This window comes from Elgaria multicarinata, chromosome 3 (assembly GCF_023053635.1).
Source record: "Elgaria multicarinata webbii isolate HBS135686 ecotype San Diego chromosome 3, rElgMul1.1.pri, whole genome shotgun sequence".
In the NCBI taxonomy this organism is placed as follows: domain Eukaryota; kingdom Metazoa; phylum Chordata; class Lepidosauria; order Squamata; family Anguidae; genus Elgaria; species Elgaria multicarinata.
This window is the reverse complement of record NC_086173.1, coordinates 145168537-145286600: the sequence shown is the minus strand read 5'-3', so window position 1 is coordinate 145286600 and position 118064 is coordinate 145168537. Positions and strand designations below refer to the sequence as shown.

The 118064-nt window shown below is 44.6% G+C and overlaps 7 protein-coding genes across 8 annotated transcripts; 1 reads left to right on the top strand and 6 right to left on the bottom strand.

Moving 5' to 3' along the window:
- Positions 1-10172: 10172 nt before the first annotated feature.
- Positions 10173-16983, bottom strand: LOC134395963 (RING-box protein 2-like). Its single transcript, XM_063122253.1, has 3 exons — positions 16798-16983; positions 13739-13786; positions 10173-10645 (listed from the first exon to the last, which is right to left on the bottom strand). The coding sequence occupies exons 1-3, from the start codon at positions 16973-16975 to the stop codon at positions 10527-10529; spliced, it is 345 nt and encodes a 114-aa protein (XP_062978323.1). The 5' UTR covers positions 16976-16983; the 3' UTR covers positions 10173-10526.
- A 4870-nt stretch (positions 16984-21853) lies between these two features.
- On the bottom strand, positions 21854-40569 carry LOC134395478 (zinc finger protein 493-like). The gene is made up of 6 exons (XM_063121641.1): positions 40549-40569; positions 36744-37490; positions 36351-36462; positions 34334-35333; positions 28519-28665; positions 21854-25860 (listed from the first exon to the last, which is right to left on the bottom strand). Exons 2-6 carry the CDS (start codon positions 37461-37463, stop codon positions 24654-24656), a joined length of 3186 nt encoding a protein of 1061 aa, XP_062977711.1. The 5' UTR covers positions 37464-37490; positions 40549-40569; the 3' UTR covers positions 21854-24653.
- A 3360-nt stretch (positions 40570-43929) lies between these two features.
- LOC134395477 (zinc finger protein 420-like) lies at positions 43930-63895 on the bottom strand. The gene is made up of 8 exons (XM_063121639.1): positions 63772-63895; positions 61202-62213; positions 57536-57542; positions 53795-53840; positions 52977-53059; positions 50087-50213; positions 47472-47651; positions 43930-45956 (listed from the first exon to the last, which is right to left on the bottom strand). Exons 2-8 carry the CDS (start codon positions 62203-62205, stop codon positions 44527-44529), a joined length of 2877 nt encoding a protein of 958 aa, XP_062977709.1. The 5' UTR covers positions 62206-62213; positions 63772-63895; the 3' UTR covers positions 43930-44526.
- A 3980-nt stretch (positions 63896-67875) lies between these two features.
- Positions 67876-68916, bottom strand: LOC134395954 (zinc finger protein 239-like). The gene has a single exon (XM_063122242.1). It carries the CDS (start codon positions 68816-68818, stop codon positions 67901-67903), a length of 918 nt encoding a protein of 305 aa, XP_062978312.1. The 5' UTR covers positions 68819-68916; the 3' UTR covers positions 67876-67900.
- A 9479-nt stretch (positions 68917-78395) lies between these two features.
- Positions 78396-91339, bottom strand: LOC134395938 (zinc finger protein OZF-like). The gene is made up of 6 exons (XM_063122220.1): positions 91259-91339; positions 88136-89487; positions 86159-86272; positions 84212-84825; positions 83219-83287; positions 78396-81402 (listed from the first exon to the last, which is right to left on the bottom strand). Exons 2-5 carry the CDS (start codon positions 88668-88670, stop codon positions 83222-83224), a joined length of 1329 nt encoding a protein of 442 aa, XP_062978290.1. The 5' UTR covers positions 88671-89487; positions 91259-91339; the 3' UTR covers positions 78396-81402; positions 83219-83221.
- Positions 91340-93928: 2589 nt separating this feature from the next.
- On the bottom strand, positions 93929-97750 carry LOC134395955 (zinc finger protein 239-like). Of its 2 annotated transcripts, none has more exons than XM_063122243.1 (2): positions 97700-97750; positions 93929-95588 (listed from the first exon to the last, which is right to left on the bottom strand). In XM_063122243.1, exon 2 carries the CDS (start codon positions 95228-95230, stop codon positions 94370-94372), a length of 861 nt encoding a protein of 286 aa, XP_062978313.1. In that variant the 5' UTR covers positions 95231-95588; positions 97700-97750; the 3' UTR covers positions 93929-94369. The 2 variants fall into 2 exon arrangements, with proteins under 2 accessions (XP_062978313.1, XP_062978314.1); XM_063122244.1 differs by lacking the exon at positions 97700-97750 and adding an exon at positions 96198-96314.
- Positions 97751-105678: 7928 nt separating this feature from the next.
- LOC134395944 (zinc finger protein 239-like) lies at positions 105679-109238 on the top strand. Its single transcript, XM_063122227.1, has 2 exons — positions 105679-105882; positions 107958-109238. Exon 2 carries the CDS (start codon positions 107969-107971, stop codon positions 109133-109135), a length of 1167 nt encoding a protein of 388 aa, XP_062978297.1. The 5' UTR covers positions 105679-105882; positions 107958-107968; the 3' UTR covers positions 109136-109238.
- The last annotated feature ends 8826 nt before the right edge of the window (positions 109239-118064 follow it).

Sequence of the window (118064 nt, the reverse complement as noted above, 5' to 3'; positions counted from 1 at the left end):
CTTTATGGTTATGGCCCCCTAATTATGGGATTCCCCCCCCCCCCCAGTGAGGTCTGCCTGGTGCCAACATTGTCCTCCTTTCAGCATTCCCAGGCATTTGATAGCAGATAATAAGATTTTTAGCCAGTCAATTTTTATTGTTGATTGGTTAAAATTGTTTTTATGTAAGTGATTTTATGCTATAGTGTTATATTAATGTACTTTTAGGGTTTAGTCTTTTGTGAACCACCCTGAGAACTTTGGCTATTGGGCAGCATAGAAATGTAATTAATTAAAATAATTCTATTGATTTATGCTATATTTATATCCTGCCTTTTTTCCCTTTTGCAATAAACTCAAGGTGGCTTACATGATCCTTCTCCCCTCAATTTTATTCATACAAAAACCCTGTGAGGTAGGTTAGGATGGGAGTCAGTGACTCGCCCAAAGTCACCCAGCAAGCTTCATGACTACGTGGAGACTTGAACCTGGGTCTCCCCAACACTGCACTATAAAATTATGGTTTAAAAGTTATGACAAAGAAATCTGAAAAGTCCCAAAATGCCCGTCTCATTTGAAAAGTACACAAGCACCCCAGAATCCTTAACACTCTGCCCCCACCCGTCCTGGACTAATAAAATTTAGAGAAGCCAAATGACTGGCAATCCAAGGCTGCCCTAGATTCTCGCCCACACACTGACTCCTAGCCACTCGTCACTCTTTCCAGAAGTTCATATCTGAAAACCTTGCATTTCTGACCACAGCATATCACTTGGACAGGATGATCTCATCCTTCCTTTTCCAAAATACCATAAGACCCCTGACTGGGCATTTTGAAAGTATCAAGAGCAGGCTCCGGGACTTTCCAGCTGCCCTTGGAGCCCTTATCAGGAACAAGAAGCAACCTGGTAGCCTATAGCTGCCATGATAAGAAAGGCATTGTTTATGTAGTCTAATTTCATTTATGGAACATTAATGGGACTTGTAATCAATCATGGGAGGGGGGGAAATATGAGTTCATCATCAGCAACTCTGTAGTATAAAGGTTTGATGCATGTGAGTGTTGGTCAGAGAGTTTGTCCTTCAGTTTGTTGAGGACTGCCTGTCCTACACCTGTAGTCTGAATAAAAGTGTTTGCTTTTATTGCTCAAGCATCCAACAGTCAAGTTCATTCGCTTTCTGTGAAAGCATCAGAAGCTAATGAAGATTTTACCAGTGCTCTAGCAAGGAATATGGTGAAAATGCCTAGTGATTTGTTAAGAATCTTTCAATGCAGCTTATTACCTTCCTTTTCATTGTAAACTACTGAATCATTTTGAGATCGTAGAAATGATATGAAAAATGGGAGCCACAATCAAGTATACACAAAGAGAGTAGTTTGCACACTTTTCATAAAGAGCTCTTCACATGAACTGCAGAAAGAAATAGTGGATGACATAAGCAAATCTGGTGCCACAAATTGTTTTCAAATCATGCGCTGTGATCTATTATTAGATATTTTAAAGAATATGAAGTGAAGGAATCTTATCTGTTAGCACCACTGCCCAGTGAAACTCCTGATGGCTATTTTGCAACAGTAGCTGTAGCATTGCACATACTGGAAATCCAGGCTGGTTAGATGGCTCGTGAACAGATTATTCTGCTAAAATGGTAACAGTGGTCTTATTGCTAAGCTCCAAGATTTTATACCATTCATTGAGCTCCACCACACCAGCATTTTATCGCACTCTCGTCATGCCAGGTTTGTGGTTTTGCAACAGGGTACTTTCATGACGTTGTCACTGTCCTGCACTCATCTAGCCTCTTCCTCTCCCTTTTCTGTTTTATTTGGGAGTGGGGAAAGTCTGGTTTATTTCCTTCATGTGGGATTAAAGTGCCCTTCCACCCCCGTGTATTGCTGTCCTCACGTTTTTTTCTTTTGTTGGGGGCGTGTGCTTCGAACGTTTGCTTGCTGATGAAAGAGGAGGGTGGGACAGTTTTCCTCCTCCAGCACACTGTGTTGAAGGAACTGACTCGGTCAAGTGGGCTTTTGCTGCTCCAACCCCACCCTCCTTGCCTGCAGAAACAGTGCCCAGCCGATTAAATGTACCCCCTCCTGGTTGCCTCAGACCTGATCTTCCCACTTGACATATGCACACACCACCAAGGAAGATGGAGGGTCTTCTTCATGGGGCTTTTTATCTCTTTGATGGAGCCCCTGCCCCATGACCCTTGATAACCAACCAGTGCCCTTCCTGGGCTTTTGCCTACCCCCTCCCACCGGGGCAAAGCCCACCTTCTTTTCCCACAGCTGAATCCAGTTAGCTTCTCCACCACCCTGATAGCCTCCAAGTGCTAGTGGGAGTCAGGCTGGCTCAAGGCAGGAATGACCTTGGCTGGCAGCCACCGGCTCTCTTCCTCCCCACCCGAGCCTGGCACAGCAGATTTGAAACACAATAGAGCATACATAGAAGACAGATTTCACAATCACATAGCAACAGCTTAGAGGTGCAGGTTTACACCCCTGTCCTTCACACGCCTACTTTTGAAAGATGAGGCTTGGGGGCAGTTCCTCCAAGCCCTTCATCCATCCCCCTACCCCGCAACCAAAAAGATCCAAAGGTTTTAGTCCTGATCAGCTGGAACGTGGACATGAGACAGCCCATCTGCTAGTACATTGTCCCGACCTCGAATGTGTGAAACTTCAAAGTCATAGTCCTGAAGAGCCAAGCTCCACTGCAACAGTTTGTCATTGGAGCCTTTCATGCGGGACAGCCAACACAGGGGGGAATGGTCTGTTTGTAGTTGGAAGCGCCACCCCCACTGCCCACACGACGGCCAAACATTCCTTCTCGATAGTAGACAGGGCCTTTTCCCGGAGCAATAACTTCTTGCTCAGGTAGGCAACAGGGTGGAGGTGCTGGTCATCCCCCTCCTGCAACAGTTCAGCCCCCACCCTGGTCTCGGAGACATCCGTTTGCAACACAAACCTCCGCTCAAAGTCTGGGGCTTGCAGAATGGGGGCAGCCATCAGGCGAGCCTACAACAAATCAAAAGCCTGTTGACACATGGCTGTCCACTGCACCTGGACGGGCTTCCACTTCTGGCACAAGTCAGTAAGGGGGGCGGTGGCAGCACTAAAGTGGGGCACAAAGCATTGGTAATAGCCTGCCAGGCCCAGGAACAACTGCACCTGCTTCTTGGTCCTGGGCACAGGCCAGTCCCGGATGGACTCGATCTTAGCTTCCAGGGGTTTGATGTTTCCACCACCCACTCGATGCCCCAGATACACCACTTCCCCCAGGCCAAACTGGCATTTTGACACTTTTACGGTCAGCCCTGCTGCCTGGACCTGGTCAAACACTTGGCGTACATGGGACAAGTGCTCCTCCCACATATGGGAGAAGATGGCCAAATCATCCAAATAGGCACAAGCAAAATCCCCCAACCCGCCCAGAAGCCTGTCCATTAGCCTCATGAACGTAGCTGGACCATTCTTGACCCCAAAAGGCAGCACAGTAAACTCAAACAGTCCCTTGTGGGTGACAAAAGCAGATTTCTGGGCAGCATCCTCATTCAGAGGCACCTGCCAATACTCCTTGGTTAAATCCGGCGTAATAATGAACTTGGCTTCCCCCAACTGCTCGATCAACTGATCTGAGCGAGGCATTGGATACGGATCTCACTGGGTCAGGGCGTTCACCCTCCTAAAGTCCACGCAGAAACAGACCCACCCACCCCGCATGAGGTTTGGCCACCAGCACAACCGGGGAGGACCAAGAACTACGGGACGGCCAAATCATTCCCAGCTCTAACATTTCTTGCAGTTCTCGCTCAATATCCACAGCATGCTGCCCCGTAGCTCAGTAGGGCAGGGAATGCACAGGGGGATGGTCTCCTGTATGGATGGAATGCTGGGCCAGAGAGGTTTTCCCCGGGTGATTAGAGAACAGAGGGGCAAATTCCTGGTCTCCACTTTTGTCAGTTATTGCCAGTATGCCTGTTTCTACTGCAAGTGAAATGAAATGAATTATGTAAAAACTAAAGACTAAACTGCTTCACTAAACTGCTTCCATATAATTGTAAATTAAAATAAGTATCTGTTCTTCCTTTCTTCTCAATGCACTCCCTAGGATAGTTTAGTTTAGCTAACAATACTGTTCAACTTAATTCAATTTGGATCACAGTGATCTCATATATTTTTGTTTCTTTTTTCTAGTGAGCTAGAGGCTGAGTGGGGAGAACAGCCATGATCATATATGTGTGTGTGTGTGTGTGTGTGTGTTTCTAAATCTAAAAGAAACACCATATAAGAACTTGTTCTTCCAATAAATCAGAATTTTTGCAGCTTTATTCACTGAAGCGTGTGTCTGTATCTACGTTTTCTTTTTCAACATGGGGATTTGTGGTTGGGGTGTGGGTTCACGGGTGCATAACTTCCATTTCATTTCACTTGCAGTAGAAACAGGCATACTGGCAATAACTGTCAAAAGTGGAGACCAGTTCCGTGAGCTCAGCCAGGGAGTCTGATATGCTGTGGGGTGGCTGGCAGACTAACAGAATCCTCAGTCTATCCCTGGTCTACAGACTCAGGTACACATACTTGATGTGATTCAATTCTCAGACAGGAAGTCTGGTCTGGTTAAGGTTGACTTTGTAGACCACACCTACTCTGCCCCCCCCCACCCACTTTTCCTCACCTGCTCACTAACACAGTACCCAGCTGGGAGGGCCACTGTCATCTCCTAGCCAGGTCTCTGTGAAGCACGCCAGGTCGGCCTCCTCATCTGTAAGAAGATCCAAGATTATATTTGTTTTGTTTTTAACCAGCCTGGCATTGCAAAGGAGCAAGAAGAGGTTCTGTGGGTGGCTTGGTTCATTCTCCAAGTTCCCCGGGGTGGCAGGGCAACCGAAGGTAAGATAAGTATTTATCACTTGAAGACTTTGACAGCCCTATGTCGTAGGTCCAAGTCTCAAAGGTATGAATTTCCTTTAATTAATAAAAGGATGATTGCTTTATCTATCTTGATTATACTGCTATACTAATTATAATTAAAAAACTAACTACAAGGAAGAGTCTCAAAACACTTTTGACAATTTTAGCTTGACTATATCCAAGAAGACATCTTTAAATCTTTATTTATTACATTTTTATTTTTCCGACCAAAGCCTCCCTTGGTCTCTTTAATGGTGCCCCTGCCTTTAATCTTACACATGTGGGACTAACACAGGGGTTGCAGAATACTGCAAAGGGGGAAGTAATTCTCAATATAATCTCTCACACAAATAGCATTTTCTTATTAGGTCTCAAGATTCATTCCTCCCATTTCATACTCTAGTTGTGAGTTCTTAAAAAATAAACTAACATGAGTAGTGTTGCATGCAAGGTCACAGAAGCCAAACTAATTCATTGGATATGCTGCTGTTATACAAACAGACTTATCCAGGTAAACGCCTCCACTTTCTGTGGATTGTTTTTAGTGCCTTCACAGAAGAACCTCTTTCTGTGGTTTTTGTAAACCGCCTAAAGAGCTTCTGCTGTCAGGCAGTATAGAAATGTAATAAATACTTATTTTTTAATTCCCCCTCCAAAATGCTGTCTGTAAATTTAATGGGAGTAGCAATTACAGTACATTTTGTGGGCTGCTCCTTTGAGAGGCCATATTACAAAATACAGCTAATCATTTACAAAGGCCTACTACTTGCCCTAAATAACTATACTTTCAAAGAAGCTTGACCACTATTGTTTCTCATCAAGCTCCCTGGCCAGAAAGCACCCTAGAATTTGCTGAAATCTTAGGCTCTCTCTCCTAAGTGTTGCTCTCTGGAAGAGTTTGGCCTGGTTTTTTGTTTTTGTTTTAATTTCTGCTGGTTTAGAACATGTACTTCTTACAAGTTTTAATTGCTAAAGCGTTTAAAATCTGGTTTGAAACCACAAAATAGGCCACAAGACCGCTGCAAAACGAACAAGCGCGCGCACACACCACCCACACAGCCCAGTCCAGTCCCAAATAGCAGTGATGCTGGCTTTAAATAGAGCTAGGGAAAACGAAATGAGCGGAGTCTCCTCCCACCACGCTACCGTCCGTTAGAACAGGAAAACGTAGAGGTAGAAAAGTTTCAAGGACTCATGGGGAGTTTGAGTATGTTGCATCCAAGCTTTACTTATCTCCATGCGCTGTCCCGCAGAGCAAAAGGCGGAGCTTTCTCCCCTTATTAACTCAGAGTTAAGGATGTGATTGGCAAGTCCTGAGCAGCCGCAAATGGGCGGGGTCAGGAAGATGCTTCTTGCCCCGCTCTACGTGGTCAACTTTTCGCCTTACCGTTGACTATCCGACATGTTGCCTCGGCAGCAAGCAAAACAAGGGGCCGGAGTCGGGGTTGATTAATAGAAACGGGAGGGAATTGCTTCGGGATGTGCTGCCGTGACACTATCTTCCAGCAAGGACAGGGGGAAGGCACTTGAATCTCCCATGTTTGCTTATAGACCCAGTCATCTTGCTTCCGTCCTCGACAAGAGTGCAACCCTATGCATGTTTAAAAAGGAAAAAAAAGTCCTGCAACTCCCCGCATTCTGCAGCCAGTACTGGGAGTTGTTGTAGGGCATTTTTCTGTCTAAACATGCATAGGATTACGCCATAAAAAGATTAGGCCCTGAATGGCTATTAAAATTCCAAAATAATTTTTTTCTAAATTCCTATGATCCTCATGCTTTTATTAAGCCAACCCAAAGATCACAATCTAGTCTGCAAGGTTTCGAATTCTCCAGGATTCTTCAGAATTCAGGCATGATGGTAATCAAATCAAAAGGGGAGGGGGAGGAAAGAAGTGGCTACTGTTCAAGCCATGGAATCTGCATTGGGGACTGTATCAGGTACAGATAAGGTTTCAGGTTAGAAGCATAGGAAGCTGCCTTATACTGAATCAGATCCTGGGCCCATCTAGCGCAGTATTGCCAACAATGGTTACTGGCAGTGGATCTCCATGGTTTTGTGGCTCATCTACACCAAGCAGGATATTCCACTATGAAATCGGTATATAAAAGGCAGGAGCCACACTACTGCTTTATAGCGGTATTGAAGTGCATTAACTGTTGGGGCCCTAAGACACATACCATATACCACTTTCATAGTGTTATATTCTGCTTGGTGTAGATGTGTCATGGGCCCCATCAGTTGTCAGTGTACTTCAGTACCTTTATAAAGCAGCAGTGCAGATCCTGCAGTGCACTTCAATGCTGCTATAATGCAGTAGTGTGGCTCCTGCCTTTTATATACCACTTTAATAGTGGAATATCCGGCTTGGTGTAGATGAGCCCTCAGGCAGAAATTTTTCCTGCCCTAACTGAAGATGTTGGGGATAGAACCTGAGTCCTTCTGCATACAAAGTATGTGCTTTACCACTGAGCTACAGCCTCTCCTCACAAGCTGTGCTTTTTATCCTAAGACAATGCCCGAATGCAGATACCATAGTTTGAACTTCAGCTGCCACCATCCCACTTTCTTTTTGCTTGCCTAGTGATGAGTTCAGAAGTCGAAAGCTTGCACAATATTTTGTGACTTTTGAGTTGGCCTAATATACAACTGTTTTTATGCAGTTGTATGCTTTTTAGCATTTATTTTGTCTAAACTTTCTACATTTCAGCAGTATAATTTACAGTGGGCTGATGTCATTTGTTGCTACTGTTGTTAAATAATTAGGAATTAGTCATCCTTGCTGATTTACTGCAAATCAACCATAGATCTTACCAGTAGATTCAAATCTAAGTTCTGCCATAAGAACATATGAACAGCCATCTTATCCAGCATTCTGTTCACACAGCACCCTCCAACCCATGTTCCCCAGCAACTGGTGCATATAGGCTTGCTGCCTCTGATACTGGAGGTAGCACATAGCCCTCTTTTCTAGGAATTTATCCAACCCCCTTTTAAAGCCATCCAAATTGGTGGCCATCACATCTTGTGGTAGTGAATTCCATACTTTAATTATGTGCTGTGTGAAGAAGTACTTCCTTTTATTTGTCTTGACTCTCCCACCAACTGGCTTCATGGGATGACCCAATTCTAGTATTATCAATGTCTCCCTATTCATATTCTCCACAACATACATAATTTTGTACACCTGTTATGTCCCCCCTTAGCCTCCTTTTTTTCCAAACTAAACAATCCCAGCTGTTGTAATCTTTCCTCATAGGGAAAATGCTCCAGCCTCTTGATAATTTTAGTTACCCTTTTCTGCACTTTTCCCCCCAACTCTATAACATTTTAGGTGTGGTGACCAGAACTGTACACAGTATTCTAAGTGTGGTCGCACCATAGATTTGTAGGAAGACAATATGATATTGGCAGGGTTTTTTTCTCAATTCCTTTTCTAATAATGCCTAACATGGAGTTTGCTTTCTTTACAGCAGACACACACTGGGTTGACATTTTCATCAATCTGTCCACCACAACCCCAAGTTCTTTCTTGTTCAGTAACCACCAGCTCAGATCCCATCAGTCTTTTTGCCACAACGTGCATCATCTTAGACTTGCTTACTTTGAACCGCATCTCCCATTTGGATGCCCACTCTCCCAGCTTGGAGAGATCCCTTTTTGTTTTAACAACCTTAAATAATTTGGTGTCATCAGCAAACTTGGCCACCTCACTGCTCACTCCTAATTCCAGATCATTTATGAACAAGCTGAAAAGAATTCGTCCCAATACCAATCCCTGTGGGACCCCATTATTTACTTCCCTCCATCAGGAGAATTTACCATTTATTCTTTCTCTCTGCTTTCTGTTCTTTAACCAGTTACTGATACATAAGAGGACCTCTCCTCTTATTCCATGACTGCTGTTTGTTCAAGAGTCTTTGGTGAGGGACTTTATCAAAAGCCTTTTGGAAGTCCGAGTAAACAATGTCTGCCGGATCTCCTGTCTACATGTTTGTTGACACTCTCAAAGCATTCCAGATTAGTGAGACAGGACTTGACTTTGTGGAAGCCATGTTGTTTCTTTTTCAGTAGTACATGTCCTTCTATATGCTTACTAATTTTGTCTTTAATAATGCTTTCAACCAATTTACCTGGAACAGATGTCAAGCTAACCGGTCTGTAATTTCCCAGATCCCCCCTGGATCCCTTTTTAAAAATTGGTGTTGCATTGCCTTCCAGTCCTCTGATATGAAAGAAAGAAAGAGAAAGACCGTTGGACTCTTCCCCCACCCCCACAGGGCAAACTGCCATCTTGGCCCTGTGGGGAAGAAGAAAGACTGAGGGGACAGGAGCCGGCCGAGGAAACATCGGGGCCTGCTCCTGTTGGACTCTTCCCCCACCCCCACAGGGCAAACTGCCATCTTGGCTCTGTGGGGAAGAAGAAAGACCGAGGGGACAGGAGCAGGCCGAGGAAACATCGGGGCCTGCTCCTGTTGGACTCTTCCCCCACCCCCACAGGGCAAACTGCCATCTTGGTCCTGTGGGGAAGAAGAAGGACCGAGGGGACAGGAGCAGGCCGAGGAAACATCGGGGCCTGCTCCAGCTGGATTCCCCTCCTTCGGGAGCAGGACAATCCCATCAGCCCTTTTCCCAGTCCACTTAATTTCTCTCTCTCTTTACCTCTTCCCTCCTGAACTCCTTTTCCTTGTGTCTCATGTCTTTATTAGACTGTAAGCCTGAGGGCAGGGACTGTCTTTTTTGCTAAGTGTAAGCCGCTCCGAAAGCCTTTTTTGGCTGAGGAGCGGGGTATAAATATGATAAATAAATAAATAAAATAAATAAATATGGAGGCTGATTTTAGGGACATGCTGCATATTTTGTCTAGATTATCACCAATTTCATATTTGAGTTCTTTGAGAACTCTAGGATGGATATTATCTGGGCCCAGTGATTTATTTGCTTTCAATGCATCAAGAAGATTGAGAACCTCATCTTTTGTCATTACTATTTGCCTCAGTTCCTCAGACTCCCTTCCTGACAACAGGTACAGGTATCTGTCTGTATCTTTTTCAGTGAAGACCGATGGGAATTCATTCAGCTTCTCTGCAATCTCCTTATCCTCCTTCAGTACTCCTTTAACTCCATTGTCATCCATCAGTCCAACTGCCTCCCCTGTTTTACAGAAACAAGAACCTGAGCACTTCACAGGGTAAAAAGGTTTACACTGTGAGTTGGAAAAGAAAGTACACATTTTAAACATTTTATCTTCATGAAAGAAAGCAAAAAGTAAAAAACCAATGCACTGACAACAATTTATTTGAGTTAAATACTTCAGTTTTGAGAAAAATAGTGAGATTTCATTGCTTTGAACATTAGGTTATTGTGGGCTTCATAAGCACCAAAGAATTCCTAAGCAAATGTACGATGTTCACACTAAATGTTTTGATTCATTCTCCTAATGCAACAAATGTGAAAACTGATCCAACAGGCCAAGAATATAACGCCAAGATTTCAATTCCAGGTCCATAAAACTCTGTAGGCTTTAATAAATAAAATGGATTTTACCACATTGTGACTGCCCTCTTCTTTCATAGGGAAAACATGTCATCAGTTGTATAACATTCCAAACGCATAGAAGAACGGCCAGTGCTTTTATTTGCCTATTCTCTGAACCACCCAGTCCTGTTGGCAGAGAGGGCAGCGGTTGTTCTGTTTCACCCACAGTGACATACAGCAATTGTGGAAGGAATGATTACACTCTCCCCAGACCACTGAAAGAAAAAGAAAAGTAAACTTGAGACTGTAGTTAAAAAAACGGATACGTATTTAATTCAAAGTATTAACATTTCCTTGCATATCTTTAGTAGTTCTGCAGAAGAATTATGCATAATTTTATAAACAACTACAGTCATGATGCAAAGCAACAAGCTACTTGGTTTCAAATATCAAAAAAGACTTTGAACTTTAGAGCTTTATCACACCAGCGTTATATTGTGCAATCACTGTGAATTGCATGCAAAGGACTCAGTAGTTTTCCACCTTATAATCTGCTTTGATTGTGAAGTACTCCCATGCATCCTGCCTTAATTGTGCAATAAATCAAAAAGATTTGCCGTATTTAGCCCCTACATTTTGAGCGTATCTTCTGAGCTGCCACTGGGGCGTAGGAGCAGGATTTTAAAGAAATGCTTACATCTGCGTAAACTTTAAAGATGAAGACACCAAAATTGGCACAGTAATAGATATTAGGGAGAGCTTTAAGCATACCAAATTTGAATTGAATTGGAACATCCGTTGATTTTTTATGATTTTTTACATTTCTCCCCTTAAAGTCACTTCCTGATATGCAAAGGATCACTGTCACCCGGTAGCAAAAACAACAACACCCAGATACTGCACAGTCGCAGGTTTTCCTCTCAGGGCCAATTCACATCATGCCTGGGAGGAGACTGCCCAAAACTGCTTCCAAGGGACAGCACTCAACATAGGGGCCCTAATGTTTGGGGGGGGGATCTCACTATATGCATAACCTTAATAATGTCCAGAAACTTCACTATTTGCTCTTAAAACCTGGAGTATACATTTTAATGTTAAATAGAAGCATTGTGAATTATCTTACATAAAGAAGTCAATCAAGCATCACTTTTCATGTTCTTTATTTTGTTTTATCATTATTACTGAGACATACTTTATATATTTTAGTAGTTGATATGAGCCGGTTCGCATGTAACTCTAAACCATGGTTTAGCATCATAATGTGCACTCCTCTCTGCAAGCCCAAAGATTAGGGCACAAGCACTCCCCTATTTCCTGCATGGCCATGAGGAGGAATAAAGCAATATTTCTCCCTCACTTTCCTTGATTCCTGGCTTGTCATTGGGTGGCTTTGCATGATCAGAGAAAGAAAATAAGTCACCGTAGCTTATCTTCCCATCATATGTGTGCGAGTTATGTGCCACTGAATTACCATAATGACCCTCGCCAGGTGCAGTTTGTTGTGTTGTTTGAACCCAGCAAAGGTGGGGGTGGTTTACCAACCACCCCGCAACCCTAGAACAAGCCATGGTTCCAGGGTGGTTTGTAAAGCTATGTTCTACCCACCCTTGCCAGGTTCAGATGACATGGCAAACCATGCTCAGCGAGGGTAATTATGTAATTTGGGGCACACAACCAACACGAACAGTGTAGGAAATAGTATATGGTGGCTTCCCTGAACATGCAAACCCAGTCATTATGGTTTAAAATAGTAACCCTCTTTGCATGTAACTACTGGCTCACTGGTTGTTTAGCCCCTATACAACCCAGCAATCAACCCAACAACAAGCCATGGGTTAACCACTGGATTATTTAGCCCGTAAACATCCCAATGGTCCAAGTTCGGACATCACACTCCACAGCCTACAAAAGAACTGATCATGGGGTTGTGGAGTAAAAGCAGAAGAGGTAGGCACTTTGCCTATTCAGCAATTCATGCATGACAACCCATTCATTTTTAAACTGCTGGGTTGTTGTTACAAATGCACTATATCAATCTCTAGTTTATTAAACAACCCAGATTTATAACGATGGTTTGAAGTTGGCTTGTTTAGCAATTGACTAGAGTTTATTTATTACCACTATTCCCGGTTCATAAGTAATGACAAGCGGGGAGTCAGGGAAAGTGAAACTGAATCATTTTTTTCTTTCTCCTTCTGGCAGCTTGGGAGGAGGAGGAGGAGGAGGAGGAGGAGGAGAAAAGTTTGCTCAAGCCCTGCATGTAATTTAGTTTTATATGTGAACTGACTTGCTCCCAAAAGTACCATGTGTTTAAATCAGGGGTGGGGAACCTTAGACCTGGCCCTCCCGGGTTACCTAGTTGACCATGGGAGAAACTTAAGTATGTGCCTAATTCTTTCAATGAAGTCAATGGAACTTTAAAAAATGATTAATTTTGGCACGATCCTGCACTATTTTTTTTAATGCATGTTTGTGGGCCTTCCTAGACGAGGCCCTACACGTGGGTGGCACGGGGGGAGGGCAGGTGTGATCGCGCCGCGTGCCGCCCAAGCCCGGGCAATGCCGCCCCATGCCAGGCATTGCCCGGGCTTGGGCGGCGCGCGGCGCGATCGCATCCGCCCTCCCCCCGTGCCACCCACCCTGCCACCCACCCTCCAGCCTTTGCCCCCCGCCCCGTAAAAAAACAAAAAACAAAACACTTACCTTGTCCGCCGTCTTCGGGACGCACCCGGCCCCTTTAAAATAATTTTAAAAATGGCGGACGCCGCAGGGACGCAACGTCCCTATGCGTCCGCCGTGTGGTAGCCTGGGGGAGGCGCGCTAACGTTAGCGTGCCTCGGCCCCGCCTCCCTGCCGGCGTAAGCCAGCAGGTCTAGCAAGGCCCTGTAATTCAAATAAATGACTCATTTTAACAATTCAAATATCTGATGTTTTCTTTTAATACCTTCAAAATACCTATACTAACAATATAAAAATAGGATTCTTGAAACTTCAAGAACTTCAGTAAAGGAAAATAAGTTTTGACACCAAGTGTTTTATTTCTTTTTGAAATGATCTTTTACTTGTTTCAACCAAGCATCTTTTATGAGAAATGCCTCAAGATACAACAGAGGATGTAGCAGTGACTTTCTCCCCAAATAAAATAGTATAGCTTATGTAACTAATTCTTCATGGACGTATACCCACACATAAAGCATTAATTGCAGATTTCTAAGTATTTTATACAACAGTACATCTTTTTTATATTAGTGAAGGATTACTGGAATTCACTGATGTGAAAAAAATAAGAGACGTTTACGCCAGATGTTAAAAAACACCCCACTAAGAGAAATCCTTTGATTGAATAACAGAATTAAATCACAACATACCAACACAATCTTCTTGTTTGTTTTCAGCTTGACATCTAAGACAGGCATCTAAATGTAAACAAGAACAAGACTAAATATGATGATCTTGGTGCAGATCTGGTTTTTTAAAGCATTTAAAATTACTGAAAAACATTTATGGAACATGTATACTCTGTCATGTAGTCCTCTAGAGATTATTTATCAAGGAATGATATTCCATTCATTCAGCTACAACTTTACAACAAAAGCATGATTCTTTCAACTGACTCTCATTTTTTTTAAAAAAAAATCTGAGCAGAATTTGTAGGGAGGGAAGAACTTGGATACGGATTGATCCAGCAGGACTATTATACATGGCAAATGAGGCAACAATTCCAATATTATATTGGGAACTGCTACAGTATGTAAGATTTGTGAGTGAGGGAACCCTGGCTATTATGCACAATGCACCACAAAAGCTTTATGGTTCAGATCAGAAATGGTTGTCTATTTCTGTGTTCCCATCTTTACAGAATTATGTAGAGTAATATATATTGTGACCCAGCAGTAAATTAATTAAGTCTGCAGCCAGTCCTGCAATTGTATCACTTCCCAGAAGTGCTGTGATTAGAAAACACTAGAACAAATTACATGTACTTCTGTTGTACACGTCTCCATGGGTCTCTTCAGATGTCACACTAAGCCACTGTAGATCTCTCAAAAATGGGATCCACTGTGGTTTAGTGTGTTGTGTGGAGGGAGATTCCCCACCCACCCCACAATGGGCAGAGTACCCACGCCTGCTACCCACCTGCTGCAAGAGGTTTAGCTGGCCACCCACATAGTTCCCATGTTGCATGGTAGGAACTTCATGGGTTTTTCTCATCGTTTTGGCATTTTTTAAAAAACAAATGGTGGCAACTATATAGTCAGCCGCCAGCATAATTTGAGCATGTACATTGTAACAGGATAAACTGAAAACGTGTTTCTGGTGGAAAGCTGAGTATGTACTGATGAAAACAAACAACTGCTTACAACATACTTATTCTAACCAATTAGAAACCAATTTTCTGTATGCTCTGATCCCACATAGTAAGCTGAACCTTATTCCACCTTGGCCCCCTCCCCCGGCCACTTCATCCCTTGTGGAAGCATCAAAAGGCTTATCTTACAAAGAAACCCCCCAAAAGGAATGAGTTTCTGAGTGGGTCAGTACAATAGAACTAAATATATGAAGTATGAAGAAAGCATCCAAGAGATAAAAGATGCTCAAACCTACTAAGTCACATAACATCTTTTATTACACATGTATTAAATAACAGAAAAAAATGAGTAATTATAAAAATGCAGTGTAATTGTATACAGCATCAGGTCTTGTGATGTATAAGCACAGTTCACATAACTAGGTTTGGACAACACACTGTGACTCGTAGTGGGTTATTTAATCCATGCCAAGATGCAGGCAATATGTTGCATATCCAACCCTTGCTCATGGGTTGTTCGAACCAGGCAAGTGTGGGTTATGCGAAGGTTAAACAACCCTTGCATAAGCCTAAAAATAGACCATATTGTTTAACACACATATGTACTGTATTTTCTGGCGTATAAGACTACTTTTTAACCCAGGAAAATCTTCTCAAACGTTGGGGGTTGTCTTATACGCCCAGTATAAGATGACTTTTTAACCCAGGAAGATCTTCTCAAAAGTTGGGGGTCGTCTTATACGCCCAGTCGTCTTATACGCCGGAAAATACGGTAATCCTTGCTCACCAAGTTCGCATGTCACAACAACCCAGGTTCAAAGGTTGCATATTCCTAACGGCAGTTGCACACGCCTCACAGCCTTAAAGAACCCACAGTGGGTTGTCGGGTCATGCAAACAAGCCCAAGATTGATGTTTGATTGCTAAATGGGAAAGAGGCCAATTCACACACAAGCTTATTCATAAGTATGCATTTAATAACAAATCATATATTCCCATAATAATAATTTCTTAAATGTATTCATTAAAGCTGTTGACGTTCTGATAATGCCTATGATAAGCTACCTTCTAAAGACACTGGTCAAAATAAAAATTATACAGGATATCCAAAAAAATTGCAAGAAAAGGATGTGGCAAGATATTTTTGATTAGTTTCCTGTACTACTACCTGAACTCAGAACCCTATTGTTGTATTAGAATAGAAACGAATTGGTCAGCTCTAATCTCATTGTATACATCCCTCATAGTCACATAAGATGTTGCAGTCATCTGGGGATAGCCCAATACTGACAATAGGAACTAGCCCCCTCACTGGATGGGTGGGTGGATCACTTGTAAAATGGATACAAGATGTGCCTGCAATGAAAACAAGACCAGGCACCTGGGAGTAAAGAAGGAGGGAAACAGCTAAGAGTCCCCACTCTGAACTAGGTAGGGGTCAGTGGGGAAGGAAAGCGGCGCAGCACTTATTCAGTATTCATAACGGTGCTGGTGGCGTCAAAAGACAGCCCCTTTTAAGGCCACTATGAAGCAGACAAAGTAGGGTGACCATATGAAAAGGAGGACAGGGTTCCTGTATCTTTAACAGTTGTATTGAAAAGGCAATTTCTGCAGGTATCATTTGTACATATGGAAAAACTGGTGAAATTTCCTCTTCATCACAACAGTTAAAGCTGCAGGTGCCCTGTCCTCTTTTAAATCTGGTCACTCTAGTATAGCTCCTGCACCTTTAACTGTTGTGATGAAGAGGGAATTTCACCAGGTTCTCCATATATACAAATGACACCTGCTGAAATTCCCTTTTCAATACAACTGTTAAAGATACAGGAGCCCTGTCCTCCTTTTCATATGGTCACCCTAGACAAAGGCCGCCACCTTGTCGCTCCCTCAGGAGAAGGAAACAGCGCTGCCCACCACGGACGCTTAAAAAAAGCTTGCCAAGAAAAAATAAAATAAAATCCCGTTTCAGAGATCCCGCAAGGAAAGGGGAGAAAGACGAGACCTGGGTCCACCCAACCCAACTCTGCCCAGGAGGAAGGTGTGGCGCTGAGGCCTGAGGAGACGGCAGAGCCGCTGCCTCGGCTCCCACCCCAGCACGGCTCCATGGCCTCCCGCTCACCCATGACCTGCACCCGGCAGATGGCGCAAGTGTCGCACTCCACGTCCCAGCTCCACATGGCCACCGCGTTCCACTTCTTGAGCGAGAACATCTTGTCGATGCCGCCCGTCTTGGAGCCGGAGGGAACCGCGTGAGAAGCGGAGGCGCCCGGCTCGTCTCCGTCCTCCACGTCGGCCATGACTGGGGGACGGCAGGAAGCGGTGGTGGAGGTGGCCCGGCTCTGCCCTAGCAGCAAAGCAGAACTTGGGCTCCACCCGGTGGCAAGCAGAGGCACCGAGCAAGGAGGCCCAGGCCTACCTTGATGTGGCTTTAATTAGAATTTCTATGTGGAGAAAGTTGGGCGTAATGTTGATTTGGGGGTGGGGGTGGGGGGGAATCCAAATAAAAGATGTCTTGAATTTTTCTATGCATAATCCTATTTTGGAAACAATACCTTGAGTTTGAACCAACATAGGAGAAAATTTGTCTTAAAAACAAATTTATGTTCAGTTTTAGTACTTTAAAATCAGAAATCCTTACATTCTCTCCCGATCTATGTGACATTATAAGAACATAAGAAGTGCCATGCTGGTGGTTTAAAAGAAAACTTTACTTAGCAACATTTAACATATCCTACGATGGGGGAACCAAGCCATCCCATCGTAGGATATGTTAAATGTTGCTAAGTAAAGTTTTCTTTTAAACCACCTGGAGTGTTTCTATTGTCTGTACGCGTGGCTACTCACAGGGAGCTGATTCGGTTGACAACAGGATCAGACCAAGGGTCCATCTAGTCTAGCACTCTGTTTAATGATGCTCCAAAATTTCATGACATGCATTGAAATGGGTAGAAGGAAGGAAAAAAAGCATCTGTGAATAAAAGGGAAAGGTTTTTCTTTTTTAAGTTTACTTCTCTCAAGATTCTTTTACAGAATAGCAGCCTTCCCAAATGTGGTGCCCTTCAGATGTTTTGAACTACAATTCTCATCAGCCCTATCCAGCAGTCAGGGTTTATGGGAGCTGTAATCCAAAACATCTGAAAAGTACCCTGCTGAGCAGGAAAAATATCATTTCTTCAGGATCCTAACTACTGGGACTAGGAGCTTCTGCAGGGCTAGGAGGGTGGTATTCCATAAGACTGCTCAATCCGGACAGTTTTCTGATGGCTGTTGAGGATTTTCCTGTCACCTTGGCAGGCAATTCTGTTGAAGTCCTGGTCGATCTCTGGAATGGAGAAATAGCCAAGGCTGTTGACAAGATCACTCCTGGCAGATAAAGAAATCGGGATTCAATCTGTGCTGGATGGGGTTACTCTCCCCCTGAAGACTCAGACTCACTGTTTGGCTGTACTCTTGGACTCTGCTCTGGGTCTCTGGTGGCACAGCTGAGGCTAATGCATCAACTAGAGATGTCAGATCCGGCCATGGTCACACATGCCTTAGTTACATCTGATATGAACTATTGTAACACTGTGCCTGCAGCTGCCTTCATAAATTGATCAGAAACTTCACTGCCCCCAGAATGCTGTGGCCACTGTTGACCAGGGTCAGTCACAGGGAGGATGTGATTCCCTTGTTACAGCAGCGTCACTGGCTACCAGTCTGTTTTGGGGCAGAATTTGAAGTGCTGGTTATGACCTATAAAGCCCTATATGGCTTGGGACCAGGCTGCTTCCCATTTGAGCTTGCCTGGTACTAAAGATCTTCTGGAGAGGCCCTTCTTTAGAGCCCACTGCCTTCAGATCAGGATGTAACTTGCATTTGTGATTGCAAAGAACTAAGAAGGAATTATAAACCAATTGAAACGAGGCCTTCAGCCAGCAGGTTTGGCATTCCACTTGTTTGTCACAAAGTCTTCTATTTATTAAACACTTCAAGGGCAGATGAATTTGCTAGGGGTGTGTGCTCCGCACCGAAAATCCAGCAGCCAACGGAGCTCCGGAATCACGGTACGGTTAGGGGGTGGTTTTAAAACCGTCAGAAACCGACGGTGAAATTAGATCGTTCAGAGCCCTGAATGGATCCATAGGTATCTGAAGGTTTTTTAGGGACGTTGATGGACAACTAACTGAACACTTCCATATTAGGAAGACACTCGCTGAGGGGAGAGGGAGGGGTAGTTTTGAGATTGACATCTGTGGCTAACCAATACCCACAGTCCCCTCCCTGCCCCCCCTCCAATCACAGTGCTTAGGGGGAAGGATTGCAAATGATATAACCCATTTCCCCCTGCCCTGAAACTCATTTGTTTGCTAGCTCGTGGAGCAAGAAAGAGTCCAAGATCCACTCCCCATATGGACTTCATCTTCTTTCAAGAGAGCTTGCAGAACTTTCAGAAACCTCCTACAAAAATCAAAGTCCCCCATGTGTGTCAACTTGGTACCATATGTTCAAATTATGGGAGCTGTGTCTGAACTAGAATGAAACTACAACCAATTTTCTTCAGTTGAAAAACTGATGTTGACTGAAAGGAAGGATTTAGGAAAAATGGCTCACATTATGAAAATAATGAAAACCATTCCATGCAAATGAGTTGTCCTAGGAAGTGATGATGACTGGCAGACAGTGTAGATCCATACAGTCACACAAGCCAATAGGATGCGGAAAAGAATCTTGTGCCAAAGGCTGATCTGTATATTGCAAGTACGGACGCAACTCAGCTGGGCATAAAGTCAAGAGAAGGGGCAGTGAGAGAAAAGTTTGCTATGATATTAGTATATCTCCTGTTTTGAATATGTTCTTGTCTGACCTCTCATAGGCAGAGCACACACACACCCATTTTACCCCATTAGAGCAAATAATCAGGGAATATAGATATTTTTATAAACTGAAGATGCACAACTGTGCATCAGCAAAGTAAAAGATAAAAGGGCATGTACACTTTCAGATATGTGTGTGCATGTGCGGGGGAATGATTTGATGGGGATTATATATATATATATATATATATATATATATATATATATATATATCCTAAAAATCAAGGGATGAAGGGACTTGATTTAAAGTTGGCATGGCTAAAGCCCTACTGAAGAGCTACCAGGGTGCCAAGTTTCAACTTTTTATCTTTAAAAGTGGTAGAGATGTATGATTATTTTGTTAATTCCCATTAGTTCCCAATTCCAACAGGTAATCCGGCGCAGTGGAGAGACGGATCCCCTCTTTAAAACAGAGTGGAGAACCCACTCAACAGCGCTGTGCCCCAAATTTTGGGGAGGAGCAGACCCGCTCTGCACACCTTTAGAACTTGCCTGACCATTGATATATCAGAATGAAACTTGGTACACACATTCAGGACATTATTCTGCATTTCAAGTTTGAATAATAGCTTGATGTCCCACCCCCATTTGTTTTCAACAAAGGGGATGAAAAATATAATTGCATGGTGATACTTGCCTTGAAGATTGAGATATCAGAATGAAACATTAGTATGCATGTATAAGGATCAAACTTGAACTTGACTCTTGCACCCATTCTCATGGATGCAGGGAGAAATGTAAAGAATAGCACAATGGGATATCTTTCCTTGAATACTAGAAAGATCATGACATTTGGTATGTATATTTACTACCTAATTCTCCATTCAAAGTTCAAATTCTATCAATGAGGGAAGGAAAGATGCAAATCGGAAGAAACGCCTCTCCACGCTGCTTTACTTGTTATTTCAACCGAAGCAAAGACTCTTATTTTTGCAGTGTTTGAATGGGTGGTAAATATGAAACCCACCTTACTATGCTTCCACAGAGCTCACCTTACTTGGGTCAGACCATTCAGACATTACAATAATATACATCTTCAGCCATGGCTGCAATCCTACAAGGGCTGTACAAACTACAAGGAATAATAGTATTCAAAGTTTTGGACTCAAGCCTACACCACAGGAAATGCCAGGCAAGATGAACATAAGATGAGCCACGCTGGATCAGATCGAGGGTCCATCTATTCCAGCACTCTGTTCACACAGTGTCCAACCAGCTGTCAACCAGCGACCAACAAAGAAGGACATGGTGGAACGGCACCCTCCCACCCATGTACCCCAGCAACTGGTGCTTGAAACCCAATCCATATAGAGCTTACTTTGTACAGCTAACTATGGGCTTTGGCCACCTCCCTGTGATTAAGGGTGTGGATAAGTATTTTTATATGTTACTATTATTTGAAGCTCCTTAAATTTTTCCAGATAGGTTAAGCTTTCAACTATTACCATCATTACACCTCTCATTTGAACCCTTTCCAATTTGTTAACGCCAACCTGGTGAATGCAGCGTAAGATTTTCTTCCCACGTAATTTTTAATTTTTTTCTTAACACTTTACACCAAGAGTATCAAAGCTCTTTCAGTCCAGGGGCCGCATTCCAGCTGTGGCCCCTGGATGAAATACCGAATCTAACACCATTATTGTAGTTTAAAGCTTTTACTGCCAGTAACTAAGCCTTAGGAGAGGCATTTAAACATTTTAGAGTGGGAAAGAAAACTATGCAAAAGCTGACAAACCATTTAGTGACAGGAGGCTGGGGGCAGGGCTAGGGGGAAGGGTGTGTGGCTTCTTGGAGAACCTGAGGGCCAGACTGGAACTTCAGGTGCGTCAGATTTGGCCCACGGGCCTGAGATTCAACACCCCTGCTTTATATTGAAGAACATTATCTTCAATAAGAGCCTCATGTGGTGCAGGGTGGTAAGTGGCAGTTACTGCAGCCGAAACTCTCCCCACGGCCTGAGTTCAATCTCAGCGGAAGCTGGTTCTCAGGCAGCTGGCTCAGGTCGACTCAGCCTTCCATCCTTCCAAGGTCAGTAAAATGAGTACCCAGCTAGCTGGGGGAAAGGTAGCCATGACTGGGGAAGGCAATGGCAAACCACCCCGCTACAAAGTCTGCCAAGAAAACGTCAGCGAAAGCAGGCGTCCCTCTAGGAGTCAGTAATGACTCAAGTGCTTGAACTTGACCTCTTTCTTGAACGACACCAGGAATGACTCAAGGTTCCTTTCCTTTTTCCTTATCTTCGATACATGACAAGTACAAAATAGGCTCCGGACATGGGGCGCTTAACCCACAATTTATATTTTCACCAAAGTGTTCTATTTATTTATTTTTTCAAATTACACTCTAAGGCTGCAATCCTATACACACTGACCTGAGAGTAAGCATCACTCAACGCAGTGGGGCTTACTTCTGAGTAAACATACACAGGATTGCACTGCACACCGTAATTACCCAATAAGCATAGGGTTTTGTGCATACTTTGGGAGTGTAATACTTTATCGTTATTTTTTGATGTTTGGAACAAAAGAAGAAAAAAACAATCACAACAGCAACAACACCCCTTCCTTATACTGCAAGAAGAAAAGTATCAGATATCCTCTTCAGAAAAGAAAACACAGCAGGCAGGAAAGTACATCTTCACCATAACGAAAGGGAAAATGTCCTGATGTAAACTGAAGCAGGGGCTTAAAGGGGCTGTTGAAGGAAAGGTCCAAATACTATGTTAGGTACTTCTAGAGCTGTCAAATATTGAGGCAGAAGTCTTTTCTCTTGTTCCTCCAGGGTTTCTTTCAAGGGCATCTCTCAAGTCTTCCATCTGCTCCTGAGCGAAGACTAGTGCCTGATTCTGTATCCAGCTCCCGGGCCCCCTCCTTCCTGATTGGTTCTTTCCTCAGCCAGCATCCCACCTCTCCTGACCATTTTCCCACCTCAGAACTCTCGCCCTGGCTTCAGAGGGTGGCAAGAACCTCTACTGCTCATGCTCAGAAGAGAGCACAGCTGCATGCTTCCCTGGTGATGAGAATCGTGGGGGTGGGAGAGTGGGGAAGAGCCCATTAGCCCCGCCCCCTCCTGAGCTCTTGGCTCCCCTCAACCCTCCACACCAGATTTCCACAACCAGCTGCCCTCTAATTGTTTTGGATGACAACTCCCAGCATTCCTGACCATTGGCCTTGCAGATTGGGGCTGACGGGAGTTAAAGTCCAAAATACCTGGAGAGCACCACATTGGGAAAGGCTGCTTCGCATGCTGGATGGATATATTTTGCCATGGGGAGCCTTCTCTACTCAAGTAGGCTTCCAGCATAATCGGGGTTCTAAATTGTGCGGGGCGCTGACTTGAGTAGAAAAAGCTCCCCAAAGTACAAGTTACCCTCCAACGTGCACAAGGGTTTGGGGTCAGAGACGAGGACATGAGAGAAGGGGCGGAACCAACAGGCCTATCCCTGAGTTCCCCCTCAAAAAAATCTAGTTACCTTGGGAGAGGGGTCTTCCGAACAGGGCTGCATGCACACGCACGCCCACACAGAAAAGTTTAAGTGGAATATATTATGGAGCCCACTTACATTTACCACGTGGGAGCCTTAACATTGACCCCAAACCCAAGATAAAAAAAATAATACTAAGCATTTATATAGCACTTTTAGAACCTTCAAAGCACTTCACCGATAATGTCTTGCTACAACTGTGAGAACAACCCTGTAAAGTAGGTCAGTATTATTATCTCAATACTGCAGATGGCTGAGCCTGAGGCTGAGAGAACAACAGCTTACCTAAGGCCATCTAGCAAGGATGGAGGTGGTGAGATTCAAACCAAGGACTTTCTGATTCGTAGCTCAGTCTCTTAGCCGCTATTCTAATGTCACTTAAAAAACAACTAATCCCGATCTTCAATAATCTCCACTAAAAAGAAAAAGCATTAGAAAAATAATCACATTGACATTTTAAAGCTCTGATGTTGCTATTGCGAGCTGAACTATGCATGCTAAGGACCAAACAGGGTGAGACCCCAAATTGTTCTCAGGCAACGCCAGACAGGGCGTTTAACGGAGTCTGTTTCCTGCTTCTTAGGATACAATGTGGTGGATCAGAGAAGGTGAACAAATGAAGAACATCAGTCAATTTAGCCTAGTATTGAATATTCTGACTAGCAGCGGCGTTCCAAGACAAGGGATCTTTCCAAGCCCCAGGTATCAGGGACCCTTTAAGCTGGAAATGCCAGTGGCTGAACCTGGGACTTTCTGCATGCAAAGCAGGTGATCTCCACCACTGACACACAACTCCTCATCGATTTGATGGACATCCAAAATCAAGGGGCGCTTGGCCTTAGGAAGATGCAGGCTTATAACTCAGGTGCCAAGCAGTCAAAATTCCATAGCCTCATTATCGGGGGGGAAACAGAAACAAGGAGACATACTAGATCCTGTTTTCTTCTTTCTTTTTGCCATGTGGCAAACTCTATTATGAGCAGAGTAAAGGGGATTGTTTTTCAAATGTAGTTTCCCATCAGCAGTAGACAGTGGAGACACAGAGCAGGTCCAATGGATGACGTGTATATGTTTTATGTACTACCACAGCAGAGAAAAGGGGGGAAGTTTACATCACCACAGAGTTTAGGATAGGTATTGATCAGACAAGGTCTCATGGTTGTTTTTCTTTCTTTCTCCTCCACATTTATTAGAGCTTCCAAGGGTTTGGGAACAATCTAATGGAAACTGGAAGGTTTTCTTGAACGACACCAGGAATCTCAAAATTCACAATCTACAGGGCTATTCAAGGAGCTAACATGTCCAAAGGTGCCTTTATTAAAACTAGTAATAAAAAGAAAGTATAGATATTCCACGGAAAATTCTAGGAACCAGTTACAAAATGGATGGAGAGTAAGAACTCTGGAAAGCAGATCTTAACCAGAGCCAGAAGCGGGAAAAGGACAGTAGTAATGGCAGCATATCCAAACTCATTCAAGATCTTATGTCCTTGATGATATTCCTACAATATGAGTTTGAGGTGGTGGGGCAAAAGATCCTTCGGAAGATGAGGAAAGGCTAACTATTTGAGATTCCTGGCTTTACTTCTTGTACAGTAGCTGTAATTGCAGAGATGAACTTCCAGATCCTTTGGAATTATCCAATGTGGGTTTTCTGGTGCCTAGTCAGGTGTGAATTCCGATTAAACCTTTTCCCACATTTCAGGCACATGTAAGGTTTCTCTCCTGTGTGTATTCTCTGATGCTTCTTAAGACATGAGCTTTGGCTGAAGCACTTCCCACACTCTGAGCATTTGTAGGGCTTCTCTCCCGTGTGAATTCTCTGATGCTGGATCAAATCTGAGATCCCACGATAGTTCTTCCCACACTCAGAACACAGATAAGGTTTTTCACCCGTATGGATTCTCTTATGTACAACAAGGTGGGAGCTCTGAGTGAAGCATTCCCCACATTCTCTGCAAATATAAGGTTTCTCTGCTGTGTGTATTCTCAAGTGTCTGATGAGATGGGAGCTGACCAGGAAGCCTTTCAAACAGACAGGGCACCCAAAAGGCTTCTCTCCTGTGTGGATTCTTTGATGAGCAACAAGATTCGAGCTCACGCTGAAACTCTTTCCACAATCAGGGCACTTATACGGTTTCTCTCCGGTATGTATTCTCTGATGTGCGATAAGGGTTGAGCTTTGGGAAAAGCTCTTCCCACACTCAGGACATGTGTAAGGTTTCTCTCCTGCATGGATTCTTTGGTGCTTCACCAGGGCAGAGCTATCGCTGAAGCGTTTCAAACACTCACGACAGACATAAGGTTTTTCCCCGGTGTGAGTTCTTCGGTGTCTGATAAGGGGTGAACACCGTTTGAATATTTTCCCACAGTCAGGGCACTTATAGATTCTTCCACCCTTCTTGACTGTGGCTTTGTTGGATTCCACAGCAGTTCCCTCCCGCGGTACAGCTTTACAACGTCTTTTCTTTGGGACATATCCTTGTATCGCAGTATCACAGGGTTCATCCTCATCCCCAGGATTCTGGAAAACATTTATTTCATATTCTTCCAGAAGGGACTCGCCCTCTTCAGTCTGTTCACAATCCTCCTTTTTCACCAGGATCTCCTCCTCCTCTTTCACCAGGATCTCCTCCTCCTCTTTCACCAGGATCTCCTCTTCCTCTTTCACCAGGATCTCCTCCTCCTGAGGGATTGCTTCCTCTTTCACCAGGTTCCTCTTTTCCTCTTCCTCTAGGTTCTCAAATTCCTCTTCCTTTAAAGGGTTCTCATCTTCCTCTTTCTTTAGAAGGATCTTCTCCTTTTTCACTTGGTTCTCCTCCGCTTTCATCATCTCTAACCTGCTGAAATGAAGAAATATCCTTTATATGTAATACGGTACATTAGCAAAAAGAAGTTGGGAAATCAGGAGCACAACTGGAAGGGAAGTACAACAGGTTGTTTATAGGGAGAAGATCAAATTAAACAGGAGGAGGTGCATTTCCTACATGAGGGAGGGACTGTACCGAGGATTGCTGTTTTATGTAGCTTGATTCTACCAAGCCAGTATATGATATCTAAATCACAATATGGCACCCTGCAAATCTCAACTTTCATTTAAAAAACACACATACGCAAGCATGTATCTAGGCCTTAGTAATCCTTAGGATTTAGCACTTCATAGTGTTCAAGGCAGTTAACATCCATTATTTCAGTAATCTGTACAACAGCCCTGTATAGTAGGCCAGAAGCATTATCCTTTTTTTGCAAATGGAATGGCTGACACTTAACAACTTCCGTAAGATCACTTTGTCTGATTGAGGTTGAGATAAGGTTTGAACAAAGGGCTTTCTGAATCACAGCTCATGCTCTCAGCCACCGTGCTACACCCGCTGTTACGGCTGCAGAGAAGGGAAAACCTATGAGCTGTGTTAACAGAAACCAGAATGGAGATGAGCTCATTGGTTGGGGGCTTCTTAGGACTTCTCAGAAAATCCACATAACCAAGACTTCCTCTCTTATGCCAGTGAAATATGAGGGAAATGAAAGCAGAATCACCAGTGAAAGGAGAGGTGTTAATAGTAATGTGAAGTGGGTAGGTAAGAAGGGTGTATGTGGAAACAGACCATTTCCCCCGCTTTTGGCTCCAATGAGAAAAAACAGAGGTGCATGAATGGAAGGACCTTTGTACATGTCTTTCAGGGAGGAGGGAAACTCACAGCTAATTGTGTCCAAAACAATGTCAGGGATATTATTCATTATTTCCACTTTTATTCTGCCTTACTCCGAGCACCTCCTAGGGCAGGGTGTGAGGTCTGATCATACTACATGAACACAAGAATCTGTCTTAAGCAAAGAGAAGTTCATTTAACCCAGTGGGGTCCTGTTCCAATTGACAGTGGGGCAGGATTTACACTACTGTTTTAAAATGGTATTGAAGTGCACTGACCACTGTTGGAGCCCATGACATTTCAAACCACTTTCAAACCACTTGTGTGCTATCTTTCATAGTTTTATATCCTGCTTGGTGTACATCTGGCTTGGCTCTCCAGGAGTCAGAGAAGAGCATTACCCTGGCTGCGCTCCACTAGATCCCATAACTAAAAAAATCCCATATAAGTATGTATGTATGATGACGACGACGGTTTATAAGTTATATTATCTGGGAATATTGTCTTTGTCTTCATTCTGTGACAGGGTGGATTCAAATTTTCAGGAACGGAATGTGGTTCAGACACACGAAAATGAACATGTGAGATGCCTCATTTGCAAGTGCCCACTTGTCAAAATCTCCTTGCAAGTGAAAAACTATGGCTTCAGGGAGGAGATTCAGGGATGGCTTTAAAAGGGGGTTGGATAAATTCCTGGAGGCAAAGGCTATCAATGGCTACTAGCCCTGTTGGTTGTGTGCTATCTCCAGTATTCAAGGCAGCAAGCCTGTGTGCACCAGTTGCTGGGGGACACGGATGGGACTGTTGCACCATGTCCTGCTTGTTCATCCCTGGCCGATGGCTGGTTGGCCACTGTGTGAACAGAGTGCTGGACTAGATGGACCCTTGATCTGATCCAGTATGGCACTTCTAATGTTCTTAAGATTATATACCAAACCTCCCCCTTGATCTGCTAGATTGTCACCTAAGCTTTTGCATGTGCCTTTAGGTCCTGCAGTCATATTCAAACAAGCAATCCCTTGATATGCACACTATCTAGGCAAGGAGGATGTGGCCAGAGTCCCTTCCTTTTAGGTAGAAATATTTAGGATTAGCCTTCAGGTGCACTTTCATTCAATACCTTTACTGGGAAATGAGTTCTGTTGATATTGATGGGGCTTGATTCCAAACAACTCCCTTTAGAAATGCAGTTCTGAGAGACTCACCAGCTGATTTAACACAGAACGGTGATATCTTGCTATGGCTACATTATTTATTTAGATGTCTAGGAAAGATGCTCTTTGCATATGCTCAGAGTCACACTTGTTCCCCGTGTCCTTCTCTGCTAGCGTTCGAGGGTTGAGCTCTGAGCCCCAAGACACGTTTCGAGTCTCCCATGCTTGCTTCTTCGAAAGTAAGCCCCACTGAGTTCAATGGGGGGGTTTACTCTCACGGAAACGTGCGCATCCTTACAGGCGAATCCCTGGCACAAATCAAGCCCGGCTGGGGTCGATGGCAGAGACTTTGCATTAAATGCGCTCCTGACCCTTCCTCTCTGGACAGCTAGTGCAATAAAACTATTTCCATATTCTGGGTCTTCTCCCTGACCTCTTTCTAAATGATTAACGGGAACCTCTTACTCAAGAATTAATAGCTGCTGCAGCGCCCCGAGGGAACCAATTCCAGGCTGCGACAGTCCCTGCTTCGGTCGGGCTCGCAATGAAAGCTGGAAGCGGAGTCTCCCCCCATTCCTCCCCCGGGATCCTCCGTGGCTGTTCTAGGCCCAGATCTCCCGGGACGCGAAACTGCAGCCCCCTCACGATTTCCTTCTCACGCCGGAGAAGCCACGCGGGGAAAGAAATGAATCCCTACCTCAAAGGGCCTCGCGGGCTGCAGGCACAGTGCGCCGCCTCGGCTCCTTTTGTTCTTCTGCCTCTTCCCCACCCCGGATCTGCTCCTCCGGATTCGTCCGCCGGGCTGGCCACGCACCGCCACCCCGAGCGCTGATCCAGCCCCTTCCTGTGCCGTTTCCATTTGCGTGCCGGGCTGCAACCGCCTCCGCTTCAGCCGCGCAGTCGCTGCTTGCTTGCGAAAGTCGCTCCGGGAGATTTGCGACCCGGAGATTAGCGCCATCAACCTCGGGATCCACCGACCGTTCTTCCAATCATCGCCTCGGGAGAGGGTCCCGCAGCCCCAGAAGTATCAGCCATGAGTCGCGAATTTCCAGACAGCCCGAGAGAATGAGGAACTGCGGGGCGGGCAGCCCGGGAAGAGGGTCTCCTTCTGCCTCTTCTCCCAAGTCCCCCTCACTGTAGGACGTTGCATGCATGACTTCGCCGTGGAAATCCGTTGGAAAGTGCGGAACGAGGCGGAAAGCTGCGGCTACTCGGCCCTTCCCGGTTTTGCCTCTGTGTTGTTATTTTCAATTTCTGCCGTCGTGAATTGCATGCGTAAAGGTTCAAAGGCTGAGGATGGGACACACACAATGCATTGAGCACCCGCACCCCTCGCGCAATGGAGAACCAAAAAATATCTTATCACACAGCACCTAAACTTAGTCCCTGAACTTGTTTTTATGGCCCTTGAAAATAGGGAATTAGGGCATAGTCCTATGAATGTTTGGACGGGGGGGGGGGGAGTAATACTACACCTCCCAGCAAATAGGATCACAACAACAATTGAAGATTGCTCCATAACACTAGAATCAGGTTAATCAGCAGGGGTCTTAGCACTAACAATTAGAAGGCACTGCACAGCTTATTCCCTATTCCAGAGGGAATTTCAGCAGGTGTCATTTATACACATGCATCCAGCACGTGGTGAAATTCCCTCTTCATCACAACAGTTAAAGCTGCAGGAGCTATTCTAGAGTGACCAGATACAAAAGAGGGCAGGGTTTATATACAAATAGCACCTGATGAAATTCCTTTTTCTATTCAGCTGTTAAAGATACAGGAGTCCTGTCCTCCTTTTCATATGGTCATCCTAACCTGGAAAGCACCAGAGGGCTGGACTAAGACGCCAGAAGGGCTGGATTTGGTCACTGAACTTGAGGAGTCCCATCCCTGCTTTAGGGACAGTCCATGAAGTCACGAAGAGTCGGAAACGACTGAACGAATAAACAACAACAAATTCCAACTAGCAACGTCAATCAATGCTATAAAACAGATACACGGGTTTGTTTTTTACATGGTTCCTGCAGGCCTTTCCTGCTGTGCTCTGACCTGATATCAAACAGGTGTGGCATGCTGGCCTGTCTCTCCTTGCAGAAGGGAATGACCTGCATGTTGCTCAGCCAGGTTATTAGGTTTTGCTATTATTGACCGCCAGAGAGCTCTGGTTTTGGGGCGGTATAAAAATGCATTAACAATTGTTGTTGTTGTTAATTTCATTTCTAGAACACCCAATAGCTGAAGAACTGAGCCGTTCGTAAAATTCACATAAAATACAAACAGCATTATACAAACATTACATAATACAACATTATGGCAAAACATAATCTAAAAAAAATAACGTACAAAATTTAAAACAATTTAAACAACTAGAAACAATTTTAATAAACTATTTCAATAATACACATGTTCAAGACAACTGGCATTAAGTGCCCCCATCCTATGCCATTAAATGCATGGACTGGATTCTGTTTTTCCTTTTCCATATTTCTGGACGATTCTGCAAATCCTGGATAAAGTGTAGAGTCAGCAAAAGACAATCACTGAAAGGTCAACTTTGCAGATAGGCTTGATGGAATAATTGGACTATGACATAGTGTTAATTTTTCTATTAGTGCCAATTATGTATTGCATCATTTATACTGAGAAGTGTATATAAAGAGTGTTTGGAATCACTGTAACCAGATTAAATCATCACTCTTGTTGCTGTGAAGCCTATTGTAAGCTGTATATCATGTGACCATATATGAGTATTGAGTTGGACATTGTCTTACCATAACTAATTATATTATGCCAGTAAAGTATTTATTTTTATACACTACAAACAAGAATCGCTGCCTTATATTTTTGAGTCTTTGCTGTGTTCATACTTAAGAGCCGCTGTATACTCTGCTATCACTGTGAGTCTGTATTTTACAGCACGCTTAAGTTCAGTGATTACTCTGACATGTTATGGTCCCAGTATCCCAGACTGGACATAACTTTAGCTCTTAACAGAGAAACAGTAAGACTGGATAAGGAGAGTAGACTAAGTGCCCTGGAGCGTTACTTTTTGAAAGAACTTTTGGGATTTAGACAAGAAAAAGGCTATTTCGAATAGTCTATTGTCTTGCAAAGAGTCACACGGAATCTGGCAAGAGTTGCTTTTGAATTTGAAAAGGGTTCTGAGGATTCTAAGCCGGTCAGTCCCTAAAAGGAAATTCAAGCAACTGTAAAAGGGTTGAAAAACCAACCAAGTTGAAGTTCTGGCAATTCAATTGGGAAGCAATGTATCAATGAAACTACTCACTGATGTAAATTATCTTACATGGTCTTTCAAGATTGAAATGAGCTTAAGTTCATGACAAGTAAGCTTAAGTTCATGACAAGTAAGTGCGTATAGCAGTGCAGCCTTAAATTATCTAGTTGATTGGACTTTATGCCCTTCTTGACATAAAGCTACACCACCCACAATATGCCATTCATGTTTGTTTTGTTTTAGCATCCAGCATTTCAGCTCCAACTTGGCTGAGAGGTTTGTAAAATTTGCAGGGAAATGCCTTTGTTCTGTGCATTTCCCCCTATGGCTTCTGTAACAAGCATTCATGATCTCATACATGCTCATTACTACATTCTACCTAGAACGTTTACACATTCATGCTTTAGGACTGTATTGCTCCAAACTAGGCGCTCCCCAGCTTGTTAGTTTCCCGCATGAAGTCAAGTTTAAAAGCAGGTCTATGCTGTTAAAATATATTAAATCCCTGGTTTATGGTTCCATTACAGTTCAAATAGGGTCTGTTTTGGGTGGTATAGACTGGTATTCCCCAGCACCTAACACAACTAGTATGGCAGGATATGTTATGGAAACATGTTATTCTGACTTGCTTGCCTATTGCTTTTGTGGACTGCTGCTGCATTTATTTCTGTTTATTCTATTGGTTTTGTTATTGCTTGTTAATGCCTTGACAACTGTCCTGTGTAAAGGTGGGACAGAATTGTTTAAATATAAATAAAGTGGACATTGCTACCATTTTAAAGATATTTATCTTGTGTTTTTGAGCACATGGTTGCCTTTTGTGTTGCTGCAGCTATAGAAACTCAGCACAACTATGCTAGCACAGGCAGAAGGCAGACCTGGATTTAGTGGTAGATCTCAGCGATTTGCAGTAGATTGACAAAGATTTCTGGCTCCCAATGATTTAACAATAGCAGCAGCAAAATGATTCCCCTTCCTGACCTAAATTATACTGCTGAAATTAATAAAGTTTGTGATTAGAATCATAGAATAGTAGAGTTGGAAGGGGCTTATAAGGTTATTGAGTCAAACCCCCTGCTGAATGCAGGAATCCACCTTAAAGCATACCTGACACATGGCTGTCCAGTTGCATCTTGAATGCCTGTAGTGTGGGAGAGCCCACAACCTCCCTAAGCCATTGGTTCCATTGTCGTACTGCTCTAACAGTCAGGGAGTTTTTCCTCATGTCCAACTGGAATCTTCCTTCCTGTAACTTGAGCCCATTAGTCCATGTCCTGCACTCTGGCATGACTGAGAAGAGATCCTGGCCCTCCTCTGTGTGACAACGTTTCAAGTATTTGAAGAGTGCTATCATGTCTCCCCTCAGTCTTTTCTTCTCAAGGCTAAACATGCCCAGTTCTTGCCATTAGCAGGAGTCTTTTTTTTTCTTTTTCTTTTTGGGATGACTGTAAACCTCCATTCAGTTTTGTAATCTATCAAAACAAATTCCTGGACTCAGAATTCTTTGATTTGAAGTGTCTTTCTTTTGCACTAGGCTCCAGTTGGTGGATCACAGGCTTCTAGTAAAAAAGCAAAGCCTGAAGTCTGCCCTACCCAAGTTGGACTGTGACCCTGCAATAAGTTGGACCTTGTAGTATATGCAACTTGTCCTTTAGTAATGTGCTATATCCAGGGGAGGACAGAAGGGAAAAGAAGACTCACTTCCTTCAGTTTCTGAAAACAGTTCCTTGGGTAATTCAGGTCAGTACAAAGATATTTTATTAGCAGAAGTCATTTTGCCAAAACGTATCAGACATTGGGATAGGGGAAGTGGGTTAGGGGAGAAAGTGAGAAGAGGGACACCTCTCACACTTGTAAGAGAAAGTTTCATGTTCTTTCATCTATATATTGTCCACCACCATCCATCACTTGTGTCAGATGAGGTGACAATTGTGTCATCATTTTCTATAACCATAACAGTTCCCAAGTACAATGATTTCATTACTGTGTAGCCCTCTTCAAGCATTCAAGCCTCATGCCAGAACTGAAGAGACCCTCAGATCAAAAGCCATTTCAATTCGGTGTGTGGCTTGAAGGTCTGTAGAGGGATTAATTGATACAGAAAAGGTGGAGAATGTTTTAGAAAGACCAACATGTGAAAAAATGCACTGAACCATTCAACAAGTTGTCCTAATACATATTTTCAAGGGCAATGATTTTTCACTTTGGATCATTGCAGCATAAAATGCGAGATTAGATGAGAAACCGCGGAAGAAACTACAAATGCTGAGCCTAAGAGGGATGTGGAGAAGAAACATGTGTTAATGGAGGTCACACATGCAAAATACTACTACCGTAAGGAAGCAGTTGCGCCTTTCTCAGCTACCGAATTATAAACTGTAGTGTAAGGGCCCATCATCCCCAAACCCACAGTGTTTGGACGGTTAAAAAATGACACACAGAGACTGCAACAAGAACAAACATTTGTAACAGATAACCTAGTAGCAGTGCATAAATATATAGTAAGTAGAATTCCCAGATAGCTGTATACATTCATTGCTATTTTTCTAGTGCATAGTTAGAAAGGTGGAAACGCCAACAGTAACTGTGCCAGATTCTCTGGCGGCCAGAATGCTGAGAGCTATCACTGTAGGGGACATGATCCAGTGGCTGAGATCAGCCAGCGCAGGGCTCTTGTACTGTGGGAGAGACAATGGCTTATGTGTGTGCAGTTCTTTAACGGTGGATCACTTCTGATCTGGGTTTGGGGGGGGGCGCTTTAAAAAAGTACCGAGTTCAACCTTACCTCGACCATTCAAATTTGAGCAGTTCTGCTCCCATTCTCCCCCCACCCCCAATAATATAATATGGTTTTGAGCTCAGGCTGGAGCTTTTTCCCAGCTCACACAGTCAAGTTCTCATAGAGCTTTTCTCCTTTGTGAATTCTTCAAGAGCTGGTTCAGAAACACCCCTTTCCCTTTGGTGATAGAAGACCTCTTGGGCATGCGCTAGTTCAGAAAAATCGCATATCTGAATTGCCCTGCACGTTAAAAACTCCTTGCACATGGTTACCTAGCGTATCAGAAAGGACAGGCTAAAACCTCTCTTCCTGAGATGCTAGCTCTCCACATGAAGCCATTTTTTTCTACGTAGTTAGTGAACTGGTACAGTCCTGTGAGGGTTGTACCTTATATTCTGTGTTTCTGCACCAAATGAACTGGCTCTTACTCTTAATAAAACCAGATAATTAAACAGAGTCTTTTCCTACAGTCAGTGCTACCATGTTTATGATGTTTTTCCTTCTGTGTGGATTTTCTGATGTTTCAGGAGACCAGTGGAATTGCAGAAGCTTTTCCCACACTCTGAACATTTATATTTTCCCTCCCCCATGTGGGTTTTTTCATGGGCAGTAATGTTTGATCGCTGACTGAATCTTTTCCCACAGTCTAGGCATTCGTAGGGTTTCTCCCCCGTGTGCGTTCTTTCGTGGATTATAAAGCTCTCTCTCCGATTGAAGCTTTTACCGCAGTCTGAGCATTTATATGGCTTCTCACCTGTGTGGATTCTTGCGTGCTCTTTAAGGAGCGACCGATAATTAAAACTCTTCCCGCAGATGGAGCATGCAAATGGTTTCTCTCCCGTGTGGGTTCTCTCATGTTCGATAAGGTGCGATCTCCGACTGAAATTCTTCCCACACTCTGAGCACGTGTGTGGCTTCTCCCCTGTGTGGATTCTATGGTGCCTAGTAAGGTGCGATCTCCGACTGAAACTCTGCCCACACTCCAAGCAGTTGTACGGTTTCTCTCCTGTGTGGATCCTCTCGTGGACCAGATGGGCCGAGGCATGGTTGAAGTTTTTCCCACAATATGAGCATCTGTATGGCTTCTTTCCTGCCTGGACGTTCAAGTTTTTAAGAGGATCGGTACTCTGGCTGGAGCTTTTCCCACTGTCCGCAACTGACTTTTTTCTTTCCCCCTCCTCCTCAAGTGCCTCACACAAAGTGCTTTTGTTTAAACTGTTCTCCCCTTCATAAAGAAAGGCTTTTTTTGCCGTCTGCTCTAGGAGGCTTCTCTGGTGCCTCTCTGCTGGCTGCTGACTTCCTGACGTCACTTCCATCTCAGGAAAGTGGAATTCCTTCCTTCCAGCTGCCAGCTGAATTCCAGGCCTCTCTCCCATCTCAGGAAATAGGAAGATGCTCCCTTTAGCCCTTTTCAGCGACATCCTCTTGCGCTCCATTTGCTCCAGCCTTTCCAGCTGAAGATTCTCCTCCTCATTCTCACTCACTTGGCCATTGCCTGCTGGAATGAACAATCACAAAGTGAATTTGTCAGGAGGGCGTCTAGCTCGGTAGAAAAATGCAGGCTTTGAAAGCAGAAGGACCCACATTCAGCTTCCAATTTCTCCAATTAAAACAATCTTAGATAACAGGGCTGAAGTTTAGAAAGACCTCCATCTAAGATCCTGGAGAACCAGACTAAACTAACAATAGGCAACCTGGCGCCCTCCAAATATTTTCGATTACAATTCCTATCATCCTCGAATATTGCCCATGCTGGGAGTTGTAATCCAAAACATCTGGGAAGGGCACTGGGTTGCCTACCCCTGTACTAGCTGAACCAACTGACTCAGAAGAACAGCACCTTAATGTGGTCGTTGAATCGTATCCCGTATTGGGGTGAACAGGAGCCTCTTAACTGGCAACTATTTATTTATTTATTACATTTATATCCCACCTTTCTTCCTTTGTGGAACTCAAGGTGGCTACATGGGAATCCCAGGTTTATCTCCCCTCCAAGCATTGACCAGATCCAGATCTGCTTTGTTTCAGCAATGTTCTTTCAGACCATGCTCCAGAACAAGGGATCCAACTCTGCCTATGCATTCCAAATAAAAAATTGGTCAGCAGAGAGCGAGCAGCATCCAGGAGGTTGTTCAGGAAAGATCAAGATGACAGAGCTTCACTTGTTATCAAGTTTCCCTCAATCCTTTCCTGGATAAGCACGATTCTGGTCATTCCATTATGCTCACTCTTGTCAACCGATCATTCCACTAGCTAGATACCCCAGTTTGTCCTCTTCCTCCAAAGACCCAGCAGCATTCCTAATAGAACAGCTGTGGGCAGAAGGTAGATCTCCAACTCCCAGAAGCCCTTGCCAGCATGGTCAATGGTCCAGAATCCTGGGAACTCAAGTCCAAAAGTCTGAAGATCTACTTTCTGCCCACCCCTGGCACAGAGTTCCATCTTATCTGCCCACTCACCCACCCCCGGCTCCAGGAACCTTGTAATATGACTCACGTACACAGTAAATTCTTACCCAGCAAGCTGGCTATCCTTTCGCCCTCTTGCATGGCCACCATGTACAGCTGCATCTTCAAAGGGTCTGTCTTAGAGAAATTAACAGCCACTTTTTCAACTGGCCCTGGCACCTGAATCAAAAGTAGGGATACAGTTCAGATCATAGTGACAGGTTTGGGAGGGGCAAATGATCCAGTTCCAAATTGATTTCTACCCCACCTAACAGTCTTACTGCAATCAGTGAGGCCAGGAAATAAGCCTGGCTTCCCATCTGAATTAGGGGAGCAGAGAAATGATATCCTGAAATGGGCATTCATAAACAGCCCCCAGGTCTACATTCCTGCAGCTGCAGGCACTCTGATTAGGTTTTCCAGGGTTAAAAAACAACAACAACAATAAAAAACCCTCTCACCTGCTGGTCCCATCTCTCGTTCTCTTGCAGCTTCCATGAGAACACGTCCGCCAAGGTCACGGCCTGGGCGCAGGTCTCTGGTCCATGCTTCCTGACCCAGATCTGCATTTCCTCTGGCAATATGGCCAGGAACTGCTCCAGGATCAGAAACTCCAGGATCTGCTCCTTTGTGTGTTTCTCCGGCCGCAGCCATCGATAGCAAAGGTCCTGGAGCTGGCTGCAAACTTCTCGGGGTCCCTCAGCCTCCAGGTAGCAGAACTGCCTGAACCGCCGGCGCCATATCTCCAGGCTCACCATGTCCTCCTCATCCGCCAGATCTTCCTTCTTCACTTGGAGCCTTGCAGCATCCAGGCTCTGATAGGCCTGAGTGGCTTCATCACTGAAGCCTGGCAAGCTTTGGGTCATCCTCTCTTCTCTAGGCCAGTGGATGGCATCAGCTATTCTCCTGAAGGAAGCCTGGAAAGTTTTGGAATGGTCCCATCGAGTGGGCAGCAGTGGCTTCCTCCGGGACTTCACTGCCTTCTGGGAATCCGGCTGCTGGGTTTCCCGGTGATGTTGTAGACTTTCATCAGCCATCTGGCTGGTATCTTGCAGAGCTGTCTCATCGGGCACCTGTTGAGCCTTTTGTGGGGCTGTCTCATCTTGAACAGCAGAAGGGGCTCCTCCACCCTCGTTCAACATCTCCTGTGTCTGGGGTCCTGTTGGCTCCTGTTTCTCCATTTTCTATTCCTGTCTGCAGTCCCAGAGCTGCAAAAAAAATCCAATTTTTAGTAAGTGCAAAGAGGTGAACGTTAGGCAAAAATAGCCACCAACCAGGATTTGGGTAGAAATGCAAACCATTTCTTCAAAATGTCAGCCCAGCCACTGCCAAGGCAACACACAGAGTTTTGGGAAAGGCATAGAAAAATGATCAAATATTTCACAACTGCATTCATGCATAACTATTGTGGGTAGTTTTAGACAACTCAAAAAAGACACAACAGAATGAATCTGGGTTCAAATCCTCACTCAGCCATGAAGCTCAACAGGTGACTTTGGGCTAGTCACTGTCCTGCGAGCCTAACATACCTCACAGGGTTGTTGTGAGGATAAAATGGGGAGAGGCGGAACCATGTATGCTGCCTTGAGCTTTTCGGAGGAAAGATGGAATATAAATATAAATAAATAAATAAATAACATGCCATCTGCAGAAGCTGAGCCAACCAAGGGGAATCTCATAGAAGGGTGCAGTATAATGATGTATTGTGAAACATTGGTTGTTAAATATAATTGCCACTAAGTTGCACCCAGTGAAATGCCCATCATGAAACCTCTTTGTTAATTCTGGCATTATTCTAATTCAGCATTTGGATTTTAAATAGCAGAAATATTTATTATTTATTTAGAATATTTATATACCGCTCCCCATTGAAAAATTTCAGAGCGGTGTACAAGGTAAAATGAAAATAAAAACAGAATAAAACAGTTAAAACAAAATTTAAAAAGAAGCAAAAACAGAAATCCAAGGCTGCATGTTAAAGACAGGCTTCTTGGAATAAAGATGTTTTCAGGAGGCGCCGAAAGGAGTACAAGGTTGGAGCTTGCCTGACCTCCAGAGGCAGGGAGTTCCACGGGAGGGGCGCCACCACGCTGAAGGCTCTTTCCCTGGTGGATTCCAATCGGAGGATGGATCTAGGTGGAACCACCAGGAGCAGGCCCTCGGATGACCTCAGTGACCGGGCAGGTTGGTAAGGGAGAAGGCACTCTCTCAGGTATCCTGGTCCCAAGTTGTTTAGAGCTTTGTACACAAGTACAAGAACCTTAAACCTGGCCCGGTAGCGAATAGGCAGCCAGTGCAGTTCCCTCAGCAGAGGAGTTACATGCTGGAAAGGGGCAACTCCAGACAACAGCCGAGCTGCAGCATTCTACACTAACTCCAGCTTCCGGAGCAGCTTCAAGGGCAGCCCCACATAGAGCACGTTGCAGTAATCCAATCTTGGGGTTGCCAATGCCTGTACCACCATGGCCAAGCTATCCCTGTCCAGGAGAGGCTGTAGTTGGTGAACCAACCAAAGATGGTAAGAGGCACTCCGAGCTGTGGCAGCTACTTGAGCCTCCAACGACAGAAATAGGTCTAAGAGTACCCCCAAACTACAAACCTGTTCTTTCAGAGGCAGTGCAACCCCATCCAGAACAGGCAATGAGCCTGTCTCCTGGACTCGGGAACCACTCACCCACAGGCCTTCCGTCTTGCCAGGATTCAGTCTCAGTTTATTGGCCCTCATCCAGCCCATTACTGAGTCTAGGCACTGGTCCAGGACCTGCACAGCCTCACCTGATTCAGTTGTCACAGGGAGATAGAGCTGGGTGTCATCAGCGTATTGATGGCATTTAGCTCCAAATCCCCTAATGACCGCTCCCAACGGCTTCATATAGATGTTAAATAACATTGGGGACAAGATGGTGCCCTGCGGCACTCCATAGCTCAATTGCCAAGAGGCCGAGGACTGGTCACCCAATGCTACTCTCTGAAAACGACCCCGTAGGTAGGACCGGAACCAGTGTAACACAGTGCCTCCGATGCCCATCCCACGGAGTCGATCCAGGAGGGTACCATGGTCGATGGTATCAAAAGCCGCCGAGAGATCGAGCAGGATTAACAGGGTTGCATTCCCCCTGTCCCTCTCTCGATAAAGGTCATCCATCAGGGCGACCAAGGCTGATTCAGTCCCGTAACCAGATCGGAACCCAGACTGGAATGGGTCTAGATACTCAGTATCCTCCAAGAGTGCCTCCGCCACAACCCTCTCAAGTACCTTCCCTAAAAAAGGAGTGTTAGCAACTGGGCGGTAGTTGCCTAATACCGTCGGGTCCAGGGTGGGCTTATCAAATAAATAAGATTAAAAAGGAAAGAAATTCCTTCCCTTTAGTACTTATAACTAAAAAACAGTCTCAAACTCAGATTTCAGTGATATCTGGCACCCTCACTTTGTTGTGGAAGCTGCTTCATTCTGAGTGGCACCATTCTGGGCTTAATGAATCCAGGTGAGCTCTACCATAACAGTTCTGAATTCACAGCCTATGAAGCAAGGCCCTTAGCTAAGTGTTAAAGTACATCCTTTACATAAGAGCAGTCATGCTGAAACAGACCAAGGGTCCATCTAGTCCAGCGTTCGATTGACACAGTGGCCAACCAGCTGTCAATCAGGAACCCACAAGCAGGACACGGTGCAACAGCACCATCCCACCCATGTTCCCCAGTTACTTCCTCTGATACTGGAGGTGGCACATAGCTATCGGGATTAGCAGCCATTGAAAGCCTTCTCCTCCAGGAATTTATCTAACCTCCTTTTAAAGTCATCCAAATTGGTGGCCATCACTACATCATGTGGAAGCAAATTCTACTTGAATCTTTCACTAAAAGAAGCTGGGCTGAAAGTCTTGGAAAACTGCTGATGCTCAAGCATACACAGTATTGGGCCAGATAGAACAAGGGGCTTATTTGGCACAAGACCTCTCCTGATAACTTAAATTGGCCCAGAATATATACTGTATTTCTACAACCTGCTCGCAGAGTGGGCCCAGAACTCAGTAGTCGAACCTCATGCTTTGCAGAAAATCCCAGGTTTACTGCCTGGCATCTGCAGTCCAAGGGCCTCAAGCAGCAGGTGAGGAGAAAGACTGGGGAGAGATGTTAGTCATCAGTGCAGACCAGACTGGTCTGCCTCAGTGCAAGACTGACTGCTGTGACAGGGCATCAAGGAATGCCTCCTCTGAGTTCAGCATGCACTCTGAGATGCCTTCACTGTCCTCTGTCCTTTGATACCTCGCTCTGTCGATCCGGAACCGGAGATGGGATATCTGGAGACTTTCGCTGCTAGAAATCCTTCTGCAGCCTTTGGTCTCCTCCTGGTTTTCCTCTACCTTCAACGCAGCCAGGATTTCTTCCGCTTCCATTAGCCGATAGGCGCCTTTGAAATCACAGCTCTGCACCTTCAGCTCATTACAATCTGCATTGTTGTTTTGGTTTTGTCCAAAGCTGCAAGGTGATATTTCCAAAAAGTAAATTCTTACCGGAACAAAGGGTTGGGGACGGCAAGAGGGAAGGACAGGAAGGTGGCCCGATCATTTCCTGCTCGGTCTAGGAATCACAGCTCTGTAGATTTAACCCATCGATCGTTTTTAGAACAAGATCGACGAAATCGTGTGAGACTAGGCCAGCCTTGGCCAACTTGGTGCCCGCTAGATATGTTGGACTATAGGCCCCAACATCCCCAGCCAGCATGGTCATTGGAAATAGCAGAGGCTGGGATATCTTGCTATGTTGCAGCCCCAAGGATAGAAATTCTCACTCAGCACCTAGCAGCCGCTGTGTTATTCTTGAGTATCCCAAGATAACTGTAATAACTTTATATGCGTGCATTGTTTTTTAAAAATGGTTTTATTACTATTTTTACAAACATTAATGTTTGTAAGTTTAATAAACTTTTCAACAAATATTAACACACCTCACATCTGCCTCTGGTCATCACAAACATTACAGATCTAGCATGTTCTGGTGTCACAGTACAAAAAAATCCTGAAGCTTGGGGTTCCCATGGTTTTTCCTTGTTGACTGTGTAAATACTTTCCAGACATCTTGTTCAGAGATTTCTGGCCAGTGAATGCTTCATGGGAGTCTCAAAGTGGCACAACCCCACCCACCCCCATACCTAGCGTTGTAGATCCACATGTTGTTGGGTATGTGTGTGTGTGTGTGTGTGTGTGTGTGTGTGTGTATATATATATATATATATATATATATATATATATATATATATATATTCATAAGTACAGTAACCAGCAGAGAAGAATCCACAGTAAACAAAGTGTGAAAGTGTGTAGTGGAAATATGGGAAGACAAAGGTTATCTTGAGGAATTAAAGGTGTCCAAAATTTGCTCCTTCTGTGCCCAAACTTCTGGTTGGCATTGCTGCACTTACTGGTTAACTATGCTTCTTCTACCCAGGGCCAATTATCTGTTTGGGACTGAACAATTTGAGATGCTGATAGACAAGCCTCTGGTGAGATCTCAAGGTTAGCCAGAGTAGTTGGGGTGGAGTTATCTTTGCTGTCTTACTGCCAAACATTCTTGAAGTCTATAGCCAGGAGAAGGGACAGGTTAATATATGAGCATAATGGTACATATGAATCCCTTTGACACTCTGGCAATGGGGAGCGGTCTAGGATGGACTCAATGCAGGCTGATCTGGAGAGGCGCTGCGTACGAGAGGCTGGTATTGGAGTCACGTCCATTGCCATATTTTGATGGGGTCCCAGGCAACTGTGGGGTCATAAACTTGTAATCTTGCTCTGCAGTGTTTTGCTTTCTTCTGCTTTGCTAATTTGCTCCTGTTTAATAAAATCCCTCACCTTCACCCATTAGTGTCACTAATGCATGGTGAGGAGCTCCGAAAGGATCTCTCCAAATTAGGAGAATGGGCATCCAAATGGCAAATGCGGCTCAGTGTAAGCAAGTGCAAAGTGATGCATGTTGGGACAAAAAAATACCAACTTCAAGTATAATCTGATGGGATCTGAGCTGACGGTGACCAACCAAGAAAGAAATCTTGGGGTTGTGATGGACAGCTCAATGAAAATGGCAACCCAATGTGTGGGTCAACCCAGTAGCTAGTGGCTACTAGTCCTAATGGCTATGTGCTATCTCTAGTATCAGAGGCACTAAGCATATATACACCAGTTGCTGGGGAACATGGGTGTGAGGGTGCTATTGCACCTGTGTCCTGCTTGTGGGTTCCTGGTTGACAGCTGGTTGACTACTGTTATGAACAGAGTGCTGGACTAGGTGGACCCTCGGTCTGATCCAGCAGGGCTCTTCTTAGGTTCTTATTGTATTCCAGATCCTAAAAAGAACCATTGCCTCTTAGCAACCCAGAAAAGCTGACACTTTCCCCTAAACTGGCATCCAACCAGTGGTGCTGGAGAGCCACAACCAATCAGGACTCCCCAGTACATGTCCCCTATATGTTGTTAGCCTTCCCCAAATTGGCTTCCTCCATGTCTTCTCCAGCCAGTTTTGGCCACACTAACTGAGTGATGGGAGTTACAGTCCACCACATTGAGAGGGTGCTATTTATTTATTTAAAACATTTCTTAGCCACCTTTCAGGGCAGAAGCCCTCCCAAGCTGGCTTACAACCATACATAATTGGGGAAGGCTGGTATAGCTTGACTATCATTTCACCCTAGGTTTTTATTGCAGTCCTACAAACACGGTTGTCACAAAAAATGGGAAATGGATTTAAAACCTGACTCCCAGAATGAGCAACCCACTTACATTGCTTAATAACATAAGAATAGCAATGCTGGGCCAGACCAAGGGTCCATCTGGTCCAGCATTCTGTTCACACACTCGAACCAGCTGATCATGGGAAACACACAAGCAGGACTTGAGTGCAACAGCACCCTCCTCCTACACACACACACACATCACTGCTATTCAATAAATCACAAAATGACTAACAAAAGCATCCTTTTATTGGCACCAAACCCACGGCATCCTCCACCTCTCTCCACCATGAAAACACACCAAGGAATCCTGGTTCTCTCTAGTTTTGGCAAACAATGGGGCCACACAATCCGGAATGCCTTTTTTTTACTGAAGGGCCTTTTTTTGCTCCTTCTGTGATCAAGTCAGCCAGGGACCACAGAACCACACTTCAGGTCCACAGGGCCCTACTAACTGTTGAGAGTCAACTACGCCTCCTAATTCCCAGACCAACAACCAATGAATGCTCAGAGAAGTTCAAGGCAGCCATGGCACTTTTTCTCTGAAAGCTTAAGGGCAAGTGCTTCTTCATGGGAACGGGCGGTAGGACCACCGGGGGCTAATAGAGGCTTAAGGTCTTCCCCAGAGCAAGAGAATCTTCAGCATTATGCACGGAGTTTGAACACCGGCTGCAATTTCCCTATACTAGGGGTTCCATATGAAAAGGGGGACAGGGCTCCTGTATTTTTAACAGTTGTATAGAAAATGGAATTCCAGCAGGTGTCATTTGTATGCATACAGCATCTCGTGAAATTCCCTCTTCATCACAACAGTTAAAGCTGCAGGAGCCCTGCCCATGCATACAAATGACACCTGCTGGAATTCCTGTTTTTATGCAACTGTTAAAGATACAGGAGCCCTGTCCTCCTTTCCATGTGGTCAGCCTACCTATACATCATTTGAGCAAAGAGAGGTTCCTCCCATAGGATTCTTTCCTGATTAGAAGGACAAAATAAGTCACCGCAGGATGCAGGGTTCCAGCCTGTAAGGATTCTCTAATGAGTACTGAGCAGAACAGGCTGGCTGGAGTCCTTCCCACAAGAAGGGATTCCAATCAGTTGGATCCTCTGGTGGGTGATGGTGCAGGTTTGCAGTGTGTATCCTGCCCCCGCCCAACACAGTCACACACCTGAACAGTTAATAGTATCTTCTGCAATCCCAGTGTCTGAGGCAGTAAACCTATATACACCAGTTGCTGGGAAACACGGGCGGGAGGGTGATGTTGCATCCATGTGGTTTCCTGGTCGACAGCTGGTCAGCCTCTGTGAGAACAGAGTTCCAGACTAGATGGACCCTTGGTCTGATCCTGCATGACTTTTCTTATGTTCTTAAAACAGGTGATCATGAACCTTTGGAGAAGAGTTTCCACAGGTGGTGTTCCAAAGCAAGGACAAGGCAAGATAAGATACCCACTTTCAAGTTCCTAAGAGGCAGATAGATTCTCAGAAAGGCAACAGTCACCAGGTAGAGATGTGATTTATTTGATCTGAAGGACCCTAATGGGACCACCAAGGAGGCTGTCACCATGGTGGAGCTTCCTGTGAGTGATGACGTTGGAACTCTGGCTGAAAGTTTTCCCACAGTCAGGGCATATGTAGGGCTTCTCACCTGTATGGATTCTCCGGTGCTTAGTAAGGGATGAGTTGACGTTGAAGCTCTTTCCACAGTCAGAGCAAATGTAAGGCTTCTCCCCAGTGTGGATTCTCAGGTGTGTCGTCAGATGGGCGCGTTGGCTGTAGCTCCTTCCACAGTCTGGGCACTGATAGGGCTTCTCACCCGTGTGGATTCTCTGGTGTCTGGCAAGGTTGGATATGACCGTGAAGCTTTTCCCACAATCCCCACAGATGTAAGGGGTCTCTCCTGTGTGGGTGCGCTGGTGTGTGATAAGGTAGGAGCTGGTGGTGAAACTCTTCCCGCACTCCGCACATTTGAAACGTTTCTCCCGGCGGTAGGGGCTCTGCTGGTGCCTGGCCAGGCGGGGCCTTTCCGTGAAGCTCTTCCCACAGTCTGTACAATCGTAGGGTTTGTCTACCATGTGGATTCTCTGATGAGCGATGAGCTTGGAGCTGATTGTGAAGCTCTTGCCACACTCGGGGCAGATGTAGGGCTTCTCGCCTGTATGGAGCCTCTGATGCGTGATGAGGTTGGAGCTGCCGCTGAAGCGCTTCCCGCAGTAATGGCATTCATAGGGCTTCTCCCCAGTGTGGATCCTCCGGTGTTTGATCAGATCAGAGCTGACGTTGAAGCTTTTCCCGCACTCCAGGCACTGGTAAGGCCTCTCCCCTGTGTGGAGGCGCCGGTGGGTGATCAGGTGGGACCTTTGGCTGCAACATCGGCCACAGTCAGGACACTGGTAAGGCTTCTCCCCCGTGTGGCTCCTTTGGTGGCGCAGAAGGTTGGACACCACGTTGAAGCTTTTCCCGCATTCGTTGCACATGTACGGTTTCTCCCCGGTGTGGATGCGCCGGTGAGTGATAAGGGCCGAGCTGTGGCCAAAGCCTTTCCCACAATCAGGGCATTTGTAGGGCTTTTCCCCCACGTGGCTCCTCTGGTGGCGGATCAGGTTCGAGAAGATGCCAAAGCCCCTCCCGCAGTCGGTGCACCAGTGGAGCTTCTTACTCCCGTGAAGTCTCTGGCGGGCAATGAGACTGGAGGGCCTGGCCTTGAAGGTTTTCCCTCGCTCCTTGCCAGGCGTGCTGGGTCCCTGGTGGAGGACAGAGTCCTGAGCGCCCCCAAAGATTTCCACGTAGGGTGGAGGGCTAGCCCACCTCTCTCCCAGGTAGCTTTTAACCTGTTTCTCATGGGCTTCCCCTTCCGTAACATCCAAGGACACCCGCCGTCTGCAGATTCCCGAGAAGGGGACGTGGGACTCGGTGGTCTCCAGATTGTCTCCTTCATTCTCAGTCTCTGAAAAGAAAAACCATACAGGAGTGGGTAATTCACACTCATTTAAAACCCGAAGTGACTCTCCTTGTTACAACTTGGAATAGACTCCGAAAGCCTGAAGCTGTAAGAGTTTGCACCAGCACTTGCACAAGTGTAAAGTGGTCTCTCTGGCACATGGCCACTGGTGCTCAATACACTTGCATTAAGCCTCACCTTTTGCGGCTTCTTTTGGTCCTGTTTCTGGCAATAGGATTGAGCTTAATGTTACCACTGAATGTCACCTTTAGTCACGGATTTTGTGCAGAGAGTTGGTTTCGTGCAGGGGCTGGGGAACCTGCGGCCTTCCAGATGATGTTGGACTCCAGTTTCCATCAGCATAGCCAATGATCAGGGAAGGGCCGCACCTTTCCCAACCCTGGTTTAGCATTTCTGAATGGGCTGGGAAAGCTTACTAGATAAATTACCATTTCACCTCTAGCAAAGCGCTGTGAAGGCTTGTTATAAAACAGCAAGCAAACAGCACACAGAAATGCTTAGGGCTGGATCCAGATTCATGCTGGATCAACTGCACTGGTGGAAGTGGACATCCCTGCACCCTCCTTCCCCCGGCACTGCCTCCAGCCCCCCCCCCCCCCAAAATGCTACAGAGTGTCTCAGGGGACCCTGCTGAATGCGGTGAGCTGTGGCAAGGGAGAAGAGGGATCCCCAAAAATTAGGCAGAGGGACCTTCTGCAGACGGAGCCCTTCCTCTTGCGGAAGGCAGATCCTGGATCCAATCCTTAATAAGGAAGAATTAATGATCTGTAAATGTGAATTGGTAAAAGCAGGAACTGTACTAAGGAAAGACACAAAGCAAGTGAATTATGTGTCCTGGATAGCTTTGATAAATAAAAGAAGAGTAATAAATAAGGCCAAACGGTTTAGGGAAGGTTGAGGTTCTATGCAAAACAGAGCCGAGGGAGGGAGGAAGAGGAGGTGACAGATTATTGCGTTTTAGAGAACCTTGTAAAAGCTCACTTGGGAAGCTGTTTGCGTCCCTCCTTCTGAAAGCCTCTATGCATGCTCGTAATGGATTTCCCCTCTGGAGGATGGGATTGTTTGGGCCTGGAGCTGCCTGCTGACTGCTTGCTTGCCACATTGAACTACTTCTCTCCAATATAAATGCTACAGATTTTTAATGAATGGGAGCCCAGTGTTCTAAAGGTGATACATCTACATGGTGGCAATAGACAACCACCTCTGATGAACATTAGCAGAGCCCTGGCGCAGTACCTAGGAAACTCCCAGGCAGGGTGTAAGGCAATAGCCCTCCCTTGTTGCTAGCCTGCTAGCAAATTATATTCAGAGGTACATTGCCTTTGAACCTGGAAGCTCCATTTAGGTAGCATGGCTAACAGGCCACTGACGGACTTATCCTCCATGAATTTATCTAATTTCCTTTTAAAGTCATGTAAGTTAGACTCCTGTCTGAATATTTAAATGGGGAAGAATAGGTCATGCTCCAGGAACCCAGAGCTTGCTACGTCCATTCCTGACCTGGGTGAGATGAGACTGAGCAAGAGGAGCTCACAAAAACTTCCTGGGAATCCCAGCTGTCCTCGTCACCCAGATTGTTGCTGCCTCGTGGGCTCTCTGCTTCCTCGGTGCACTGGAGATAGAGACCCCATGACATTTCTTCCCTTTCCGGTTGGGGCGTCCCAGTAGAATTTGGAGCTCCTGTTTTTGATAGACAGAATCTCTGCTTAGGCAAAATATCAAAATTCGTTTCCAAAAGGGTGGGGCAGAGGGTGTGTGGCTGGCACCCCATTTTTGCTGGCAGGGCTCCCATAACATCTGCACAGTAGGCAGACATTCAGTCGATGAAGCTCTCCTCGTCACGGCAATTCCGAGACAGGAAAAAGGATTCCCCAGCTGAATTTCTGCCTGTCATTCAGACATCAGATGCTCAACAAAAAGTTAAGGATATATTTACACAATGAAACCATAATCTTTAATATACAAAAATATATAATAAAGATTAACAATGATATTGCATTAAAAGTGCAATAACTTATTGCACAGACCAATAGATTTTAGCTACATATTGGTCTGTGCAAATGTTATTGCACTTTTAATGCAATATCATTGTTAATCTTTATTTTATATTTGTGTATATTAAACATTATGGTTTCATTGTATATATATATCCTTAACTTTTTGTTGAGCACTGTATTCTTGTTTGTTAAGGATTTCACCTTTCCTCGCTCTTCAGACATCAGAGCCACAGAATTTCCTGCCAGGGAACAGCAGGGCAACCTTATGGTTTTACCCTCTTCAGCCCCCCAACCCCCGAACTCTCTGCACTTTCGCAAAACCACAACCTTAAGAGTGGGAAGCAGGTGACCTGCTTTTTTCTCTGCTCCTTCACCATGGTGGTCATACTATCATTGTACAATAGCATCCGCAGGGGACCGAGATTCAATTGTCACCATGCTTTTGATGAGCTCGGTTGCTGAAAAGGGTGGAATCCAAGAGCAGTGTGAAATACTGTCCATCCGCTAGTGAGACCTACCACTAATGCAATGGGAACCTAGTGGTTCCCGAAGAAATTGGAAACAAGTGAAAACATACTTTTCTAGAATGGTGGAATCTGTAATTTAGTATTTCTGCTTGTTTCTGAAGTTCCTTTTGGAAGCACTGGGCAGAACCCAATGGGGCGCATAAGCGCCTGCAGATTCTCTTATGCCCCACCAACTGCATTGCGTAAGCGGCCCCCACCGCTTGCGCAGTTCCGATTTAATGCTTCCAGGGCAACCAAAACGAGTGAAAATGCTCATTTCTTCTCCTGTTGACCTACAACTATAAACTTCTCCTGTTGACCTACAAAGCTTTTCACTGTCTAGCTCCTTCCTATCTCTCCTCTCTCATCTCACACTATTGCCCCGCTCGTCCTCTTCGCTCCTCTGATGCCTTGTTTCTCGCCTGCCCAAGGGCCTCTACTTCCCTTGCTCGGCTTCGTCCATTTTCTTCGGCTGCCCCTTCCGCCTGGAACGCTCTTCCAGAACACTTGAGAACTACAAGTTCAACCGCAGCTTTTAAAGCTCAGCTAAAAACTTTTTTTTCCTAAAGCTTTTAAAACTTGATTTTGTTCTGACTTTATACTGTTAGTTTTACCCTACCCAGTGCCTGTTTACCCTACCCTGTGCCTGTTTGCCTTCTCTTCCCCTTCTTATTGTTTTACTATGATTTTATTAGATTGTAAGCCTATGCGGCAGAGTCTTGCTATTTACTGTTTTACTCTGTACAGCACTATGTACATTGATGGTGCCATATAAATAAATTATTATTATTATTATTATTATTATTATTATTATTATTATTATTATTATTATTATTTCTGGAAGGAGGCAGGTCAGTGGAACTCATATAAAGGGTTTTTTCTAGGAAGAAAAAGCAGTGGGTCCTGCTTCCGCAAGGGGATGTTGGTGAGACCCACCACTTGCGGAAGGGAATTGGCAGGGTGAAAAAGGAATCTGCTGGGTTCTGCCCAATTGCTCTTGTTGCACTAGCAGTGGGTCCCGTGAGCACAATGGAACCAGCAGATATGGAGCAGTAGTATTGGAATTCTCCTGTGTGCGACTGCCCCCCTCCCCTACAGTTTTGGTTGCTTACCCCTGATGTATGTGTTCCAATAGACAGAGTAAAGGTTTGGGGGAGACTGAATTTAAAATCCCAGCTCAAGCAAGGATTCTATAGGGACCAAAAGCAATCCAGTTTTCTGATCTACTCTGGAGATAGTGCCTGAGATGAACTCTGCTTCCCTTTGTAAAGTTATTCTCCACATGCTAACAAACAACAGAGCATAGTTTTGATGCAAAAACAATCACACCGACAACAACCTCAGAGGATAAAAGATGCCATGAAAAGGATTATTACCTACTGTGTATTTCTTTATCTCCAAGACCCAGGATGTCCCATCTTTGGTGGCACTTTCCTTCCACTGATTTGTATCTGGCTCTCCCACGAGACAAAGTGCAGAGGCAATAGTCTTGTTCATGCTAATTCAGAGGCCGGAGAAACCCAGAATTAAAAAGTTCAAGGGAGATCCCATTGGAACCTAGCCAGGGACTATGCAGCACCTCAAATAAAAATACAGATAACTGAATCTTTACCTGGAAATGCTGCAGAGTCTTCTTCCTCCCCTACTTCAACATTGTTCTTGGCAGATGCTTGATCAGGATCAGGCAAACACAATGTTTGCTCCCCTTCTTTGTCTTCCTCTTCAGGTGGGTCCAGCTGCTGAAAACAATAGCATTCCCAACTCAGGGCTTGCTGCTTTAACAATAATCCCACCTGGATGACTGCAGGATGTAGATTTAATGGTGCCTCTGCCCCTGTACCCAGGGCTAGGTGTATCCCATGCTAATAAATATCCTAAACTCAAATTCTGTGTCAGTAGATGCTGAATAATGCAATACCTCTAAAGCTGCAATCCTGTCCACACTAACTGGGAATAAATCCCACTGCAGTCAATAGGAATAAGCCTAATCCGCCATCTCTCCCCGCCTCTCTGTCTGCTAATAACTTTGCCTCTTTTTTCAATGCTAAAATCCAAACTATCCGCTCTGATCTGGCCAGCTCTGCTCCTCTTCCAGTTCCTGTTCCTCATCTGTCAGCTCCTCCTGCAAATTTCTCTGCGTTTCCTTCGGTCTCTGCGGATGAACTGTCTACAATACTGCGCTCTTCGAAGCCTTCCACTTGTTCTCATGATCCGATTCCTTCTCGCGTCTTAATTAATCTTATTCCTGCTATCCTCCCTTCCTTGCTACATATTATTAATCTTTCTCTGTCCTCTGGTTCATTTCCTTCTGCTTTTAAACATGCTACAGTCTCCCCCATTCTCAAGAAACCTACTCTTGATAGGCTATCTCTGTCTAACTACCGACCTGTCTCTTTGTTGCCGTTTGTTTCAAAGATCCTGGAGCGTGCGGTCTACTCTCGCTGTCTTGACTTTCTTTCTAGTAACTCTGCTTTGGATCCATTTCAATCTGGATTCCGTCCTCTGCATTCCACCGAAACAGCCCTTACTAAGATCACCAATGATCTCCTTACTGCCAAGTCTAAAGGCCATTATTCCGTTCTTATTCTCCTTGATCTAACTGCAGCCTTTGACACGGTTGATCATGATCTTCTCTTAGATTCCCTTCATGACCTTGGATTTTGTGGCTCTGTCTATAACTGGTTTGCCTCCTATCTAGCGGGTCGCTCTTTCAGCGTGTTGACTAATGGCAGCTCGTCTTCCTCCTTTCCCCTTTCAGTAGGGGTTCCGCAAGGCTCGGTGCTTGGCCCGTTGTTATTTTCCTTATACATGTTGCCCTTGGGCAAGCTTATTCAATCTCATGGCCTCCAATATCATCTGTACGCCAATGATACACAACTATATCTGTCATCTCCGGAACTTTCTCCTGATGTTCACGATTGTATCTCGGCATGTCTTTCAGATATCTCAGCTTGGCTGCTTCATCGTCGCTTGAAACTTAACATGGCAAAGACTGAATTGCTTGTTTTTCCTCCTAAACCTTCTCCTCATCTCTCATTCTCTCTTACTGTCAATGATGTTACGCTTACTCCGGTCAAGGAAGCTCGTAGCCTTGGCTTTATATTCGACTCCTCGCTCTCCTTTATTCCTCATATTGAGGCAGTAGCTAAATCTTGTCAATTTTTCCTGTATAATATTGCCAGGATTCGATCATTTTTGTCTGTCTCTTCTGCCAAGACGCTTGTTCATGCACTGGTTATTTCACGGTTGGACTACTGCAACCTTCTTCTCTCTGGCCTTCCTTCTCACATCAGTCCATTGGTTTCTGTTCACCACTCTGCCGCAAAGATCATCTTCTTGGCTCGCCGCTCCGACCATGTTACTCCGCTTCTGAAATCTCTTCATTGGCTTCCAATTCACTTCAGAATCCAATATAAACTTCTCCTGTTAACCTTCAAAGCTTTTCACGGTCTAGCTCCTTCCTATCTCTCCTCTCTCATCTCACACTATTGCCCCGCTCGTGCTCTTCGCTCCTCTGATGCCATGTTTCTCGCCTGCCCAAGGGCCTCTACTTCCCTTGCTCGGCTTCGTCCATTTTCGTCTGCTGCCCCTTACGCCTGGAACGCTCTTCCAGAACATTTGAGAACTACAAGTTCAACCGCAGCTTTTAAAGCTCAACTAAAAACTTTTCTTTTTCCTAAAGCTTTTAACACTTGATGTTGTGCAGACTTCTACTGTTACTTTCTACTGTTAGTTTTACCCTACCCTGTGCCTGCTTACCCTACCCTGTACCTGTTTGCCTTCTCTTCCCCTCCTTATTGTTTTACTATGATTTTATTAGATTGTAAGCCTATGCGGCAGGGTCTTGCTATTTACTGTTTTACTCTGTACAGCACCATGTACATTGATGGTGCTATATAAATAAATAATAATAATAATAATAATAATAATAATTATTATTATTATTATTATTTAGAGTATTTTTATCCCGCACCTCAGCCAAAAGGCTCTCGGAGCGGCTTACAATGTATCAGTACCCTCAGGCTTACATTCTAAAAAAAGACATGACACACAAGGAAAAGACATGCCTAGGATTGTGTTGTAAATTAGTCAAATTATGAAATTTGGCACCAACAGGAGCTTTCCTCCCAGTACAAATAGGAAGTATGGGGTGTGGACCAATCTGGATCGGGGCCATAGCTACAGGGAAAAATTATGTCTTCCTGTCAGGCTCCCATGTGTACTATTTACTCTGTACCCAAAAAAAGTTTTAAAAAAGAAGCAAAAAATTGCGAATTGCATGAATGGTGTGATATCTACTTTAGCCCTAAGACCAGGCCAGTAGATGGACCTATCTACAATCTAACTTCATATAAACACAGCTTCATATGTCTATATCTTATTTACTGAAAGTAATGAGAAGCAATGCTAGCTGGGGAAAGCTGGGAGTTGTAGGGTTTTTTTCCTCCTGCCTAAACACGCATAGGATTGCGCTCTAAGCAATATTAAGATTTCCTTCCTACCTGAGTTGGCTCTGCTGTAGCCATTCCCTCTCCCGTAACAGGATGCTTCAAGCTGGGGCAAAAGGTGGCAGATATCCGGCGGCCTGTTACACCAAGAAAAGCAAGAGGGAAGAGTCTTTCAGAAAAGATTCAACCTACCACATTGTGCCTCATCCTTTCCAAGCTTTGCGAGGATCCACAGCTCAGTGGTAGAGCACCTGCTTGGCATGCAAGAAGACTCTCTCCAGCTCAAAAGATTAAGTGATGGGGAAGACCTCTGCTTGCAACCCAGCTGCCTGGTTGGAGGATTATGGGAGTTGTAGTCCAACACATTCGGAGACAGACAAATAAGGCAGCTTCTATGTTCCTTTCAGGGAAGATTCATGAGCAGTTTATCAAGGAATTGCAATTCCAGGAATTGACTCCAAGGCAAATGCTAAAAAAGCTCCGAATCAAGAAGCATTTCCACTTATCACCCCACCCCAACCAGACCATCTTTCCCAGACAGAAGGCAAGAGGCTTCTTTTGTCATTCCCTGACTCAAACCAATAGGGGGGAAAAAGCTATGTAGGGTTCATAGAATCATGGAATCATAGAATAGCAGAGTTGGAAGGGGCCTACACGGACATCAAGTTCAACCCCCTGCTCAATGCAGGAATCCGCCCTAAAGCATACCTGACAGATTGTTCCAGTTTTTAAAACTTGAGGCTATTGCAAGCTTTTGAGTTTCACAAAACGCTTTGTCAAGCAGAGAAGTGATGAAGTGTTTGGTGAAACTTGACATAATACATATTTATACATTAACCCAGGTTGGTCCAAAAACAAAGGTGTTTTCCTACCTATTTTGCATTTCCTGTCCTTTGGAATCAACATGGCAGCCACCATCTACTGAACAAAGGAAATCTATTCAGCCAAAAACCAAAGAGATCCTTCAACAAGTCCTTGAACAAGAGATCAGTCTGGGGAAAATACCTGTCCTTATTTTGCCAATTATTTCCCATCCTTTTCGATACCACCTCCTTTCCTATCTCCTCTTGTTCAAGGACTCTTTCACACATTTGAAGAATCCCTTTTCTGTAATAACCTTTATGCGTAGTTATGTGCAACAAACAGATGTATCAATTTTGTCACCTGCACATGGAAACATAATCTCTGCAGGAAATCATTGTGCAATGACATGTCGAAATTAATCTGCAATTTGCATGCAGATTGTCACAGGTGACGACCACACTGGCAGGGTTTGTCACTCCACATATACATGGAGCTGTGTGCGTGATTGTTGAATAAAAATATTTCCAGGCTATATGATAATTCCTAAATGAAAGGGTATTATTGCATATTCAAAAATTGTAAGTAGCCTATGGTGCAGCTAGCTTTGTCTGGAAGCACCTTCAGCCATGAAGTTCACTTGTGCTGGTCCCCGACACTCAGCCTCACCTACCTCGCAGGGATGTTGTGAGAATAAAACAGGGCAACCTTTATGTACCCCACCATAGATTCCATGGAGGAACGGCGAGATGTACCCGTGGGGAATGAATACAGACCTATAAGGGAAAACCTGTTGCTTGGCTTTCAATTAAGACTAAAAATAAAAATAAAAGAAACGCCCCCTCACTATTCTCTGTGGGTCTGGCATCCTCCAACAACGGAGAAGTAGGAAGGCTATTAGTGTAAACACAGTTCCTACCCAATCCCACGATTGCCTAGAACGGCTGCTCAGTACTCAATCGCTGGAAACCTCCGGGGTAAACTGGGTCAACGAGTCTCCACTTCGGTCGGGCAGAGGAGGAGGGACGAAGATCCCAATAGTTTGTTTTCCTCTTCCTGGAGGCACCGATCCCTCTGCGGATGCAGGCGTGGTACCGCGGCCACCCCGGTCGAATATCACAAAGGGGTTTTTCCTGCCAGGAAATCCAAGGCAGGAGCCCCACGGTTTCCGATCGGTCTGCACTTGGCGATGCCTCCTTCCTGCGTGCCCCCCACCCCACCCCCACCGCTCATACAACCGGCCTTTCCCCAGTCTCAGCATACTCCAGCCCCTTCCTGTGCCAGCGGAAAAGCAAACCCCACTACAACAGTCGCTGCGGCGGCGGGGATGGGGGGCAGTGAACAGGGCACGGAGTGTGTGCGCGCCTGGAAGCAAGTAAGCATGTTCCAGGGCACAGTAGCGCCCCCAGCACATCGAGAAGCAGTTAACCAATTATGAGGAAGGAGAGTGCGTGTATACACGCACGTCTGCACGCGTTGAAAGAAGGCAAAGTTGCCAACCGCCGCCGGGAAAGAAGCGCCATGGCCCGCTCCTGTCCCTTTAGCAGAAGTCTGATATACGGAGGTCAGCGAGTGAAGCTCCTCCTGCTTGCGGCACTGCTTACCGTACAAACGCTAAGATTAAGATACGTGTATTTTGTAACGTGGGAATGGCAGCTGTAGTTTTTCAGTCTCTCGAAAGCTGGCTGACGTACGTGGGGGCTTCCCGACCTGAACCTGATGGTTTAAAACCAAAGCAAAGTTGCAATCTTTCCCAAATTACACAGTGCCCGCCTAGGCATAATGCGATTTAAGAATAATCAGGACTCAGGGCCGCATGGTGTGGTCTTTGTTCGAAGTCATTCTTTATCTGAAGGGCTGTCCTGTCCAAGTCCAGTTTAAACGAAAAGAACCATGTGATGGAGGAGCAGGAAGGCCCTTGGAAGTTTCCCATCCGCACTTAATACCTGGAAACCAGCCTGAGCAGCTCACACCTGATCACTGTTTTCTCCACTATGGCGAGATGGATTGCATTTCTATTTGAATTCTAGTAACTGTTTTAAAATTTGCATTGATACCTAAATATTAGCACATGCAAAATTTATGCAAATCTGTGTCTTCTTTTGGAGTGAGGTATTTCCTCTTTTTTGACAAGGCATAACTGGCTAATCTGGTTACTGGACAGCTGCTGAGGCTGCTAGAGCTGGTTCTGTGCCCCCACCCCCCTTAAAAAAAATGCCATGGCATTCCAAGAAGCATAGGAAGTTGCCTTATATTGACTCAGAACATGGATCCACCTAGATCAGTATTGTTGACATTGACTGTCAGCAGAGGCACCCCAGGGTTTCAGGCAGGAACCCTACCTGGAGATAATGGGGGTTGAAACTGGGACTTCCTGCATGCAAAGCAGCTGCTCTGCCACAAAGCTACAGCCCCTCCCCACAGCACCTGCCAGCTGGGTCTAGCTGCCATTTTAATTTCCAGTTATGCCCCCATTGTGGCATCACTCTGGGGTATTGTGGTAAATTAAGATGTTGGCTTCAACTCACTCCTGTTGTTGTTGCATGCCAACGCCAGGTAAGTGCGCTAGAACCTACCAACACTGGCTGCCTATTCGCTACCGGGCCACGTTTAACGTTCTTGTACTTGTGTACAGAGCCCTAAACAACTGGGACCAGGATACCTGAGAGAGCTCTGCCTTCTCCCTTACCAACCTGCCCGGTCACTGAGGTCATCCGAGGGCCTGCTCCTGGTGGTTCCACATAGCCCCATCCTCCGATTGGAGTCCACCAGGGAAAGAGCCTTCAGTGTGGTGGCCCCCTTCTATGGAATTCCCTGCCTCTGGAGGTCAGGCAGGCGCCAACTTTGTATTCCTTTTGGCATCTCCTGAAAATGACGTTGTTCCAGAAAGCTTTCCTTAATGACCAGCCACGGTTCCCTTTTCATTTTGCTTCTTTTAAAATCTATTTTAAAATGTTTTATCCTGTTTTTATTTAATTTTGTCTTGCACACCGCTCCGCAATTTTCAATGGGGAGCGGTATATAAATATTGTAAATGAATAAATAAATAAACAGAAGGGGGCACCAGATGCTATAAAGCCCAGGGCCCCCTCAAATCTGGAGCTCATCCTGTATGCAGCACCAGTCTAGGAGTGGGATATTTGAAGGACTGTCCGTTCCCATAAGAATCTACGCAGCTGTTAAGAACTTTGTTGGAGGCCTGAATCTTAGTGCACCACCCACTTGCACAGGTGAGGTGGTTGACTATCAGGAACAGGAACAGGACCTTTTTGTTGGGGGGTTCCTCATTTATGGATCCTCCACCCTATACCAGTCAATTGGAACTTAGTGTGATAACATTTGGGTGCCAGATAAAAAATATTTTGTTTCCAGGGACATGTAGTGGCTGTCTCTGATGCTGTTTGCTCGAGCACCCACCCACCCTTTCCATCTTTCTTTCTTGTTAACAAAACCTAGTTAAGGTATGGCCTGCCAGGCATGTACATGATAACAGATGCTCGATTTATTATTTTTAGTTAAAAAATATATTATCTCTTTCTACGACAATCTGGTACTTATTGAGTAAATGTATTTAGCGCACGGCAGCAGAAGCAAGCACCATTTTATATCTATAATCATGATCATACCATGATTTAAATGAGTTTAAAAGGTGAAAAGGCACATTTAGGATGTTTTTGTTCTAATATATATTGGGAATATAGAAGCAATTGTAAAGCATGGAATGGTGGGGTTGGGTTGAGAAGAGAAATGTTCTCACGTGGCCATCTAGGGGACAGCTGAAGACCAGGGTTTAAATGATCTATTGGCATCACTGGATACCTGTAAAGTAAAGGGCCGTGGAGATTGTGAGTGCTTCCAAACGAGGCTTTTATTGCACCATCATCCTGCCTCATTCGTAGAATTTTACAGGGAATCCAGATATCGTCTTCCACTTGTATATCTCCTGTAATTTCCAACCACTTCTTCTGACTTTTTTCTTAATGCAGACAATCCGATAAGGAGAGAAAGAACAGAACTGCTGTATTATGTCTTCCAATTCATAACACTAAGAGCCCTTGGCTTGGAAGCACACTGTGACCTGGATTACACAACTTTTTAAACTACAGTGGACCGTGGTGTGTGCTGGATGACTTGAACATACAAGCTGCGACCACAGCTTGTCATATTTATTTATTTATTACATTTATATACTGCCCCATAGCCGAAGCTCACTGGGTGTTGTCCTAACCTGACAAGGATATGTTGTTGGTGTACTTAACAAACCACCCAGAACACGTGGGATGTTTTAGGGTTGTGGGTGGTTTGTTAACCATGCCAACAGAAACCCTGTTTTAAAGTACTAACAACCATCTTAAATAATCTTGCTTTATTACTTTTTAATAACCTTCTATATATCTGTTTACTTTCCTGTCATCTCTGATCTGTTTTATCTCACACCTAATGACCACCTAATTCCCAGCATGCCTTGGGTGGAACTCCCAAGAGTCTTCTCTTGCCACCAAACTATGACTCATGGTCATGACCAGTACAAATTGCTATTATTCCTTCAAGACATTCCATAAATATAATTTCTTCAGCAGGAGATATTGAAAATATAGTAAATTATGCCAATAAAGTATTCTGCCTGCTTCCCCCCCCCCGCCCCCGGCCCCATAATAATAGCTTCAGAGCACATGCATAAAACAGTTCCCCGCGTCCACTGAGATCCCTTTCCCTACTATATGTTATTCAGATATCTGGGCAATGCTGGGTATATTTTGAAAACATATTCTTAGGTTTCCATCTTCTTTAGCTGGCCGAAAGGGTGTTGTGTGTCCTGACTGTTTTTGAAGTTTAGACAGCTGCTCCAGCCAAGGAATGATGGGAGGTGTAGGCATTTCAGGTAAAACAAAAAATGTGGTTTATCATGAAGCTCTAATTTAAAATACAGTTCTTATTAACACAGTTTTCCATTTATTCTAACAAAACAATTTACTAACTCAACCAAACTAAAAAAACACAGCCAACCAACCTAAGATGAATAAGTTGCAGAGAAATTTATTATTTATCAAATAAATGTTATAAACGTTATTCACAGACCCAAGCAATGCTGGGCATATCAGCTAGTTTTAAATAAATGGGTGTAGTTTAGTGGTGGCAACAGAAGCGAAGGGAGGAATTGCCCAGTGGTGAACCTCCATTTTTGGTGTTAGTGGTGGAGTTGCCCTAGAGTATGGGGTCCCACTGAGGCTGGTTCTCCACCAGTAACAAAAATGCCCACTAATGAGACTGAATGCTATGAAATTGTTTTATGTCTCTTTAGTTTAGTTAGTAGCTAAAGTGCTAGACTTAAAAGGGAGAGAGTTCTAACTCTACCATTCATTTTGGGAGTAGCGATCAGCAAATCAGTCTCAAATTACAGATTAGGAATATTAGTTATATGCCTCTTGGATTTATATTCATAGTAAAAATAAATAAAATGAAGTATTTTTAAGTACTACAAAGTGCTATAGAAGTCAATAATGCTTGGCTTCAGTAATTTCTGACAATGCCGTTCTATGGCATCCAATACCAGATTCCCTGCTTGTAGTACAATTAACCAAATAGACAAAACAGTGGAATAAAAAAATATGTATCTGTTGACCAAGAAATCCAAGGTCCTCACTCGTGCATTTGACAAGATCTCTATGGAACAGGTCATTTTAAAACAGTGTTTATTTTCCAGTTTAAAATGTAATGTCAAGAGTAGCCATTGAGATTGTCTGTTTAACATCCTTTGTAAGGTAAATTATTTTCTTTTACATCTTTTGAAAAATCTCTACATATGATTTCATCTCAATCCTTACCTTCCTCAATAATAATGGGAATAATCATATCGTCAGCCAGATTACTAAAATGTGTGATGACATTGTCCAAGTGTTCTGACATTTTTTTTTCTTCAGCCATGCACAGGGTTGGCTCCTAAAAATGATAATCTTGTGCCTATAAATTCAGTCTTTTCCCACTCTTATAAGTGTTTATATAGAGGCACTCCCTTAACATTTAATGGTCACTATTAATACTGAACAGATAAAATCCTCCTAGGCCAGCAAGCAATAATACTGACAGGCAAGAATAATGACTTGGTTATGCTGAACAGGTAATATACTTTGTTTCACCAGTCACACAAAAGGAACTTGAGATTTAAAGCACATTTATACATCACCTGATATCTCACATCTGAATGTATAAGCTGCTTCTATTGGAAAATATTTGAAGTGATGTGAAGCAATGCAATGGGGGGAAAACACCCTCTGCTTACATTGTTGCATCTGCTTACATTATTGGATTCTCACATGACATTTGCCCCACTTGATGTCATGAAGTTTTGCTTTGAGGGGCAGGGAGGTAAAAATCAAGGGATACAACCAATATCAAAATATCTGTTGTAAAAGTAATGTCCCCATTGGTCATTGCACACACGCCACTTATTGCAAGAAGCCATGGTCACTGCAGGCTGTGCCTATGCTTAAGTTACTGAAACGCAACCATCTATGTATTATATTGATCCAATTAGAGGGTACAGTACTTTAATATACACTAATATATACACTGCATATATTAGGAGGGGGAGCAGCACGGAGGTGTGTTCCCTTGTTATCTCTGATCTCCTCACCTCTTCCTGAAGTCTTCAATAGCCTCCAGGCCAGGGGAGGAAGCTCAGGCCTCCACAGGCCAGATGGAGAATCTCCATGAGCTGGATTAGGTGTGCATGCCGACGGTCCTCCATCCATGATCTACGAGAACATTTTGTATATGGTGGTGCGCTTTTCAGTGAAATTGTAATGACTATAGTAGTAGTGGTGGTGATGATGCTAATAACAATTTTACTTATTAAAACATTTATCTCCGCTTTTCACCTCCTTACAGGGATCCCCGAACAGTTCACAATTCAGTTATTTATTTATTTATTTTAAACATTGTTTAAAATAAATGGTTTAAAGTGTCTTCTGAACCAGGCCATAGAAATGACTTTGTGAAGAGGGATATAGAGTCTGCATAAACTTAAGAAGTATACCCTGAAGAATCAATATAAAGGTTTTAATGGGAGCTTGAATTACTTTTCTATACCAATTGATCATAGATCTTTTAGCTTTTAAGTTTTAAAGACAATTTGTTTTTCCTAAAACTGAAAATGAATGAATATCAAAGTGCTTTATTGTCAGATTTTTTTTTTACAATAACCATTCTATGCTTATACACTTGAATTTTCCCCATTCCTCCTTTTCTGTGCATTGTTGCCCTTTTTGCTACAACTCATCAAGTGTTGGACATACATGTATGAACTCACCTTTAAAATTCTAAAATAAGCCCACTGCTTTAGTTGGAAAATACTGGTGAAGTGTTGTTACCTGCAAGCTACTGGTTAGAGAGGAATGTTCTATATCCTTTGGAAGTGGGATTATATTAACAGTAATTAGTCTCATATATGATTGTTTTCAGTAAATCAGGATTTTTGCCCAGTGTGGACTCTCTGGTGTGAAATAAGGTGTGATTTCTGATTGAAACTTTTCCCACAGTTGGAACACTTATAAGGTTTCTCCCCTGTATGAAGCCGTTGATGTATAACAAGCCCGGAGTTGAAGCTAAAGCTCTTCCCGCAGTCCTTGCATGTATATGGCTTCTGTCCTGTGTGAATGCCTTGGTGCGAAACGAGGTGTGACCGCTGATTGAAGCTCTTCCCGCAATCAGAACATTTATAGGGTTTTTCCCCTGTATGGATTCTTTGGTGTATAACAAGACCAGAGTTATAACTGAAACTCTTCCCACAGTTGGGGCATTTAAAGGATTTCTCTCCCACGTGGGTCCTCTGATGTGAGAGCAGGTGTGATTTTTGACTGAAGTTTTTCTCACAGTCGGAGCATTTGTACGGCTTCTCCCCAGTGTGAATCCGCTGGTGGATTATGAGCCCAGAGTTGTAGCTGAAGCTTTTCCCACAGTCAAAGCATTTAAAGGGCTTCTCTCCTGTGTGGGTTCCACGATGAGATGTCAGGTGTGATCGCTGGTTGAAGCTCTTCTCACAATCGGGGCATTTATAGGGCTTCTCTCCTGTGTGTATTCTCTGATGTACCATAAGACCCGAGTGGTTGCGGAAGGTTTTCTCACAGATAATGCAAAGATACGGTTTCTCTCCCAAGTGGACAATCTGAGGCTTGCTGAGGCCCATGCTTGGACGGAAGCTATCCTCCCGTTTGCTTTGCATGATCTTTCTCTCTCCAATGTGGATCAGCTGCTGGATAACAATTTGGTCAAGGTTTTTTAATCTCTCCTCATGTTGAGCAGCTCTGACTTGTATTTTCTCAGAGGTGCTTTTTTCTCGCTTCTCTGGTGCCTCCAGACTCTCATTCTCTCTTTCCCGTTTGCGGCTTTGGGAGACCTTCTCCTTGGAGCTTTCTGTTAACACCACATTCATTTCCATATGCTCTGGCTCTGCTTTTACACAGATCTGTTCCTCAGTCGCCATCCCATTACCTGTTGAAGTGGGCAGGGGGAAGTAGAATTTACAACCAAGAACATTCTGTATGTTTCAGTCCCCCTCCCCCAGCTACTACTAATCTATAATAATAAGAGGATGTGTGTTTGTCTGTCTATCCATCAGTGCCATAGCGTCAAGACTATGAAACCTAAACACCTGAAACTTGGCATGCATGCTAATAGGACCTTACAAGTGTGCATCTCAGGATTATTTTGTTTTTTAAATGCATTAATTTAAATTAATTTTAATGTGAGCATATGGTTGAAACCAGCAGTAACATCTTCAGCCTCTATGAGCAGGCAGACTTCTCTACCCAGTACAATGCTTTGCAGTCCATACAGTTTGAAGCCAGGGGAGATTAGTATTAGTAGTAGAATTATACACCTGCCCCCTCTCCCCTGCTGTGGAGCTGTCCTCCAGAGTAATAGTGGAGAGACCCTCTTTCAGGGGACTACAGGGCTATACCATGGCAGGCGCCATACTTGAACCCATCCCAGATGTTCATCAAAAATTAATTACTCTGATGCATAATATCAATTATTAAAAATGCCAAATGACACAAACATAACTTAGGAAACTAAAATCTGTGGCAATGGTAACACAGAGTAACCAATAACGAGGCTTCCAGAATTCACTACCATACAATTTCATTTGGGTTGAAAGAAAATTCACCTCTAACAGGGTAATGAGCTGGAAAAGGGCAACCCAGTTGACTAAAGGCTGGAGCAGCTCTCCTATGAAGAAAGGTGACAGCATTTGGAGTTTGTTTTTTTCAGTTTAGAAAAAAAAGGTAAGCAAGCTGGGGGTGGGGACATGATATGGGTGGCTAAAATTATGCATGATGTGGAAAAAATGGAAAGGGAGTAGTTTTTCTTCCTTTGACAGTGTAGAAACCAGGGTTACTCCTTGAAGCTGATTGGTAGGATGTTCAGGACAGATAAAAGGAAGTCCTTCTTCACACAGCGCATAGTTAAGCTATGGAATTTACCACCACAAAATGTAGTGATGGCCACCAATTTCAATGGCTTTAAAAGGGGGTTGGATAACTTCCTGGAGGCTATCGATGGCTACTAGTCCTGATGGCTATACACTACTTCCAGGATCAGGCAGTATGCCTATGTAGTCCAGTTGCTGGGGAACATGGGTGGGAGAGGGTACTGTTGCACTCATGTCCTGCTTATGGACTTCCCAAGGGACATCTAGCCACTGTATGAGCAGAATGCGGGACTACAAAGGCCTTTGGTCAGACCTCCAGCTTAGCTCTTCTGTTCTTATCCCAAAATATCCCCCGAGCAACAACAACAACAACAACAGTATGCTAGTCCTTATGAGCCGTGTCAGTAAAAACACACAGCTCTATTCATGTTGGAAACATTAATTTCAACACAGCGCAGGTTCCACATAAGCAGAGCACAACCAGAGTATTGTCCTGGTCAAAATCTGACACAAGTCCACCCTGAGCGGTGGGAGGCTGCGGCGATTAGTTAAAACGTTTTCTGGCTGGGCTGCAAGAATCTGCTTTCCTGCCTTCCGCCTGTAGAGCCCTTCGGTTACCTGGACAGCTTCCCGCTTCTTTGGATGTGCGTGCAGTCTGGGGTAGTTTTCACTCCGGTCGGGGCAGCAAAACAGCTGGCCTGGCGCCTCTCTGCCCACCGTTAAGACGCTATGCAACAGCCGTATCCACGATGGCGGCGGCAGCAGTTCTATGTACTACAGGAAGCTCATCCTGCTAACCTAATTGAGTCAAGTGAGGAAGAGCACCGACTTCTCTGGAAGCAACGAGCAGAGCCCTCTGCTGGCACAACGAGGAGAGCTTCCCGTTTAGGCGCGGCTTACAAGGGGGCTCTTTAAACTTTAAAGGGATTCCCCAGCTTTTTCTTTTTAAATTGAACGGGTCCTACTCTCCATAGCCTCTAAACTACAACAGGATGGGGACGATCACATACATGATATTATGTAGGCTTGGTCTACACACATTCAGCAGAATTTGTGATTTCAGGTGCGGGAATCAGTTTCTGCCCTGCAGATAGAAAGCTAGGATGTGAGGGGATACAGCTTTTGCCAGTCCCTTGCTTGCAGTGCTACTTTTATTTTAATGAAAACGTGAGGGACCATTCAAAAACATAATTCCCCCATCTGCACACTGAAATTGTGTGGTCTCTTCAACTACCTCTGTATTGTATCATATTGTGCTGCTTTTAAAACTTGATGTTGAGCGGACTTTATACTGTTAGTTTTACCCTACCCTGTGCCTGCTTACCCTACTCTGTGCCTGTTGGCATTCTCTTCCCCTCCTTATTGTTTTACTATGATTTTATTAGAATGTAAGCCTATGCGGCAGGGTCTTGCTATTTACTGTTTTACTCTGTACAGCACCATGTACATTGATGGTGCTATATAAATAATAATAATAATAATAATAATAATAATAATAATAATAATAAGGTGTGTAATAATAATAATAATAATAATAATAATAATAATAATAATAATAATAATAATAATTTAGACACAGCTTGAGACTTGGTCTATGCAATTAATAGCATGTGGTGGTGAAATCCTAAGGGTGTAATGTGGGATTTGTCTGTTCAGACTGCATGTGGAAGATGTCATTTTTGAATGCTCCCCCTTTTTAAAAACCAAAACACCCACCTTGACTGCAAGCAAAAAACCCTAGCATATCAGGAAAAAGGATTCACTTGCTTGTGGTGCTAGTTTTCCATTTCCAGGGACATTTTTTATGAGAGCACTGAAAAATCCACCCCGCTCACAAAGTTACAAGAGATGCAATCCATTCTACCATTTCATTCTGCTGCACGCGTATGCCACAGCTGTCCTGAATCTCACAGAACTGTGCTACACTGTTGCAGCGTGACTATGATGCTGTTTGATTATTTGAATTCATGGTTCGAAGGCACATAATACAGCAGCCTTGCTGAAACTAAGCAGGTTTGGGTCCAGTCACTGCCTGGATGGAAGGCCACTGAAAAACCCAATGGATGCCAGTTTAAGTTAGAATCATAGAATAGTAGAGTTGGAAGGGTGTTGTAATCCCAGAAAAAGCCCATTGTAATCCCCCCCCCAAAAAAAACACTGCAAGAAGAAAGCCCAGGAAGGCAGCAGGTGTGTGTGTTTTTGTTTTTTTTTTGCTTTGATTTAGAGAAGCTCCAAATGCAGCCCTCCTAGGGTTGAAATCCAGCCCTCCTGGCTTTTCCAGATAGCCATGCATCTTTCCCCACATCACCAGGTGGTGCCTGCTTCCCCACCCCAATTGTTTGGTGGTTTTCCAGCTTTTGCATGGTTGTCCCCCCATTTGAAAAGGTTGGACTGGCTCTCCCAAGGCAGTAAATTTTAAACTAAAATAATGCTTATACGAGATGTAAACATTGTTGAACCAATCGGTAACAGTGACCACAGTGCTATCAGATTCCTGGGAAATTGCCCAGGAAATCCAACACATTCACACTCGACTTCAAAAGAGGAAACTTCTCTAAAATGAGGGAACTAGTGAAAAGAAAGTTGAAAGGGGGAATCAAGAGAGTTAAATCCTTGGGAAATGCATGGAGCTTACACAAAAGCACAATAATAGAAGCTCAACTAAAATGTATTCCACAGGTTAGGAAAGGTAGCACCAGGTCCAAGAGGTCACCAGCATGATTAACAAGAAGTGTCAAAGGAGCTATTGTAGAAAAGAGGTTTCCTTCAAAAAATGGAAGTCTTACCCAAGTGAGGAAAATAAAAGGGAGCACAAGCTGGCACAAAGGAGATGCAAGCAAACAATAAGATACAAAAAAAGTATTTTGAAGAGCACATCGCTAAAAATATCAAGTCCAACAATAAATTTATTTATTTTATTTTATTTATTACATTTTTATACCGCCCAATAGCTGAAGCTCTCTGGGCGAGTCACAAAATCTGGGCGGTTCACAGAATTCTTTAAATATATCAGAAGCAGGAAACCAGCTGGGGAAGCAGTTGGACCATTGGATGACAATGGAGTTAAGGGAGTACTAAAGAAGAACAGGGAAATTGCAGGGAAGCTGAATGAATTCTTTGCATCGGTGTTCACTGCAGAGGATTCAGGACAGATGCCTGTGCCTGAACTGATGTTTTCAGGAAGGGAGTCTGAGGAACTGAGGCAAATAGTGGTGACAAAAGATGAAGTTCTCAACCTTATTGACAAATTGAAAGCATATAAATCACCAGGCCCAGATGGCAACCATCCTAGAGTTCTCAAAGAATTCAAAGATGAAACTGTGGACCTCCTCACAAAAATAGGCAACATGTCTCTTAGCTCAGCCTCTGTACCAGAGGACTGGAAGATGGCCAATGTAACACCAATTTTCAAAAAGGGATCCAGGGGGGAACCTGGAAATTACAGGCTGGTTAGCTTGACATCTGTACCAGAGGACTGGAAGATGGCCAATGTAACACCAATTTTCAAAAAGGGATCCAGTGGGGAACCTGGAAATTACAGGCCGGTTAGCTTGACATCTGTTCCAGGTAAATTGGTTGAAAGCATTATTAAAGACAAAATTAGTAAGCATATCGAAGGGCAGGTCCTGCTGAAGAAGAATCAGCATGGCTTCCCCAAAGGCAAGTCCTGTCTCACTAATCTACTAGAATTCTTTGAGAGTGTCAACAAACATGTAGACGGGTGATCCGCTGGACATTGTTTACTTGGATTTCCAAAAGGCTTTTGATAAAGTCCCCCACCAAAGACTCCTGAATAAGTTTAGTAGTCATGGAATAAGAGGAGAGGTCCTCTTATGTATCAGTAACTGGTTAAAGAACAGAAAGCAGAGAGTAGGAATAAATGGTCAGTTCTCCCGATGGGGGGAAGTAAATAGTGGGGTCCCACAGGGATCGGTATTGGGACCAATTCTTTTCAACTTGTTCATAAATGATATGGAATTAGAAGTGAGCAATGAAGTAGCCAAGTTTGCTGATGACACCAAATTATTTAAGGTTGTTAAAACACAAAGAGAATGTGAAGAGTCCCAAAGGGATCTCTCCAAGCTGGGAGAGTGGGCATCCAAATGGCAGATGCGGTTCAGTTGTAAGCAAGTGTAAGGTGATGCACATTGGGGCAAACAAACCCAACTTCAAGTATAACCTAATGGGATATGAGCTAGCAGTGACCGAACAAGAAAGAGATCCTAGGATTGTGGTGGACAGCTCTATGAAAACGTCCACCCAGTGTGCGGCCACTGTAAAGAAGGCAAACTCCATGTTAGGCATTATAAAAAGGTCTCTAGTCAGACCTAATTGAATAGAATTGAACTTCTTGATGAATTGTAATCCAGCAGTTTTATGTTGGAACCTCCCTTTGAAATTTGTTAGTCTTTAAGGTGCAAGATTCTTGATTGATTTTCCCCCCAGCACAGAGTATCATAGCTGCCTCTCTGGAAATTGTTAACAGAGTGCTTAATATTCGTTTATTTAATTAATTAAATATATATCCTACCTTTCCTCCAAAAAAAGATGCAAAAGGTTGATTTAATATATTCTTTTATATATTGCTTTATGAAAGAACAAAATGAATAGACCCCTGTCCTAAAGTTGCTTACAATATAAAATTAGGCAAAAGATATTACAGGAATGGGGAATAGAGAGGAATACAGAACAAGAACATTAAAAAGCATTCTTGAGATCTGAGCTCCCATAGAAACTTTCTCAGTATTTACACAGGTTTCTCTGCTGTGTGAATCTTCTGATGCCTATTAAGATGAGAGATCCATCTGAAACTTTTCCCACACTGTGGGCACGAATAGTGTTTCTCTCCTGTGTGTATTCTCTGGTGTGTCAGAAGGCTTGCATTCACATGGAAACCTTCCCCACAGTCAGAGCACTTATAAGGCTTCTCAGATGTGTGCACTCTTTGGTGCCTTATAAGGACTGAGCTATAGCTGAAGCTTCTCCCACACTCAAAGCACTTATAGGGTTTCTCCCCTGTGTGTATTCTCTGGTGTATAAGGAGGTTAGAGCTCCGATTGAAGCATTTCCCACAGTCAGAGCACTGGTAGGGTTTTTCTCCAGCATGCTCGATTTGGTGCCTGATGAGATCAGAGCTGTAACGGAAGTTTTTCCCACATTCCAGGCACTTATAGAGTTTCTCCCTGGTGTGGGTTCTCTGGTGGGTAATAACATGGGAAGAGTGATTGAAGCTTTTCCCACAAGTCAAGCAGGTATAGGGTCTTTCGCCTGTGTGGATTCTCCGATGAGCAATGAGGTGTGAACTCTTGCTGAAGTTCTTCCCGCACTCTGCACACTTGTATGGCTTCTCACCTGTGTGGACTCTCCGGTGGGCATTGAGGGCTGAAGTTCTGGTGAACACCTTCCCACAGTCAGGGCACGGATGATGTTTCTTTGACAGCCGCTTTCTTTGCCGAACTGGCTGTTTTGTGGCTTCCGTGGAACCCACCGGGAAAGGAGAAGACTTCTGTTTTCTGAATTCAGAGTGTTTGTTCTTTTGTGTTTCTGGACCCTGCTGGTTTTCAGACTCTTCTTCTACTTTGGCACTGTTCCTTTGGACTACTCCTGATGTTGCCCTGTGGAATTCCACCTGTTTAGGATTTTCCCCCTGGGGAATCTCCTCCATTTTCTCTTCAGTGACTGAAAGAAAAAACACAGAATCCACACTGAGATCATGATAACCAACCAGATAAAGAGGACATGATAAGTAGCATCAAAGGCATCTATCACACATTCTCTCAGCAATTCTTACAGCAACTTTGTTAGGTTTGCCAGGATTATTATCCCTGCCCCTCCTTGCAGATTACTGGCTGAGGCTGAAACATAGTGCCTTGCTTAAGGTAGGGTGACCATATGGAAAGGAGGACAGGGCTCCTGTATCTTTAAAGAGTTGTATAGAAAAGGGAATTTCAGCAGGTGTCATTTGTGTGCATGCAGCACCTGATGAAATTCCCTCTTCATCACAACAGTTAAAGCTGCAGGAGCCCTCTTTTGTATCTGGTCAAGAGAGGAGGGCTCCTGTAGCTTTAACTGTTGTGATGAAGAGGGAATTTCATCAGGTGCTGCATGCATACAAATGACATCTGCTGAAATTCCCCTTTCTATTCAACTGTTAAAGATACAGGAGCCCTGTCCTCCTTTCCACATAGTCACCCTACTTAAGGCCAACCACAGGGCTCACAGCTGAGTCAAGATTTGAATTAGAGACTTGCAGCTCATTGCCCATTTATCTTAATCACTACCAGTGGAGGCTGGTGGCTCTGATTTCAGTGAGGCTGTGAATCCACTCTGGGTTTAAGTCAGAACCATCTGGACTGCTAGAGGAACTATCCAAGGTGCTGAACATATTTGGGGGATAGCTCGGATAGCTGCTTTAGAGTTCTTGCTAGTTCTGATTGAAACCCAGAATGAAGTCACAGCCCCACCAAAATTGGAGCCACAAACTTACACTAGATCAGCTCAATTGTTGCAAAGGAACTATGATAGCAAAAGTATGAATGGAAGAATATGGGCAAGCAGCATTTATGATTTAATAAATAAAAAAAAATACTTCCAGATAGTCTAACTCAGGGTAGGCAACCTGGTGTTCTCCAAATGTTTTAGAGTACAACTCCCATAATGCCTGATCATTGGCCATGCTAGCTGGGGCTTGTAGTTCAAAACATGTGGAGGGTGCCAAGTTGCCCACCCCTGGTTTAACTCTAGCCAGGACCAGAGGCCGAGCATTTGTGAGAGAGGGCACGGAGGCACAGGCAAGAAGCCTGCTTTGCTAATGCAATCGGTACAGTAGACAAAAGGATGAGGTCACTGCAGTATACGTAGGTCTCAATCCTACGCAGATTTAGGCAGAAAACAGTCCTACAACTCCCAGCATTTCCCAAAGGCAAAAGTGGCAGGGCCAAAAATTCCAGCCTATTTTAGCTAGAAGCTCTTACTGCCAGCATTTCAGCCTTTTAGAATGACGGAAAGAGCACACAAAAGACAAAAGCCTTCCTCAACCTGGTGCCCTCCAGATGTGTTAGACTACAACTCCCATAATAGCAAAGGGCCATGCTGATGAAAGTTGTAGTCTAACACATCTGGAAGGCCCCAGGTTGGGGAAGGCTGCGGTATATGCTGAATGACAGAGGAAAGCCCAGAAATGGGATATTAAGCAGGAACAAAGGGTAACACAGATCACAGACTCCAGCATCAGAGGCAGTAAGCCTATATACACCAGTTGCTGGGGAACATGGGTAGGAGGCTGCTGTTGCACTATTGTCCTGCTTGTGGGTCCCTGGTTGACAGCTGGTTAGCCACTGTGGGAACAAAGTGCTACATGGACTCATGGTCTGATCCAATAGGGTTCTTAATTACAGGATTTTATCAACAAGATTTTATCAATCACCATTTGTGTCTGTGAACACAGACAGAATTTCTTCCCAGCATTTCAACCTGAGAGAGACCCCTTGTAACTGTGTATGCCAAGGATCGAAAACATGTAGTCCATTGCTGAGCTATGCTTCCACCAGACCCGGACTATTTATTTATGGAACAAATTGACTATTTTCACAATGAGGAAGCATGAGCAGCAGGGCATCGCAAAAACACCTTTCCCTCACTGTAGGCTACTATGTTGATTTAGGGTAACATTTCATGCACTGTATCTCCCACCTTTCTGGCAATGCACAATCAAGGCACAATCCTATGCATGTTTAGACAGGGGAGGGGGGGAGTCCTACAGCTCCCAGCATTCCCCAGCCAATTGTAGGACATTTTTTTCCATCTAAACATGCATAGGCTTGCACCATAAATGAATCATAGCTACTATCCCCCATCTCCTTCCCACCAGGGCGGTGCTACCATAGAGGCCACTCAGGCGGCCGCCTAGAGCGCCAAGCTAAGAGGGTCATGCACGTTGGCTGTGAGCTGGCCCTGCCCGAGGATTCAGCTGGGCCTGGGCAGGCGAGATGGCGCCCCATGGCCACCCAGCTGAAGCGAAGCCAGGGACGCTGGGATGGGGGTGGGGAGGCTCCATGTTCGGACTTCCGGAACATGCCCGGAAGCCCAAACATGGAGCTGCCGCCCCCACCCCAGCTTCCCTGGCTTCACTTCGGCTGGGTGGGTGCAGGGCACCATCTCAGCATGAGGGCGACTCAAGGCAGAGGGCGGGGCTCAGTTCGCTTGCTGTTGCGAGTGGCTGGGCCTCCAGCACCCCCCTCAGCGCTGAAGAAGAGGGGGAAGAAGAAGAAGCAAGAAGAAGCAAGCAGCAAGCACCAGGAGGTGGAGAAGAAGAAAAAGAAGAAGCGAGTAAGGTAAGACTGAGGGGTGTGTGTGTGTGTGTGTGTGTGTGTGTGTGAGAGAGAGAGAGAGAGAGAGAGAGAGAGAGAGAGAATGTATGGGTGAATGGGGTGCATGGTGTGTTTGTTTGGAGTGAGTGATGCTGAGTGTGTGTGTGTGCGTGTGTGTGAGTTGGGGGGATGATTTGGAGGTGATATTCCTATTAAATAATGCATTTTAGACCCATAGATGTTCCTTTCCAATTTGTTTGCTATAATTGGCATGACATATTTCTTGCACTTTAAAATAAATTTAGCAGTTTCAAGTTTTGTGCTTCTTATTTTTTCCAGGAAACATATGTTCTTAAAAATCAAAGTTGGCATTTTTTTGGTGTGTGTGTGTGTGTGTGAAAGTAGCTCACCTTGCCTAAGGCGCAAAATAGTCTGGCACCGGCCCTGCTTCCCACACACTTCCCTTCAAGCTGTTGGCACCATGGCAGATGCAAGGGGAGGGCAACATGGGGCCCTTCAGATGTTGCACTGCAACTCCTATCATCCCTAGCCAGCAGGGTGGGGGGTGGGGGGAATTATTTATTTATATATTTGTTTATTACATTTATATACTGCCCCATAGCTGAAGCTCTCTGGGCGGTTTACAAAAGTTAAAAACAGTGAACTTTAAAAACAAATATAAAAATTAAAAACTATCAAAAGCATAAAAACAACAATATCCATTTAAAACAAACTATTCTGGGGTCAGTTAAAAACTCAGCCCATGTTGCTAACTACCTGGGAGAAGAGAAAAGTCTTGACCTGGCGCCGGAAAGATAACAATGTTGGCACCAGGCGAGCATCGCCGGGGAGATCATTCCATAATTGGGGGGGCCACCACCGAAAAGGCCTTCTCCCTTGTTGCCATCCTCCGAGCTTCCCTCGGAATAGGCAGTCGGAGGAGGATCTTAGATGTTGAGTGTAGTGTATGGGTAGGTTCATGTCGGGAGAGGTGTTCCGTCGGGTATTGTGGTCCCAAGCTGTGTAAGGCTTTATAGGTTAAAACCAGCACCTTGAATTGGGCTCGAAAACGTATAGGCAGCCAATGCAAGCGGGCCGGAGCGGGTCTTATATGCTCGAACCTTCTGGTTCCGGTTATTAATCTGGCCGCTGCATTTTGAACAAGCTGCAGCTTCCAAACTGTCTTCAAAGGCAGCCCCACGTAGAGGGCATTGCAGTAATCTAATTTGGAGGTTACCAGAGCATGGACAATTGAAGCTAGGTTATCCCTGTCCAGATAGGGGCGTAGCTGGGCCACCAAATGGAGTTGGTAGAAGGCACTCCATGCCACCGAGACCACCTGAGCCTCAAGTGACAGAGATTGTTCTAGGAGAACCCCCCAAGCTACGAACCTGCTCCTTCAGAGGGAGTGCAAGAACATCCGGAGGAGAAATGGACCCCCAATGAGCTAGTTGATGCATCCACTACAATCCCACACACCTTCGTTTAATCCAGGTGGATTATCTGTATCAAATCTGCAATACATTCTCCCCTTCCCGGGGGCTGCAGAGTTATCCGAAGACAGTCCACCTCCTCCCGCTCCACGTGCTCCATGAAAACAGCTCCCCTCCCTCGGCTTTCCTCCAGTGGCGGCTGGTGACTCCAGTTTCGGTGGGGTTTCAGTCAGAACCAGCCAGAAGGCTAAAGGAGCTCTCCAAGGTGCTGAATCTAATGGGCGGGTTTCTATTCAGCACCTTGGATAGCTCCTTGAGAGTCCTGGCTGGTTTTTACTGAACCGCGGCCCCTGGGTTTGCAGCCCCGCCGAAATCGGAGCCACCAGCCTCCCTTGCTTTCCTCCAGGTCAAGCTCCCTCTTCAGACATGCATAGTCGCCGGTTCCTCGCTACCGTTCTGCTCCCAGACCACGCCTCCCCTCCTCATTCACTCACCCAGGGTCTGGGGAGCGGCGGAGGGGGAGGTCACCCGCTTCTAGACCTGCGTCGCGGGGGATCCCCCAAGCGTGGGACGAAGGCAGCGGGGCTCAGTTCCCCCTCGGGTCGGGCAAAGAGGAACTTCAGCGTCCCATCAGCCTCCGCCCCTGGACTCCGGAGGCCACCGGAGGAGAAAGCCGCCGCACTCCAGGCGATACGTCGTTGGCGTGGCGGAATCCCAGCCAGGATGTTCCTGAGAAGACGAGGAAGAGAGAGCGAGCAGCTTCCTCTTTGCTCCGCTCGCAAAATCGAGAGGCCTCTGCTGGTCACCGCAACTTTCAACACTGGGCTTCATTTCTTTATTTTCCGCCATTTGGGCGCCTAACCAGCCCCATTTCCAGGTCTTGTGGCTCTTGTGGCACTAGAGGCCTTCAACAGGCAGCTGGACAACCATCCATCAGGGATGCTTTAAAGTGGATTCCTGCATTGAGCAGGGGCTTGGACTTGATGGCCTTGTAGGCCCCTTCCGACCCTACTATTCTATGATAATGCATTAAAAGACCAAGGCTTCAATACTGTACACACTCACCTGGGAGTAAATCCCATTAAACTCAATGGAGCTTTCATCCGAGTAGCCATACTGTGCTGCAATACATGGTGTGTGTTTTCTTTTCATGATTTGTTTTCTGTTTTGTTTTGTTAAATTCACAATAAAAGGGGAAAGATAATAAACACGCGTGCCAACACACATATAACACATGACAAATGGTGTTCATTACAAAAAGTATAACATGAAAAAGTGAACCCCCTGGGCATGAACTAAATGCACAGTATGATGCAACTACCATATGGACCTATGTGGCTTCGATCAGTGCCTTAATGGGAGACTGCTTCGCCATCCTTTGTATGCTGCCTTGATTTCCATGAAAGAAACATGGCGTTGGGCTCGATGGCCTTGTAGGCTCCTTCCAACTCTACTATTCTATGATTCTATGAAATTTAGGGTGACCATATGAAAAGAAGGACAGGGTTCCTGTATCTTTAACAGTTGTATTGAAAAAGGGAATTTCAGCAGATGTCATTTGTATGCGTAAAGCACCTGATGAAATTCCCTCTTCATCACAACACCTGTCCTCCCTTCCACATCGTCACCCTACTAAATTAAATAGGGAGCCAGTTCTAGCCCATGGAACACCACTTGAGTATTCCATACATTTTTAGAGACGAGAATGTTTGCCTTCCACCTCCTGAAGATTAACCACATGGCATGGGTAGCAGCATTTAAGTCTTGCTTCTGAAGCTCCTGAATGAACACAGCCACTGTAGGTAAACAGGCTGATGAGTCATATGGAGCACAGCTATGACCCACATCGGCACGGCTAAGGCTCCCAATTTTGAAATAACTGGTAAACTAGCAAAACATTATGATAATCAAATAATGTTAATTCATAGTTTTTAGAGTCAAGCAATCATTAGTCTGAAGAACTAAAAGAATGGGAGAAAAGCAGCTAAAGAAACAAGAAAAAAGAAAAAAAATGAATCAAATAGTGGTACTCTTGTTTCTGCAATATTTGAGTTTGCCCTCAATAATCATAGAATGCAACTGAATGGTGGCTTAATTTTAGCAAAATCTCTGTTCCAGGAAATCAAACATTATTTCATCTTCTGCAAGTCCAGAATCTTATGCAGAATTTGGATTTAAGATACAATCTGCACTTACATTAAATTTGTTTCTAGTCCTCATGATTATGGATAATTGGAAACATGAAGATAGAATGTGCACCCCTTCCACTGTTCAAACACCACAGTAGCAGCATTCAGACAACACCATAGTCATTATTACATGGTTGGGTAATAATCAACTCAACAGCTATTTATCTAGGGGGTACTCTCCCACAAAATTATAATCATTTCAGCTATGAGGCGGTATATAAATGTAATAAATAATAATTCACGCTGAGTTGACTCACTCATCCCTTATCCTCTCTCTGTCCTCAGTTCTTCTGGTAGTATCCCATCAGCTAGTGCTGCTGAAAATCTATCCTGCCAGCTGGAATAGAGCAGCAGCCACTGCTTTTGACTGCTCTTGCCTTGCAACTCTGTGGCTGATGAAATAACCCACAGTGCCCTCCACACAACACGATAACCAATGGTGGTTCAAATGGCCAACTCTGCACAGCATTGGTTATTTCAGCCAAATAACCAACCGTTGGTTTAAAAAACTCCCTCCACACAACACAATAACCCATGGTGGGTTAAATAACCAACCATTGATTATTTAAACCACCATTGGTTACTGTGTTGTCTGAACCCAGTCATAATCAGTGCCATGCAAGGCCTCCTAACTTACCTTCCTTATCACCGTTAACGTCCCCTCCCATGTATGTCCTTTTGTTGTTACAGTGTCTAAAAACCACATGCTTTGTAAGACACAAGTGCAAACAAACAAAGCATGTAAATAGAACATAAGCAAAGTAAGTAGTTTTGCATCATTTTTATTGATTTGCATAATATAGTAAAGGGGAAAGTCTTTACTCTCTCTGAACATCCTTGGAACGCAAAATACGCCCCCAATGGCAAAATCCTTGCACTCTGGATTTTTTTTTTAAGCAGTACATTTTTAGTCCCAGCTCACACTGACTGTATCCCTGTAGGCAATCCAATGTGCCCTCTCCTCCTGACTCACTTCCACTCCCTGTAGAATGCAATGCTGGACAAACAGCAACGTGCTTGGTCAAACCAAGCAAGTAGCCCGCCCACACCTCACTGACATGCCCCCAGCAGCCCGCTCCTCACAGAATCATAGAATAGCAGAGTTGGCAGGGGCCTATAAAGCCATCGAGTCCAACCCCCTGCTCAATGCAGGAACCCACCCTAAAGTATCCCTGACAGATGGTTGTCCAGCTGCCTCTTGAAGGCTTCTAGTGTGGGAGAGCCCACAACTTCACCAGGCAACTTATTCCATTGTCGCACTGCTCTAACAGTCAGGAAGTTTTTCCTGATGTCCAGCTGGAATCTGGCTTCCTTTAACTTGAGCCCATTATTCTGTGTCCTGCACTCTGGGAGGATCGAGAAGAGATCCTGGCCCTCCTCTGTGTGACAACCTTTTAAGGATTTGAAGAGTGCTATCATGTCTCCCCTCAATCTTCTCTTCTGCAGGCTAAACATGCCCAGTTCTTTCAGTCTCTCTTCATAGGGCTTTGTTTCCAGATCCCTGATCATCCTGGTTGCCCTCCTCTGAACACGCTCCAGCTTGTCTGTGTCCTTCTTGAATTGTGGAGCCCAGAACTGGACGCAATACTCTAGATGAGGCCTAACCAGGGCCGAATAGAGAGGAACCAGTACCTCATGCAATTTGGAAGTTATACTTCTATTAATGCAGCCCAAAATAGCATTTGCCTTTCTTGCAGCCATATCGCACTGTTGGCTCATATTCAGCTTGTGATCTACAACAATTCCAAGATCCTTCTTGTTTGTAGTATTGCTGAGCCAAGTATCCCCCATCTTGTAACTGTGGATTTGGTTTCTATTTCCTAGATGTAGAACTTGGCATTTATCCCTATTAAATTTCATTCTGTTGTTTTCAGCCCAGCACTCCAGCCTATCAAGATCACTTTGAAGTCTGTTTCTGTCTTCCAGGGTACTAGCTGTCCCACCCAATTTAGTGTCATCTGCAAATTTGATAAGCGTTCCCTGCACCTCCTCATCCAAATAATTAATAATCTTCCTCATACATTCCTCTTCCTCATACAGTGCATCTATGGTGCATGGCACAGGTCTGGAGAAGAACAGGCTGCTGGAGATCAGTATATGGACACTGCTACCCCCTCTGAACATAGAATAGATCAATGCATTGTTCATAGACGATACAGCTAAGCATGGCTAGTAGTCCTGATGGGTTTGCATTTCCAGGGCTGCTGCCAGGCAGACAACTCGTAGTGCAAATAGATGGACAGCTCCTAACACTACCAATCAAAAGGCAATCCTGCAGCAATTCTGTCTTTTTCCAATTCTGGATTTTTTTCTGGTAAGAAAAAGATGGAAGAACGCAAGAAGAGCCCTGCTGGATCAGACCCAGGGTCCATCTCGTCCAGCATTCTATGCACACAATGGCTAACCAGCTGCCTGTGGGGAACCACAAGTAGGACATGAGTGCAATAGCACCCTCCAGGTTGCGTTCCCCAGTAACTACATAGGCACACTGCCTCTGTTACCGGAGGTAGCACATAGCCATCAGGAGTAGTAGACATTGATAGCTTTCTCCTCCATGGATTTGCCCAGTCCTCCTTTGAAGCCATCCAAATTGGTGGCCAGCTCGTGGTAGCGAATGCCGTAGTTTAACCGTGCGTTATGGGAAGAAATCCTTCCTTTTGTTTGTCCTGAATCTCCACCATTCAGCTTTGTGGGAAGGGCCTGTTGGGTTCTAGTATGGGAGAGGGTGAAACATGCCTCCCTATCCACGTTCTCCACACCATGCATCATTTTGTACACCTCCATCATGCCTCCCTTTACTCGCCTTTCCCACCCCCAAGCTAAACAATCCCTGCTGCTGTAACCTTCCCCCATAGGGAAGTCTTCCATCCACAAAACGCATGTTTTAGTCAGGGACACTGCAGGATAAAAACCTTATCTGGAAACACCAATGTAGGTAGGTTGAATCTCAATGCCAGTTGGTAGAGGATGGTGCTCACTGCGCTCATGCTTTGGTTGTGGGCTTCCCAGAGGCGTCCAGTTGATTTCTTCTCGCTTCTCTCAGAGTGCAGGACACGGAATAACGGGCTCAAGTTAAAGGAAGCCAGATTCCAGCTGGACATCAGGAAAAACTTCCTGACTGCTAGAGCAGTACGACAATGGAATCGGTTACCTAGGGAGGTTGTGGGCTCTCCCACACTAGAGGCCTTCAAGAGGCAGCTGGACAACCACCTGTCAGGGATGCTTTAAGGTGGATTCCTGCATTGAGCGGGGGTTGGATTCGATGGCCTTATAGGCCCCTTCCAACTCTACTATTCTATGATTCTATGAGAATGCTGGACTAAATAAGCCTTTGGTCTGACCAAACACAGTTCTTCTTATGTCTATCCTGATGGTCAGCAGTGGCTCTTTAAGGTCTTTCCCAGCCCTACCTGAAGAAGTAACGAATTGAACTTGGGATCTTCGATATGCAAAGCATGTGCTCTATCGGTAAACTACAGTCCCTCCCTTAAATGGATGCCTAGGTGCATTGCCATGTACCTGACCCTGCACAGGGGCATGCATGTATGACTTGGTAGAAGAGAGCTCTAGCATGGTGTGGGCAGAGGGCAGGAGGGAAAGGCACAGGCATCCAGTGGTCAGCATACATAGGAATTTGACACAGACGCCTACAACATGGATGACTTTTAAGCTCTGTGCAAGACCGGTCCTTAAAAATGTGAGGCTGTATGCTTGAAAACACAACCTTTTGTAAGATATTTGGATGTTTTCAGCCCTGATCTCTTAGCTTTTTAAGTGCAAGAATGATTCGGTAGCAGTTTTTGTGGAACACGGAAACTACCGACCCAAAATGAAATGTTGTATACGCCATGAGTTATTTTGGAAACGCTGAAAATTTGACTCTTGAATTCTTGAGAAAAGATTTTTAATTAAAAAATAATTATTATCTGATGTCTTCATTTATAGTCCACCCCAACGCTTTGAGGCAACTTGCAAAAAGAATACATTATTTAGCAATATAAAGTAACGTTTGTCAGCGCTAAAGACATACGTATTACACAGTTTTAAAAAATCTGTACAATTCAACGAAAGCTATATTAAATACCACAGTGAAGAGAATTTATTTTCTACAATATTTATTTCAGACACATTTTTAGGGCACAATCCTATCCTTTCACGGCACAATCTATCAATCAGTTGATAGAATGAAAGATTGATAGTGTTGCAGTTGATATAAAGATTCATGAAAATGTATGCTGTAATAAATGTGTTAAGTTTTTTAGGGCACGATCTGATACATGTCTAGACCGGGGGGGGAAGTCCTACAACTCCCAACATGCCCCAGCTAGCATGGCTGGCTGGAGTATGCTGGGAATTGTAGGACTTTTTTTTACTGTCTAAACCTGCATAGGATTGTGCCTTTAGAAAACTAGGGGCCTGATCCACAACTCGGCTACATTAAACAGCTTTGTGGCGTGCTGCAATAAAAGGTAGTCCTCTCAATCTATCCTAGAAGTTCTTAAGCATTTGTAGGCTCCAGAGAGAATGCTGAAGTTTATGACGCAGCCTCCGCCACAAGGCAGGTGTAGAGCACATGCGTTGCATGCAGAAGGTCCCAGGTTCATCCGTGGTGTTTCCAGTTTAAAGGATCACGTAGCAGGAAAAATCTCTGTATGGGACCCTGGAGAGCCACTGTGACTCGAAATAGACAAGACTGGGGTGGATGGAGAAACAGTCTGATCCAGTATAAGGCAACTTCCTAGATTCCTTATGACAGGTGAGCTGTATGATCTCCTGAACCCCCAGACGTCTTGAGATTCGCTGGGATTCAGGTACCCAAGCTGGCTCGGGCACCAGAGTGGTGTTGAGGCTGGGGCAAGAGCTACCCAGGTGCAGTAAAGTTTGTAGCCTTTTTAAAAGCAACATCATCCTATTAATTTACACCTTGTCCCCTGCCCCAAATTCCTCAATCTAACAGCATTCCAACTGTTTCAAATTAAAAATAAAATTAAAAGTGGCTTGTTCAAATATAAAGTTACTTCTTTAGCAAACAAACTGAACTTCAGGAAATTGTTTCAAGGCTTTTCCTCCCTTAACATGTATTTCAGCTCTAGGAGAAACTAGATGTGTAGGTATTCTGCATGCTTCAAATCAGCCTTCACCAACCTGGTGACCTCCAGATGCTATGGACTACAATTCCCATCACCCCTGGCCTTCTCCACCAGGAGGGGACCAGGTTGGGAAAGGCTATATTAAATGGTGATGGGCGTTACCGTTAGATTGCTTTTAAAAGAAAAAGAAAATAAAGGGTTACCCAAATTCGTGGAGGATGGACCAGATGCAAGGAAAAATAACTGTGGGGTGCGGGTGTTTTTGCCTTTGTGCCCTGCTTGTGAGCTCCAAAAAATATCGGACTGGCCCGTCAGGGGGAAAAGATGTTGAACCAGATGGAGCCTTGGTCTGATCTAACAGGACTGCTCTTATATTCTGTCCTTAAGTTAAAGCAGTATTGCGATTGCTGGATTAGATGTGCTTTCCTTCTTAAATTTCACGGTGTGCAAACATGTTATCTGCATAACTTGCAATTATTCCTATATTTCTGTTTATTCTAGCAGTAATCCTTGGCTTCTGCAGTCATCCAGAGGAAGCCATTGTGTACACCCTGTCGCTCTGCTGTTCGGCAAGAGGCAAACTCCTTTTAGCGTACCTTTTACACACGGAGAGAATCTCTGTGGTTTCTCTCCTCCACGGACAGTGTTGGGAGGATTTTCTTACTCAGAGCCCTCATATGCTCTCTCCCAGTATATATGAAGCTTTTCCTATTTCAGGATTCCCTTTATGGCATGGCTTCTCTTACATAAACTAAGGCTTGCAAACTGGAAGCAGGGGGGGAGTCTCATCAGAACCGGTGCTTTTCCACAGCTTCAGAGGGGCAATGAAGTTGTTTGGATAAGTAATGCTTAGGGATTCTTCTGCTGCTTTGCTTTGGAGCTTGATGTAAAGTGGTTCCTAATATCAGTGCTTTGGCTGGACTTCTGGTGGAACCTTCATTGTGTAACGTTGCCTCTCCAACAATTTGGAGCCTGGGTATTGTTCCTTGGCTGCGTGGCTTCCAAACCGCCCCACGTTTTTTGATGAAACAACTGGCAGTGATACGCTCCCCTGCAAGGTTGCTCGCTCTATGGAAAACTCTGTGGCTTACATGATCTCTCCGACATTTTCTCCCCAGCATTTTCCTCCCAGTTGCAGATCTTGGAACAGAGTTGCTTGGGATTTCTTCAACAGCATTGAGTTCTGAAGGCATGGGACACTTGTCTCCCCCCCAAAAATCACTGTCACCTATAGGGGCAAAACAAGAACATCCACAAATGATCAAGCCGTAAAATGTAAGAAAAGCATTAGTAGAAAGAGCTGAGAATGTTTATAATGGTAGCCAAGTAAGCAGTAAAAACCTTCTTTAAAAAGATTTACTTTGATATGATATATTTCAGGTTCAAATCCAAAATACAAGGTGTCATCCTCTTGTATCGTTTTCAGTAATGAATATGGTTGAACTTTATCATTGATAGGTTGTTGGACTGCAATTCCCATCAGCCCTAGGCAGCATAACCAATGGCGAGGGTTGCTGGGAGATGCAGTCCAGCAACATCCAGAGGGTCACATAGTCCCCATCACTGGTCGAACTACAAAGAGACCACATTCTTCAGAACTATTTTATTTATCTGCAAATTGATGCAGGTTTAATTGGTTAGATCTCATGTAATTTATTGGCAAAGTTTGTTTTAATCATGCAACAATTCTAGTGCCCCAAAACATATTGGGGATCTACTTCAGAAAGTACTTATGAAGTTCACTGCCTGCAAGATCACCGTCACCCTTGTTACTGTCACTGTCTGACCCTGGGACCAAAAAATCCAAATCCTGTCCTCATTTAAATGAAATTACATGACAATTTTCTGAAGCCTCAGTAAAGCATACAAGTGAATCCACATGATTCCTTTTTCCACCCACCACCTTTTGCTGACTTTACGCAGAACCATATATATATCCCATATAAAACATACACAAAATGAGTTCTGTACCAAGAAAAGCTGAATCCTATGATCTGAGTAAATGTCATCAATCCTATACCTGCTTACCCAGGAGTAAGCCCCACTGAATTTGCTGGAACTTATTTCTGGGTAGACACAGAGAGGATTGCACTGTTGGTCTGCTTTTGCAAGTCCCAGACAGGGGAAAGACCTCATGCGGGGCACCAAACACCCTCCCTCTGATGAATAAATACTGTCTGTTCTATCTTTAGCTCAGTAACTTCAAGACTATCCTCCGAGCCTTGTAGGTCTGGAATTTGTTTTAAATATATCTGCTCTCACTCTCTTACAAACACATACCTGAAACTGACTACTGTGGGTTGTATCCAATATTAGTCTGACTTAAGTCCCATTCATTTCAATAGTCTTATGCGGGACTTACACTGGATACCACCCACTGAGATCAATTTGCAGACTATTTATTTTATTTTATTTATTATTGCATTTGTATCCCGCCTTTTTTCCTCCAAGGAACCCAAGGCGGCGTACATAAGCCTCCTCCTCTCCACTTGATCCTCACAACAACAACCCTGTGAGGTGGGTTAGGCTGAGAGTCTGTGACTGGCCCAAAGTCATCCCGTGGGTTTCCATGGCCGAGTGGGGACTAGAACCTGGATCTCCCAACTCCCAGTCTGACACTCTAGCCACTACACCACACTGGCTCTGCCAAAAGACGACCAAAACCTTTTAGTGATATTGAAAGAGATGCATGATAGCATTCAGTTACCACTTGGGCAAGGCCATCCTTAATATTTTAGTCTTCAAATGTTTTTTTTAAAATAAGACCAAAACGGCCCCCTAAAATAAACGAGTCCACTTGGCTGTTCAATCGAACAATTTGAACTTGGAGCCTGACTGCAGAGTACATATCTCCAAAGGACATTAACAAGAGCATGAGGCCTCGTCCCCAAACCCTGAGACCAGCTTCTGACAACAGAAACCCCAGCAGCAGATTCTCACATGTAAAGGAAGGAACCGGGGGGGGGGGGGTGTTCAATCCCTTCTTGGGCCTTTGAGAGGCCTGTCTGAGAAATCACCTCCCAGATTTCCTCCCCACCACTCACCTTCTAGGTGGGAGTCAAAAACACCTTTGTCCCTTCTGCCAGTTCCAGAGTCCACAGAGAACTAGGATCCTGCGGGGTGAAAATACGTTTAGCATGGCTTTGCTCTTGATCTACCACCCCCAGGGAAGGGGGGTTTCCTCAGAAGGTCATGTCCCCTTCCCCTGGCCTCCACAGCCTTTCCCCACCCCCACTGATCATTTAGTGATCTCCCTCATTTGTGCTTTCAACACTCTAAAATGCTGAAATGCATCTCGTAGGGCTTAATTACTGGCAGCAGACATTTTAAACTGGAAAAAATGCAGGTATTCTTTGCTCCGCCCCTTTGCCTTTGGACCCACCCACCACAGGAATGCCCTCCGCCCCCACCTGCCCCCCCCCCCCGGCCCCCAGATCGTCTCCAAAATGTGTTTTTGGTCTTCAGGCAGAAATAGGTTCTGCATCCCTGATCCACCCCATTTTCCTGCCTTGCCCTTTTTTTTTTATAGGTCCAGTGCAGGGAGGAACTCAGCACTCTCAACAAATTAGTTGTCTAATTAGTCATGTTCTGATGACTCCTCCCCAGGAACATCCCAGTGATTTGGCATCCTTGGCTCCCAGGGGTGTCTCAGGTGCTTGGAAGAGAAATAGGATGGAGGTGAGGGGCACCTTCACACTCTACCATATTCATCTGCATAAAGTATCTAATATTCACTCCGATGCAAATTTCTCAAAATCTTTTCCTACAACTGATGCAATTATAGGGCGGATTGAGTACATTCATACCTTGAATTTTTTTAAAAAATCTATACCAAGGAAAGTTAAGTCAGGTCACATGCAAATGTAAATAAATTTCCATATTTCACCTAATGAATACTGCTTTTGTTAGTGAAGGAAGCAATAGCAGTGCAAAAGCACTGGTCCGGAAGAAAACCTGTTCAGGCCCTATCCTTATCCATGAGTTTCACCCAGTAATTTTCAGACTCATCATGACCATCTTAAGGACTAGAAACTTACTTTTTGTTTGAAATTATAGCCCAGTGTCTCAGGAGGCTTTGTTCCACCCCCAATGCTAATTTCTGCACCAGTATGGTAGGATGGCAGAATTGCTAAATACACATTGCCCTGTTCGCTGGCGCGCTCTCTGGGATGAAGCCTCTGATGTCTAATGAAGGTCAACTGATGGTGAAAGCTTTTGCCACAGTCAAGACACTTGTAGGGTTTCTCCCCAGAGTGAACTTTCTGGTGTTTACTCAAGTCCGACTTGTCCCGGAAGCTTTTCTTGCATGTGCTGCACTGAAAAGGCTTCTCGCCTGTATGGATCCTTTCATGCGTAATGAGGTGGGATTCAAATCGGAACCTTTTCCCACACATAAAGCACAGGTGCCGTCTCTCCGAGCCGAACAGCCTTTCACACACGGGAGAGTCGTCTGTCTCGTTCGTGGGCGATTCACCTCCAGTTATCCCTGGCTGTTTCCACTGCCACCTTTCAAAATCCGGCTTCTCCTTATAGGCCTCGCGCCATTGAGAATCGAGTCCTTGGAGTCTTCCCAATAACGTCCTATAAGATTGTGCAGGAGTAAAGTCCTCCTCCTCTTCGTGCTTCTTTGCCACAACATCATCATCACAGGCTGGAACGGAAGCAGAAGGCACATGTGAGGGGGTGGTCAAGGGAAGGCAAGTTTTAACGAGGCAAAAACCAATGGCAGCTGGACCATAGTCTGGGGGAGGCTGAGGCAACTGGGCAAACTTCTAGTCATAACTGTTTGTGGTAACCAAGACATTCACCCAGAATAAGAAAGGAAAGAAACAATTCCGGTTCCCACCCAGAGTTTATCATTGGTTTCGGCTGATATAATTTGGTAGAATCCAGTAGCCAAGCTTTTCTTGGACTGTACCCCTTTGGGTTTCAGGATGGGGGTGTCTGCATGTTGGAATACCTTCCCCCCCCAATAGATAAAATCCTCCGCACAAAGACAGGTAGCATGTCAAAGGTGAGTATTTAGCATGTCCTCATTTCCTATATGAAGGGAGTCAATCAATTATAGCGTTAAAAAAGGAGACACTTGAACAAACCCTCTACTTTGGGGTGAAGATTATTTTTTCATTCACAACTGACACAAGTCTTTTTGTCTGTGAAAGAAGAAACAAACACACACACACACACACACCCAAATTCTACATCAAAGAAAGCTAAGCGCTCAGTCCTATAGAAATATAATAAAAAATATCCGCCCTGAGTAATCATAAGCCTCCGAACGAGCATTTAAGCTAGATGGGCGATTTCACCTATCTAGCGGAGGCTTCGGGGATGAGGAGGGAAGGAGGCATGAGCAGCCATAGGATTCCTCATAGGACAATACCCCAGCCTCTCCCCGCTTCCTGCCCCAGGGAACACCCTCTTTTCCTGACTCCGCGCTCTATTTCCAAGCACGGAGATGTAGCCAACGCAGAAAGAACTGCACCAGCAATGAAGGGGAGGGTTTGTGGGCCACAGTTTCTGGGATCTGAGGTCGGATCCCTGTTTCCGAAGACCTCATAGCCTATTAACTGAACAATCCCCCTGCGGCCTCGGGGCATGGGATTGCTCCCTCTGTGATGTACTCTGAACAAACCATGAAAAATCTGCATACATTCCAGAAGCGATATTGCCATTTTTCTATAGAATTAGGAATGTATGGTTAAGCCAGTATTGGGGAGAAAAGGAGAAGCTAAGAGCCATGGGGAAAGATGGGGAGTTATGCAGGGCAAAGGATCTGTAGCAAATTCCCCCTAGTTTTTAAGCCAGCAGAGGCCTCCATGGCTCTCTTGATGCCTTGCTTTTCTCCCAGGAACAAAAGGGTAGGAGACTTTGGACTTCTGTGCTTCCTCCCAGCCTCCCTCACTTCCACTTCTCCATTTAGTGCTTTCCCTTTCTTTTCGTCCACGGCTTTTCTCGCAACTGTGCTTCAGCCGTTCCCTCACCTTCACAGAGGCTTCCTGGACTCTCCTTTTCCTCTGCATCCTGATGATCTGAGAGCAAAGGCGTCACATCCGAGTCCAGGCTGCAGAGAGCATTGGTGTTAGGAAGCAGAAACCCTGGTTCAAAGAGGAGAGGGGGAGAAAAGAACAGATGAGCAGTTCTAGATTTGTGGGATTCCTGATAGACTCCTGATGCTCTGAGTGCTAATGGATTATTGCTCTACCGCTGTAAGCTACAAGGAAAATTGCAACTGACTTTCTACACAAACGGGGATGTTGTGCTTTTGCTGTATGTTCACCACACTATGTTCTGCCCACACCATAGGTGCTGTGGGTGGGGAAGGGGGAGGAATGAGCCAGAACAGCCACTTGACAAAAAAACAACTTCTGCACGATCCTTGGGGGCAGGGGGAATCAATGATTTATTTACTGCTAAGTGCTTATTCGTTTAAGCAGGTTTACCTATTCCTAGCCATGAAATATCAAAGAAAACAAAAACGTTTAACATTTGATTTGAAACAGGAGTATAGATTGTGTTTAATAGCTAAAATTGATTTCTCTCTCTCTTTAAATTTAGCATTATAGTGTTGTAGTGCTATAACGCTCTTTCAGCAAAGCAGTATTTCACTAATTTTATTTTTTTAAAAAAATGTTTTTAAATGTTTTAGTGCTAATTAAAAGACGGCTGAAAATAAAGCGGTTATAAAATGGTGCCTGCCGCAAAGGATCTGCTACCACCACCCTTTCAGTCAGGGGCCTGTTTTATATTCTATATTTGTACAGCGTGAGGTACAATGCTGGTGCTTTCACAATTAAGTTACTGTCATGCATTCAGCGATCCCCCACCCCCACCACACATAGAATCATAGAGTTGGAAGGGGCCTACAAGGCCATCTAGTCCAACCCCCTGCTCAATGCAGGAATCTGCCTTAAAGCATCCCTGACAGATGATTATCCAGCTGCCTCTTGAATGCTTCTAGTGTGGGAGAGCCCACGACCTCCCTAGGTCATGGGTTCCATTGCCGTGCTGCTCTAACAGTCAGGACGTTTTTCCTGATGTCCAGCTGGAATCTGGCTTCCTGTAACTTGAGCCCATTATTCCGTGTCCTGCACTCTGGGAGGATCGAGAAGAGATCCTGGCCCTCCTCTGTGTGACAACCTTTCAAGTATTTGAAGAGTGCTATCATGTCTCCCCTCAGTCTTCTCTTCTCCAGGCTAAACATACACACAACACAAACCGCTCTGCCACAGTCAGGGACTCCCAGCCCTTGGGCCAATTATGGACCTCCAGGCTTCTCAATCCAGACTCTCCCTAGCCAGGAGTGGGCAACTTCAGAGGATCTGGGACCACTTTCTACAACCAGATTCTCCCATGCACACTGCACTGCTGAAATTTAGCGGCATAGTGGTGGCAGCCCCTCACCCCAGCAGTTTACTGCCGAATTTTAACAGCAAACGGCGACAGAGGCTAAAAAGGGACAAGCTTAATGTGCCACTTTCAAGCCTCCATTGCATTTTGCTGCTGAATTTCCATGGCAAACCACACATTTGGGGAGACGGCAGGAGCTGCTGCATATGACTCGCGGGCCACGTGTTGCCCACGCCTTCCCTTAGGCCAATCCGCCCTCACCAGTCCCACCCCTGGCTACTAACAGTATTCACTCTTTCCTCCAACGACAATGCTGAAAGACAGAACTGCCTGGATGGATGCAAATGTCTTCTTTCTGTTTCATTAAGATACTGAATTAGATAAGAGTCACAGCCATAACTCCACCCACTTTTGGCTACGTCCCTTCCGACTTTTGGATTTCTGGCCTTGACAGGAAAACGTTTTCCCACCCGACCTACATGAACCGCAGTTAAGCGTTTATAAGAGCAGCCCTACACCACACAGCAGCCTGTGTGACAATCCCTCCAGTTAAGCTAGTAAGGGGTGGGTGGGGTGGGGTGGGGGTGGGGGGAAATACAAAACGTCCTCACTGGTATGGAGACTTCTGTGTCTAATGATTTGAAAGCTGCAGCTGAAGCCTTTTCCACAGTCTGGGCATCTATATGTTTCCTTTGCGGTGGGGACTCCTAGATGTACAACGAGATTCGAGTTCTCACATTTTTTGTTACAGTCAGGGCACTTGTAGGATTTGCCCCCCACGAGACATCTTTGGCGGGTGCTCGAAACCAAACTGCGGTTGAAGCTTTTCCCACATTCCAGGCAACTATGAGGTTTCTCTTCTTCATGGCACCGCAAATGTTTCACGAGACCCGTCCTGTAGCGGAAACTTTTCCCGCACTGGTTGCAGTGGTAGGGCGTTTCCCCTGTGTGGATTCTCCGATGCGTATTCACGTCGGTGCTCTGCCTGAAGCTTTTCCCGCAGTCAGGACATTTGTAGGGTTTCTCTCCCGTGTGGAGCCTCTTATGCCGAACAAGGTGCGAGTTCCGCTTGAAATTCCTCCCACAGTCAGGGCACGGATACTGCTTCCTTACGCCAGGGATTCTCGGCTGTGGCAGGACTTCCATGAAAAACTTTCCTCCCCAGCAGGAATAGTCTTTACTTATCTTCTACGAACTGTCCAGCTTTCTCTGCAAAACTGAAAAAAAGAACCACGAAAAAAATATCTGTCTGCAAAATGTATTTTTTAAAAATGTCTTTCAGTACTATTGTACTGGTAACCTCATGATATGAAAACTTGCTGTATGAAATGTTATGATAAGAAATGCAGACGCTGCAAAGCAGGAACCGGAGTGGGAAACCACAAAGGACGCAATGGAAGGTAGACCATCCATTTCCAGATGACAGATTTCTTTCATCAGCGGCTAAATTGGATAGTCAAGAGAGAGTTTGCAAGTTGCACATCATGAATTTGCTCTCACAAAGGGCCACTTGGTACATGCATCCAACCAAGTGGTCTCTGGCCCACAGAAGCTTCTGTCATTGCAATATATGTATTAATAGTTAAGGTGCCGCAAGAAGACTCCTTGCCTTTGTTCCAGTTCAAGAAGAAAAAACAACACTATTCAACACACACAAACTTTGTCAGGAATTTTCATGATGAGGAAAGGTACAGAGGCATGTTTGGATTCCAGATAGGTTGGGTTTCTTTTTGTTTGCTTGCTTCTGGAAGCATTTCTTTCAAACCGATTTGAACTTGGCTGCTGTTCCTGCCTATTTCCCCCACCCCCAGGAGTTTCCCAATTTCCTCTGCAGCAGCACCTTAATCTGGGCTCATGTCCAACATTCTCTTTTGCAACAGGAGCCAAGAATGATCCTTTCCTGGGCTATTCCATGTGGATGTGTCCTTGCTGTTGAGGATTCTTCTTCAGACTTCACTGTGAGCTGGAATAAAAAAGAGCATCAAGCCATGAATTATTATGCCCTGTCCAATGACGTGCACACACAGGGTCAAAGAGCTAAGATTTTAAAAGTTCTCTTCTTAAACAAAAGAGAGCCGGTGTGCATAGCAGAAATGTTACTGAAATTGGTGTTGGGGTGGGGATATTCAATGTCCTACTCAGCTACTAAATTGCTGGGTGGTTTAAGCAAGTTGCTTTCTCCTCATTTGAGTTCCCAACTGCAAAAGAAATACTTAAATCAATGGGAATCACCACTTGCAAACTACTTTATAAAGATGCTGTAAAGAAGCATGAAAGTAGTACTTTAAAGTTCTTTTTACTACTTAGAGAAATAAATCATAAAAAGGCAAAGACAGCCATTCTAGTCCATGACAAAAGAAAAAAAATCCAAAGGCCACTGTTGGACAACAGCTTTATTAAGACCAAACAAAATGCCGCAAAAAAATGTGCAAGCTTTCACGCAAACACTGGTCTCCTCTATTTTATCCTTTCTGTTCAAACTTGGTAACTAAATATGATTGGCCAGTATCACTCAAAGCCTGATTGGCACCCATTTGAGAGCCATGCATTAGACTACCCCCACATCAGTTTTCCTTGGAACAGATTTGTTTAAGCACATTTAGTCTTTGTTCAGTTCTGCCTTGAGCTGTCAGCTAGCTAGGCCACCTTACTTCCCCATCTATGAAATGGGGGCATCAGTGACTTATTGAGAGGGCAAGATCTGTAAAAGTACTAGACATACTAGACGTACAATGGGAATTATTACTCCTCTGGCTTCCTATTATTTATCTGATTATATCCTGGCCTTCCTCACAAAACGGACACATTGCGTTGTGTGGGGTGGGTGGGAGCTTTGTGCTGGGGAGTTGTTCTAGGTGTCAAATGTCTATTAGCTAAAGCCTGCTCCATCAGTGATATTCTTCCCCCAGTGCCTGTACCATTTTGAATACTTCATTAAAACTTGTGTGTGTGTGTTTTAATGACACAACTAAACAAAAGGGCAGACAATGAAATGATGGGAAATAGTTGCATAACAGGTGCTAGCATCAGATTTGCTTTTCAACTTAAAGAAGTGATATGATATAAGGGCTTCTGCCAGGATAGTACATCAGGAAGACCCTGGAAACAATTGGAGAAGATAAAACATGAAAAAAGTTTTAATGGCGTTTTCGACAGGGTGCTGGTACTGAGACAAGAATGCAGCACACACTCGCTAACAGGCATCCCGACAACTTGAGCAATTCCTGGGCACACAGTCCCCCTCCCCCTCCCAATGTGTACGCGCACAAGCTCAGAGGGATGCGGGAAGAATCACATTTTCCCAGTGACGGCAAACGATCGCAGCTTCCCGATGGAGACCATGCGACGCCCCGGCTGGCAATACAAGCACCCTATCTGTACAGCACCATGTACATTGATGGTGCTATATAAATAAATAAATTAATAATAATAATAATAATAATAATAATAATAATAATAATAATAATAATAATAATAATAATAATAATAATATCTTGAGCGTGTGAAGAGAGACTGTTGGGAGCACCACAACATCCGAGGAACCAGCGTGCGATCGTGTGAAAAGAGCCCTTGACTCCCGTTCCTGATTACGCCCCGCCCAGGAACAGAAGTGAAATGCTGGCTGGGGCGAAAGAGTTTCCACGACTTGGAAGAGTTTTCTCTTTCCTGTTCCTGCCTGGCTGTAGACGGAACCCCCTGTCTCCGCTTTCCCGGCTGAACCCGCGCAACCTCACCCGATCCAGTCTCCGGCCGGGGATTAATCTTTCCTCAACCCCGCCGGGCTCAGCCCCAGCGGGAGAAAGAAAGGCAGTTCCCACTCCGGTCGGGCGCACAGGAAGCAAGGCTCAAGGTCTCTCGCCAGCGCCGAACCACGTGGTGAGGGCGGCCGGGGGAGCCGAGCCGCTCAGCTGGCATTGTCTCGCTGGGAAGCGCCGCCCCTTCCACGCTGCTAACGGGGAGACGCGAGAGGGAAAGAGAGGCAGGCAAGAGAGGCCGCGATCAGCACGGCCTCCTCTAGCGGCTGCTACAACAACGGGATGCAAAGGCTCAGCGAGCGAGGAATGAGCGGAGACTCGCCCACAAGACTGCGGGCTGCGCTGCAACAGCTGCTTCTGGGCGGCGGCGGCGGCGGCGGCGGCGGCGGCGGCAAAAGCTCTTTTCGCTTTGGATGCGCGTGGCTTCTGGGATGGGTGTGCGCTGGAAGTGTGTGCGCTTGCTCGTAATAACGTAAGAAGGGCCATGCTGGGTAACACCAACAGTGGCCAACTCACTGGGGAAACTCACAAGCAGGACATGAATGCAACAGCACCCTCCCACCCATGTTCCCCAGCAAGTGGTGTACATAGGCGTAGCGCCTCTGGTACTGGAGGTAACATAGAGCCATCAGCACTAGTCCGGGCCCGTGCCACCATTAGGCCAACTAGGCAGCTGCCTAGGGCGCAGACCTCAGAGGGGCGCAGTACTGCCCTTTAAGGGTCACAGTTTTATACAAATTAGCTGTTTTAAGAAAAAAACGTAAGTTCAAGTTTTGTGCTTTTTTATTTTTTCGACAAAACATCTGTTCTTAAAAATTGAAGTTGGCAATTTTGGGGGGGGGGTGTGTGCAAGTAGCTTGCCTTGCCTTGGGCGCAAAACAGTCTGGCACCGGCCCTGGGACTAGTAGCCATCGATAGCCTTCTCCAAGAATTTGTCTTTTTAAACCTATCCATATTGGCAGCCATCACTACATCTTGTGCTAGCAAATTCCATAGTTTAACTGTGTGCTGTGTGAAGTACTTCCTTTTACCTGGACTGAATCTCCCACCAATCAGCTTCTTGGGATGACCCTGGGGATGTAGGATTATAAGAGAGGGAGAAACATGCCTCCCTAATTGCATTCTTCACTCCATGCTTAATTTTGTACACCTCTATCATGTCTCCCCTTACTTTCCTTTCTTCCCCAAGCTAAACAATCCCAGCTGTTGTATCTCTCTGCATAGGGGAGCCAGACTGGTGCAATGGCTAGGGTTTTGGACTGGTTATCATAAAATAAAAATTAACTTGTAAATTGTTACATTATTTCCAACGTGCCTTTTTCATGTGTACAGAATCTTTCCCGGCTGTTGGAATGAGGCTTGACTTACTTTAATACACACGAGAGCCAGTGTGTGGTGTAGCGGTTAGTGTTGAACTGAGACTCGGCCGTGAAGCTCACTGGGTGACTCTTAGCCTGTCACTGACCCTAGGCCTAACCTACCTCCCAGGGGTGTTGTGAGTGGAAAGGAGGAAGAGGACCATGTAAAGCCAACTTGGACTTCTTGCAAGAGGTAAAAAGGCACGATATAAATGTAATAAAATAAATAAAAACAAAATATCCTTATGCGTAATCTTACTCTTTTCTGTAACCCACTCCCAAGATTGTATTGTTCAATTACGACCAAGAAACCAAACCCATGACATGGGCTATGATGAAGGCCAGATCCTCAGTGGGTCACACACAGCACTTTTAGACCTCAGCCTCCAGTGAGGTTGCAAAGTGCTGCACCTTCCCCGTGTAGCAAATGGCAACCATTGACCTCCTAATGGCCAAAGTGCTGCATGTGGAAACACAGTTTTAGTGAGGGTAGTCTTTCTTCCCCTCCCTGAAAATCCAGTTGGGAGTTGCAGTCCAACACATCTGGAGGACCCCAGGTTTGGCAACTTCCTATATTTCTGGCACGTTTAGTGTTGCTATATAACTATCAGATTACCCGTTAGGGTTTTGTAAACCGCCCAGAGAGCTTCGGCTATGGGGCGGTATATAAATGGAAATAATAATAATAGGGTTAACATGATCCTTAATAATCCCAAAAGATGAATTACTCAGCGTGGGCTTCCCCAACTCGCCTCACCTAAGCTGCCCTTCTCTGCTTTCCTTGTGAAAAATGGGGGTGGGGAGGAAGGAGAGGTTTCAGAAAAAAGGTGAAAGATTGGCAGAGCTTCCTAGGCAGGAGCAGATCTGGGATCACTTCTCTCCCACAAGAAGCTTTGATTGACCCTGTTCAGATGACATGTTAAGCCATGATGGTTTAGCATTTTGAACTAAACACTGGCCCTGGTCAGAAGACACCTTTAACCCCAGTGAAAAAGGCAAAAAGCCTTATTCACCATGGTTAAAGCCATGGTTTGTCTTCTGAAGAGGGCCACTGTGGCTTAGCGTGTTATGTGAACCATGAGTCTGACAGATCTCAGGGAACAGTTTCCTCTCTTATCAAGGGTTAATCTATGAAAAGAATGGCCTGTTGACCAATTAAAGGGAATAAGGAGATCGGGGAAAGGAATGAATGGGGTTGTGAAGTACGAGGAAGGAGAAGGGGCAGGTAGCTCAGAGAAGGGGCAAGTAGCGCTCGCCTGATAACATGTGCCAGGACGTCTGATCAGCTGGAAACAGTATTTTATTGATTATCAGTTCTACAGCATTTTTCTATGTACAAAGCATTTTGCAAGTCCTAGTTCCCAGTATCCTCATGACAAACCTGTACCACATAGATGTATTTCAATTTATAACCTCCGCATCTGGAGGGCTCAGCAAAAGCAATTTCATTTTAAAGATTCTTTCCTGAAGCCTCTTATCCAAAGGAAGTAGGTTTTAAGGATATAAGAAAAAAAGAGAAGAATGTATTTTTTTTTTTAAAAAAAGCAAACAAACTTCTACATGGCCTTGAAGGCCCCTTCCAACTCTGCTATTCTATGATTCTATGATTCCATAAGGACAGCAAAAAAAATCTCATCTTCTATCCCTGCTGATTTTCCTATTCCCATGTACCAAACTATGATGAATTACTATTCAATGACTTAATTACACTATTGTGTCTCAAACCAATTACCTACAGGGTTTTCTGACGAGCATGAAGTTTCTGGTGAGCAATGAGAGGTGATTTTTGACTGAAGCTTCTCCCGCAATCGGGGCAAATGTACGGCTTCTCTCCTGTGTGGATTCTAATATGCTGCGTAAGTATTGAGCTCACCCTAAAGCTTCGCTCACATTTGGGGCATTTATAAGGTTTTTCTCCGGTGTGGATTCTTTGATGTTTACTAAGGGTGGAAAGTATTGTAAAGCCTTTCCCACAATCAGGACATTGAAAGGGCCTCTCTCCTGTGTGAATCCGCTGGTGCACATTGAGGTGCGAGTTCCGATTGAAGCTCTTCCCGCATTCCATGCACAGGAAGGGCTTCTCAGCTGTGTGGACTCGCTGGTGTTCAATCAGGCTTGAACTCACAGTGAAGCTTTTCCCACAGTCAGGGCATTCATAAGGTTTCTCTCCCGTGTGGCTTCTCTGATGTGTAACGAAGTTTGAGCTTTGACTGAAACTTTTCCCGCACTCGCCACATACATAAGGTTTTTCCCCTGTGTGAACTCGGTGGTGTTTAATGAGATCTGCTTTGTAACTGAAACTCTTCTCACAGTCCGGGCACGTATAAGGCTTTTCTTCCATGTGGATTTTTCGATGCCTACTAAGGGTTGAGCTGGCACCGTACCTTTTCCCGCATTCGGGACACTTGTACGGTTTTTCTCCAGTGTGGATTCTCTGGTGAGTGCTGAAGTTCTTGCTATGAGTGAAACATTTCCCACACTCCAGGCATTTATACAGCTTGTCTGTTGCATGTACTTCCTGACGTTCAAAGGGAGCTGAGCTGCCCAGAAAGCTTTCCCCAAGATTGGGGCATTTCAAGCGTTTTTCTCCCATGGGATGTTCCTTGTGAGTCTCCTCTCCAATTGTTCACTTGTTCTAAGCACCAAAATGAATTAAGATTTACTCCCTTGCAGATTCTTGGATGTGGTATTAAAATTCAAGCTTCGTGCTAAAGGGTTTCCCCACAGTCAAATTAGATGGAGCACAAACTACTAATATTTCTAACTGGCAGTATCGCTTTGCTATCGGTTTACTTAGCTGAAGTTACTCTCATTCTGGACCATTAAAACTCATTGTTTCTCCCTCTCTGAAAGTGGAAGTGCTGGTTGCCAAACAAAGAGAGAGCTAAAAAGTCCATCATTTTCTCCCCAGCATTCTCTTGCCAAGACAGAGTTCAGATGCAAACTAGTCTCTGCAAAGATACAAAAAGTCAATGAGATTGAGAGAAAGACACTAGCACAATCCCTCAGATCCCCATACCCTACTGAAACTAAGGGTGTGATCCTATATATGTCTACTTAGAACTAAGCCCCACTGAATTCAATGGGACTTACTTACTAGTAAAGGTGTACAGCATTACAGCCTAAGCCTATGTATGTGTAGCTGAAATAAATGCATGTTAATCCCCTTTACACCTGCCTCCACTGCCCTGCCTGTTATTTCTTTTTTGTTGACTTGTAGTCTCCTCAGGGCAGAGAACTGCCCTCTTGCACTTTGTGAAGCACCATGAACACTGATGAGATCATCATCTTCATCATCATAGATTTCAACCCCCCTTCACATAACAGCAAACCTCAATTCTCCATCACTATTCTCACCCCTCACTCATACAAGCAACCCTGCAACCAATCCTGGACTTTTCTTTTTCTCTTCTCCTTTGACGGCCAGACCTTTGCCACATCCTGCCATTTCTCCCTCTAACATCTCCAAATTCTTCTTTCGCCTCTGAATCAATAGCTAAATCAGTTCTCTGTGCTGTAGCCTCACCCAGAACCATAGAATTAGGAAAAGGTAGAGTCACCTGACATTGGTTCCACATTCAAAGCAGTTTTAAGCAGGCAGAAACAATGTAGATAGGAGGAGCTGCTCTCCTGGTTTGCATTTTTCTGGTGCTCTGTGCTATTTGTCTGGCACTGGTTACGGATGAATTCAGTTGGTGACCAGCCTACAGAAATGGATGCACAATTCTATTTTTTTTTTACCACTGTGTCTAGAATACTATTCTTCTTGAGGTTTCTACAAATAGGGGAGATTGTGCGCTCCAGGATTTACAATAGGAACAGGGAGTCTCTGGCCTGCAGGCTAAATAAAGCATCTTTGGATCTAGCCCATCGCCTATCCTCCCCAGGTCCACCACACCCCGCTCATGGCGATTATGCTTACAAAAAAGGGAGATTTCATTCACTCAAATGGTAAACATTCTAAGCATTCCACACCTGCAGTGTGAAGTCGTACTGTCCATAAGTGATACTGTCCATTCTACCGCCCAAGGATTACACTAACTCATCTAGCTCCACATGAAGACCAAGCCTTGAGGTGCTGTAATTGAAATTCATTCTGTTATGGAGACTGCCATCCCTTAATATTCCTCCTCATCCTGCAAATGTGAAAATATGTAGCCTTTAACCCACCTTCACTGTAAATCTCCAGTGCTCTCATTCAAATGGATTGGTGTATAACACAAGCCAGCCACCATAAATATGGGATTAGGGAGCAGGGGCTCCAGATTTACACTGCAGCCCACTTACCTGAGAGTAACCCCCACTGAACTCAATTAGACTGACTTTTGAGTAAACATACCTAATATAATTTACTTACATTCAACCCACATCATGTCTCATGTAGAATAGAACAACATAGTGCCTTCAGTGTGCCTGAGCCTTTACAAAGTAACAAAAGTTCTGGAATTTACTTTTAGAACATGAAGCACTGGAAGACAGGTAGAATCTCCAAACCCCTAAAAATGTCTACGGTTTCTATTATTATTATTATTATTTTATGAATTGCTTTTCTAAGGAATGCAGGGTTGTGTTAGCTTATTGCGTGTCTATTCAACAGTATTTACATTTAAAAATAATATATTTATATCCTGCCTTTTCTCCAAGGAGCTCAAGGCAGCCCTGCCCAATCGTATTTTCACAACAGCCCTGTGAAGTAGGACTAGGCTGAGAGCCAGTAACCCACGGCCAGCAGAGGTGGGGGGAGGACCAAACCTGGTCCTAGCCTAACGCCCTAACCACTACTCCACACTGCATCTCATGCAACAGACTACTCTGATAAACTCCCAGTTTTTCCAAGGACGGGCCCGATTTTACTGACTCGCGTGTTTCTTTGAGGCATCCTTGCTTCTAGTCAGCCTGATATCCCCGACAGGCCCCTTTTCTTTTGAGAGCTGCTCTGCCTACCCCACCCCACCCCACCCCAGAAGCGCTCAGCTTAAAGAGAAGAGGTTTGTCCCCTTTCTGAGAACGGCAGACAGGACATGAAAGCTATCTGCTCGCCCCGCCCCGCCCCCCTTATTACCATTCAGCAGCAGCAACGCGCTCAGCGGTGCAGGAACCCTCCTCACCTTGGAAGAAGGCACCCCTTTCTCCGGAAATGCGTCACGCGGCGTTCTGTCGCCAGGAAGCCAAAAAGGGTTTCACGCGTTCCGCACCCTGCAAGCTCGGACTCAAAGCGACCTCACAGTGCCCTCTTCTGGCCACAACCATCCACATACTATTGAAAGGGTGGGGCGATGGTGGACTGCTGCACTAGAACCGAACAGTGAGGGGCCGAGTCACGCAAGTTTGCTGATCACGCGACTTCTTCAGATACTGTTCTTTGGGGTGGGGTGGAGCGTATTTTTGGCCAGAAAAAAGGAGTTCTTGTTTGCACGTGTGAATGAATTAGCCATTCAAAGACCGATGACAATTTCACGTGCATTGCTCAGAGGCAAACTTTATTTATTTATTTATTTATATAGCACCATCAGTGTACATGGTGCTGTACAGAGTAAAACAATAAAATAGCGAAACCCTGCCGCATAGGCTTACATTCTAACAGAATCATAATAAAACAATAAGAAGGGGAAGAGAATGCACCAAACAGGCACAGGGTAGAGTAAAACTAACAATATAAAAGTCAGATCAAAATCAAGTTTTAAAAGCTTTAGAAGAAAAGTTTTTAGCTGAGCTTTAAAAACTGCGATTGAACTTGTAGTTTGCAAATGTTCTGGAAGAGCGTTCCAGGCGTAAGGGGCAGCAGAAGAAAATGGACGAAGCCGAGCAAGGGAAGTAGAGACCCTTGGGCAGGTAAGAAACATGGCATCAGAGGAGTGAAGAGCACGAGTGGGGCAATAGTGTGAGATGAGAGAGGAAAGATAGGAAGGAGCTAGACTGTGAAAAGCTTTGTAGGTCAACAGGAGTTTATATTGGATTCTGAGGTGAATTGGAAGCCAATGAAGAGATTTCAGAAGTGGAGTAACAATGTTAGAGCGGCGAGCCAAGAAGATGATCTTAGCAGCAGAGTGGTGAACAGAAACCAACGAACTGATGTGAGAAGAAGGAAGGCCAGTGAGAAGAAGGTTGCAGTAGTCCAACCGAGAAATAACCAATGCATGAACAAGAGTCTTGACAGAAGAGACGGACAAAAATAATCGAATCCTGGCAATATTATACAGGAAAAAACGACAGGATTTAGCTACTGCCTCAATATGAGGAATAAAGGAGAGCGAGGAGTCAAATATAAAGCCAAGACTACGAGCTTCCTTGACTGGAGTGAGTGTAACATCATTGACAGTAAGAGAGAATGAGAGATGAGGTTTAGGAGGAAAAACAAGCAATTCAGTTTAGTTTAGAAATCAGTTTACATTCAAAGGAAGCTGCCCATCACAGCTCGCTTAAAAAATAAAATAAAGTATACTTGTATGTTGCATTTGTTTATAAAAATGGGTTTGTTGCATTCCTTAAAACATCTTAGGTGTACATTTTAAAATGTAACGTGTGAAGTGAGCCATGAGCACTTCACAGCCATCAGACCAACGGGATTCATTTGCATGAATTTGCCTAGCTCCCCACCCAAAAACCCACTCTTGATCGACTTTCTCTGTCTAACTACCGACCTGTCTCTCTGTTGCCCCTTGTCTCAAAGATTCTGGAACGTGTGGTCTACTCTCGCTGTCTTGACTTTCTCTCTAGTAACTCTGCTCTGGATCCCTTTCAATCTGGATTCCGTCCTTTGCATTCCACTGAAACAGCCCTTACCAAGATCACCAATTATCTTCTCACTGCCAAGTCTAAGGGCCATTATTCCATCCTTATTCTCCTTGATCTAACTGCAGCCTTTGACACGGTTGATCACGATCTTCTCTTAGATTCCCTCCATGACCTTGGACTCTGTGGCTCTGTCTATAACTGGTTCGCCTCCTATCTAGAGGGTCGCTCTTTCAGCGTGTCGGCTAACGGCAGCTCGTCCTCCTCCTTTCCCCTTTCAGTAGGGGTTCCGCAAGGCTCGGTGCTTGGCCCGCTGCTGTTTTCTCTATACATGCTGCCCTTGGGTAAACTTATTCAATCTCATGGCCTCCAATATCACCTGTATGCCAATGACACACAACTATACCTCTCATCTCCGGAACTTTCTCCTGATGTCCACGATCGTATCTCAGCATGTCTTTCAGATATCTCAGCCTGGCTGCTTCATCGCCGTTTGAAACTCAATATGGCAAAAACTGAACTGCTTGTTTTTCCTCCTAAACCTTCTCCTCATCTCTCATTCTCTCTTACTGTCAACGATGTCACGCTTACTCCGGTCAAGGAAACTCGTAGCCTTGGCTTTATATTTGATTCCTCGCTCTCCTTTATTCCTCATATCGAGGCAGTAGCTAAATCTTGTCGTTTCTTCCTGTATAATATTGCCAGGATTCGACCATTTTTGTCTGTCTCTTCTGCCAAGACTCTCGTTCACGCACTGGTTATCTCTCAGTTGGACTACTGCAACCTCCTCCTCTCTGGCCTCCCCTCATCTCACATCAGTCCGCTGGTCTCTGTCCACCACTCTGCCGCTAAGATCATCTTCCTGGCCCGCCGCTCTGACCATGTCACTCCGCTTCTGAAATCTCTTCATTGGCTCCCAATTCATTCCAGAATCCAATATAAACTTCTCCTGTTGACCTTCAAAGCTTTTCACGGTCTAGCTCCTGCCTATCTCTCCTCTCTCATCTCACACTATTGCCCCCGCTCGTGCTCTTCGCTCCTCTGATGCCATGCTTCTTGCCTGCCCAAGGGTCTCTACTTCCCTTGCTCGGCTTCGCCCATTTTCCTCTGCTGCCCCTCATGCCTGGAATGCTCTTCCAGAACACCTGAGAACTACCAACTCAATCACAGCTTTTAAAACACAGCTAAAAACTTTTCTTTTCCCTATAGCTTTTAAACTTTGAGTTTGTTCTGACTCTATACTGTTAGCTTCACCCTTCCCGGTGCCTGTTTACACTTCCCTGTGCCTGTTTGCATTCTCTTTCCCTCCTTATTGTTTACTACAACTTTATTAGATTGTAAGCCTATGCGGCAGGGTCTTGCTATTTACTGTGTTATCTGTACAGCACCATGTACATCGATGGTGCTATATAAATAAATAATAATAATAATAATAATAAAGCCATTTAGGCAAATCACCATGATTACATCTTGTGGAGCAAACTTCAATATTGTGTGAAGAAGTACTTTATTTTGTCTGTCCTGAATGTAATCCCAATCAACGTATTTGGTAAGTCATGTTCTGATATTATCAGAGAGGGAGAGGGAAAACACTCACTTCAACATTTTATAAATTTCTATAATATCTCCACTTGGTTATCCTTTTTCTAAACCAAAAAGTCCCAAGTGCTTTAAATCCCTCACCCATGGCATCATGGACAGAACTTTCCTATTATTTCACAACACCTCAACCACACTGTTTCTCCTGATGGATCAGATAACTCATTCAGTGATGAGTAGATAAACAATGAGAAATAAAGTTATGTCAATGGGTGTCTCTACATTAAGGGGGGGAAAGTGCATGCATACCAGGCTTTTTTTTTCTTGGGTATTTCCATGTTCACTATGGGCTCCTTTAGACAGTGACGGCAACATTTATAATTGAAAACTTCCTCTTTGGGCAATGCTCCATTATCTCCATTTTTCAAAAATGCAACATGACTGGGGAAAAGCATGGGAGATGTCCTAGAGGTTGACAGGGTCATGTAAAGGACTCACAAATTTCTGTGAGCGACCGATCATGTGTGTGCAGTAAACCATTAATGTAGAAAAGCACAATATCTTTAAAAGAACAGATCCACATTGAACAGTAGTCTGGAATGTTTATCAACAAATATCTCATGAAGTATTTTCAGTGAACTCAGTTAATGATGTGAGATTGTTCTCTCAAGTTAAATTTATATAAGAATACAGTAGTGTAAAGTTCATTACTTGAGATCTACCAGACCAATTTTGCTCATTTTTGTTTTAAATTGAAGCTTGAGCAGTGTAGACATGCAGAAAATTTTGAAACTTCAAAGGAGTTCAAAGCTTGAGTTTTGGGCAGCTTGGGAAGGGAGAAGGATGGGGCAAAGGGGAGGCTAATGCATATGCCCTACACTGTGCATGTAATGTAACATGTGACACACTGTGTATATGTGCATGTAATAATGCTTACTCATGTAAGCATTATCATATTGCCTCTTAATCATCTCCTTTCCAGGCTAAGCATACCCAAATCCTTCAAGCTTTCTTCACTGGACTTTGTCTCCAGGTCCCTCACCATCTTTATCACCCTCCTCTCGACATGCTCCAGTTTGTTGACTCTCCTCTTCTACAGTATCTAGAACTTGATTCGGTACTCCAGGTGAGGAGATCTAGGAAAAGCTGAGCATCTCCACACACAAACACCACTTTACCATCTGAACATTGGATGGTTCCTGCTAGATTTATAGAAACAATTGCATTGGTAAGATGATTCTCTCTCCCGCCCTCTTCTTTTTAAACATCTGGTTCCTCTGAAGCAAAGTTATCCCCACTCCCCTTGTGCATATATTACTAGCAGCTGTAGTCATTCTATTGGTGATAGAATGAGAAGGTTTTCCTTGCACCCAGGAAAAAAAAGGTGGGCACAGGGGTAGGTAATGTGTCTCCTTAAGCCTAGACAATCTCCCCAATTGGCTTGGAACCTCTGGAATTTCTCTTTCTTTCTCTCTCTCTCTCTCTCTAATCATATTAAATCTGGAGTCATCCAATGAAGCTGAATGGTGGGAGATTTGGGACAGATAAAATGAAGTATTTCTTCACACAGTGCAAACTATGGAATTCACTGCAGCAAGATGTGATATCTCCACCAACTTATTTGGCTTGAAAAGGTGATTTGACAAATTAATCGAGGATATGGCTATTAATGGCTGCTAGTCATGATGGCTATCGATTACCTCCAGTATCAGAAGCAATAATGCCTATGTACACTGACTGCTGGGGAACATGAGCGGGAGGGTGGTGTTACACTCATGTCCTGCTCGTGGCCTTCCCATAGGAATCTGCTTGGTCACTGTGTGAGCAGAATACTGGACTAGATAGGCCTTTGCCCCTTTGGTCTGATCCAGCAGACCTCTTTTTATGTTCTCATATGTTGATGGTCAGTGTTTTAATTAATATGGATTTGGTGGTGGTACATTATTTTTAACTGTAGTATAAGGTGAAAAGAAGGGAGAAACAAATTCTCAGGATGCTGAACATTTTTATTTGTAAGTTGAAGAGCCTGACGCATTTCAGCCTTTATATTTTCAAGGCCTTCTTCAGAGGGCTGTAAACATTTAAAATACGTATTGTAAGACCTGGTAGAGACAACATATAATAAAATATATTCTTACTGTAAAAGTAAGAAGGAAGTGAGGCAGGTGGCTACTAGGAGGAGGGCTTTCTCCACTGTGGCACCCCGGTTGTGGAATGAGCTCCCCAGAGAGGTCCGCCTGGTGCCTACACTGTACTCTTTTCGTCGCCAGCTGAAGACCTTTTTATTCTCAGTATTTTAACTCTTAATTTTAACTTAAATTTAAATTTCACTGTTCTAACTCTGTATTTTAATCTTATATCAATTTTGCTGCATGGTTTTATCCTGGTTGTGCTTTTTATACTGTTTTTTGCATTTATGTTTTTAACCTGTTGGTTGTTTTATGATGGTTTTAATTTTTGTGAACCGCCCAGAGAGCTTCGGCTATTGGGCGGTATAGAAATGTAATAAATAAATAAATAAATAACTTGACATATTGCCACAGAGGCCTATGTACATATGTTATTTGAATTTTTTAATGTATTCTATAAGGACAAAATACTTTGTATATTAATATTTCAATACATATATACAAAACATATCTAAAGAATATAGATCATATCTTACTTGTAGGAAGATGTCTGCAAAAATCTTCTTATCAACAGAATGTCTTTCTCAGATTGTTAATAGTGACTGAAAGGTTTGGCCTTCAGAGCTATCATTATATCCTTGTGCACTTTTTTCCTTTTATCAGATGTTATCTTTTTGGGCAAATGCTTGGACAGGGTTGCTGTATTGGGAAATTATGTACAGTAATTTGCTGAATCCTACTGTAATTTACAGTAGGAAAATAATTTACTGTAGTAATCCTATAGTAATTTGCTGAATCATAGTAATGGAAGCAGTTCCAAATCTTCATTTAATCTCCTCGTTTTTGATAACTGTATTGTAAACCACCTTGAAGACCTCAGTGTGGAAAAGTCTAAGGTCCTTGATGTCCTTGTTAATACCTACAATGAAATAAGTGACCCATTGCAAAAGAATTCCCTAGCCTAAAAATGTCTTGGGGATAGGTAGGCATACTAATTTCCTATGCCTGTGTAGGGCCAAACAACACCCGTGTGCAACTTTTTGGTGGGAAGGGGAAGAGTAACAAAGTGCTAGCCTAATCGCCAGTCCCCACACCAGCAGCTGATTTGGGGTGGCATGAAAAGGCAGGTTTTATTTACATATTGCATTTATATACCGGTATGGGGATACCAAGTCATCTTGTCTGCCTCCTGAGGAATCTGTATAACGAACAAGTAGCAACGGTAAGAACAGACCACAGAACAACGGACTGGTTTAAGATTGGGAAAGGAGTACGGCAGGGTTGTATACTCTCACCTTACCTATTCAACTTGTATGCAGAACACATCATGCGACGTGCTGGGCTTGACGAATCCAAGGCTGGAGTTAAAATCGCAGGAAGAAACATTAACAATCTCAGATATGCAGCTGACACCACTTTGATGGCTGAAAGCGAGGAGGAGCTGAGGAGCCTTATGACAAAGGTGAAAGAAGAAAGTGCAAAAGCTGGGTTGCATGGCAACCAGCTTGATTGATAACTGGCAAATAGAGGGAGAAAACGTGGAGGCAGTGACAGACTTTGTATTTCTGGGCACAAAGATTACTGCAGACACTGACTGCAGCCAGGAAATCAGAAGACGTTTACTTCTTGGGAGGAGAGCAATGACAAATCTTGAAAAAATAGTTAAGAGCAGAGACACCACACTGACAACAAAGGTCCGCATAGTTAAAGCAATGGTATTCCCTGTAGTAAACTATGGAAGCGAGAGCTGGACCATAAGGAAAGCTGAGCGAAGGAAGATAGATGCTTTTGAACTGTGGTGTTGGAGGAAAATTCTGAGAGCGCCTTGGACTGCAAGGAGATCAAAACAGTCCATGCTCCAGGAAATAAAGCCAGACTGCTCACTTGAGGGAATGGTATTAAAGGCAAAACTGAAGTACTTTGGCCACATAATGAGAAGACAGGATACCCTGGAGAAGAGGCTGATGCTAGGGAAAGGGGAAGGCAAAAGGAAGAGGGGCCGACCAAGGGCAAGATGGATGGATGATATTCTGGAGGTGACAGACTTGACCTTGGGGGAGCTAGGGGTGGCGACGGCCGACAGAAAGCTCTGGCGTGGGCTGGTCCATGAAGTCACGAAGAGTCGGAAGCGACTGAACGAATAAACAACAAATACCGTCCAATAGCTTCAGCTCTCTGTATTGCCTGCAGTCTATTTATTTTGCTCCAAGGGAAAGGTGCTTGTGAGAGATTGTTTTGCCTCAAGTGCCAAAATGACGTGACTAGAGTGGCCTTGGGCACCATGCCCCTCGACTGACTGTTCCACCTCGGACAGCCAGCTGTCTCGGGCCGGCCCTGCTGAAGCCACACCGGAGGCTGCCGCGTTGTAGGCAGAAGGCCAGGCGGGGTGGGAGGAAGGCTTCGCGCACACAAGACGCTGCGGCTCTCGACGCTTTCCATGCCGCAATGCTGCAGAAAGGCCTCCTCGCGCACAAGGCAATCCCCCGAGCAAGCGCCCTGCCCCCTCTCGCATCAGCTAACGGGAAGGGCTATTCCGCCGCCCCTCACCGGAAAGACCGCCTTGAAGGACACATTTTTGCAGCCAGCCAGTGGCCAGCAGAGGGCTCCGGTTCTATTCGAAGAAAGTAGGGAGTGGGGGACGCAGCAGTCGGCCCCTTCCTCCCGTCCTTCCCCACCTCTGCTCCCAGATAATCGGGAGCTGAGCCTTTGCGGGAGGAGGATTTGAAAGCGCTGCGCGGAAGAGGCTTTGGCAGAGCCGCGAAGCGGGGAGGGGCGCCAGCTGCTGCCCGCGCAAGCGAAGCAGAGACGATCCGGATCCGAGTTGCGTGGCCTGTGCCCGACCGAGGTGAGAACCGTTGCCTGGCCGCAACAGCCATTAGATGCCTACCGAGCCAGCTGTAGACCCGGAGATGAGTCGGGGGTCCGGTGGCGTTAAAGCGGTTAGGACAGCCAAGGGGTTTAGGACTGGTAAGGAAGCCGTTGTGCGGTGCACACCAGCCGCGGGGGTTGGATGGGGAGAAAGCCAGGGGGGCGATGAAGTATTATAGGTAGAAAGATTTACCACCCTCGCCCATCCTGGGATCTGGCTGCTGCCGTCATTGACAAGAGAAATGCATGTGTCTTAGACTCATTCTCCGCCCCCCCTCTCCTCCCCCGCGTATGTCTATCAGCCTTCCCCAACATGGTGCCCTCCGGCTGTTTTGGACTTGAATTCATAGCCAGTTGTCAGGAATGCTGGCTCCAAAACATCTGGAGCACACCAGGTTGCTGATGTGTATGAAAAGCTGGTGTACGTATATGAAAAAGGCAGCTGATGATTAGGACCATTGTGCCTCGTTCACTCTTTAAGGAGCTGGGTGTGGCATGCATTGAAATTAGCCTGTTTTATTTTCAGAACGGCTCAGGGAAGTAGAGTCGGCTGAGATGTACGACCTGTCAGATAGGCCCAACTCCAGGTTTAGAGGGGACCTGTGCAAATGGCTTGCAGTCACCCACCACTACAATAGGGGATGAGCAGTTAGGGAACTCTGCAGTGAGCAGAGTTCCAGGCCCATTTGGCATTGGTGTACTGCGGGGGGGGGGGGGGGCGGGGTGTCCCTCCTTCAGCCCTTAGGCTGAGTCCAGTTTCAGAGAAGCTCACTGGGACCATATTTCAGTGGTGGGTGAGGCCAAAGGAAAAAGGCATGGAGCCAAAATATACCCCCAATATCAGCCTATTTCGGCTTAAATCTCTTATTTCAGCTGGATTTTGGGCCTGAGGTTGAGCAGGGAGTTGGATTTGATGGCCTTATAAGCCCCTTTCCAACTCTATTATTCCCCACTCCAAGTGTACTGGCAGATGATGCCCTGTTATGGACAGTAGTCCTGCCCCAAAGCATACATATTTTATGGGTGAGGCTGGTATTATTTACAGGGCAGCGCTGGCCACTGTTTATTTATTCATTTCTATATTGCCTACTACACATCATCTCCCAGTTGAGCTGCATCAGCTCCAGCTCTCTACCACTATTTTTGGTTGAAAGCCAGCCCATCAATTTTCTGGCCAAGTACTTGTTTTTTTTAAAAAAAAATACAAAATGTTATGCCCTAATTTTCTCTTCCAAAAAAGAATTGCTCAAAACGGCTTATGCAATCTATCATGAAAACACAACTACCAGACTAAAAGCAGCACCAAAAAACAAGCGCACAAAGAGCCAAAATTCACAATCACTTAAATTGCCAAAATTGTTCAAAGGGAAATGATTTCAATGGCTGGTGGAACACAAATACATAACCTTACCTCTTGGAGGCAGGGAGTTCCACATATGGGGAGCCGCCACAGAGTAAGCCAGTCTCGGAAGGCCTCTGGCATTTCTTATAGTTGCAACTGAGATGTACAACAGATGTTGGATTTGAACCTGATTTTCTTCTGCTTCTTGCCTTCCTCTCAAGAGTGGGATTTAAAGCAGGGGTGAGCAACTTGTGGCCTTCCAGATATTCCATCATGCCTCGCCATTTCCTACGTTGGCTAGGGCTAATGGGAATTGTAGGCCCAAACATCTGGAGGGCCAGAAGTTGCCCAGCCCTGATTTAAACTTCATTTTCCAATCCAAAGAGAAATTTAAGGTGCAACCCTATGCACGTCAAGGCTAAAAAAAGTTCTACAATTCCCAGCATTCCCCAGCCAGCATGCTGGGACTTGTAGGTCATTTTCTGTCTAAATATGCATAGGATTCCACCCCTAAAAAATCCTATAAATAACTGTCTAAAGTACCTGCAAGCCCTTTCTGACCTGTGCAATCAGAAAATGTGGAGAAGGGCTTATGAGCACCACGCTTGCTTTGGGGATTGGTCACATCACCCTTTTATGGTTCCCAGCACAGAATAATGTCTTGTATCTGTTCTCTCTCTCTCTCTCTCTCTCTCTCTCTCTTCCTTCAGCTGTTGATAAAATGTTGACCAAGGTAAAAGAGGAGAACATCGATCAGGAAAGCCTCCTGGAGGGGGACGGAGCTCAGCATGCTCCCCGCTTGAACGACGTTGTAGAACTAGATAAAACAGTGATGCCAGGGGAACATATACTAAAGAAGAAACATACGTGTCCTGATTGTGGGAAAAACTTTTGCCGCCGTTCTGACCTTGTTCGACACCAGAAACTCCATTCAGGAGATAGGCCCTATACCTGCACTAAGTGTGGGAAAGGCTTTGTTCAGAGCACCCACCTCATTGCACATCAGAAAAGCCATACAAGAGAGAAGCCCTACTTCTGTCCTCACTGTGGGAGGAGTTTCAACCAGATCTTAAACTTCAATAGACATCAGAGAACCCACTCCAAGGAACCCCCTTTCAAATGTTGCGACTGTGACAAAACCTTCAGCCGCAGCTCAAACCTCATTATGCACCAAAGGACACACACAGGGGAGCGGCCCTATAAATGTTTTGACTGTGGAAATAGCTTCAGTAGGAGTTCAACTCTTGTTACACATCAGAGAACCCACACTGGTGAGAAACCTTTTAAATGCCAGGATTGCTGGAAAAGCTTTGGGAGGCGCTCAACCCTTGTGATGCACCAGAGAATTCACACAGGGGAGAAGCCTTATAAATGCCCAGACTGCCCAGAAACGTTTTCTGTTAAATCCGGCCTTCTAAGTCATCAGAGAATCCACATGACAGAGAAACCCTATCTGTGCCTGGAATGTGGCAAAAACTTCTGTCGAAGTGCAGATCTCATTATTCACCAGAGAATTCACACAGGAGAAAAACCATATCAGTGCAATGACTGTGGCAAGAAATTCAATACAAATTCACACCTTGTTACACATCAGAGGATTCACACAGGAGAAAAACCATATAAATGCCCCGAGTGTGGGAAAAGTTTCTCTTATAGCTCAGTCCTTGTTGGCCACCAGAGAGTTCACACTGGAGAGAAACCTTATGCATGTCTCAAGTGTGGGAAAACCTTCCGTAACAATTCACACCTTATCACTCACCAGAGGGTGCACTCGGGAGAGAAACCTTATGAATGCCCTGAGTGTGGCAGAGGTTTTAGTGTAAGTTCCAATCTTAGGAAACATCGGAAACTCCATGAAAAAGAGGCATCTCTTAAATGTTCTGAGTAGGAAATGGTCAGTGATACAGTTCTGATGAGCTACCAGAAAAGTTCATAAACCTGTGCCAGACTATTTTGCGCCCTAGGTAAGGCAAGCTACTTGCACCCCCCCCCCCCAAAAAAAATTGCCAGCTTTGCTTCAGCTGTTCAAGAAGAGTTTCTGAACTATTATATTTTCCTTTTATTATCTTCTTTCTTAAAACAGCTAATTTGTATAAAATTGTTACCCTTAAAGGGCAGTACTGCGCCCCTCTGAGGTCTGCGCCCTAGGCGGCTGCCTAGTTGGCCTAATGGTAGCATCGGCCCTGTTTGGTAGAGCATCAAAAAACATTTTTACAGTATAGGACTGCCAAAGTTGAAGTGGACATAGAGTAGCAGGAAATGTAAACCACGTTTAGTATATAAGGATTTAGTTGTGGGAAATCCTGGTTAATATTTTTTGTGTGTGCAAGGGTGTTGGAAATTTGTAGTAAGTTCAAATTCTATACCAGAGGTAGGCAACTTGTGGCCCTCCAGTTCTTTTGGCCTATGGCTCACATCTGCCCTACCCAGCATAGCCAATGGTGAGGGATTATGGGAGTTAGAATCATAGAATAGTAGAGGCCATCGAGTCCAACCCCCTGCTCAATGCAGGAATCCACCTGACAGATGGCTGTCCAGCTGCCTCTTGAAGGCCTCTAGTGTGGGAGAGCCCACAACCTCCCTAGGTAACTGGTTTCATTGTTGTACTGCTCTAACAGTCAGGAAGTTTTTCCTGATGTCCAGCCGGAATCTGGCTTCCTATAACTTGAACCCGTTATTCCGTGTCCTGCACTCTGGGAGGATCGAGAAGAGATCCTGGCCCTCCTCTGTGTGACAACCTTTTAAGGATTTGAAGAGTGCTATCCTGTCTCCCCTCAATCTTCTCTTCTCCAGGCTAAACATGCCCAGTTCTTTCAGTCTCTCTTCATAGGGCTTTGTTTCCAGACCCCTGATCATCCTGGTTGCCCTCCTCTGAACACGCTCCAGCTTGTCTGCATCCTTCTTGAATTGTGGAGCCCAGAATTGGACGCAATACTCAATATGAGGCCTAACCAGGGCCGAATAGAGAGGAACCAGTACCTCACGTGATTTGGAAGTTATACTTCTATTAATGCAGCCCAAAATAGCATTTGCCTTTCTTGCAGCTATATCACACTGTTGGCTCATATTCAGCTTGTGATCTACAACAATTGCAAGATCCTTCTCGTTTGTAGTATTGCTGAGCCAAGTGTCCCCCATCCTGTAACTGCATCTGGTTTCTATTTCCTAGATGTAGAACTTGGCATTTATCCCTATTAAATTTCATTCTGTTGTTTTCAGCCCAGCACTCCAGACTATCAAGATCACTTTGAAGTTTGTTTCTGTTGTAGGCCTAAACATCTGGAGGGCCACAAATTGCCTACCCCCGCCCTTCACCAAGGAAACCCAACTGTATTTTCCTTTTTGTTAAAAGAAGTTATACAAATAAAATATATTTGCATATGCTTCCTTTGCCTTGTCTGCTTTTCTAACATCCAAGGTTAACATCATCAAAATATTGTGGCAGTAGAGAGAGAGGGGAAAAAGGAAGGGGGATGGAGACAGAATGGAGATTGGCAGCAGGAGAGGTGATGCAAAGAGTTCCCCTGCCCCAAGCTAGAGTCACACATCAATGGGATTCCAGTGCTCTAGGCTGGTCATCAGTTGAACATATCATCATGTGTGGGCCAATCATTGTCAGGCAAATAGGGAAGAACATCACAGAGATAAGATGGATGGATGATATTCTGGAGGTGATAGACTTGACCTTGGGGGAGCTAGGGGTGGCGACAGCCGACAGAAAGCTCTGGCGTGGGCTGGTCCATGAAGTCACGAAGAGTCAGAAACGACTGAACGAATAAACAACAAAATTTCTATTCCGCCCTATATCACTGGGATCTCAGAACAACTCTTTCTATTCCTGTTGTGCTCCTGCCCCCCTCAGGTAGGTTTCACTTGATAGCCAGAATTCTTGGCTGCCTTTCAGGGCAGAGGCCCTCACAAGGCAGCTTACAACAATAAAATACATAAAATATGAAAAGCATTAAAATACTAAAATATGTGACTCTTAAGATTTTTGTGTCTCTATTGGGTGATCAAGGGGGATGGAAGTGTGCAAGGCTTAAAAAGCAATGCCACCCCAATCACCCCCCCTGAATAGACCTATACCTGTTTAACGTCTGTTTCTTCAACAGATGCAGCCAACATGGTCTTCATTCTCCAGGCCGCCACTCTGCAATCTTGAGGACTAGAAATTTGATTTTGTCTTTAACAGGTGCTGAGCTTTTTCAGGTTGCTTATTTTGAGGCCACAAATCTAATGTTACACTTGTGCAGCCGATTTGGGGATGTGTGGAATATTCAGTCTCACATAGAATGTCCTCTGGCTGAGAACTTGCTTCTTTTTTTCACTGACCTAGGAAGAATAAAGCAGGTCGTATGCTGCTAATGATGACACCGACCTTCAAGAATCCTTGGAGAAACTGGCCCTGCTTGACAATGCTTGGGTGCTCAGAAACCTGTTTAGAAATAATTGACAACCAAGTTCCGAAGGCCTCTGTCTTCTTCCCTGAATCTTTGAGGCAGAACAGGCTGGAGGTGATGCATCTCAGTGTCCTGGGGGCAGGGGAGCCAGATCTGATTCTTCGGTTGCTTGGACCTATCCCATCCCTCTTTGTCCAGCAGCAAAGTCTCCAGCTTTCTCAGCCCCACGAATACAAAGTGGTGGTGGTGGGAAAACACTTAGAGGAACACAGAAGGGGAAAGGGGGCATTCCTGAAGGCATCAGGTTAAATATCCTATACACAGGTGTAAGCAATTTCAGCGAGCTAAGAAGTTGGGATTGTTCTGGGTTATCTAACCACACTTTTTTTTTCTGTGTACTTATCTAATTGGATAGAAAAAATAAGGAAGTTTCACCAAAGAAAAAAGCCTCAATTAGAGTAAAGAAATCTAATTCCTCATTAAGGCCTGGGGGGGGGGGGGGATTTAGCCTTAAAATCCACTCTATTTCCTTTCTATGTAGGGACTTATAATTTGCTTTTCTGCTGCCCAAAACTTCACATTCAATACAGTATGATTTTGGGAGTGACTGATTGGTGGCGTGCTCAATTGTTTCTGATAAGGACATAAGAAGATCCCTGCTGGATCAAGCCAAGGGTCCATCTAGCCCAGCACTCTGTTCACACAGTGGCCAAGCAGCTGTCGACCAGGAACCACAAGGAGGACACGGTGCAACAACATCCTCCCATGCGTGTTCCCCAGCTTCTGGTGTATACAGGCTTACTATTGCAGAGATTTCCCCCTTTTTCTTGAAGGCCCTTCATACTTTTCCAATATAAAATGTATTACATGGACACTGGATGGACACATTACAGGTGTTACATGTGGTGAAGTGTCTTAGGGTGCAATTCTATGCCTGTTTAGACAGAAAAAAGTCCCACAATGCCAGTATGGCTGTCTGGAGGGATGCTGGAAGTTGTAGGACATTTTTCTGTCTACGCTTGGATAAGATTGTGGCCTTAAGAATATTGTTTATGGTTAGAAGGATCCCCAAATTCCATCATGATGTAGGCGAATCTACAGTAAACACATAGCGTGTTCCCACTAAATTCCCTCCTGACCAATGCCTCTCTCATGTTTCTAGTTCTTTTAAAGGAGAACATTGGTTTTCCTTGACGTCTAGATATTTCTTGTAAAATCTGTCAATATTTTTGGATAGTTGCAAGTAAGCTGTTAGTAACATAATTGAGTGTTAGCTACAGTTCAAATGGCCGGATCGTACCTTGTTTTGTTTCTTCAGATCACCTCATGCTACCAAAGAGGTTCATGCACCCACAGCTATTAGACACCACTCCTTAGAGATTCACACAAAAGCTGCTTTCCGAGGAACATCTGTGTTTTAATCTTGTTCAAAAAGAACAGAAGAAATAGAAAGGGAGGCGGAGTTGCACTATATGTTAAAAATACCTATCCCTGCACAGAAATACAGGCGGATGAGACTGGGAGCCCCATCGAGAGCATCTGGATTAAAATAAATGGGGCAAGGAATAAAAAGAACATGATAATCAAAGTGTACTACTGACCACCCAATCAAGGAGAAGACGAGGATGAAACTTTTGAGGAACAAATTGCCAGTGTTTCAAGGAAGTCTGATGTAGTAATAATGGGGGACTTCAATTATCCTGATATCTGTTGGGAGACCATTACTGCCAAAAGCGGCCCTTCCAAGAAATCCCTGACATGTGTGGGTGATAACTTTCTCCTACAGAAAGTGGAGGAAGGAACTAGAGGTTTGGCAATCCTTGACTTGATATTCGCCAATAGGGATGACTTAGTAGATAAATTGGCAGTTACGGGAACTCTGGGGGAAAGTGACCATGTCATACTTGAATTCTTGATTATAAAGGAAGCAAAAGCTGAGTGTAGCCATATACGTACTCTGGATTTTAGGAAAGCTAAAATATTAAAATTAAATTAAATTAAATTAAATTTTTAATAAACTCAGAACTATGGTAAGTAAGGTCCCGGCAAGTAACCCTAATGAGAAAAGGAATGCAAGATGGGTGGGAATATTTTAAAAAGGAAATTTTAAAGGCACAATTACAAATAATTCCAACAAGGAAAAAAGATAGAAGACAACAGAAGAAACCAATGTGGCTCTACAAAAAGCTTAGAGATGACCTGAAAACAAAAAAGGATACATATAGGAAGTGGAAGGAAGGCCAGGCTACAAAAGAAGAGTACAAGACAGCATAGAAGTGCCAAAATGGCATCAGGAAGGCTAAAGCTGAGAATGAGCTGAGATTACCGAGGGATGCTAAAAGCAATAAAAAGGCTTTCTTCAGATATGTGAATAGTAAAAGACAGAGGAAAGAAATGGTGGTTCAACTGCTTAGTGAGGATGGCAAATTGATAACAGATGACAAAGAAAAGACTAAAATGCTCAATTCCTACTTTGGTTCAATCTTCTCCCAAAAGCGGGTCTATGACCCCCTGGAAAAAATGAAGCAGAAGTTGAGGGAGCAGGATTGCAGTTTGAAATCGTTAAACAAATGGTCAAGGAACACCTAATTTCTTTGAATGAGGTCAAATCTGCATCCCAGAGTAATGAAGGACCTAGCAGAAGAACTCTCAGAACTGCTGTTTATTATCTTTGTGAAATCATGGAAGATGGGTGAGGTGCTGGACGACTGGAGGGGGGCTAACGTTGTCCCTATCTTCAAAAAGGGCAAAAAGGAGGAACCTGGGAACTACAGACCAGTGAGTCTGACATCCATCCCTGGGAAAATTCTGGAGCAGATTATAAAGATGTCAGTCTGTAAGCACCTTGAAAACAATGCAGTAATTACTAGAAGCCAGCATGGATTTGTCAGGAACAAATCCTGTCAGACTAATTTGATCTCATTTTTTGATCGGGTAACCTCCCTTGGGGACTGTGGGAATGCTGTGGACATAATATATCTTAACTTCAGCAAAGCTCTTGACAAAGTGCCCCATGATATTCTGATTAACAAACTAGCTAAAAGTGGGCTAGATGGAGAGCGTGTTCAGAGGAGCGTGTTCAGAGGAGGGCAACTAGGATGATCAGGGGTCTGGAAACAAAGCCCTATGAAGAGAGACTGAAAGAACTGGGCATGTTTAGCTTGGAGAAGAGAAGATTGAGGGGAGGTTGTCACACAGAGGAGGGCCAGGATCTCTTCTTGATCCTCTCAGACTGCAGGACATGGAATAACGGGCTCAAGATAAAGGAAGCCAGATTCCAGCTGGACATCAGGAAAAACTTCCTGACTGTTAGAGCAGTATGACAATGGAATTTACTAGGGAATTACAGTTACCTAGGGAATTACAGTTACCTAGGGAGGTTGTGGGCTCTCCCACACTAGAGTCATTCAAGAGGCAGCTGGACAAGCATCTGTCAGGGATGCTTTAGGGTGGATTCCTGCATTGAGCAGGGGGTTGGACTCGATGGCCTTGTAGGCCCCTCCAACTCTGCTATTCTATGATTCTATGGAACAACTATTAGGTGGATACTCAGTTGGCTACAGAGTTGGACTCAAAGAGTGCTTAACAACAGTACTTTCTCAAACTGGGGGGAGGTAACGAGTGGGGTACCACAGGGCTCAGTCCTAGGCCCAGTGCTCTTCAACACTTTTATCAATGATTTGGATGAGGAGGTGCAGGAAACGCTTATCAAACTTGATGACACAAAATTGGGTGGGATAGCTGATACCCTGAAAGACAGAAACAAACTTCAAAGTGATCTTGATAGGCTGGAGTGCTGGGCTGAAAACAACAGAATGAAATTTAATAGGGATAAATGCCAAGTTCTACATCTAGGAAATAGAAACCAGATGCACAGTTACAGGATGGGGGATACTTGGCTCAGCAATGCTACAAGCGAGAAGGATCTTGGAATTGTTTTAGATCACAAGCTGAGCCAACAGTGTGAAGTGGCTGCAAAAAAGCAGATGCTAGTTTGGGCTGCATTAATAGAAGTACAGCTTCCAAATCGCGCTACGTACTGGTTCCTCTCTATTCGGTCCTGGTTAGGCCTCATATTGAGTATTGTGTCCAGTTTGAGTATTGGGCACCACACTTCAAGGATGCAGACAAGCTGGAGCATGTTCAGAGGAGGGCAAGCAGGATGTTCAGGGGTCTGGAAACAAAGCCCTGTGAAGAGAGACTTAAACACCTGGGCATGTTTAGCCTGGAGAAGAGAAGATTGAGGGGAGACATGATAGCATTCTTGAAATACTTAAAAGGTTGTCACACAGAGGAGGGCCAGGATCTCTTCTCGATCCTCCCAGAGTGCAGGACACGGAATAATGGGCTCAAGTTAAAGGAAACCAGATTCCAGCTGGACATCAGGAAAAACTTCCTGACTGTTAGAGCAGTACGACAATGGAATCAGTTACCTAGGGAGGTTGTGGGCTCTCCCACACTAGAGGCATTCAAGAGGCAGCTGGACAGCCATCTGTCAGAGATGCTTTAGGTTGGATTCCTGCATTGAGCAGGGGGTTGGACCCGTTGGCCTTGTAGGCCCCTTCCAACTCTACTATTCTATGATTCTATAATCTGACAAACTGTCCATGAGGTAAATTATGTTTTAGGGATTTAAAATGTGAGCCATCATACCTCAAGTAGGTTTTTCTATGAGATGGTTATTGTAATATGAAGTGCCTTCGCTGTGACCATAGGATTGCAGCCTACATTTTGTATAATATGCAACACATTTCTACGAAACTGGAATGGGCTACTCAGAATTAAAGCTATATCATAAAGCGATATTTTCAGCTCCTTCCCTCCAATCTAAAACCCAGTTATATCACTCTATGGTCTAACAGCAAAGTAAAAGTTTTGGGTGCTGAAGCAAATAGTGAATGGGGGGGGGAGATCTTTCTCTGATGTCTCTTTATAGATCAAAAGAATCTGAAAGTTTATTTATCTACAAATTTGATAAGCAGGGGACGCTTATCAAATCTGCAGATGACACAAAATTGGCTGGGATAACTAATACCCTGGAAGACAGAAATAAACTTCAAAGTGATCTTGATAGGCTGGAATGCTGGGCTGAAAACAACAGAATGAAATTTAATAGGGATAAATGCCAAGTTCTACATCTAGGAAATAGAAACCAGATGCACAGTTACAGGATGGGGGATACTTGGCTCAGCAATGCTACAAGCGAGAAGGATCTTGGAATTGTTGTAGATCACACGCTGAATATGAGCCAACAGTGTGATGTGGCTTCAAAAAAGCAAATGCTATTTTGGGCTGCATTAATAGAAGTATAACTTCCAAATCGCACGAGGTACTGGTTCCTCTCTATTCTGTCCTGGTTAGGCCTCATCTTGAGTACCAGTTTGAGTATTGGGCACCACACTTCAAGAAGGATGCAGACAAGCTGGAGCGTGTTCAGAGGAGGGCAACCAGGATGATCAGGGGTCTGGAAACAAAGCCCTATGAAGAGAGACTGAAAGAACTGGGCATGTTTAGCCTGGAGAAGAGAAGATTGAGGGGAGACATGATAGCTCTCTTCAAATACGTAAAAGGTTGTCACACAGAGGAGGGCCAGGATCTCTTCTTGATCATCCCAGAGTGCAGGACACGGAATAATGGGCTCAAGTTAAAGGAAGCCAGATTCCGGCTGGACATCAGGAAAAACTTCCTGACTGTTAGAGCAGTACAACAATGGAACCAGTTACCTAGGGAGGCTGTGGGCTCTCCCACACTAGAGGCATTCAAGAGGCAGCTGGACAACCATCTGTCAGGTATGCTTTAGGGTGGATTCCTGCATTGAGCAGGGGCTTGGCCTTGTAGGCCCCTTCCAACTCTGCTATTCTATGATTCCACCATTTTAAAGGTGGCCTAAAGATCATTTTAATCATTAAATGTAGATAAAATGTGGTTAAAAACACCTTTGTCCTTGTTCAATGCACAGGAAATAGTTGAATCTCTTGACGATGTGTACTTAAACAGAGCATAAGAGCCCTGCTGGATTAGACCACGCAGTCCAGCATTCTGTTTAAAGAGTGGCCAACCGGCTGCCCATGGGAAACCTATAAGCAGGATATACTTCAGCATTTTCACACTGATGTCATCTATCTTTGAAGTCCCTTTGTTCAGGAGTGGCCATTTTAGCATCACTGACAGAGTGTCATGAAAGATTTAAGTGTTCCTCCACTGGTTTTTTAACATTACCATTTTTTATTTATGCCCATTTATTATTTTGCACAGAGACTGGCCTGTTTCTCCCATGTAATATAAAGTAGGGTCGAGATCCATTTGTTTGTGTTTTAATTGCTCCCAATAGTTGTTTTAAAAGGATATTGTTGTTTTTATGTTCTTGATGGTTTAACATTTTGTATACTTGTTTTTAATGTTCACTGTTTATAACTT

What these genes read in the sequence shown, in the direction of transcription:
- LOC134395478 (XM_063121641.1), bottom strand. Translation starts at nt 37,463, where the DNA reads ATGGAGAAACAGGAGCCAACAGGACCCCAGACACAGGAGATGTTGAAC. An exon ending in ACGAGAGATGGGACCAGCAG is followed by an intron (nt 36,463 to 36,743) that starts GTGAGAGGGTTT and finishes CTTTTGATTCAG; the next exon opens with GTGCCAGGGCCAGTTGAAAA. An exon ending in CAGAAAATCCACACAGAAGG is followed by an intron (nt 28,666 to 34,333) that starts AAAAACATCATA and finishes GAAACGGCACAG; the next exon opens with GAAGGGGCTGGATCAGCGCT.
- LOC134395938 (XM_063122220.1), bottom strand. Translation starts at nt 88,670, where the DNA reads ATGGAAGTCCTGCCACAGCCGAGAATCCCTGGCGTAAGGAAGCAGTAT. An exon ending in ACACAGAAGTCTCCATACCA is followed by an intron (nt 86,273 to 88,135) that starts GTGAGGACGTTT and finishes TCTTTGAACCAG; the next exon opens with GGTTTCTGCTTCCTAACACC. An exon ending in TCCAGGAAGCCTCTGTGAAG is followed by an intron (nt 84,826 to 86,158) that starts GTGAGGGAACGG and finishes CTTCCGTTCCAG; the next exon opens with CCTGTGATGATGATGTTGTG.
- LOC134395944 (XM_063122227.1), top strand. Translation starts at nt 107,969, where the DNA reads ATGTTGACCAAGGTAAAAGAGGAGAACATCGATCAGGAAAGCCTCCTG.
- LOC134395955 (XM_063122243.1), bottom strand. Translation starts at nt 95,230, where the DNA reads ATGGGAGAAAAACGCTTGAAATGCCCCAATCTTGGGGAAAGCTTTCTG.
- LOC134395477 (XM_063121639.1), bottom strand. Translation starts at nt 62,205, where the DNA reads ATGGCGACTGAGGAACAGATCTGTGTAAAAGCAGAGCCAGAGCATATG. An exon ending in GGACAGGAAATGCAAAATAG is followed by an intron (nt 53,060 to 53,794) that starts GTAGGAAAACAC and finishes TTGGTGTAACAG; the next exon opens with GCCGCCGGATATCTGCCACC. An exon ending in AGACTCTGCAGCATTTCCAG is followed by an intron (nt 47,652 to 50,086) that starts GTAAAGATTCAG and finishes TATCAAAAACAG; the next exon opens with GAGCTCCAAATTCTACTGGG.
- LOC134395963 (XM_063122253.1), bottom strand. Translation starts at nt 16,975, where the DNA reads ATGGCCGACGTGGAGGACGGAGACGAGCCGGGCGCCTCCGCTTCTCAC. An exon ending in CTGCCGGGTGCAGGTCATGG is followed by an intron (nt 13,787 to 16,797) that starts GTGAGCGGGAGG and finishes GTTTACATTTAG; the next exon opens with ATGCCTGTCTTAGATGTCAA. An exon ending in CAAACAAGAAGATTGTGTTG is followed by an intron (nt 10,646 to 13,738) that starts GTATGTTGTGAT and finishes TTTTTCTTTCAG; the next exon opens with TGGTCTGGGGAGAGTGTAAT.
- LOC134395954 (XM_063122242.1), bottom strand. Translation starts at nt 68,818, where the DNA reads ATGGAGGAGATTCCCCAGGGGGAAAATCCTAAACAGGTGGAATTCCAC.